This window comes from Pygocentrus nattereri, chromosome 7 (genome assembly GCF_015220715.1).
Source record: "Pygocentrus nattereri isolate fPygNat1 chromosome 7, fPygNat1.pri, whole genome shotgun sequence".
Taxonomy (NCBI): domain Eukaryota; kingdom Metazoa; phylum Chordata; class Actinopteri; order Characiformes; family Serrasalmidae; genus Pygocentrus; species Pygocentrus nattereri.
The window spans coordinates 43,174,858-43,294,857 of record NC_051217.1 but is presented as its reverse complement, the minus strand read 5'-3'; the positions used below and the strand labels follow the sequence as shown (position 1 = coordinate 43,294,857).

The following is a 120,000-nucleotide window of genomic DNA, read 5'->3' as shown; positions in this document are numbered from 1 at the left end:
CTGTCACTGGAGAACTTCAAATTCAATTTTCAGATAATCACGGCTCGCTTCCCACTCCCCCTCCTCTTCACAGAAAGCAATAGCTGCCTTTTTCCATTTCCTTTGCACCTGAACTATCTAACCTAAACCTGTTATCTGCATGCTGCAGGATTAGTATGCTTACTGTGGTGGTTTCCCCCGAAAAAGTGAGAGTCTGATCCCTTTGGTCAATTGTCCAGGCATCCTTTGGAGAGTCGGACACTTTTGCACCACTGCCTCGAGACACGTGTATATGCACATGTGCCATTCCATTCATAGAGCCAAGCTGCTTCGTGTTAGACATACGGCATGATATCCCAGCGTTCGAGCAGGGCACCTCCAGAGAAATGCTCCTCTGCAAGCCACGGTGGAAATCCTGCAGCACTGCCGATTTGCCAATGGTTGGACAAGTGTGGTGTCTCTTTTCTGTTGATATCTTAGGTCTGGGCAGCCCACAAGCTGAGGTGCTACGGTACAGCTTTGGATTACGGTTCGCAGGTTTGACGTTGGCTTCCTCCGACTGTTCTGGTGGTTTGGAGCAGTCAACATTGACCACTGTTCTGTTTCCTTTCCCTGGTGGAAGGGGCGGCTGGTTAGCATAGTGGAGCAGTACGCTGGAGTGCCTTTCGGATTGTTCCGAACTTGGCAAAGGTTCTACCGGAACGCTAAAATGCAGGATGGGCTTGGCGTCCCTGAACTCGGCAGGCGGACAGCTGCTTTTGGACAGCCGCAGGCCATTCACCGCCGAGGCCACGGAAACCTTGGGCTGCACCTCATCCTGTGATGCATCAGCTGCGGACAGCTGCAGCTGGTGTGAGGTCTGAAAGGACCCTCGGGCAGATGGAGGAAGAGGAGGAATCAGAGGAGATGCCATAGGACTGACGGGCGAGGCTGGTGGAGTGGTGCAAGGACTCCTTGGAAAAATAACCAACGAGGAGCAGCGGCGTAGTGGAGCCCTTGCTTTACGGCGGCACACTCCCCTGTCATGGGCCGCCTTCCGTTCCAAGACATCTGACTCAAATATGCTGCTACTGCTGCAGTAGCCGACATCGCTAGCTGTGCTGCTACTGCACGAGCCTCCATCAGAGCTTGCTCCGGCACCACCATCGCAAGTCACAGCGTCCATTTCATCCCCACCACTACCATTGATCTCAATGTCCCCATTTTGCTTGCTTCCAGGTTGCAAGGAAATCTGCAGGGTGCTCTTCTTGCTCCCCCCGCCGCTGTTCACCTTGGGAACGAATACAGTAGTGTGCCGCTGTAAGCTACCATAATCTGGAGAAAGGGGTGGCAGAGCCAGAGCCAGTTGCCCTGGAGTCACCTTCATGTGGAACGAGTTGAGGATATACGGGCCATCCGCGGGACTCCGGGCAGGTATCCCCAGCCCGTCCTCCGTGCCATGGCTCAGCGTCTCGGATAGAGGGTCAGTGTTGCTTCTCCTTGTGGCGAAATGGAGGCGCAGACGTCGCGCCATTCAGTCTAACGCTCTAATCCGGAGTGGAATTGAGGGGAAAAGCAAATCATGGCAAGAAAATCCCTTTGCCACTCATGGAAAAAAAGAGACAAGAGAAGTGGAAGAAGTAGAAGAACGGCAAACCAACTGGTCCGGGTCCCACGCCGTGATTACAATCGTTAGCGCCTGCACATATCCAAAATAGCTCCAGTGACAAGTTGCATTCCTCTCGAGGTTCCTCTGACACTAATGGCCACTGCAGGTCAAATGTGCTGAGAAGAGAAGCTGCTAGCCTATAGCGCACCAGCCTGTGACGACTAACACCCTGGTGGTCTCTCTCTTTAAGGAGCTGGAGCACACTCTGGCTTTGAGTTTCTCAGAGGCAACCGCTATGGGCAGGCAGAAACCCCCACTACGTTCCCCTCCTTTATGCAAAACACACACCACAGGCAGACCTCAACTGCCTTAACTGCACCTTCTGCAATTTTGCAAGAACGGATCCAGAGTCCGGAGCTTTGCCCCCACCCCCTTTCTGAAAAGCCAGCTTCTGGTCACCCTGCTGTAAAAACAACAAACCTCTGTGCCTGACGGACTGGAGAGCACTGGGACTGACTGCCTGCTGTTGAGTCTAAGCCAGTTGTAGCTCAGCCACTGCATTCAGCACAGCCTCCGTTTCTGGTGGTTCCCCCAGAGCTGCTAATATTTTTACCCCCCGCTGGGACAGGATTACAGGAAATCAAGAGGAATGGTTTTGAGCATAAGTCTTTATCAAACTGAAGATCAGGTTTCCTAACAGGCTCCATCCTCAAGCCACCGGGGTTGTGGAAATATTTGGGAAGCTGCTGGTGGGTTTCTCTGTACTGCTAAATTACTAAGCTCACAAACTGTATGCCTGACTCTGTACAGTGGCTTAAAAGCTATGCATAGAAGGAAAAGACAAAAAAACTAAAAACAAATCCAGCAAAAAGAGAGAACAAGAGAATCGCACTACTGTTGGAAAATAAAAAAAAGATCTTTCCCTATATTCCTCTAGAAACTTGAATATCGCCTCACAAAATCTGTCACTTCAGTAAGTTGAAGTCCTTTAAGAGTGCCTGGACAGCCCCCTTGCCTAAATGGATAAGGGCCACCTCACTTGTCATTTGAGCTGTGCTGTTACAGTCAGTGATGGCCTTAAAGCCTGTCCTTCTGTCAATGCCATTCCAACCCATCAATCAGAAACAATCGCATGAGGCGGAGTTATTCCGGACCACCAGGGTCAGTAAACAGTCCCTCCACATATTAAAATTTGAAATGGAGAGATAGGGAACACAGTAATAGCTCTTATGAATGATGGAGTATTTCAGAAGGTGCCTCACACTGTTGCTCTCTCAGGCAAAGCTTCGGCTGTCAAAAGTATTTCGCTGGCTAAATATTATTTCACAGACAGATGTGGACTTCATCGCACTAACAAGTGTGGTTCTCCATTGCACTGCAGAAAATGATATCTTGGCAAGTGAAAACATAAATTCCATAAACATACTGAATACTTCTAATTCTGAGATTGTTTTAAGAAAATTATAAGATTATTAAACTTGTCCTGACAAGTTTGTTGCTTATTTTAATCTCGACAAAGTGTCTTATTCTGTTGGCAAATAATTTTCAAGAGATAATGCATGAAATGAGAAAATCAGACTTTTTCGTGAGATGAGATGAAGCAAAAAATGTCTAGAAATAAGTTTAATAATCGTATAATATTCCCAACAAAATGTGTGGGCTGCTCAGAAGAGCCAACAAACAAAGGTCCAACAAAAAATTTTCACTTTTTGCCTCTAATCTCACTTTTATGTGTGCAACAAGAAATATCAGTTATATAGACTAAATTTAAGATGATTCCATTTGCCAAGGTCTCATTTTTGTGTAAATCAACAATTGTAAATACAAATTAGAGACATGATGATATTGGAATCATCTCGGTATTGGTTTATATTTGCTTTAAAATAAAACTATCGGACATCTGCTTTTTGATGACGTGTTTACTGTACTCTGCAAGAGCGAAATGAATAGGGGATGCTGGGCAACTGTGCTGTGCTAAAATGTTAGTATCATACTCATTTCACTGCATTTATATCGCTCTACATTTTAGAAATCTATCCCAGCATTGGGAGATTTCTACAGAAAATTGTCGGCATCAGCCCAGAAGGCTCATATCAGTGCATCTGTAAATGTGAATAGCATCAACAGACTGATCTAATCTAGATTAACCGACTCGCTGTAATGGTTTTACACCTTTAAATACGTGATGCATCATTCTTTCCCACTAGCATCCATCTACGTTCCTAAGATTGTAAAAATACAGCATTTCTACACTAAAAATATGGCAAACGTTCAAGTTTTATAGCAGTAGTTTCTATTATACACACTAAAGGACGGACTGAAAAGTTGTTTAGGTAACTTTCACTTTTGTCAATACCATATTTGTTTATCCGGTAACAGGTGTGACCCAACCTACTTATCTCTCCATCTCCTTCCCACATATGCACACCTATCAAAGAGCGCTGTTGACTCCGAAATGAAACACTAGTCCCATTATGCGGGAGTTTGCTTAACCTTCACTGTGATTTACAGAGGAAGCCGTCCACATGTGATTTAACGAAATGCCCAACTCAGTAACACGCCACCAACTTTTACGACGATTACTTTCACTGTTTATGCCACCCCTGGGTATATTTAATTTCCAGTACCTGTGTTTTATAGCAACTGCTTGCAAAAAAGGCATCGTTGTGCATTCACTACAAATTAAGGTCCAGGTAGATGCTTACCGTTTAGGCCCAGACCCAAAGTTAACAATATATATTGGCTTTGGAGCTTTGCTGCAAGGGATCAGTTTTATTAGACTTTTCAATTTATGAGCGCTGATCTAGGACCAGTTTGTGCCTTCCATTTAAAAAGGCTTGTGCTTATATGATCCAGGAGGAACTGATGCCAGATCATTCCTCTAACCTGACAAATACTGGCCAAGGTATTATGTTTTATTACTGCTGATTAAGGCCTAACCAGATCTTCACTGTCTTAAACAAATGGGGATTCAGCATAAGAGGCGCATTCATCAAGACTCAGCGAGCTTGCCAACTTACTTTCATTGCTTGAGTCATCTTAATTTAATCAAGCAGAAAAAAAGCAGTTATATTTCTCACACCAAACCAGGCCAAGCTCACAGCATAAACACTTACCAAACGATTCTCGTCAAAAACCTCTAGAAGCAGGCGATGCTTCCTCGGATGAACCTAAGAGAAAGCAGAGAGAAATCATTTCTCAACATGCTGCTCGGACGTCAAAGCTGCACATGATAAAATATGAATTATTATGCTATTTTATGAATATTTAGAGAATCCTGACTGGCTGTTCAGACGTTGGAGACATGGCAAAGATCAAAGATGTCAAACACACAAGAACCGACCGCCATCCCTCATTTTTTTCCATCGGTTCTTCTAGTAGTGGGCCAAAATTCTCTCAGTTCTGAGTTTAGTTAGATCCATTTTATTGGTATATTAAAGACAAAACCCGTTAGTCTAGAGGACACATGTCTGAAACAAATGACTTGAGAAAATCAACAAGGCTGAAGCTTCGAATTTCCTGTTCCAGCTCAAACGGTGCAGAAGTTCCATCATTCCACTGCGTGTAGAGGTGCTAGAATCAGAATCTTTATTTATACCATGCCAGATGTGCAAGGAATTATTTTCAGTAAAGGCGTCAACATGAAATTAAATCCACAAAATTAACAGAGAAATATAACTTAAATAAATATAAACATAAAATAGAAATAAATAAGTAAAATGAAGTGCAATAGGAGATAAGTACAGCTACAATCAAGCACTGTAGTACTATATACATATACACTCACTGGCCACTTTATTAGGTATTAGCTATATTGTGCGTGAAAATCCCAGCAGATCAGCAGTTTCTGAAATACTCAGACCAGCCCGTCTGGCACCAACAACCACGTTGTCTTGACCACCTCTACAGGCCTAAATGCATTGAGTTGTGGCCGTGTGATTGGCTGATTAGCTTTTTATGTTAACAAGCAGCTGTACCTAATAAAGTGGCTGGTGAGTGTATACAGTACGTATAGCTAGACTTTAGAATGTAACTGCTGCTAAAAAAAGTAAAAGCCAATTTCAGCCTTGAAATTCAGATGTGACTCAATATTTGTCACCAGTCTTTCCAGAAAGCAATATTGACATATATCTATCTGTGTTGCTCACTTTTGTTTTAACAATTTTGCAGAATAAAAATTTCAACTTTTTAAAACATTTTAACAAAATATTACTTTGGTGGTTAAAACGTCTCTTATTAAAAATGAAGCAACATTCCAGAATAATAAGCTGCTGTTAACCTACAAAAATACACACACACACACACACACACACACACCCAAAAATAAAAAAATAAAGCCATTATGCTTTTCAATATATATTATTCATTTATATATAATAAAAAAAACTACAGAATAAAGCAACAAATTGATATACGAGGTGATCAAAGCTTCCAAAAAAAAAAACTTTTAAATTCTAAAATTCTAAAAGCTTCACAAACTTTATAAGTGCAGGCGCACAAGCAAGACGCCGACAGTTGTGGCTGAACTAAAGGGGACTTCTGAAAATTAAAGCATTGGTAAATTATTAAGGTGTAAACAAAGTCCTTCAGACTGGTTTGATGTGAAATGCTCCCATCTAGAGAAGCTCAGAGAGTCAGAACTGGTGTGCTGGTAGACTTTGTGTCTAGGTGTCTATAAAGGTCACAAATGAGATCAGAGTTTAGAGAAAGACAGAGAGACAGAGGGTGAGAGACACAGAGAGAGAGTAGAGAGAGTGAGAGAAAGGCTTGGATTAGAAGACAGTAAAACGTGAGCTGTGGATAAACGAAGCAGTCGGGGGTCCGGTCTCTGGTTTCGCTCTGGAGGGAGACTTCACCCTCAGCTGATCCGTGTGTATGTGTGTACTGTAAATGGACAGTGACTCATAAGAGCGCTCTCCTGTTAAGGCCACTGGTGGCCCGTGCGCGAGTCTGTTTTAGCTCTGTAGCGGCATGTTTACTCTGCTCCAACACGCCCGGATTGACCGGATAAAGAGCTGAAGAGGGGGATCAGATGGTGAACAACATGAGCGACTCTCTTATGTACATGGGTTTATAATATTGCGACTGCGATTTGAACTGCAATTATACTCTATAAATTGAGGTTCGGGCCTCTTTTTGCCATAAAGACCATAATATTCACCTTTTCTGGTTTAAGGCTTGACCCCTGAATGTAGTAAGCCAAACAGCCAGAAAGCTGTGGTTTGGTTGCCTCTGATTGGTCGACTTATGTCCAGGCACTTTAGAAGCTCTGTGTTATAAAGTTAAATCTCCCCTCTTAAAACTTAAGACAGTGTGTTTTGATAATGCAATCACTGCGATTTTGATATAAAAACAATTCATCTTTCATTTCTTCTTAATTAACAGATTACAGTAGTTAATGTTTATTACCTATTTAATGAATCTGCACTATGTAAGATTTGGGAATTTGGAGCCCTCTCTGGCGGAAATGTGTAATTGCGCACAATGTGCAGAACATTTTGTAACGTGGGTTGTGCTTCGGACCTCGTCCCTCAGCGGATGAATCTGATGATTGTGAGCCCGTTGACAGGGAGTTCAAGGAGAACTCAGTCAAAACTCAATAAAGGGCGTTTTTTCGAAGGATAAGAGTGAACGATCTGTTATCGTCATCATATCTTCTTTAGTTTTATATTGATTTTGGATCAGAGACCTAAATGTCTCTTTTTTGAGACCACGCTTGTGGCATTAATACGTTAATATGTACGACATGGTCTGAAAAACTCCCACCAAATCAGACCTGAGCTAATATAGCCAATAGTAAGCTAACCAGCTCACCAACCACAAACAGAAGAATCTCTAAATAAAAGATAAAAATACAGTCTTGGGACTGACTGAAGCCTCTCTTTCATATGTTGGTTTCCATTCAGTGGGGAAGAAATGTTTAAGTTTAGCAGCACAAAATTAGCAGTTTTAGATATTGTGTTATGAAGCCCCGCCCTTAAGAGGTCAACACAGCAGCACCATTGGTCGAAGGGGCAAAATGCTAATGAATTTTTAAAAAAATAAGACAAAACACAAAAGATACATACAACAACTTGTCATCAAATGCAACTTATAATAATATATCAGCTCTTCCGCTTATAAACACAAATGTGGTGCTTAAGGACCTGCATTTTCTCCACCAGCTTCACTAACGAGATTTGAGCCAATTAAACAATCAACATCCAATATGGAGAGGTGTTTGAGCTTGTGCTCTACACAGGGCTCTGGAGATTCTGGGCTAGAATCTGAGTACCGTTCCTGAAAGTCACTGAGCATCTCTTTAGAGCATCACTCAGCATGGTGAATAATGTGAGAGAGTACAGTGCTGTGCTCAGTTATTACTGCACTGCTGACATGCTGATCCTGCACAAAGTGAAGAGATATAATATTACCTTTCTTTCACTGTTCAAAAAAATATGACCCTTCAACAAATCGTGCCCAAGCGCATTGTTATAGCCCAAGCCATGAAACTGAGCTGTGACAGCTTTGCCCCACACCTAGAAATAAAAATTTTGAGAAAATGAAGACCTATACAGGTTAACATATACACTTTACTATTAATTTATACAGCAACTTAAACAAACCTTTCATGGGGAAAGAACATAAGAGCATTGATCGCTTTAACTCAAGGTTTAATATCCAGTTATTAATCTTTATTATTTATTCATTGAAATTATCCAGTAACTGTTAGAAATTATTTAATAACTACTATGCATTATTCAGTGTCTATGACAGTGTCTGTTATAAATTATTCAGTAACTTATGTGAATTAATTAGTTACCACTATGAATTATTCAAGATCTACAATGAAATATTCAGTAACTATTATGAATTATTCAGTTACTATTAGGAATTATTCAGGAACTCTTATGACCTATTCGGTAACAACAATGACCTATTCAGTAACTACTAGGAATTATTCAGGAACTACTAGGAATTATTCAGGAACTATTAGGAATTATTCAGGAACTATTAGGAATTATTCGGTAACTACATCAACCTATTGAGTAACTATTAGGAATTATTCAGGAACTATTAGGAATTATTCGCTAACTACAACGACCTATTCGCTAACTACAACGACCTATTCGATAACTATGGAATTATTCAGTAACTACAATGACTTATTCAGTAACTATTAGGAATTACACTTAAACTGCTATTCATTATTCATTATCTTGTACAAATTATTCAAATCATGACTAATTAGTGACACTATGACACTATGATGTACTCAACAACTATAATGAATTATTTAGCAACTGCTAAAAATTCATAAGTCATTTATATGAATTATTCAGTACCAACTATGAATTCAGAACTACTATGAAACTACTGTGTAAACGGTGTACGTCACACTGCCCCCTCCCTTTAGTTGGGCCCATGTGGATACTAGGGGGAGCGCCCTGCTATATCCAGTGTAAGTGCAGCCTTGCTAAGTTGGTATTTATGTAGGTAAGGCAATGAATTAGTAGGCATCACTGAACTAATCCTTTTAAAATGTTAATAAGCTTACACTTGGAAAGATTAGGATTTAGGTCATTGATCACCACTCATGGTCAACATCCGTCATTTCGGTTTATAATCATCCAACCAATCGGTTCCCCCAGTTTTGGAGGTAACCAGTTGTGTAAATATGTTAGCTGGAGCCGCTGGTCTTCTGTGTTGGAAGATCTGAACAGCAAAACTAATGTTTCACACCTCGAGCTGCAGTCACCAATCAAACAAACTGCAGCTGCCGGATTAATCTGCGTAATGATGAGCTCTGCTTAACTTTTCAGCGCACCGCATCCCCTAAACTCGATGCACAGGACCCACCATGCATCGCACAGCCACGTCTGATGGAAGCAAAGCTTCTCACAGAAAACGAATGGGACACATTGTGGTGCGCTGGTGTGCCGGAGCATCACTTCTGACAGGGAGGAACTGAAATCTGGATCCACACACAGATCTTCAGTTCCTCTGTCATTATAATATTACACAAAGGGCCATATTAGTTCCTGAAGAATTTACAGTAGTTACTGAATTATAAGCCCTTTAAATAACAACAATAACAAACCTGCAGGTTAAGCACGAGAGGCTGAAGTAATAGACACGTCCCAGAACACAGAACGACCTTTTGGAGAGGAGAGAGCGTAAGAGACACCTCTCATCTCCAACCCTCCGAGCAATCGGAGACACGCATGACCTGACCCCTGACCCCCCAGTGTGCCTCCGTCTCTTCTGTTAACTCGCTCTTATAAAGAAACATTCCTCAGTTCATGCTGCACTTACCTGAACTGAACACAGACGCTCTGTGTGAGAGAGCACAGTAGTATCCCATCACGCTCTGCTCTCTTTACCTGTGCGAGGTGTTTTCACAACAACACAAAGCACACAGGGCCTCAATTTCACCTTACAAGGACTGGAAACAGCCCCTCGCTCTAAATATATCCCCCCGCACGTAAAATACGCTGTGTCAGGAAACGCTGGCAGAAGAACACGTGGAGAAATAAGACACGTCAACTTACGGCGAACAGACGCTTTCTGGACTGTTTCAGTCTAATGCGTTAACTACGAACTGCTCCACAAGCTAAACCAGGAGCGCCACGGTTCTGTGGTCTTCCAACACTTGAAAGTGACAGTTTGGCAAAAGTTCTGGGATTTTTAGTTTGGCAGTGAAGCTAACAAACAACGGAAATTTACATGCCAACAATTAACACTGTTCTAAGATTTCCATGGTATTATGTACCCAAAGTTCCATATTCCCAATGGTTTTACATCCTAAAGCCATATGTAGGCAGGGTCCTATGTTCCCAGGGTTCTATGTTACCAGGTTCTGCGTTCCGTGGGCCTTATGTTCCCAGGGTTCTTTGTAACCGGGTTCTGCGTTTCCAGGTCCCTATCTTCCTAAAGCCATATTTTGGCAGGGTCCTCTGTTTCCAGGGTTTTATTTTCCAAGGACCCTTTGCTCCTAAAACCCTATATAAGCAGGGTCCAGCGCCCTCAGGGTTCTATGCTCCCAGGGCCCTATATTACCAAAGTTCTGTGTTCCCAGGGCCCGGTGTTCCTAAAGCTGCATGTCATATAATCCCAGGTGTTTGTGTTTCCAGGGCCATGTCTTTGTAAAGCTATACGGAGGCAGGGTCCTATATTCCCAGGGTTCTGTGTTCCCAGGGCTTTATTTTCCAAAGACCCTATGTTCCTCGAACCCTGTATGAGCAAGGTCATACGTTCTCAGGGTTCTATGCTCCCAGCGTCCCATTTCACATCAAACCTCTATGAACTGAAAATTAACAACTGAGTTCTATTACAACTGAAATATACTATTAAGTCATGTAATGTAAAAATGTGTGGAATTCCCCTGTAAGTAATATCTAATAGACCGGTTTGTGTTGTTTCTGACACTGTGATAAAACTACAAATAAAATTCATGCAACATGAGCTTCCATAACTTGTTGGCGACATTAGCCCCGTAGGGCCAGTGCAAAACTAAAGAAGCAGACCAAATGTCATAAACCCGTCTTGTTACATTTAAAGTAAAGGGGGAACTTCAGCTTGGACCCCCCTGCATGCAATGTTCTCACAGCGCACTAAATGGGCATCAAATCATGCAGCAAAAGTTTCTGATTCCACTGAAATCAGAGCAGGACAAACAAACAGGCTCTTCACACTGTGGCCCACCACAGCCTGCCCAGTAGGAAAGGCCAGTACAAAGACAGGCAAAGCTGTACGTCCACCAACACGCCCCCTGCAGCCCATGTACAGCTACAGTCACATTCTAATGCACTACAAGGGCATTTCCGGAGCCAAGCTAAAAAAATGTAGGCAGCAAATCTTCCCCATAAGTGAAAAGGATTAAAATGTAAACAAAGTCATTTGGGGTGGTGTTCAATTCTAGAGAAACCTAGAGTTAGGGTTAGAGTTTACAGTGGTGGTGATGGGAACCAGACGTCAGAAGTGTCTACAAGTTTCCTCACAAACCGTTACTGCATAAAATCGTTTAGGAAAACAGTTCCTGAGACATTGTTTACAATAGTTTTGAAATGATTTCGGTCTGATCTTTTGTTTTTTTAAAGGACAGGTACATGCAGTGTGTGGTGAGGCAAAATAGTCCCCAACAAAAACGTACTATTTTCAGATTTATCACTATATTACTGTCATCAACATTCCATATAAAACTCAGAAGACGTGTGCAAGTTCACTGGTGGGTTTAGATTCTAGATAACATGACGAGATTTGTAAACATGGTGACCGCTGGTTCCTATCAGCACCACTGTAAACAATTCCTGTAAAAAGGAAAAGAAAAAGTCAGTAGAATTCCCCTTTAATTGGGACAAAATATTATATAAATTTACCTCCTCAGTTGAAAAATCAAGAAATAGCTTCGTTTGGCGATTTCACAAACTAATCATAAAATCAATAAACAAACAAACAAACAACGGAATAATGGAATAAAGGATGGTTTTCTTGAGATTCACATTGAGAATCTGCCATCATAAGCAGGAATAAAGGTATGGAAGCTTAGAAATCACAGAAATCAGGCCTGTGGCTCTGGTATGTTAGTCGGCTGTATTGCTTTTTGTATAATCGTTTGTGTATTTGACGTGCACAAACTATATGAGAAAGAAATGATATAGTGAAATTAAAATGTTTCTCTATATGCAGACACACCACTCACTGTGGATACAGGTAATAAAACATTACAACGAGGTAATAAAACATTTCAGTCATTACACTCGGATATTATTTGCTATAACTTAAGTGATGCCCTGGAGAAAATCCAAGCAAAACGACCACAGAGAGCGACTCAGTCCAGTGAGCCAAAGCTCATTAAAACACCTCAGTACAGCTCAGAAGCTTAACATTTAACTAAACCTTATTTGCTTTGCTGTGTGTGTGTGTGTGTGTGTGTAAGATAAGAGGACGAAGGTAAACCACAGGCAAAAGGAATAAAAAGCTTTCAGAGATTAGAATCATTGCAGTGCTGTGGTTTCCCCCTTTGGGCTGTGTTAACATCAGTAGGCACAGATCTGATTTTTAAGCATGAAATGCTGCTGTAAATCGGAATGTTTGCATATCAGACTTCAGACACTCACTTTACCGTGCGTGTGTGCATCACTGCCGTCATCACACAGCACGGACAGCAGGTCATGCATATATAAAGGTCCTTTCGAGGCACAGACATGTTCACACTCACGACAAACGTGGCTCTTTTACATGAACGTGAACCATAAGCAAGCTCAGATCAGCGCTGAGTAAAGAAACAGAAGTGAGGAATTCAGTGCTGAAGGGGACGCAACGTGAGAGCTGGTTGGCGACCTGCTCTAGTGTTCTGGTTTGGAGAGCTTGTTAAAACTGACTGACAGTCTGTGTTAGCAGATACTGGTGTAGGAGACTGCCACTCCCACAGAAATGCATTTGTAAAATGAAGATCATCACTTACTCTGAAAAAGAACTCCTCGTTCCACTTCGGATCCAAAGTCTAAAGGAAAATAATAATGAAGAAACGATCATACGAATATAAGCGGGAAACAACCGTATGTCTCAGTGCGGGAAGGTTTAGGTACAGACGTCACTCACCTTTTTAATGGTTTTTGTTTGAAGGCTGGTCAGTTCTCCATTGACAGGATCATAGAGAGACAGCCTTGTATATGGGTCACTGTAAAAACAACAACAACAACAACAACAACAACAACATTACTAATACATACATACATACATAACAAATGCAAAAGTTAGAGAGCATTCTTCACTTAGTTAACTGAGTCAAAACAGCCTTATATATATATATATATATATATATAATATTTTATATATATATGTATGTGTATGTTTGTGTGTGTTTAGGCTTTGTTGTAATTAGAGCTTCCATTCTTTTTAGAAGTTTCGCTTTCATTTTTTCAAAGAAATCTGCAGCCACACCTCCAAAGTTCAGTCTTAGAAGTTGCACGATCCAGGAATAACAAATATATTCACATATAATTATATTTATCTCAGCTCTTTTGGTGTTTCGGTGTTGCAGTTTCTAACAAAGTTTTTTTTTTGCTGTCTAATTCTTTACTTGACAGCTACATCTTTCAGGCAGCTTTGGTGGTCTACCTGGTCTTACAGGTGGTTGTTAGGAGTCACATTTTCTAGGTAGCGTTTAATCAATTTTTTAACCCCAATTTTGGAAACTCCTGTTTTTTTCCATCTTGGTTGTGTGGCAGATCTCCTTACATACACCTTCTAATTTCCTCAGAAAATGCTGAAGAATTAATACGTTGTACTACATTGTAATACGTGGTCATTTCTGACTGGAGTGCGGGGAGATATATATATATATATATATGCGTTCTCTGCACAGTACTGTAAATACAAACTACTACGACTGCTACTAATAATAAATGAAAACTATAAATGAACCAGCACAATACAGTACATTCCTAAAACTTGAGTCACACAGGAAATCTACACATATTTGGAAACAATTGGAGGCGTCAGCTACATCCTCCCAGAGTCATTTCCCAATTGGATTAGACCCATCAGAAGGGCTTCTTTAATGACTGGACAGACTGCGATTTCCCAAAAGCATTGACTGCATTATGAGCTTGAAGTAATTAAATTAAAGAGATCAAAGCCAGTTCCGATTTACACACTAGTCTTTCAAGTATAAAGCAAAGAAAACAGATCATTTCCAGGTCTAAACTACTGCCACATGCAGAATCAGCAGGTTGAGGATGACTGAGCACCTTTATAACAGATACAGCACCATACTACTATTAGAGGGCATTTAATGTAGTATTTCTATATTTGAGTGTCTGTTTTGCAAGCACATGTCTAAATGCAAAAGGGGACAGAACAGGTACAGTTAAGAAATTTCAGATGTCTTCATCTTCATATATGTAATCAGAGTCATTCAGAGTGGTTTGGTGTGAAATGGTTCAGGTGTCTTTACAGTGGTGGTGATGGGAACCAGGCGTCGCCATGACTACAACACAAACATAGTCATTAAGTTGGCTTGAAAATGTTATTTACTATCCAGAAGCACCAGAGAACCTACACGAGTCTTCTGAGTTTATGTGGAATTTTGTTGACGGTAAAATAAATCTGTAAGCCAGTATATGTCTTTGGGCATATATGTATGTCTATTTTGCCTCACAACACCCTGCAAGCACCTCTCTACCACAAACAGATTTTTAAAAATGTTGTCATGCCAAAACTTCCTCAACATTATCGTAAACAATGCCTCAGGTATCAGGCAGTGAACTCATATCCATGTCATGTAGGAACTTCCTGTGAGGAGCTTTTAGTGGTGGATGTCCGGTTCCCATCATCACCACTGTGGACAATTCTGACTTGGTAAGCTTCTCTAGAACGGAGCGTTTCCACTTAACCACTCTCAATGACTCATTTTTAAAAAATGGAAAAAACAGAATTCCCTATTTAATTAAGCAACCCTGACCAGGAGACGTTAAACCAAAGCAACGTTACAGATTCCCAAAGTGGAGGATCATTAATCGATTAACGATCGGTTCATGGCCGGAACAATGACTTCTCCGATGTTTTAACGTAAAGAGAGCACAGAAAGCACACAGAGAGAATTATTAGCAGGAACATTGTGATCAGGCGTGAATATCTCTGCATACCTTGGGCACTTTTATTTAGGTCAAAAGAGAAAAGGAGGCTCGCTCAAGGACAGCAAAGACTATTGATCATGTTGCCATCTACTGGACATGAGGGATACAACCTCAGCAATGGAAATGAGAAAGAACAGATGTAGAACACAACTGGAGGTGCATCAGGCGGTATGTAGCGGCCTATGGATCGTACATCTTGCTGACTTATTTAAGCAAGTAAAGCGGCCTCTAGAAGACTGCAGGTGGCCGTGCTACCACAACCAATACATGCCACAAATACTGCAGTCTTTATTTCTACACCTTAAGGTGACCCGACATCTAGCACTGTATTAGTAAGTGATGTCAGATATGCTCCAAAAAAAAAAAAAAAACTATTAAAATGCATCAGAATTGAGCTCTAGGCCCATCACACCACATATATTAAATCAATAGGCCATATCTTACATATATCCTCGACAGACTGGTCTCAGCCAGAGCTCCATAGTGTTTCCTGCTATTTTTGATCAAATGTGGTACGTTCTCACTCAGAAAATTCCTAGAAGTTCCTAGAGGTAACGATTACTTCTAACAACTCTTCTTTTAGGGCAAATTCACAGACGTATCGCTGCGAGTTTGAACTTGAACGCGTCTTCAATCATGTGTTCTTAGTTTTGGGCTAGCTGAGTGTTGCCAAAACACACGCAGAGAGTGTTGCTGTGTCGTCGTGATGAGGGCAGAGTCACCGTAAACCACAAACATAAAACACCAGACTGATGAGGAGTACAATAAACGGAGTTCAGTTTCACTCAGAGGCAGAAAAAACAGCAACTACTTGATAATCTGTTTATATTGTAGGGTCTATAGAGTCTAAGCGTAAGGTGATACGCTTGATAAGCGGTTTCTATGGATACCGGGTGTGACAAATAAACAATAACTGCAACCTGGACACTTTGGACAACAATGTGTTTTAAAGGACTGACCTGGCACCCAGGATATCCTTCTTAGCCAGCCCGATTCCAGCGATGACTTTTACTCGCAGGATCCTGGCTTCATCCTGTCGGAGACATCAGATAAATAATTAATTAACTAATTAACTAATTATTTACAATAAAAGTGGTATTCAATTCTGACCCAATATAGTATCACAGAATTAACAGGCCAACATAAAAAAAAACAAGTGGAGATATGATCAGGTTCTGAGTGCTGATAAACAAAACCATACTAATAGCTGTGACGTCAGAGCCGAGGTGAAGCTGTAAACTCGGGACAGCACGAGGGGAGTGAGTAATGGTCACGAGACACGGAGGAAAAAGTCAAAGTGAAGAAAGTGATAACCACCTTAACCAGGGGAGATGACCAGACAGGGCCTGCCAAGCCTTTTTATTAGACCAACATCATCAATACATATTTACACCTGATAAAACAGAAGTTACTAGGAAATAAATGTCAAAAACAAGTGTAACAGGCAAATAATATTAATATTACACATATAAAGTCACTGGCTGAGGATAAGAGGATGCACGAACTGAGCCTATGTTGTTTTCCTCATTTTAGTCAGACTTCACCCACTAAATATAACCACTAAAAGTCTGAAATGACTCAAACATCTCCGTTTTTAGTGAATCCACTAAAGAAGAGATGAACTGGGTGAATGCAGAGGCAGCTGAGAGCACACAGAGCTGCCCATCCTCCTTAGGACGAAGCTAAAGTCACCTTCTTATTCGAATTTTCCCGTTCCACCTTAAATGGAGCAGCGGTTACCCTCTGGCGCCGGCGACAGAACGTAGCTGCTGCACCATTTAAGGTGGAACGGGTCAGTTCGAATACGAAGCCAAGTTCAGCCTCGTCTGCTTAGGCCAGCTAACGCCAGCAGACCGTCAGTCTCAGTTACGTGACCATGTAAAGTTAGCAGCTCTACCGACACAGTGCGAGCTCGAACCGGGATCTGCGAGCCGGGATCAGCGAACCGGGATCTGCGGGCTGGATGAAGTGCTTTAACTTACCTCTTCAGCATGCAGTCCCCGCACCTCAGTCACGGCTGCAGCCATGTTATTATTGTTATTCATGGCTTTAATGATCGATAAACAGGCGGCGGCGCTGCCGGCAGGCGGTCTTTTTCACTAAATAAAAGAACTGAATCGTGTTAGTCTGTCAAATTCCTCCGAGTGGTCCCAGCCGAGCTGCTAGATCCTCAAATGCGTCGAAGCATCTGCGCTGGCCATCTTACCGTCTCTCTCCTTCCGCTTACAGCACACGCCCACTTACGAGAAACCACGCCCATACACTCGAAATCACGCCCACACACGCGAAACCATGCCCGCACACGCGAAACCACGCCCATGAGTGGCTAAAGAGCGATAAGTGGGCGGAACCCTTACGCCCCGAGGGAAAAACACACAATAATGCATAAAATGTAAACAATAGTTTACAACATACGTTATGCAATGACAAAAATTGTATGTAATTATTTATAAATATTTTTGTAATATATATATATTTTTTTTAATACAAAATTTAAAATAATAAAATTTGATATTTTTAAAAATAAATTTCAATCATTATTTAAAAAAATGATATGTTATATAAAATGCATATAAACTGAAAACCAGGCTGAAATATTTTTGTAGGTTTTTTTTTTTTTGGAAGGTTTGCAGTTTGTACTTGTACAAGTAGTACCTGCTCTGTGAGGGTCCATGGGGGCCCTGACCACTGAAGAACAGGGTAACAGAGTATCAGAGAAACAGATGGACTACAGTCTGTAACTGTAGAACTACAGAATGCAGCTATACAGTAGGTGATAAATTGGACAGTGAGTTTCTACAGGACTATAATCTGGATAATGTGTTTTTGTATTGGTTGTAAACACTTTTATGATTTTTCATCGTCAGATTTATCACCACTGCACATGAATTTTTTCACGTTCAGTTTCATGTGACACACAACAGTTTCATATACATCACTGACCTGATAGTCTACAGCATAGAAGGCAGAGGTGCAGCTGCTCATGGAAACTCATTTCATGAAGCTCCTGACGCAGTTCAGTTTTCATATAAGGTCAAATTAAAATGAATATAATAATGGCTGCATTCATGTGTCCTCACATCCTCAGCCAGCTACTTTATTTGTTTGACATTAACATTATTTGCTTTATTTCACTGAGTTTTTTATAGCTGGATTATATTTATTCCATAGTAACTTCGGTCCTGGTTAAGGTGGTTACCACTTTCTTCACCTTGACTTTATCCTGCGTGGTGTCTCATGACCGTTGCTCACTCGCCTCACACTGTCTGAGTTTACAGCCTCGCCTCAGAACTAACTACATCTAACTGATTTCCCTATGACGACAACAGCTCTGCTTAGTGCATGGAACACCTAATGAATATATAATGAGTTACCTGGAGACTGATTCTAGCTCTCCTTCATAACTCTAGCTCTTAGTGTGAACTGAAAGTGGGGCTGGAACTGATCTATTATCTATCTATTACTTATCTATTAAGAAATCTATTTTTAATGAGGCTGAGCTGGAAATGGTACAGAGACTTTATGACGTGCCTTTATGACCTACATCAGCTGTGCGTTCAGTGACTCAGAGTTGGACAACACATGCCAGTGTCACTCGTGAAGTGAAGTTAGTGGCACTTCTCTTCTGTAAAATAAGTCTTAAAATATAATTACTATCACCACCCGTGAGTTCAATTTATGTCTGCTTTAAAAATAATAATAAAATAAAGTAATAAAGTCCCTGTTGTTGTTTTTTGCATCTGTAAAAAATGAAGGGATCTGTACTTTCATTAAAATTAAATTATTAAAATTAGCAGTTATTACAAAAATGCTTAAAATGTCTGTACTGACCATTAAAATGGAGATTATGAGCCGTCCCACTTCACCGACACTGTACTTCTCTCTGAAATATATTCATCAAAAGCTTCCAGTCACACCATAATTACACTGGGCCTCATTCACCAATACCTTCCTAAGTTTTTGCATAAGTTTGTTCTTAAGAAAAAGTCTCTGTCAGACTCCTTTGTGTTGTTGAGTGTGCGTAGTTACTGTTCTTACCCAAGAGCAAATCCCAAATAAGAAAACATCGGGTCAGAATCTTTATGAAATGAAAGTTTGTTTTAAGAAGGAATTTCTTTATAGGAATGGTTGGTGAATGAGGCCCGTTGTAATTTGGTTCGTGTACAAGCAATAATTTATCTAATTTAATGAAAAAAGTCCTTTTAACCTGTGTCCTACATTTTATGCCCAACCTTACGCCACCCAAACTGGTTCCCTCTCATAAATAAAAACCATTTACTATGATATATACAGGAATTTGCCTCAACTTCTTGCTTTCTCAAAGAAGTCACTATTCTCATTCTGCTTTCTCCTTTTCATTTGGCTGACGCTCTTATCCAGAGGGAGGCCAAGGTGGTGTTAGGAGTCTTGCCCAAGGACTCTTATTGGTATAGTGTAGGGTGTTTGCCCTGGCAAGGACTGAACTCTAGTCTACAGCATAGAAGGCAGAGGTGTTACCCACTACACTAACCAACCACACCATTTACACACTAAACCAGACTTGGCTGCAAAGGGAAAGCATTCAACTCTGTTATCAAAATATTACTGATAGTAAAAATAATTTATATTCACATATTTTAAAATGTATGTAAACTATCTGATTATTAGTAGTTAGCATGCAACCTGTGCACTCTGTCAAGCTCACCACTCCTGAATGCTACTTATTTTTGGCTAAATTTGCCACCCTGTTGCCTGTTATTGATCTTCAATTATTTAAAATAAAAATGAAATTAGAACGGCTTGAAACAAAGATTTAAACAAAAACAGTTCGATTGAAACAATTTTTCAGTGTTAGCTACTTATAACAACACTAATACAAGAAAAGGTTGCACTATTTCTTTCATTAAGAGTAAAAAACTCTAACCATCATTCCACCACAAGAAGCGGTCTTTATTAAACACTGAAGACACATACACAGCACTGAACTTGGAATGGAGGTCACCACTAGCCACAGGCTTCAGCCTGATAATAGACCAACTCCCAACACAAAACACATTAACAGCCCATGTCCCCCAACAAAGAATAGCACAATAAATACATATACATATCTTAACCCAACGATGAACAACATAAACAACAACAAGACGTCCCTTTTCCAGAGGGCGTGTGCCTCCCATGATTCACAAGCCTTAGCAGCAGGTTGTTACATAACCTCTCCTTCAAAGGTTGACCACACCGGTGACATAGCAGCTCGAGCTAAGTCACTAGATGTGTGCAATCCTGGCCAGACAGACACCGTCCTCGCCATCACGGCTCCTTCTGTGCGTTTTTAACAATGCCACTCCACCCAATGGCCGTTCACTCTCTCTACCTCCCACTGTGCCATCAACGTTGGCATGAACACTGCTCATGTGTGCTACGGCTCCACCTCCTCTGCTGGTGACAGACCTGAGCTGGACGGTGGTCGCCCTCCCGCTGTTTGATGCGCCTCTTTTGGTGTGTGCAAGCGCCCCCGGATACTGACAGCCAGCAAGCTTATCACAGCAAACACAATGAGCTGTCTGTCATCTGCTGCATTCAAACCACAACCCATGGCTTCTGCTGAACATCTCGCCCTGCATCTGTTTACCTGCTGGCCCAAGCTCATGCCATGTGCGGTACTCTCTCTAAAATGCCAGCTCATCAACTTCTCCCCTGCTTGCATCGGCGCTCCCAAGCTAAAACCTTTGACAGTTCGTTTTTGCCAGCTTCCCTCTCGCGAGCACTACCATCGCACTTTGCCGTCCTGTCTCCAGTCTCAAACACATTATCATAGTGTTTTGTAACACAGTTCCACTCCAGACATTGGTGGGTGCTATCCTTTATCAGTATAGTGATGAAGGTGGGCCATGATTCCAATGCAAGAAGCACGTTTTATTAAACACCAAAGCAGAAAGCCACTGGCAAAGCACTAAACTCACAGGGGAGGTGAACACTAGCCATAGGCTGTACCTTGATGATAAGCCAAACCCCAACACAAAACACATTAACAACCCTCATCTCCTGACACAGAAAAACACAAACAGATACACTCACCTCAACCCAGTGAACAATGACACTGACAACAATAAGTCTTTTTTCCGGAGGGCGCGCACCTTCCCTTCACCCTCCTGGTGTGGCCTCATGAGCTTTTAAAGGCCAGCGGCAGCAAGCAGTGGGTTTGCCACAATGTGTAAGAAGTATGAACACCACATGAAACATGAATATAAACATACCACATATATACCACATGAAACCTTGGATTTTTATTATTTATTTGAAAAGCTGCTAGAAAATAATGAATTCAGTCGACACAGGCTTACACCTACCATTTAACAGGCTCTAAAAATGCAGTACATTTCACAAAAAATAGCTCATATAAATAGCTATTTCAATTTAAATACATATAAAATAATAATATCAAATGGCTCAGCCTAAGGTGAGTGCATCTGTGTTTTTCTGTCAGGAGATGAGGGTTGTTAATGGTTGTTAATAGTTTTGTTTTGGGGTTTTCATATTCTGGCTTGGTGCTGTCTGATTATGTATTGACCTGATATTGATTGTACAGACATGGCCAAAAGTTTCGAGACTGAAAGAAATTTGTTTTCACAAAGCTTGTTGCTGCAGTATTTGACATCTTTTTGTCAGATGCTTCTGCGTTATGCTGAAGTGCAATAATAAGCATTTTCTACGTTTTTTAAACATTTATTGACAAATACGTCCAGTTTATGCCAAGTGTTTACAGTTTTGACCCTACTTTTTCAAGACTTCTGAAATTCACCCTGGTATGCTGGATATCAGTTTCTGGGCCAAATCCTGACCAATGGCCGCCCATTCTAACCTAATCAGTCCTTGGAGTTTCTCACAATTTCTCTGTTTTTGTTTGTCCACCCACTTTTTGAGGATTGATCCCAGGTTCTCGATGGGATTGAAATCCCATGGATCCAAAATTTCAATGTTTTGTTCACAGAGCCACTTAGTTATTGCTTTTGCCTTGTGACCTGGTGCTCCATCATGCTGGAAAAAGCATCGTTCATCTCCAAATTTAAAGAAGATGCTCTTGGAAGATGTTTTGATGCCATTCTCTGTTCATGGCAGTGTTCCTAGGCAAAGTTGTGAGTGAGCCCACTCCCTTGGATGAGAAGCAGCCCCACATGGTCTCAGGATGCTTTACTGTTGTCAATGACACAGGACTCATGGTAGCTCTCACCTTTTCTTCTCCGCTGAACCTTTTTTCCTGATGTCCCAAACAGTCTGAAGGGGGCTTCATCTGAGAAAGTAACTTTACCCCGGACCTCTGCAGTTCAATCCCTGTAGTTCCTGCAGAATGCCTGTTGGTTCTTGATGCTTTCCTTGGAGAGACGTCGCTTCTTTTCTGCCCTTCTTGATACCAGGCCATCCTCCAAAAGCCCTCGCCTCACTGTGCGTGCAGGTGCACTCACACCTGCCTGCTGCCATTCCTGAGCGAGCTCTGCACTGGCGTTGACCCGACCCCGTAGCTGAATCCACTTTAAGAGACGGTCCTGATGGATTTGATGGATTTTCTTGGGCACACTGAAGCCTTCTTCACAGCAACTGAATCTCTCTCCTTGAAGTTCTTCATGATCCGATAAATGGTTGATTTAGGTGCATCCTTACAAGCAGCAACCCCTTTGCCCGTGAAGCCCTTTAGATGCAAAGCAATGATGACTGCACATGCTTCCTTGGGGGTACCCATGGTTAACAGAAGAAGACAATCATTTCAAGCACCACCCTCCTTTTAAAGCAACCAGTCTGCTCTTCTAATTCAGTCAGCATGACGGAGTGAAATCAGCTGCCTTGTCCCCGTTAACACTTTCTCCTGAGCTGACAAGACCACGGAAATGATGTTAGCAGGTCATTTTGTGGCAGGGCTGAAATGCAGTGGAAATGGGGTTTTTGTGGTTAAGTTTATTTTCATTAATTACAATTCATCTGAACATCCTTCACAACAATCCAGAGCAGCAGACTCTCTGAAAACCGGAATTTGTGTCAGTCTCAAAACTCACTTCTGCATGTTCTATGTGTACAATAAGAATCATAATACATTAATAAAAGGTGTCAACCAGTCTTGCTCGGTAGCCAAGTCACTGCTCTGTAGGCTAAAAATACGATAAACAACACCTCACCCCACAAAAACACCTCACAGTACATTCACCTAGTGTTCATTAGCACTGGTATATTTGAAAGAATGGTATATAAATGAGCTACAGAGCACAGTAAAGTGTAAACCTAAACTTTCTGCAACATAACATCCTTTGTGGGTATGCACTTTACTCAAGAAACTACTGAGATTATCCTGAAATAGAAAAGGACTCATCTTAGACCCACACACACACACACACACACACACACACACACACACACACACACACACACACACACACACATTACTTTAAAGAGCTCTATTTTACTGCTGAATCATCTTAATCCTGCAATAACAAGCAGTAATTCAGCTTTCATTCAATTCATACTTGTATTCATCACTGTAATCATAAACAAAAATCTGTTTAATCCATTTAATTCTACAGCTAAATAATGTTTTCAAGTCAGGAGGCTTTTATTGTCATTCCATCTGTGTACAAGTACACAGTGGACTGAAATTACGTTCCTCCAGGAACGACACGGAGCAACAAGGAACACGAAGTACAAAGTGCGAACGTGCAGACAGAGTGTACAAACAAAAAATTAAACTAGAAACAATAAATATGATAAATTAAACAGATATTAGACACAGTAAACAGACAGGACAGTGCAGCACCGACACGGCACTCATTCTGGACATGAGGTCGTGAGAATAAGGTGCAGAGATATTAACCTGCTGTGAGTCACGCAGTCAGATGACGGACATAAACACAGCAGTTACTGAGGCAGAAAAACAGTGAAAACACAGTGCAGCAGCAATGTGCCAGGTAGTGCAGGTAGAGCATCAAATGAGGTGTGTGTGTGTATGTGTGTGTGTGTGTGTGTGTGGGGGGGGCTTTCAGTTCAGTCCTTGTGAGTTTAAAGACCTGACTGCCTGAGGAACAAAGCTGTTGCAGAGTCTGGCAGTGGTGGCACGGATGATCCGGTACCTTCTGCCAGACAGCAGCAGTGAGTAAAGTCTGTGTGAGGGATGGACGGGGTCGTCCACAATGCTGGTGACTTTCCGGATACAACGTGTGGTGTAGATGTCCATGATGGAGGGGAGAGAGACCCCGATGATCTTCTCAGCTGTCCTCACTACACGCTGTAGGGTCTTGCGGTCAGAGGCGGTGCAATTCCCAAACCAGACGATGATGCAGCTGCTCAGGATGCTCTCCACAGTCCCCCTGTAGAACATGGTCAGGATGGGAGGGGGGAGATGAGCCTTCTTCAGTCTCCGCAGGAAGTAGAGGCGCTGCTGGGCTCTCTTGGCTATGGAGTTGATGTTGAAGGACCAGGTGTGGTTCTCTGTGATGTGGACACCGAGGAACTTGGTGCTTGTGACGATTTCCACAGCAGAGCCAGTGATGTTCAGTAGGGGGTGGTCACCTCGCACTCTTTGGAAGTTAACAACCATCTCTGCACAGTAAGAGGAGCTCTTTTGCTTTTGATAATGACGAAGTGTAGTTACATAATAAAATACACTCCCCTGCCACTTTATTAGCTAGTAAAAGGTTGGACCCCCTTTTGCCTTCAGAACTGCCTTAATTCATTGTGGCACACTTTCAACGTGTTTCAAGGTGTTGGAAACGTTCCTCAGAGATTCTGGTTGGTTATTTGAGTTCCTGTTGCCTTTCTATCATCTGGAACCAGTCTGCCCATTCTCCTCTGACCTCTCACATCAACAAGGCATTTTCGTCCACACAACTGACCGCTCACTGGATATTTCCTCTTTTTTCGGACCGTTCTCTGTAAACCCTGGAGATGGTTGTGTGTGAAAATCCCAGCAGATCAGCAGTTTCTGAAATACTCAGATCAGCCCGTCTGGCACCAACAACCACACCACATTCAAAGCCCCTTAAATCCCCTTTCTTCCCCGTTCTGATGCTCGGGCTGCACTTCAGCAAGGTGTCTTGACCACAACTACAGGCCTAAATGCATTCAGTTGCGGCCGTGTGATTGGCTGATTAGCTATTTGAGTTAACAAGCAACTGAGCAGGTGTACCTAATAAAGTGAGTGTATAATTCATTGTGAAATATTCGTGCTGTACATTAGAGCATGTAACGACGTGCTGCTGCCCTCTGGAGGCAGTTTGATGCACAGCCACTGCTCAGTTCTAACCAATCACAGTGCGGGATTCCTCCCCCCGCCCATCACGCGTTTCCCAGGAAGTGCTGGATGCACCCAGACTCTGATCTCTCCGCAGGAAAGGTTGTCATTCTCTATTCACCTCGTTTAGGTTTAGACTCGTCTCTTCAGCTCCTCGCGTGTTTGTGCTGACCGTGTTTCCAGGCTTTTTCAGCCACGTGTTGACGGGGCTCAGCAGGCAGGCGCGATTAGAGGGGGGTCGGTTTCACATGCCAGCCGTGTGTGATGCGGTCAGTGTGCCCGAGCTGTTCTGTGGACACAGGGCGAATATAACTAGCTATCAGTCTTACTGAAGCCATCACTACGAATCAGCATTTTAAATGGGGAAGGTGTAAACAAAGTGTAAACAAAGTGCAAACAAAGTGTGAACAAAGCCATTCAGAGCGGTTTGGTGGGAAACGCTCCTGTCTTCTATGCAGTGGTTCTATATAGAGTCATGAGTTCTACATAGAACCGTTCCATGCCTAAGCAGTGCTTTGCATTGTGAAATGGTTCTTCAGATTGATGGAAAGTGTGTTACATGTGGCTGCATATCGTTGCTGTCGGTTCAAAACCTCGCATCTCCATTTTTGTCATTTTTCAGTTTTTGACATGACTTGAAAAGACCCACAGTCCTACATATTGTGTGTGAATTTCATGATGATTGGACCAAAAGAAATGACCTAAAATGACTTGGACAAAAGTCTGGTTCCATTGACTTACATTAAAAGTAGAGTCAGTTTTTGCCTTCTCCTGTAAAGTTACAATTTTGGAGATACGAGGTTTTGAAGCGACAGCAAGGATATAGAGCCTTTTTGAAGATGACGTGTTCTTCTATCGTCACTTTGACATTGTAACAACAGAAGAAGTCGTTGTGGTGCTATACAGAACCATTTTGTGTCTAAACGGTTCTTTGCATGGTGAAATGATCCTTCAGATTGACGAAGAACGTGTTATATGTGGTTCTTCACCAAAAGTGGTTCTTCTGTTGTTTACAAGAATATTCTCCGTTAACCCGAATAAACTTTTCACAGTGAAAAGAAAAAATAAATGAAGGATTAAATGGTTCTTTATAGAGTTCATGGCTTTAGTAAAAGCAGTTGTTCTATTTTAAAGAACTCTGTAAGAACAGTGAGTGTAGAGGAACTTGCTGAGTCAGAGTGGTTCACAGTGGTGGTGATAGGAACCAGACGTCCACCTTGAAAAGCTCCCTCACAGAAAATGACTACATGAAAAGGTTATTAATACACGGTTTCGTTTTTGAGACACTGTTTTATGATTTAAGTTTTGAACTACAGTGCTTTTTTTACTCGTAATAGCATTGAAGTATATCGCTGTTGTCGGAAGAAAACCTTGTATCTCCAAAATGATAACTTTACAGGAGAAACGTGCTATATTTTTAATGTAAGTCAATGGAACCAGACATTTTTCCAAGTCGTTTTGGGTCAGTTTGTTTAGTCCTTTCATCAAGAAGTCTACAGGCCAACTATGATATAAAGGCCAACTGTTATTTCAAATTATGCCAAAAAAATAGAAAAATGTCAAAAATGGAGATATGAGGTTTTGATCCGACAGCAGCGATATGCTGGGTGTTGTAATGCAAGACAGTCCCCACGGAATTTTTTTTTCTTCAGATTTACACTCTATTGCCACCATCAACATTACGTAGGTTTACTGGTGGTGGCTATATTTGTGTTGTAGACATCACAAGCCCTGGCTCTGATCATCACCAGTGTGTGGTTTCTAACCACATTTTCAAAAATTGTAAAAACATACCAAATGCTAAAACTGAGAAAATTTTGTGTTTTGAAAAATATATGCCCATTTTAAATTTAATGGCAGCAACAAGTTCCAAAAAAGTTGGGACCGGGGTCTGTTTACCACTGTGTTTCATCACCTCTTCTATTAACAGCACTCTGTAAGCGTTTGGGAAATGAGGAGACCAGTTGCTCTGGAATGTGTTGCTGCCATCAAATTCAAGATGGGCATATATTTTTCAAAACAATAAAATTTTACAGTTTCAACATTTGATTTGCTGTCTTTGTACTGTTTTCATATAAATATAGGGTTTAAATGATTTGCACTTCATTTACATTTTGCACGGCATCACAACGTTTTTGGAAAGTTATGTTGGGCCCTCAATCTCACCTCACAGCTGTTGAACTTTCTGATTCTGTGTGAAGAAATTAGCACTTAGTCCCGAGTGCTAGAAGAATATATGGCTCTATGGTAGTATGGTGGTATGTCATTTTGGATGCAGCCATAAGAACAGAGGTTTACATTTTTTCCTAGAGCAGTTTGTGCTTCGGTGGCGAGAGTGGAACAAACATGATGTTAATCACAGTCTCTCTTTTTCTCTCTCGTTCAGGCCTCTGGCTTCACAACAGCATTTGTTTACAATGAATACCAACTTGGCAGCTCACACCTACGTCGTCACTGGTGGAGGAGGTTATTTTGGATTTCGGTATGTTTCGGTAGACAGTGGCGTAACATACAGTGGCACCAAAAATACTCTGCAAAGGATTGTTTTAAAAGGCAGCTGGCATGTTTTAGCTCAACATTTCTTTATGGACTTCTGCCAGTTTTCCTGCTGTTAGAAAAGCAATCCAGCTTTCTGCTCTATAGAACATTTAGTTTAGTCTGGTTGGAACTCTTCTCCAGACTTTATCCACACCATCAGTGTCCACCATCAGTCTGATGTGGTTTTAAACATTTTATTAAGTAACCTAAAGAGCTTCACCATTTGGTAAATTGTTAAAGTGTCCAAAAGTTTTGAGGGCCACTGTATTTCACATATTGCTTGGTACAAAATTTAAATGCAGTCACTTTGCAACATTAAGGCCTGCATTTGGTACTAAGCGAGGCCTTTGAACATCACAGTAACTTTAAATAAAATCAGAGTTGAATTTCCTGTTCGGAGCTTAAAGGTCTGAAATAAGGCGGTTTGCATTTGATGTTTAAATTGTTTTTACTGGTTTTGAATGGTGGTATGTTCTCTCTTTAGATAATGGAAACTAATGCAGAATCTGAAGGCGCCACTAGAGGGCGACATCAACCTGATTAATGTGGTTTTAGGGGGCGAGTAGCGTTCTCAGACAAAGCAACTTGTTGCATTAATTATTCAGTGAAGTTGCAGTGTAGTTTCATAATGCTGCTTTGATTCATTAGAGCAAATCCAGCACTGAATTAACGATCACTTATGACACTGGTATGCTCTTGCTCAATAGCCCACACTACCATTACTTTACTGCACATGCCACATCGTTGTCATTCCTTCAGACTTCATTTTCATCACTAATTGTCCAAATTTAGACTTCCTGTGCACATTCTTGTGATGTCAGATCTTACATAATAGCAGTTGATGAATAATTTATAGTAGTCATTGTGTAATAAGCCCAAAGGTAGATAAATAAATAGCAACCTTAGCATGTATTTATTGATGAACACTGATTTTTCATGTCCTGTTTATCAAATAAAAGACTTAGGTTGTGTGTACACACTGGTAAATTTGAAATCGTCCTGTTCACAGCCCACTCCATGTACAGATGGAAATTTCCACAGGTGAGAAGAAACGGCCCTCACGCTGGAGTTATAAGGAGTGTTGCAGCCTGCCAGGACAGCCAATCAGAACAGAGAACGTTTATGCGTATCAGTCTTAAAGGCGCAGTAACAAAAACAGACTGCTAATTCGTAAGAAATGAAGAGTGGTTGGAAAATGAATCCTGGTGGTTTTAGGTAAATAAAACGTTTCAGTAAGGCGTCATTGTTTTATTTGCCATATTTACCTGTCTTGTGTCTTTGTTTATTTGCTTGCATGCAGTCTTGCTTGCACCCTCCGCAATGAATCGTCCCGAATCCTCCTGTTTGATGTGAGGCCTCCAAGCGCGGTGTTGCCTGAAGGTGTGGAGTTTGTTCAGGGTGATGTGCGGGACTACGCTCAGGTGGAGAAGGTTCTGCAAGGAGCGGACTGCGTCTTCCACGCCGCCTCCTATGGGATGTCGGGAAGGGAGCAGCTCAACAAGAAGCTCATCGAAGAGGTGAACGTTCAGGGAACTGAAAACGTCCTTCAGGCCTGCGTAGCTCTTGGGGTCCCACGGCTGGTGTACACCAGCACTTTCAACGTGGTCTTTGGTGGTCAGGTCATTAGGAATGGCGACGAGACGCTTCCCTACCTTCCCTTACATCTCCATCCAGACCACTACTCCAGGACCAAGTCGCTAGCAGAGATGCGGGTGCTAAAGGCCAACGGTTCACCGCTTGCAGATGGATGCAGGATCCTGCGGACTTGCGCTTTGCGTCCGGCTGGAATTTATGGCCCTGGGGAAGAGAGGCACCTTCCGAGGATTGTGGGATACATAGAGAACGGCCTCTTTAAGTTTGTCTATGGGGATCCTGACAGTCTGGTGGAATTCGTTCATGTTGATAACTTGGTTTCTGCGCATGTGCTAGCTGCAGAAGCACTCACGGAGAAAGGCCAGCACTGTGCTGCTGGACAAGCCTACTTTATTTCAGATGGCCGACCAGTCAACAACTTTGAGTTCTTCAGGCCACTAGTGGAGGGTCTGGGTTACTCTTTCCCCAAGTTACGCCTTCCAATATCTCTCATTTACTTCTTCGCATTCCTTACCGAGATGGTGCACAGCGTGGTCGGCCGTGTCTACAACTTCCAGCCCCTACTGACCCGTACTGAAGTCTACAAGACTGGGGTCACCCACTATTTCAGCATGGACAAAGCCAAGGCCGAGCTGGGCTATGACCCCAGAGTATATGACCTGAAGGAAGTGGTGGAGTGGTTCAGGAGCAGAGGACACGGGAGAAAGCATGCTGCTTCACCGGTGAAGAAACTGATCCTCGATGCGTTGTTGTTTCTTATCGTTGGTGCATTAATCCTGTCCTTTCTGCCAGTCGTGGGGCAATAAGGGCAGCATCAACAGCATAGTGATACAGCTGGTATTTGCGCCTGCATCCAGTATGAAGTAGCGCTGGAAACATTGGTCATTCTTATAATTGATTACTCGATCGACTGGTTTTTGATTAATCAACTAATTGAGCTAATGTGGCTCCTGCTCTTCCTTGTCATTCATCGTTCATAGTTCTTTTATAATGCAGATGAAACAACAGAAGCCATATCGCCCCCTACACTTCCTGTAGTGTATTGCAACCTGTCAGTATGACTGTATGGATCATATGAAGGTTATAGAGGTTTAAGGAGTTTTTATTTTTTAAAGAAACAATAAAAGCAATATTGCCTGCTACTGTACCTGTAGTGTATTACAGTCTGACTGTGTTATAGCAATGCTATGAAGCATTATAGAGTACGGATGGTATAATTTTTATTCTTGTAATAAATTGTCTTGAAAAAGGATCATTTTAGTAAAATAAAATTTTTAATAAAGGATTCTCTCTCCTGTGTTATATGTCTTTATAATGAAGAATCATGAGATGTCTGTTCGAGAACAGTGAAGAACCTGTCTTACCCAGAGTTGCTTCGTCTAAAGAAGGGAGGATGTTATTACTGCAGTAGGCTAAAAGGATGTGGCTAAGCTAGTTATCTTAGCTTAGGTGAAAAGACAATTGGTATGGTTCTCTGCTTATTTTAAAGACTTTAAATTGTCACCTTTCTTGGGTAAAAGTCAAGCCATGTGATCTCCTGTGGATTTTTGGGCTGAGGATTATGGCAAAAATTCCCATAAATGCACTCCTAACCCTTGCAGGAAGCCTTCCCAGAAGAGCTGAAGCTGTTATAGCTGCAAAGGGCGAGCCGACATCATATTAAACCCTGGATTAAGAATGGGATGTCACTCGAGTTCATACGCATGTGAAGCCAGACGACTGAATACTTTTGGTAATATAGAGTATGTACATATATATATATATATATATATATAAATATATATATGTATATATAAATATATGTTTCTGTGCGTGTGTATATATATATATATATATATATGTCCATTTATGTATATACACACACGCAAAAAATTATTTTGTATTTAATGTTATGGGTTGGAAATGTGTTAAGAAATGAATTATAACATAAAACCTCTCAAATGATCACAGGATATAACATGCAAAAATGTGGGATGTGGGCCATTTAAATACAATCAAATAAAATAACAGTAGGTAAAATTTCCCATTTAGTTGCATCAGTTCATCAGAGCAAACTAAAATCAGGGATAGTGGACGAGGGGAAAGGCCGGATGATACAGCATCATTTTCTGTGGTCAAGGATGGTGTTTCATGTATGTTGGTTAGTTCAAAGCCACATGTTGTGGTCACTGTAAATTTCAATTTCAAATGTGTTCTGTGACCAAAGCTTTCCGTTAGTATGACCACTAAAATGCACATCACTCTCATGTGATTCACACTCACATGTGATTTTAAGGTATAAAGTAAGTTCTGTGCAGTTTGAACATCTGCTCCTCTTCCCGTTGATCTTTATCTGTTTTAAGATAAGAATTCATCGTATCTCAAACAAACTGAGCGTGTGGCTTTTTTCCTTTTCCTTACAGTGACCTCATCCCGACGGGGGCTGCACGTGAAACTGATGCTGGGAATGTTACAGTAGGAGGATGTGGAAAAATGAAAAGTAGTCATTCAAGCACCACTCTAGCACAACATGATGAGCATTTTAGAGAAGTGTCAACAGAAAAGCACAACAACAGAATTTGGAAGCACTGCATGTATGTTGGTGCGTTAAATGCAGCACACAAAGAACGTTACTACTGTATTTACAGGGAAAACTGAGATAAACAATGGGAATGTCTGGTTTTCTTTACAAACTGAAGAGAAATGTTGAATATTCATGAAGAGTCTGAGTTCCCTTGGATGCAAACCTTGTCATACAGGCTTATACGTTGCCCTTTCTCCTGGCTAGGCAAAGGCCATCCTGCCATATGACCAGTAGACAAGCCTAAAAACTTGTATTTTGCAATTTTATATTAGAAACTATTGTCAGTTGATTCCCGATGGCGGCTGGGATGGGCTCCAGCTCCCCCCGCGACCCAGAGGGAGGAGCGGCTTGGAAGATGTATATGTGATGTGGGTGCGTCAGTTACTTCCATGACCAATGGAAGTACAACATGCCTTACTAGTTACCAAAAGCTTTGATCCTTGATTACTTTTGTATTTTCGTGCAATCAGATGCGAGGCTATAAAGTCTTGTTTTGAAGTATGAGAGGTTGGATTTGCTCAAAATGTTCCAGTTAGCCAAAAAAGCAGCATCAACAGTTATTTATCCAGGTTTTCCTGCGCTCATAATTGAGCCGTTGGCCACGCAAACTTGGTTATTTGACTAAATGTTTCCATGGTCAACCAATAGGCGGCACCAGTGCTGCCTTATCACCATTAAACAAGCTAAAATAATTGTAATTAGCCATTTTAAATCGGAATATGCTGCTAACCAGTGAAGGTAGAGCGTGAGCTTTGCCAGTTACCAGAGGCCCTTAATGTAGGCCTTATTTTTCTTCTGTGAAAGTTTCGAGCACAGAAAGTCCTGTTGGCTCAAAATGTTCCTGTTACAGACAGACAGGGCAGTCGGTTTGGTCACCAAAGACCATTTCTGCAGGTAATCTTAACAGGGCCCATTAGGCACAGAGCCAGCTTTATGTTTCCATGGTTAACTACTAGAAAGAGGTAATTCTGCTTATTACCAGTAAACAAGACACACTTGAGCTTTAGCAACGTTATACCAGAAAACGGTGCCAGACACTTCAATGACGAACGAAGGTAGAACATGTGCTTTGCTGGTTACCAAAGGCTCTTGAATGAGGTCTTGTTTGTACAATTGGAAAGTTTTAACCACAGAAAGTCTATTTGCTTGGAATATTCCTATTACGCATAGCCAAAGCTGTCTGTCTGGCCATTAAAGGCTCTTTATCCAGGTTTTTATTTTCCTACGCTCATAATGGTCGACGCATTGGCCACACAGAGTTGCTTTATTTGACTTATTTGACTTCTTTTTTCCATGGTCGAGCAGTGGGCAACACCAGTGCTGCCTTATTACCATTAAACACGCTAAAATAATGGCAATTACCCATTTTAAATCAGAAACTGAGGCCGACCACCGAAGGTAGCGGATGTGCTTCGCTCGATGCCAAAGGCCCTTAATCCAGGCCTTATTTTCTCACTATCACAGTTTTAAGCACAGAAGGTCTTATTTGCTCATGTTGTGCCTGTTATAGATAAACAGAGCAGTTTGTCTGGCCATCATGGTTTTATTTTCCTACGCTCAGTGGCCAGCCAGAGTTTGCTTCATCTTTCAATGCTTAACCCCCAGGACCTTATTTCCAGTAAACAGGGCGTTATTCCTGTGTTCAGCAATTTTACACCAGAAACTGATGTCAGTCAGATCTACGACCACTAATAGTAGAGCATGTGTTTTATTTTCTTACCCCCAGAAAGCGTCCAGGACTGGTCATCAAAGATCCTTCATCCAGGCTTGTATTTGCCTACACTCGTAACGCTCGACCCATCGGCCAGACGTTTTTCCATTGTTAACCATCAGGCAGCATCACTTCAAATGGTTCAGAACTCGGCCGCCCGTCTCCTCACCCACGCTCGCGCACATCACCCCTGTTCTCCAACGTCTCCACGGGCTCCCTGTGAAACAACATTCTTCTGCTCACCTATAAAGCCCTTAACAATCTCAGCCCTTCTTACCTGTCTGACCTTCTTCTTCCCTATACACCCTCTTGCTCTCTCAGGTCGTCTTCAGCTGGACTACTTACCATCCCTCCATCTAACCTCCAAGGCTTTGGTGACCGAGCCTTCTCAAGATCTGCCCCTAGACCCTGGAACTCTCTTCCACTACTGGTCAAACTCTTGCTCTCTCAGGTCGTCTTCAGCTGGACTACTTACCATCCCTCCATCTAACCTCCAAGGCTTTGGTGACCGAGCCTTCTCAAGATCTGCCCCTAGACCCTGGAACTCTCTTCCACTACTGGTCAAACTCTTGCTCTCTCAGGTCGTCTTCAGCTGGACTACTTACCATCCCTCCATCTAACCTCCAAGGCTTTGGTGACCGAGCCTTCTCAAGATCTGCCCCTAGACCCTGGAACTCTCTTCCACTACTGGTCAAACAGTCCAGTTCACTCTCCACATCCAAGTCTAACCTGAAATCTTATCTTCTTGCACTTAACTATAACCTCCCTCACACCTTCAACATCTTACCCTGCCACTGTGCAGCGTTTCTTATGTAAACTGCTCTGCCTCACCAAACTCATAACCTGCCCTGAGTCTGCTACGCTCCTTCATTAGTCCTCCCTTACACCGCCTCGTCTTTCTGCATTACTGTGCTCTTGTTGTCTGTTATCTATGTACTTTGAGTTGTAAGCTTCTTTGGGTCCTTGATAAAGCGCTATATAAAATAATAATAATCAGTACTATTATTATTACTTCACCAGTGAACAAGATTAAATAACTGTAACTAGCAGTTTTATACCAGAGACTGTTGTTTGCCCACTGAAGGCAGAACGTGTGCTCGGCTATACCAAAGGGCCTTAAATCAGGCCTTATTGACTTACTACCAGAAAGTTTTAACCACGGAAAGTCTTGTTTGAAGTGCTCCTGTCACAGATGGACAGGGCAGCCTGTCTGGCCATCAAAGGTCCTTTATCCAGGCTTTATTTTCCTGCACTCATCATGGTCGACCTGTTGGCCACACAGAGCTCGGCTTATTTGCTCTGCTAGACAGAGCGGTCTGAATCCAGTGGGCGCTGGTCTGTTTAGTTCAATCTTTAAATCTTTAATCTCGCCCCGGTGCATGAAAGTTGGACTTGGACACACACACACACACACACACACACACACACACACACACACACACACACACACACACACCCTCTCTAAAGGAGTTTTTTATTTAGTCAGGACCCCCTTGCTGAGTTGGTGGCAGTCATTGTTTCTCTCAGGCATTAAGCGCATACCAAAGCGCCGCAGCGCACCTCCGCCGTCCACCTCCGCGCATTCCTCCCTTCGCGACCTAGTCCCTCCCTCCGCCTTTCGCTCTCATCCCGCGCTTTCCTCTCCACCCTCATTCGACTCCCTACCGAGAAAACACCCCCCGCGGAAAATTTAACCGACTCGTGCCCCCCCCCAAAAAAAAAAACAACGTTTATTTGTATTTCTTACAAAATAAAGACTGTGGAGAAACTACACCCCCCCCTCACCCCCCCGCGCCCCCCCTCCTCCTCCTCCCCCTCCCGCTCCAGAAAGGAGTGAGAGAAATTCCTCCGCGCCGCGCGCGCCGTTGACTGTGAGAGAAGCTTTCAACTTCCACAGAAAAGCTGGAATCTGACGAACCCAGAAAAAGAGCGAGAGACGGAGAAAACTTTCGGCGAACGGCCGCTTTCGTGTGGCGAACCGGAGGGGGAGCATGTGAACGCCGCCGGGGCTAAACCGCCGCACTGAGAAAGGGGGAAAGCGGCGATGGCTGCGCCGTGTTGTGATTTTCTGTGTGAAATGCTAATTTGCTAATTTCGCTCTCGCTCGCGCTCTTCAACCGCCGTGGCTCGCGCTCCTCGCCCTCTCCGGTTCGAGCCATGCACCGCTACGGGGACGATTTGGGCCACCGGGCGAGCAAGCTGGTGGAAAACCTGTCGATCTACGACTCGTACGGGGACGGGAGAGCGGACCTCGGCGGGCTCGAGACCGATTTCTCTCCCGCCGCCGTGATGCTGTTGCACGGGATGAAAAGTAACGTGAAACGCGCGAACGGAGGCGGAGGCGTGGACGCAGCTTACATGACTGGGACTAACGTGAAAGTGCACGGCGCGGCGCCGCTGCCCGTACCTGTACCGTCTGCTGTGCGCACCGTGAACGGGACCCGGACAGCGCCGTCGCTGGACCTGTGCTCACCGGTAACGTTACGAGACGCAGCTCACGCGGACGACGACGATGAAGGAGGCGGAGGTGGCGGCAGCTTCTGCGCGCGATCTGAAGTCGCGCTGCCGTGCTACGGCGGCGGAGACCGGCACCGGCGATACTCGCCGCAGGAAGCACACAGTCTCCGCTACGGCACGTATGAGTCACCGGGACCGGGGAAGCAGCTGTGCCGGAACGGGGCGGGCAGCAGCACGAACACGGGGGCGACCACGAGCCCTCGCTCGAGCTGCAGCAGCGGCGGCAGCCCGCGCAGCAGCGTGCTCGTGCCGGGGCAGCAGCAGCAGCAGCAGGAGAGGTACGCGAGCCCCCGGTGCAGCCTCGCGCAGGGCGGCGAGGGCGTCGGCGGCGGTTGCGCGCTCAGCCCGCGTTCCAGCTACGCGAGCACGCACTCGAGCCTGAGCGGCTGCGACTGCACGAGCAGCAGCAGACCGAGCAGCAACCGGACCAGCGGCGTCAGCCTGGGCTACGACCAGCGGCACGCGAGCCCGCGCTCCAGCGCCGCGAGCCCCAGGTCCAGCTACTCCGCCTCCGCCGCTTCTTCCGCCGCAGCCGCCGCCGCCACCGCCAGCCCGCGCTCCAGCATCTCCAGCCACAGCTCGCGGGGCTCCATGAGCGCGGGGACCGAGCTACAGCTCCCGTCGCCCCGAGCTTCCGTGCTCGAGGACGCGCTGCAGCTGCAGGACTTCGGCGGCGAGGCCAACGGGCTCCACCACGGGCTCCATCACCGGCTCCACCTGCACGCCTTCCCCGCGCTGGACGACACCCAACACGTGCACGGCGGCGGAGAACCGGACCCCGGCGCTCCGGGGCAGAAGCTGAAGCTGCCCTACCAGGTGACCCCGAGCAGGGAGTGTGGGCCGAGCCAGGCGGAGAGGAGGCTCGAGGCCCTCACGCTCGAGCTCGAGAGAGAGCTCGAGAGGCACATGAAGAAAGAGTATTTCGGTGAGTAGAGAGTGAGACGGGTGAGAGTGATCAGGTCACTAATAAACCCCGGTGTGGTCATCTGTTAGTGATGAGAGTGACCGTTCAGTCCTGCGGGGGGGATCTACTTTTATTTACAGGTTCTTTGAGTTCACACACTTCAAAGGGTTCTTCGGTAAAGCCATTGGTTCTATGTAGAGTCTAGTGTGCATACGCGGTTCTTTGCATGGTGAAATGGTTCTTCAGATGGATGGAGAACGTTTTTAACCTTTTTAATAGATATATTTATATAGCACCAAAAAAGGTTCTGCTGTTGTTACGATGTCAGCAACAGAAGAACCTGTTTGGTCCTACATAGAACCATTTTCCCCAAGGTCCTGAATATAACCATACGCAACACATTCTACACCAAACTGCAGAACATTTTCACCATACAAAGAACTGTTCAAGCATGAGGTGGTTCTATATAGAGCTCATGTTTCTAAACAGAACCGTTGTTTTTACCAAATAACCCTTGAAGAACCATCTTTCTTGTAGAGCGTAGAGCAGAGTTTATTTGGGTTCACGACTTTGGTCGTACGCACTCAAAAGGGGTCTTTGGTAAAGGCAGTGGTTCTAAGCAGAACCCTGGGTTCTGTTTAGAACCCTCTCGTGCTTAAATGGTTCTTTGCATGGTGAAACGGTTCTTGGGATTGATCTAGAATCTTTCTGAAAATGCTTTTATATAGCACCGAAAAGGTTCTACTGCTGTTATGATGCCAAACTTACAGCAATAAAAGACCTTTTGTAGGTCCTGCATAGAACCGTTTTCCATAGCACGTTCTACATCAGTCTAAAGAACCTTTTCACCATGCAAAGAACTATTTAAGCAAGATGTGTTCCTATGAGAAGTCACTGTCTTTACTAAAGAACTATTGAAGAACCTTCTCTAAACCTTAGAAGTGTAGTGTTAGTTTGTTCGCTAGTTGAGTTCATACAGTTGAATTGGACTGAGTTTTCTTTTTACCAGGTCCATCCAGAACCTGAAATGTCTTGGTTTGTGATTTAAGTGGCCCGTTTTAGTCCCACAACGGGCAGTGAAGCACACACACACTAGGGGGCAGTGAGCACACTTGCCCAGAGCGGTGGGCAACCCTGTCCACAGCACTAGGGCAGTTGGGGGTTAGGTGTCTTGCTCAAGGGCACCTCAGTCATGTCCTGTCGGGTCTGGGGATCGAACCGGCGACCTTCTGGTCACAGGGCCGGGTCCCTAACCTGCAGCCCATGGCTGTATTGTGGGGTTCAGTATTGAGATTTTATTATTGGGATTTGCTGTTTTCCAAAACACTAAGGAGAAACTCCATTCAGATCCTGAACCGCATCGTAGAGTTTTACGTATTCCGGATGTTGTGTGATGTGGCTGAAAACTCGGAACCTCGTCGGATCGAGCCTTGCGTCTCACTGGTGTGTACTGCGTGTAAATAGTCTTTAGGGTAGTGAGGGTGTGAAGGTGTTCTATACTCATGTTCATTAATATAGGTGGTGTGTGGTGAGCTCTTGATTAAAATAGGGATAAACAGTAAACATATGGTATGTGAATAAGCTCCAGTAGAGCTTGTTTGTCCTAATTCATCAACACTTCTTAAGAAGAAACTTCTTCTTAAAGCCCACTTGCGTAGTTTTTACGAAGATCCTGACATTCACCAGTGTTTTCTTATATGGGTTTTGTTCTTAGGCGGGATCAGAGTCCACACACTCGAGTACAAAGGTGGCAGGAATTCCACGCTTTAAGACCTTTGTCTTAGGACCTTTCTCAAGAACACGTTTAAGAAAGAAAGAAGATACAGGTGATTGAGGCCGGGTGTTCTGGGGGCCTCTGGCATAAGTGTCCACATTACCCGATGGCCCACAGCACCAGAATCCTTCCTCATGCAGGTCTGTTGATGTCTGCATGGTACAGTGGCGCGGTGGGCAGCACTGTTGCCTCACAGCAAGAAGGGCCTGGGTTCGATTCCCGACCGGGCGACCAGGGTCCTCTCTGTGTGGAGTTTGCATGTTCTCTCCGTGTCTGCGTGGGTTTCCTCCGGGTTCTCAGGTTTCCTCCCACAGTCCAAAGACATGCAGTCAGGCCAATTGGACATTCTGAATTGCCCCTAGGTGTGAATGTGTCTGTCTGTCTACCCTGCAATGGACTGGCGACCTGTCCAGGGTGTTTCCTGCCTTCCGCCTGATGTCAGCTGGGATAGGCTCCAGCTCCCCCCCGCGACCCAGAAGGAGAAGCGGCTTAGAAGATGTGTGTGTGTGTGTGTGTGTAATGGGGAAAATGCCTGGGCTGCCCTCTTCACACTTCAGTTGAGCTAATTTATTTTGGAAATTTAAGAAAAGCAAAACTTTTTTTTTTTTCCTTTTTTTTTTCCCAGACCGTTTGAAGCTGCCAGTGTTGTTTGTATGTTTCCAAATGAGACCCCCAGGCTGCAGCTCAGTTCAGTCGCTTTGTATTGCAGCGAATAGTTTATCCGGTTCTGATCCAGAGGTCCACCAGCGCTCTTAAAAAGATGGTTCTTCAAGGGTTTTTTAGTAAAGAAAATGGTCCAGGTGTGGAACCGTGAACACTCAATGAACCCTTCGCACGATTAAAGCATTCTTTGTATCATAAAAGGGTTCTTCAGATTGATGGAAAATGTACGTGAACGTGCTGTAGATGGTTCTATGTGGAACCTTTTTGAAAAGGGTTCTGTATAGCAGCCAAAAAGGTTTTGCTGTTGTTACAAGTTTGACATTGTTTTCAAAAAGCTTCAATATAGAACCATCTACAGCCGAATCTCCATCAGTCTGAAGATCGCTTTTGTATTGTAAAGAACCTTTTAGTTATGCAAAGGGTTCTTTGAGTGTTCAGGGTTCTATACGGAACCGTTTTTCCCCCAAAGAGCCCTTGAACACCATACGCTGCACAGTTTTGTGTTTCTCCTACCCTGATTTAGGGAAAACAACCTGTGCGGTTCAAGTGAAGTACAGGATTAGTGGTAGGAAACACTGGACTAGGGGGGGATATACTGGGTGTTAAATCATGAAGCTGTATCACAATTTTCCAGCAAACTGAGAAGAAAACCTTTGGGATGGTCCCAGGAACAGGCTCTTCATAATAACAGCCCAGTAGAGCTCATTTGTTTGGGAATTAAACGGATCAGGGCGTTCTGTTGCTTACAGTATAGGTAGCCGTAGTTTGGGAGATTTTTGTTGATTATGGGGTTTGTGTGCTTTATTTCTGAGCAGGTTGGTCAGGATGGAGTACAGTGTGGGGACTGAAACAAAGCCCTGTTGTGTGTTTAAATGGGTGGATCTGAGTCATAAAACCAGGTGGGGTAATTTCCCGGATTAAGCCTGGTTTGGGACTAAGGTGTATTGTTCATGGTGACTCTCCGTTGTAAATGCTTTCAGTGAAATAGGCTTAATCTCCGTCTGGGAAACCAAACCGACCCCAATGCAAAGGTGATATTATCTATTATTTTAGAGTTTTAGAGCCGTACAACAGTATGTGGGAAGTTCTGGGTGAAAAACGGTGCAAAACCCTGTTGAGAGTGTGTGTGCTGAGCTGGGTGAATCATGGGATTTTCCAGACTTTAGCCCACCTGAGGGCAGTCTGCCAGAGTCGTGTATTACTGAGCCAAAGAAAAAACCTCTCTTGCCCTGCTAACAGTGGAAGTTTATTGATTCATTTGTTAGAAATTTGAAAGGAATATTCCAGTGTTTTTTGACCGGATCAGACCTACGCTATATGTTGGTTTCCCAGACAGGATTAAGCTTTGTCCTGGACTACACAGATTCTCCATTGGAAGGAAAGTCTAGTCCAGGCCTCGGAAACCGACCCAATGTGTCTTAAAAAGTTGAAGGCACCATTATGCCTCCTAAAATAGAGGGTATTTATAGGGAGTTTGTCTCCCTTTGCAGCTCTAACAGCTTCTATGAAGGCTTTACACTACATCTTGGAAAACTGCGCTGAGGCAATTTGGTTGGATTCAGATGCAAGAGCTACTCATGCTGGTTGATTAGTCACTTAGTGCCACTCAGAGTCTTATCAGAGGTATTGGATGGAGCTCCATCACTCCAGAGAGCACAGTTCCACTGCTCCACAGTGCAGTGCTGAGGGGCTTTTTACCACTAGCCCACACTAGGGCTAGAGCTGGGGGGGGTTGGTGACCTTAGGCTCATGTGCAGGTGCTCCAGAGCATCCCGTTCTATTGGTCATTGCTTGTCTGTGGAGACTTGACTTGTCTGCCTCCGTAAGTAGTGAGTGCACCCTAAAGTAGTTGCATTTTACTCATTGGAGGGATTATTAGGATACTCTTAGACACGGACTGTAGTTTCTGTACCGCCTTCCATTGTACGTGGTAAAAGAGCCCAGTGGCTGATGACTTGCTAGGCAGGTAGAGATGAGCTTGATAAATTCCTGTAAGTGTTTGTTTGCTAAAATAGTGCATAGAATTCCTTAAAATGTGTCTTTTTGTTTAGTCCAGCAGCCTGTAAATTTCTTTGTGTTCATCTGTCATGATTATCATATGTTCTTTTTGGGTGCGTGTTGTTTTATGTTTCCTGTAGCCGCTAGCAGAGACTAACTGGAGCATTAACTGAATGCTCTGGCCCGTTTTTTGCGTGCGTGACCAGCTGATTGCTGATTGGTTGTGGTCACACCAGGCCACGGCAGCAGGGCCACTGACCAATCATAGCGGAGACGGCTGGCATCCCGCTTGGCATGTCTGAAAAGGGCCCGTCGCCCTCTGTGAGATACACCCTCCCCACCGTCACCTCCCGTTAATGAGGTAGCTTGTCTGCTTTGGAGAGAGTATTTTAGGCTTACGTCTTCAGCGAGTTTGTTAAATGACTGTGTGCTGTGGTCAGTATTGCTGCATTTAACCCATAGAAGTTCAGAGTTATTACTGTCGTTTTGCTGTGCTGTTCGACTTTAGTTACGTAACTACATATCGCTGCTGTCGGATCAAAACCTCGCACCTCCAAAATGCCAACTTCACAGGAGAAGGGAAAAACATGCCTCACTTTTAATGTAAGTCAATGGAACCAGATGTTTTTCCAAGTAATTTTGGGTCATTTCTTTTGGCCCATTCATCATGAAATTCACATAAAATATAAGGACCACGAGTATTTTCAAATGATGTCAAAGACAGAAAAACGATGCTTAATTACATATTAAATGCATAAAAATATTCAAGTTAATTTGATATGTTTGATTTATTATTTTTTTTTTCCTGTTACGATTTCATGGAATAACAACAGTATCGTAAAAATACAAACCAAGACTGAACACACAGCAGAAACGTCTCATTAAATTCCACTCATCATGAAGGATCTCCCCTTGTTCTTACAAACACACCAGTTCCTCCACTTGTCGAGCAACAAGTGATGATGTAAAATTCCGACATGCTTTTGTTCGTCGGCATTGACGTTGACTTCTAAGGGTTAAAAGGAGGGATGGACGTTCGATGTCACTGACCACATTTCACATTTTGAGCCTGTATCCCAGGAGACCTCTTGAGTTGGAGATTTCTTTGTGTTCCTTTTAGTTTTCCGTTCTAACAAACATGTTTGGTCGGACACAAAACGAATCGCATCGGATCCAAATATCTGAATTCTTTAACTGACCGCAGTGTAATCTTGTGTGATGGCGTGGTGGACGTTCCTGTCGAGCTGCCGTCACAGATGCTGTTTCGTTGGCAGAGGTTTGGTAAATTTGCTCTATAAAGGGTTAAATAAGCTGGTGACCAGGAGGTTATCGATGCGGGAGGCAACTGCTGAGGCACCACCAACGTCACAACGATGTTATTATTAATATAACATTTTAATAAGTATTTGCCTTTTTGAAGCAGCACCACTACAGCATGCTTGTTTATAGCAATGAAGAGCATTGTGCGATACTATTAGGAATATTAAAATAAATACAAATATCATTGATGCAGTACGTAGTGACTTTAATGTATGTAAATGTGTTTTGTTTACCCGTTTCCAAATCGCTCCTCATAGAGAGCCCAGTGTTGTGGTTGTCATGTAGTACCGGGTTCGGCTAATTAGTACTTCCTTGAGTTAAGTCAGGTGTGCCTTTGATGGAATTCAAACAATCCATGCGATGTCTGAGGAATTCAGGAACCAAACATTGTTCTACAGACTAGCTTTTCAAAATGAGAAATTCTTGTTCTGTTCTTCATGTTCATTTGTATTTATTTTCATGATGTATAGAGGTTTTATCGGCAAAAACACTTATTTCTAAGAGATGTAATGTTACACAATGTGCTGATGTAAGACTTTCGCGCTGTAATACGTAAATAATAAACATGTTTTATCATTCTGGCCACAGATTTGTCTTTCTGAACCGAGTGGCCAGTACAAATCATTATATCTGTCTTTGCCTGTTTAAAAGAGAGGCTTCCATCATCCTGATGCTTCCGGCAGCAGTCGAGTTGCTGTAGTGTGTGTGGTGGCTATAGTGTGTGTTCCTAGACTGCAGCATGCGAGGCTCTCTGGAATGACACAAATGAGTGTTTTCTTTCCGAGGGAAATTGTAATTTCTGGTTTGTGCTGTTTCCTCAGACGTGCTCTCCGTCATACACACTGTCATTCACACAATTACTCAATTAGTCTCACACACACACACACACACACACGCCCGCACTGCCTCTCCCTCTCATCCTTTCACTCACCCAGACAAACACACACCTCCTCACTCATTGCCTGTTGCAGTTAAAGGCTAAATAAAGGCTCTGCTGTTCCCAGCTGATGCAGCGATGCTGCTGTTTAGGCTGCGGGTTGGAGCAGACAGGGTTGATGGTTATGTAAGAGTGTGAGGTTGTCAAACTCTTCTATACCACAGCCTTGCTCTCGGCTTGTTCCACTGGATGTGTTTTTTGTGCTTCTCTAATGATGTTTTAAGTTTTATTTGCTTATTTAGCTCTTTGTCCGTCTAGCTGTTTATACACCTTTCTGTTTATTTAACCATTTGCATGCGTACATAGCCGTTCACTTTATGTTAGTTTATATTAGGCATGGCTGAATGATTTAGGGAACTTCAACTGTGGTTTATTCAGCCAGTGATTCTAATTGAAATGTGATTATTGTCTATCAATGAAGCACCAGGCTTTCTTCCCTTCAAGAGAACCAGCACACCCGTTTCTCTGGACTTGCAGTTTGAATGCCGAATGTCGATTGCCAGTTTGCAAGCTCAGCATTTTTAGGTTCAATTTCCCTGATTAAAACTTAAGGCAGTGTTGAATACTGCAGGACATAATAAAAGCCGTGGCACTTGCTTATTGAAAGTTGTGCTCTTTTGATTTGATGAATGGACCAAATAACGGCCTAAAATTACTTGGGGAAAAAAGTCTGATTCCATTGACTTAGATGAAAAGTAAAATAGGTTTTGTCCTTTATCTGTAAAGTCATCATGCTGGAGATATGAGGTTTTCTTCTTACAACATTGATTTTATATTTGTGTATGTTTACCCATGTGATACATGTATATACACTATATTGCTAAAAGTATTCACTCACCCATCCAAATCATTGAATTCAGGTGTTCCAATCACTTCCATGGCCACAGGTGTATAAAGCCGAGCCCCTAGGCCTGCAGACTGCTTCTACAGACATTAGTGAAAGAATGGGTCGCTCTCAGGAGCTCAGTGAATTCCAGCGTGGTACCGTGATCGGACGCCACCTGTGCAGCAAGTCCAGTTGTGAAATTTCCTCACTACTAAATATTCCACAGTCAACTGTCAGTGGGATTATAACAAAGTGGAAGCGATTGGGAACGACAGCAACTCAGCCACGAAGTGGTCGGCCACGTAAAATGACAGAGCGGTCAGCGGATGCTGAGGGGCATAGTGCGCAGAGGTCACCAACTTTCTGCAGAGTCAATCACTACAGACCTCCAAACTTCATGTGGCCTTCAGATCAGCTCAAGAACAGCGTAGAGAGCTTCATGGAATGGGTTTCCATGGCCGAGCAGCTGCACCAAGCCTTACATCACCAAGCGCAATGCAAACCGTGGAATGCAGTGGTGTAAAGCGCCGCCACTGGACTCTAGAGCAGTGGAGACGTGTTCTCTGGAGTGACCAATCACGCTTCTCCGTCTGGAAATCCGATGGATGAGTCTGGGTTTGGCGGTTGCCAGGAGACGGTACTTGTCTGACTGCATTGTGCCAAGTGTAAAGTTTGGTGGAGGGGGGATCATGGTGTGGGGCTGTTTTTCAGGAGTTGGGCTCGGCCCCTTAGTTCCAGTGAAAGGAACTCTTAATGCTTCAGCACCAAGAGATTTTAGACAATTTCACGCTCCCAAATTTGTGGGAACCGTTTGGGGACGGTCCGTTCCTGCTCCAACATGACTGCACACCAGTGCACAAAGCAGGTCCATAAAGACGTGGATGAGCCAGTTTGGTGTGGAAGAACTTGACTGGCCTTCACAGAGTCCTGACCTCAACCTGATAGAACACCTTTGGGATGAATTAGAGCGGAGACTGTGAGCCAGGCCTTCTCATCCAACATCAGTGTCTGACCTCACAAATGTGCTTCTGGAAGAACGGTCAGAAATTCCCATAAACACTCCTAACCCTTGTGGAAAGCCTTCCCAGAAGAATTGAAGCTGTTATAGCTGCAAAGGGTGGGCCGACATCATATTAAGCCCTATGGATTAAGAATGGGGTGTCATATGCGTGTGAAGCCAGACGAGCGAATACTTTTGGTAATATAGTGTGTGTGTGTGTGTGTGTGTGTGTGTGTGTGTGTGTGTGTGTGTGAGTGAGTAAGTAATTCTCTGGCTGTTTTCTTCCATATTTGCTGGGATGTTGGAGAGAGGATGCCTTTGTGTGCAGGTTTGCTTTTAGAGCATACATGTGAAAGTCCAAACTTCCTTTTTTTTTTTAAAGTGTAAAAGAAAACCCACTCTGTTACCGTGACAACGGCTCCCCTAAAAATTGATAGGATCTTGCTGAGCATTCGGCTTCATGGCTCTGTTTTCTATCTCTTGCTCACTTTGTGTTTCGCTTCGTTTCTATTTCTTCACCACCTCTCTCTCTCTCTCTCTCTCTCTCTCTCTCTCTCTCTCTCGCCCTCGCCCTCGCCACCCCATTTTTCCTTACCCCCCCCGCCCCCCTTTACCTGACACCAAATTCTTGGCACACAATGCTGGCTTGGCTTCCAGACGCAACCAGTGGGGGTAAAGTCTGATCATCTGCTCAGAATGATAATGAACACAGTCACTCAGACTCGCGTTTTGCCGTGGCTTTGTCGGGCCGTGTGTGCGCTGATACACCCACGCATAGCCCCAGGCTCCTCTCTCCTGTGAATAAATAAAGGCAGGTGGTGCTTTCTGGCCAGAAGGATAGATAAACACTGTTTAGAAGCTTGACTGAAACAGATTGTGGAATGTGCTACAGTAAAGTGATGCATTGAGTGAATACATCACTCTCCCATGAATATACAGTGCATCCGGAAAGTATTCACAGCGCTTCACTTTTTCCACATTTTGTTTTGTTACAGCCTTATTCCAAATTGAATTAAATTAATCTTTTTCCTCTAAATTCTACACAAAATACCCCATTGTGACCATGTGAAAAACGTTTTCTCGAGAGTTTTGAAAATTTATTAAAATTAAAAAACAAAGAAATCATATTTACATAAGTATTCACAGCCTTTGCTTAATACTTTGTAGAACCACCTTTGGCAGCAACTACAGCCTCAAGTCTTTTTGAATATGATGCCACAAGCTTGGCACACCTATCTTTAGGCAGTTTTGCCCATTCTTCTTTGCAGTACCTCTGAAGCTCCATCAGGTTGGATGGGAGACGTCTGTGCACAGCCATTTTCAGATCTCTCCAGAGATGTTCAATCGGATTCAAGTCTGGGCTCTGGCTGGGCCACTCCAGGACATTCACAGAGTGGTCCTGAAGCCACTGCTTTGAGATCTTGGCTGTGTGCTTCGGATCGTTGTCCTGCTGAAAAATGAACCGTCGCCCCAGTCTGAGGTCAAGAGCGCTCTGGAGCAGGTTTTTATCCAGGATGTCTCTGTACATTGCGGCATTCATCTTTCCCTCTATCCTGACTAGTCTGCCAGTTCCTGCTGCTGAGAAACATCCCCATAGCATGATGCTGCCACCACCATGCTTGACTGTAGGGATGGTATTGGCCTCGTGATGAGCAGTGCCTGGTTTCCTCCAAACATGACGCCTGGCATTCACACCAAAGAGTTCAATCTTTGTCTCATCAGACCAGAGAATTTTGTTTCTCATGGTCTGAGAGTCCTTCAGGTGCCTTTTTGCAAATTCCAGACGGGCTGCCTTGTGCCTTTTACTAAGGAGTGGCTTTCGCCTGGCCACTCTGCCATACAGGCCTGATTGGTGGATTGCTGCAGAGATGGTTGTCCTTCTGCAAGGTTCTCCTCTCTCCACGGAGGAACGCTGGAGCTCTGACAGAGTGATCATTGGGTTCTTGGTCACCTCCCTGACCAAGGCCCTTCTCCCCCGATCGCTCAATTTAGACGGCCGGCCAGCTCTAGGAAGAGTCCTGGTGGTTCCGAACTTCTTCCATTTACGAATGATGGAGGCCACTGTGCTCATTGGGACCTTCAACGCAGCAGTAATTTTTCTGTATCCTTCCCCAGATTTGTGCCTCGAGACAATTTTGTCTCGGAGGTCTACAGACAATTCCTTTGACTTCATGCTTGGTGTTTGCGCTCTGACATGCAGTCAACTGTGGGACCTTATATAGACAGGTGTGTGCCTTTCCAAATCATGTCCAATCAACCACAGGTGGACTCCATTTAAGCTGTAGAAACATCTCAAGGATGATCAGTGGAAACAGGATGCACCTGAGCTCAATTTTGAGCTTCATGGCAAAGGCTGTGAATACTTATGTAAATATGATTTCTTTGTTTTTTAATTTTAATAAATTTTCAAAACTCTCGAGAAAACTTTTTTCACATGGTCACAATGGGGTATTTTGTGTAGAATTTTGAGGAAAAAGATTAATATAATTCAATTTGGAATAAGGCTGTAACAAAACAAAATGTGGAAAAAGTGAAGCGCTGTGAATACTTTCCGGATGCACTGTAATAGGGCTAAATCTTGTATGTCCAAATAAATCTAGATGCCACTTTTAATGAGTTCAGCTACTTTAAGGTGAAGCTGACTCTGGTGTTCAGTTGTGCACGCAGCTTGTGCAACCGCCATAGAGAAGCACGGACCAATAGAACGAGATGCTCTGAAACTGCACAAGGTCACTGTGCCCAGTGCTAAGGGACTGGGCTGTGGAGTGTTGGAGCTCCATCCTAGTACGTTTGGGATGAGCTGGAGTGGCGTTTGTGATCCAGAACTGATCCTCAGACATCAGTACCTGACCTCACCAACATGTAGTGTGATGCCTTCAAAGAACAGCAGGGCTGTTACTGCAGCAAAGCAGAACAAACTCCACATTAATGCCCTGGATTCTGAAGAAACACTGGATGATCAGATGTCTTTGAAATTTCAGACACAGTGATCCATCAGTGCAGCTATTTCAAAAAGTAGACGGGAATATCAATAGCCATGTTTACATGCAGCCTAGTAATCCATTAATAATCCGACTAATAACTCAATCGGAATTGAATACGTCCATGTAAACACCTTAATCGGAATAGTCTAGTCGGAATACAATTTCTATCCGATTGAGCAAGCTGGTTAAACCTCTAAAAAAATCGGTTTAATAGAAGAATAATAGCCATGGCAACGCCTGAATCCGATTACATTCCAATCGGAACGTGTAAATATGTTCTGTACGTCGCGTCATAGTGAGAGTTTATACACTGGAGATCTACCACCCTGTACAGTTTTGCTCCGACTGTGATTTAACATGCGTGATCCAGATAGTGAAGGCTTTTGGGAGCATCTGTATATCTGAGTCAGTTGTGTTGGATCTGAGATCTCCAGGGTGGAAAGGGTTGAGCACCCCTGCAGTAGGAGACGCAGAATCTGGAGTTATAGAGTCTTACAGTGGCTTTTTATTCCTTTTGTACGTTCTCATAAGTTTGTATCTGAAGAGTTGGTGCTTGGTTGTAGGGAGGACTCCCAGCTCCTGCAGTGCTTTTTGGGATGCCTGGCAATGGTCATGTTGGACAGTGTATGTTCTGGGGGGCTCATGGGGTCTGAAATTAAGAGTGGACAAGCACTCTCTTCCTCCACCATTCTCCCTGCTGACCAAGCGAACCCTGACCACATCCTCGGGCGCTCTGACTTTCGCCAGCAGTTTGGAAACATCGAGACCTCTTGGCTCATGGCTTTCTCTCTCTTTTTTTTGTCCTTGGCAGATAAATCATTGTTTTCAACAATTTTAAGCCAATTTGATTGCGGATAAATGCGTGATTGTAATCAGGATCGGTTGGTAATGGAATACGTGTAACGGCGTTATGTAATCAGGATACAAAAGAAGGAGCTGTTACCAGTTACAGTAAAAAAAAAAAAATTAAGGAGTCATCAGTTTACAAGTACACTAAAAACAGGGCGATTACCAGCAGGATTACAACCAAATGCAGGCTTTTTGTCTTTCGCCAAAATTTAGTTTTAATAATAAATGAGTCTTGTTGTGTAGACTTTCCAGTAGCAGTGCACTTTATTCAGCCATCCGATAAAATGTTATTATTTATGTTCTTCTTGGCTGAACTGATAAGTGCTGTTTCTCTGAATCAGGATTTGAACCTGGGTTCTACAGTAACAGACTGACGGCAGTAAACTCTTTATTCTCATTTGTTGCTCCGCAAAATTCTAGTTTGACCGAGTATAATTCACACTTCTCTTTTTCTTTTTTTAAACCTGCCGGGTCTTTTAAACTCCTTGAGACCACCGGTGGTTCCAAAACCGCACTTCATCATGTTCTTCATAACGTTCATACTCCATAAGCTCCATTCAGAAGCTGGGCGTCGTGTGAGGCTGTAGCTCTTCTCTCCAGTCTAATAGACGGTGATGTCATTTTAAACCCTTATAATAAAAGAAGCTGAACTTTGTTTTTCTACTGAAATTCGACCCGTTTTTCCCCAAATCTGGGCTCTAAACTATAAACAGACGGCGTCTCTTCAGTGATCTGCTCTGGAAACATCACTTTTAGAGAATAACACAAAGAGCATTGGAGATTTTTGGCTTTCAGCGGTAAATTATAAGCATGTAGCAATAAATATGATAAAAAAAAAAACACGTTCTGTTAGTTTGAGGGGCTTTTACAAATAAATAAAAATTAACATTTATTTTATGCAGTTACTGAATAATTTGTCTTACGATTTGGTCACGTAAATTCAAATGGACAAACCAAAATACCCTGGAGCATAAGAGGTAAACCGTCTGAAATGTGAAGAGAGCGAATGAAATAGCAAAACATCAAGTTAGTTTTTATTATTGTTAAAATGTCGTTTTGAACTTTAATTTTTTTTTTTGTAATCAAACGTCTTGAATGAAAGCCAAGTAATCCAAAAGTAACAAAGTAATCAGATTACAATACTTTAAAGTAGAATTCATTCGATTTAGGCTACAACTGTTTTTTTAAGTTAGTAATCTATAATGGGATGCCTTTTTCAAGAAACCCTCCGAACGCTGATTTTAATCCTGTACATTTTGATGAATATATCAAAGTGTTAGTAGGAACCAAAGAAAAGGAAATGTTAGATGTGTCCAGAGTGATGACCAGAGCTATGAATGATTTTAAAATGACTGAGTGTCATTCTTGTGAAAGTGGTGTCCAGAATGCCTCTAATCTCACAAGTGTTGATCAAACCTTGACAAGAAAAATACTGTAAATGGATGATTACAGATTTAATAATTTATTAATTATTTAATAATTTACTAACTTAAGTAATTAATTAAAAGCTTCTTCCCAAAATGTTTGCGTAGTCTCCTGTATACGTGACTGTTTTGTGTGAGGTGTTTTGGGTTGATGATTCAGCGCGTTTACTGTAACATTGGCTGTGTTTACAATCAAAGATGTATGTCAGTCCGATTGAATATATTCCGATTACAGATTCAGACTGAGGTGTTTGTGCACCGTCTATTAAACAATTTGATGGACGATCGTCGTTTACATGCGTGCTGCAAGTAATCCGATGCAAAATGATGGAGACCCACGTTACCATGACGGCGAACTTCACGAGTCCAGTCAGAGTGAGATGAGCAGCAGTGACCAGTGCTTGTTTTTAATTGCATTAAAATGATGTCAGACTCAGGAAAACGTCCTTCACATGTCCTTATTAAAGAAGGCCGAGAGGGATTTGTCGTGTTCTGAGACACACGAGCTGGACACCATGCCGAACGCTATAAACTCTCACTATGATGCGACGCACATGCAGAACGGACTTAAAATTTCCGGTAGGGAATTTAATCGGATACAGGCGTTTACATGGCTGTTATTCTTCTACTTAACGGATTATTTAGAGGCTTACCCACCTCATTCAGTCGGATAGAAATTGTATTCCGAATTACCTCAATCGGACTAGACTATTCCAACTGAGGTGTTTACACGGACGTTCTATTCCGATTAAGCTGATAGTTGGATTATTAACGGATTATTAGGCTGCATGTAAACGTGGCTAGTGCTTTTAATGATGACTCAGACTATTTTAGGCTACATCTGACAGAAAGGAATATTCTGTGAGCCTTTCCTGAAAGCTAATTTGTTTATAGCGCACGGCGCTCCTGTTTTCTCAGGAATTGTAATGAAAAGCAGCGCGACAGGAAATAGTGCGGGCTTTGGCCAAGCAGAGAACAATGCGAGCCGCTGCAGCTCTCGCTGCGCTGTTATCCCAGCTGTTAGCAGTCACAAACGCAGGAGGCTCGGAGAGGAAGCGGTACCAATGTGTACCAGGTGAGGGTAAGTGAAGCTTGAAGGAGCTACTCAGAACATTGGGCCTCATTCACTGATATCGTCCTGAGCTTTTTCTTAAATTAGTGCTTGAGAAAGGTCCTAAGAAAAAGGCCTAAACCTCAGAATTGTGGTACCTTTGTGCTCTTGGGTGTGCCCTTAGAACACATCTCAAATAAGAAGACACTGGTGAATATAAGAATCCTTGTGAAAACTGCGTGAGTGAGAACCTCTCTGGCAGGGATGCACTCATATGGGAATACTGGGCCGAATCCCGTATTGTCTGAGCGGTTTTTATCCATTGCCAGTATGTCTGCATTCATGTTGAAGGAATGTACAGCTGTGTAACATGTTTAATACTCTGTTATATGTCTTCCTATTTTGTTTATGGCCATGTCTGTCACACCTGTCACTTGTCATGTGTAGACCGGGCCTGATCTTGGCATCACTCCAGCTATGACAACTGGGTCAGTCCATTGTTTTACGGGCCGGTTGGGTGTCTGATACCTGTGCGCAAGAAGTAAACGTCAGTTCTCCAGACATACAGCTAGCTCCCTTGTTTGTGACGGGAGTTGGGTTCTTCAACGTGTAGAAATGACACTGGATTTATATGGATTAGGGTTATGAATTCAGATGGATTGTTCTATATAGCGTCAAAGGGGTTCTTCTGTTATTACAGACTTGGCGTCGTAACAGTCGACCACTTTTTGATGCTCTATAAAGCCACTTTTCAAAAAGGTGCTCTGTAGAACCATCTGCAGCACATTTAACGTCACTCCGAAGAAACATTTCACAATGCACAGAACCCTATTTCCATGCAAAAGGGTTCTTTTGAGTGTTCATGGCTCTGTATAGAACGTTTTCTTTTCTTAAGAAACCTGGAATGACTATCATTTTTGAGAGTGTAGCTTACATTAGACAGCTTTTTAGATTCCCTCATACCACTTGGTGCCTGCGATCATGTAAATACAGTAAATCTGTATAATAAGAAATCTGTAAATATGCAAACGGATACTTTTATTTCTACTCTCATACTTTTAATTTGTCTTTTTATTTATTTTCTGTGTAGAATATGTAAGATTACGTGCAGTCATACGTCTTGCTACTGAAACACTGCAATTTTGGGATCAGTAAAGATCTTATCTGTCCGTCCGTTTATCCGTCCATCCATCCCCATTAGTTACCTTAGATCAGGAAGCGCTGCAGTGGGGAAGAGCAGGTTTAGTTCAACGTCAGGAAAGCGCTTCTGAACGTCAGTGAAGTGTGTCTGTAGCGCAGTGACGGCAGGAGTCGTGCCTGATGCTGCCGCATCTGAGGAAGTGTTGTGATTGGCTGGTTGAGCTGTAGTCGGACATACTCTAAAGCTGAGTACTGAGCGAAGAGAGACTTAGCAGCGCTGCTAACACTGTGCACTTTAAACCAGGCGGTGAACATGCTAAGACAGTCTCTGTACAGCCTGTTTTACCTAAAAAGGTTTAAAAAAAAAATCTGTTTATGCCTCGATGGTCTGTTCAATCAAGTAGAGGACAGTCGGCATGGCCTGGGTAGCAAATGTCGACTTTTTTCCTCCTTCGTTTTTCAAGCCCGTTTATCCGCTTGTACTGGGGAACTCATTGTGCTTGTCTGTTTTTCAAAGCGAGCCGAAATCACACAGGTGTATGTCTGGTGGGAATTTGTCAGGGCAGAATGTTTGAAGTGACCAGTTTCTGTGTCCAACAGTCATATAATCAATATCTGCCTCTGTTCATTAGTGAAGCAGCGTACACTTGGCTTATTGGTATCGGTGAAGTATGAGTAGATGAGGGCGGTATAGACCCGATACCCGACACCAGTATTGTTATCGATGCATCCATAGTTCCAATATAGTCAAGCGATGAGGTTTTTCCTCTTAAATATTGGTTCCGGTCTGCTGTCTCATTAGCCACGTTTACGTGGAGCCTAATAATCTGTTAGTAATCCGACTAACAGCTCAATCGAAATAAAACATGTCCATGTGAACACCTCAGTTTTTGAACGAGGTGGGTGATCCTGTAAATAATCTGTTAAGTAGAAGAGTAATAGCTGTGTAAACGCCTGTATCTGATTATATTCCCTATCGGAATGTGTAAGTATGTTCTGTGCGTGTGCCTCCCCGTCATAGCGAAAGGTTTATAACGTTCAACACGGCGGAGCAGAAACTGGTCTGCAGAGGAGACGAAGTTCATGCTCTGATCTTGAAAAGACGGCGGTGGGACGGACGTCCAGCTTACGTGTCTCAGAACACGACGTCTTCCTCTCGCCGCTTCCTTTATGTGAAGGAAGTCTGACATCAGTTTAATGCAATTAAAAACAAGCACTGCTCACTGCTGCTCATCTCACTCGGACTGAACCTCACGTGATGTTTGCTATGGTAACGTTTAAGCGCTACTCTACGCATGCACATCATTTTGCATTGGATTACCTGAGCATAAACACCCCAGTCTGAATCTGTAATCTGATTGTATTTAATCGGATTGGCAAAAATCTTTGCTTGTAAACACAGCCTTCATCAGAAAGCTGGACCTGCGATTTTAAAAGGGACAGCAGTGCGCTGTGTGTAAATAAGAGCCGTTGGCCTTCTGTTTTTGAGCAGTGCAGTGTAAAACACTGCTCTAATGAACTGGCTGACTGTCCGGTAATGTAGACGTTTTAGACATGAATGTTTTCGGTCTAGAGTCATTTACCAGCAGAGGCTGGAACGGTGAGGCACTGAAGATTCATCTCAGATGACTCCTGTTTACTTGATCATTCACGTGTGTTGTCTGTGGGGTAGTTTGTGTGTGTGTGTGTGTGTGTGTGTGTGTGTGTGTGTATGAGTGAGTTGGGCCCCCGAGTGCGACATCGTGTCTCGTACGCATAACGACCTCTGGTTGACCCTGGGCTTTGACCCTGCCTTCGCTGTGGAATGCGACCCCCAGCAGAGGCCGTGTCGTGCGTGAGAGCACAGCGGTCATCGGAGACTCCGCCGCTGACTCGTTCTCCCGCATTGCCAAGGGATTGCTCTTTAACTAACGTGGGCACTGGTCACTATTGCTTCATGCACCACAGATCAGCATAAGGACTTGAAATAAACGAGTGCCCTCATGTTACGACTGCACTTTTTTTCCTGAAAAAGCACTGCAGTTACAGACTTATGAGAACATGCTGAGTTTTGGTGAATTAGTAATGTGACCAGGATGAACTTTGCAGTATTTCAGCCAAAATAATTTACTTTTGCTGGATTACCTGCCCTGACGCACAGAAGCTCATCTGGAACTGTAGACAGTACAGTGTTAAAGCTGTAACTGCGTAGTTCAGTAACGAATGACGAATAATATTGAGGAGCTCTAGTTTATATACATGAAATAGAACTATACACTGTTAATCAGGCCTATTGCCAGGATTGCCATTTAATATTAGTTAATATATTTAATATTAGTTAAATTTTTTTTTAATTATTTAAATTTTCACAGTAAAAAAGTTCATTTTCAATTAACTTAAAAAAGAATATATATATATATATATATATATATATATATATATATATATATATATATATATATATATATATATATTTTTTTTTTTTTTTTTAAGTTAATTGAAAATGAACTTTTTTACTGTGAAAATTTAAATTTAAATATCTCTCACTGCTGTCGGAACAAAATCTTGTATCTCCATTTTTGTCTTTTTTTAGTTTTTGTCAGAATTACCTGAAAATAGAAAATACCTGTTGCTCTTTGTTGTATATAAATTTCATGATGAACGTTACAATTAAAATGACCCAGAATTACTTGGTAAAACGTCTGGTTCCATTGGCTTACGTTTACAGGAGAAGGAAAAATCTTTCTCTACTTCAAAGTTACTATTTTGGAGATACGAGGTTTTGTTCTGACAACAGCTGTATTAGATGTGAATATTATTAGATATATTTGATATGTACTGTAATAATGCAGCAAAGTCAAATTAAAAGTCTATCATTGGGACATGCTGTCCAGATACAGCGCAAAACATGGTGAATCAATATGTTTATAATTTACTTCATTTAAACTTTAGGAGTCTGGTTTTATATGACATTAGTAAAGTGTTGAAATCAAAACTTTTTTGATGTAGATTTACTGGCTGCTCAGTTGCTTTTCTTTGACGGTTGTTTATAAAGCTGTCTCGCTGGACTGCGCTTTTCGATTTGAAGGTCAACACACTTATCTGAATCTGTAACATCAGTGGACTTCAGGCTTGCAGAACAACACACAAGGTCAAAATAGCTCCTGTAAAATAAAACCAGCAGGCCGGCGTTCGTCCACGGTGAGAAATTTGGGCTGCTTTTTGAAAGCTTCCTACGTGGGGACTTAATAGACACTGAATAACATGTTTATTAAGTAAAACATTAATTTTTTTATATTAACAAGTTATGCTTCTAAGAACTTTGAGTTATTTGAGATGTATGTATGTATGTATGTATGTATGTATGTTTGTATGTATTACAGCTTTGATGAGCAGTTTCTTCTGAAGAGGCCCGAGTTTTTGCAGCCTCACTCCTGTTTTTAGGCCTTCATATTCGATGCTTCATAACAGTGTTATAAACAGAACAGAAACGTTTGTCACTTTAGTTGAATACCTTTTATGTCAGTACACCGTCATTCATTTTTATAAAACTCACATGTTCTCCTTTTCCGTTTTGCTGTCATGAGCTTTAACAAAAAGTGGAAGTATTTCTTTATAGATCTGTTGTTCAGTGCTTATGCAAGTGCTGTGAAGTTCCTATGTAGGTATCCTTTAAATGAAGTATTACTAAAGTTTGATATTTGGCGCTGAGCCTAATGCTTATGTTAATGTTTTGGTTTTTTTTCAGGTATCTGTGTAAAATGTGGAAAAGGAGTGTATGGTGCGAGTCAGGCGTGTCAGGCGATGGGGAACTTGTATCACACTAATTGTTTCACCTGCTGTTCATGTGGTGAGTATGCACACCTACACACTCACACACACACCTGCCCTTTCTGCTTTGTACACCTGTCCTTTCTGCTGGTGCCTGCACACACCTACACACACCTGTCTAGTTACAGTCCCACTTATCGTGTGTGTGTTGGTTCTAGAGTTTTTGCAGTTCATTTATAGCTTATTAGAAACTGACCAAAAAGTACCCAAAAAAGGATCCAAAAGAGTCCCTGTTGGTATTTGGCCAGAATTCTGGTTCCAGAATATACGTCTGTCTGTCTGTCTGTCTGTCTGTCTGTCTGTCTGTCTGTCTGTCTGTCTGTCTGTCTGTCTGTCTGTCTGTCTGTCTGTCTGTCTGTCTGTCTGTCTGTCTGTCTGTCTGTCTGTCTGTCTGTCTGTCTGTCTGTCTGTCTGTCTGTCTGTCTGTCTTCTCACACACCCACTCCGGGGCTGCTGTATCACCTGACTCTGCTGAGGAGGTGTCCCGTTTCAGCAGTGTGTTTTAGAGAGTGGAAGCCGTCAACATGGGCCCGCACTTCCTCCATTGAGTTCTCTTCTACACACAGATACGCTTTCCTCTGCCTTTAGAGGCAGAACAGATCGTTTACGCTCAGCGCAGGCTCTCCCACTCTTGACGCATTGTTCTGGGCAGGAATGCGGTCATCGGCGCCGGAGCGCTCTCGTCTTTAGGCACAGTCGGAGCACAAACAAGCCGGAAAAAGGCTGCAGCGTTTCTAAACCGCTTCATCTAATGACTGCTTGTTCTGCTGAGCCCATGTCCTTTTTATTTTGAGATATTAGCCTGATGTCTGCGTGAACCGTTTAAACCAGGTATCGCTTTGGGTTCGGAGGCTGGCGGCAGGGTTGCTCACCAGATAGTCCCCGTCTCAGATGCTCCGCCTACAGAGTTACCCAAGCCATCTGTTGTATATTTTATTCTAAGCTGGCTACAACTAATTATAACAATTATGCTCTGATTGGCTACCCACTATTATATGTGTACAAGCCTACCTACAGTGATAACAGCTTAACGGGAAACAATCTTTTGTTTATCGCGCTGAATGTTGGCTTCCTGCTGTTGTGCTGTTGGCTGAGGAGTAGGGTGATTGAGTTTTAGCTGAAGATGGTCAGAAGTGGCACTTTTGGTTCTCTTGTTCTGGTCAGTATCGGACCTTTTCTGTTGGTCTGTTTTTGTTTCTGTGTTTGGTTTTGAGTCGGTATCGTAAAATGAAGTGGTATCACACAATTTTTAATCTTCAGTTCTGGTCACATGTCATGGTTTTGTGGCTTGTTCTGTCGTGAGTTTGAACATACTGTTCCAGGAGAAGTGCATGGATGCCTGTGTGTAATTTAGAGAGCGGGTGTCTGGCTGTGCGTGTGCTCTCAGGTCATTTTGTACAGGAGCTGTGCTCTGGGTAATTGCTGTGTGCTCTTGGCTCTGGCCCACAGCTGCAGCCTTTTCTCATCAGAAAGCCCAAAAATGCCCTCCAGCCCCCCCTTTTCTGGCTTCCCCTGTGGACCTCTTCCAGGCACACTGTACTCTTCCATACATCACACAAAAAACACACAAAATCACAAAACACACACACACACATCCCTGGCATGAGCTGAACTAAATAACAAATACAGGCACGCGCACACACACACACACACACACACGCTTACATGTATGTGTCAGGATGTGGGGATGTGCATATTTTAGACATCTGAGAAAATAGTATTTAAAAGCTGTTTAATTGGGCAGTAATCGTTTATTTACTCAGTAAGTAAATACAAATAATAGTTATGCTGTAAGTAGTGGTTTTCGTCCACTACCTGGTTTGGGTAATTACTTCATTACGTTAAATCAGGTGTGCCGTGTTCTCAGTACTAGTAACAAGGACATGGTGGTGGTGTGTTAGTGTGTGTTGTGCTGGTCTGAGTGGATCAGACACAGCAGTGCTGCTGGAGTTTATCACCTCAGTGTCACTGCTGGACTGAGAATAGTCCACCAGCCAAAAATATGCATCCTTGACCGCTGATGAAGGACTAGAGGATGACCAACATCTACAAGGTAGGAGTGTCTAATAGAGTGGACACTTAGTGGACACAGTGTTTAAAAACTCCAGCAGCACTGCTGGGTCTGATCCACTCATACCAGCACAACACAAGCTAACACCTCACCACCATGTCAGTGTTACTGCAGTGCTGAGAATGACCCACCATCCAAATAGTACCTGCTCTGTGAGGGTCAATGGGGGTCCTGACCACTGAAGAACAGGGTAACAGAGTATCAGAGAAACAGATGGACTACAGTCTGTAACTGTAGAACTACAGAGTGCAGCTCTACAGTAAGTGGAGCTGATGAAATGGACAGTAATGTCGTAATGTTATGCCTGATCACACTCAAGAATTCCATCCAAATCAGTTGCGCAGTTCCATACGTCACTTTCCGTGTGCAGACGCGCGAAGTGGTGGGCTCTGGTCTAGTTTATCCATTTGCTGCTTTTTATTACTTTCCTTGGATACAAACACTGAAGTGGCATAGAACAGCGATTTTTGGGATACATGGCATTTCACCATACAGGAGAAGGAGAAAGAGACGTGACGAGTCGAACCAATCACACAATCATACACGTGACTCTGGGAGCTGATAGCTTCCACATGCGCGGCAGACCACACCAGAGCTTGCTGGAAATGCACCCCAGACCACCGATTGCAGGAGAACCAGAGATGGGTTCTCTGGACCGCTCCCTCTGGACTTCAAAACAGCTTTCACGCTTGACCAAACGTACCGAACTCACACAGCATGCAGTCCTGGGTCCAGAAAAAAGCTCTAGTGTGAAAACACCCTTAGACTTCTGCACAGCACTGATTCATCTGAATTCAAAGCAGCATATTTTTACAACCGTGAGGCGTCTAGGAACCAATCACAATCCAATTGAAAGAGGGGTCAGAGTTTTTTGACCGTCACCATCTTCAGTCTGAGAGGAGATGAGACCCCTGGGCAGAAAGCATCATGTTCTCCACGTCAATAAGAGTGAATCCGTCAGAACTGTGCAGCGTGATTTTCGTAGGCAGTGAATCTCCAGCAGCTCAGAGCGTTCGACGTTGGTTCCACGGCGCTGGATGATCTCCGAAATTGCACTGAAAGAGCCGTGAGTGCAGTGACACCCGACACGCTCAATCCAGTCTGGGATGAGTTTGACTGGCGTTGGCATTGATGTCTGTACAGCTGGAGGAGGTTCATACTGAGCACTTGTGGAATTACATACACTTTATGCTCATTTAAACCATTTACAGTTGGGCTGCGTTATCCTGTAATGATTTACAAGTGAAATAAATCATTTTGAAATCGGAAGAATCGCCTTGTATTATAACTGCTGTCGCTGTCGGAACAAAACCATATATCTCCTTTTTCTTTCTTATTCTTAACACAGCTTGAGCATGGGAGCTGTAGAATTTTGGCTCGTTAATTTCTTTCTCTTTTAAAGTTACTTTTTGGGAGATACAAGGTTTTCTCACTTCTGAGTATTACTGCTACAGACGATGTATTCATGAATAGGTATAAACTTCTTACTGTGGCCGTTTAATGTTGCGTTGATGAAACGGCAATGAGCGTTTCCGTTGTAATGCGAATTGCTTTCTAAACGTCCTTTTCCTCTGAAAGTGTTGCGATGTTGCAGTCCTGTACAGGGATGGGAAACACGGAAGCTCACGGATTATTACGGTAACAGGTTTTATGTGGTTTTATGTTCTTAACTCCTTAAAAAGGGGCTGTTTTGCGGTTTAATCTGCTTTCTGCTCGGATAAAGTGATTTTTCAGTGCTGTAGCTGATCTATATGATGCGTAAAGAATGTGATCTAGCCGAGCTGAAAAATTCAGAGATCATTTTGTGTCACATACAGCTTTTTTTGAACAAGCGCTTTCTTGGAAAATATCTGCGTTCAGCAGTAATTAAAGCCTCTTGCTTCTTTTATATAGTGATGGAAAATGTGCCACGCATAAAGCAGATGTACACACTGAGACATTTCACTACGACTAACGAGGACGTTCTCGGACATCCCGTAACTTCTCAGTCAACAAATTCAAGCTGGCTGAGTCTTCGAATGTGTCTCTAGTGAGATGTTCGGTTTGTTGGGGTCTGATAAGGAAGAGCAGAGCAGCAGCCGTCTCTCACTGTTGTTGTGTTCACTGAGAAGGTCTTGAGTATGTGCGAGAGAATGAGAGGGTGTGTGAGCGTATAGACTAGCAGGCCTACACATGCTCCGAACTGAAGGCTAGAATTTCCCCTCTCGAATAAAACACATTCACACAGACACACGTACACTCGGTGAGTCATCACCTCCAGCATCCCGTCATGCACTGTGCCCCAGCCCACCTGCAGGTAATAAGGACCCGCTTGTTCTCTCTGCAGGGAGAGAGAGAGAGAGAGAGAGAGAGTGTGTGTGTGTGTGTGTGTGTGTGTGTGTGTGTGTGTGTGTGTGTGTGTGTGTGTGTGTGTGTGTGTGGGAACCTTGAAAAGCAGGACTAACCTAAACGCCAACAGTGTGTTCCGAACTTTTCCAATGCTTTAAACAAAAAGCTCAATATTTCTTTTTTTAAACCTAAAAGTGAATTTTTTTTTTTTTTCAAGTTTCTTTTAAATTTAATAATAATAATAAGAATCATTTTTTCAGTATTTAGTTTGGTCTCTCTTTCTTACAGCTTCCATTCTTTTCCGGAAACTCCCTTTCATTTTTCATAGAAATCTGCAGGGATATTTTGTCACACCTCCAAAGTTGGTTTAGTAATTTTTGCTTTGCACAATCTAAGTAATCCCAAACCCATTCAGTGGTGCTGAGGTCTGGACTCTGGGGTGGTCAGTCCATCGTTCGGCTTCTTTGTTTGGTGTGTCCGTCTCCTTTTCTCAGTGAGGTTCTTCTTGATCAGCTACACGTCCTTTCAGACCCACAGCGCTGAGTGGTCTCCTCACAGTGGAAGGATGGACAGAAACACCTGTGGATGTTTTCAGATCTGAAGCAGCTTGATGTTCTCCTCTCTCTCAGAGATCAAAGCTTTCAGTGCTGTTTATCTGACGGGGGCAGTTTTGGTGTCTACCAGTTTTGAAAACTTATTCGGAATGACCGTTTCACCTGGAAATTAAATAAATATACTACCTTTGTACACTACTGTATACAAGTGAGATTTGTATGGACCCAGTGTCCTGATATTGTGTGAAAACAAGTCTGTATGTGTGTGTTTGAGGATGTGGGAGCACACAGGAAAGGTGGAGGGGGTGAGAATTACAGTGAGCCTGTTTTTGTTTTCTATAGCTCTTGGGGAAGAATAAAGCACAGTTCTGTACGTGCATGTTTTTTTTTCCCCCTCAATGGACAAAAGCTCAAGCACTCAGTGGTGTAGAATGAAAGCCCTATATTTAAGAGCAGATAAGAAATGAGCTCTGTTGCAAGGGCAAGGAGCTGTGTTAATGTGCAGCAGGGTGTTTAGGTGAGCTTGCGTAACGGCTCACATGGGCTCAGATTTGGCTTTAATCACTCTTTTGTTTGATGTTCACATGCGTTGATATAAAAATAAACACGTTGGTGATAAACGGGGTGTCAAGGAGGAAAAAAGAATGATCTAGGGGAAGTGGGTAGAGGTCATTTTCACGCCCTGTGGTTATCTACATCTATTACATTAGTTGTTTAATCCAGTCTGACATCATATTTTATTAAATGACCAATTACGGCATGGTCAGGGTATTTCAAACCGCTGTTTAATCTCCGCTCGGCTAACGTCTCAACACTTTTGTTGCGTTTATTTTGCCGTAATCTAACAGTTCATAGATTTATTTTAACCTTTTTACGCAAGCGAATACATGGATATGAATGTATTTCTTCCCTTCGTGGCCTTTTATTATTTATATAATAAATATGAATTTAAAACCCTTTATTGCTACTCTGATTAAGGAAATCGATAAGGGTTTCCATAGTGATGCGAAGTGCGTCCTGAAAGTGTTGCTCGTAAAATATCTCACTGCATCCAACAATACAGGTGGCATGTGGTTTTCACACAAGGCTCCGATTCCACAATCTGGTCCATTTTACTCACCGACGTGGACGTGCATGCTCACCAACCACTCTTTGGGCAGGTTTTAAGGAGTTAAAGGGGACACGGACTCCGAACAGATTGCTGAAAGGTATGTTGGGGTTAACTTGTGAAAACGCTGGCATAAATTCAAGGGGAAAAAAGCATCCTAAAAAATGTTCACAGCAGTGCCCAGCTGTGTGTTGTTTGGCTCTGTTGAATCGTGCTTTAGATGTGGTGAGCTTGAGAAGGAGAGCGAATCCACCGAGAGGGCTGGCTTAGAAGACAACCTAAGGCCTTTTACCAGATAAGCAGACTACAGTAGGGATGCACAATATAGACTGGATACCATTGCAGTTATATTTTGCATTTTTGTGAAGATGCAAGGAGTAGAGGTCATAAAGGTGGATGACTTCAAATATCTTGGATCAACCATCCAGAGCAATGGACAGTGTAGAAAAGAGGTGAGGAAGAGGGTGCAGCCAGGATGGAGTGGGTGGAGACGGATGTCAGGGCTGATATGTGACAGAAGGATAGCAGCAAGAGTGAAAGGGAAGGTCTACAAGACAGCAGTGCGTCCTGCTATGATGTCTGGTTTGGAGACTGTGGCTCTGTCTAAAAGACAGGAGGCTGAGTTGGAGGTGGCGGAGATGAAGATGCTGAGATTTTCGTTGGGAGTGACGAGGATGGACAAGATTAGAAATGAGCAGATCAGAGGGACGGTGAAGGTGGAGCAGTTTGGAGATAAAGCCAGAGAGGCCAGGTTGAGATGGTTTGGACGTGTGTTGAGGAGGAATAGTGGATATATTGGGCAAAGAATGTTGGAGATGGAGCTGCCGGGTAGAGGGAGAAGAGGTAGACCTCAGAGAAGGTTTGTGGATGTAGTGAAGGTGGACATGGAGATGGTTGGTGTGAAAGTAGAGGAGGCAGTGGACAGGGCAAGATGGAGGCAGATGATCCGCTGTGGCGACCCCTAAAGGGAGCAGCCGAAAGAAGAAGATTTTGCATTTTTGTGATTGCGGCATGTCTTGACATGTTGAAGTCTCAGTGCAGCATGGTTAACTGTTTGTTGGCTCTCATGACTCATTTATCAGGACGCTCACAGTAAAGTAAACTTGTGATTTGTTCATTTGGATATTGAAGCTGTGAAATCAGTGTTGTAAAGGCTGCTGTCACGATACTCATCATGTTAGAGCTACCAGTGGTGGGCAGAAGTGGTATTACTCAGGACTGTGGTTTACTAGGGGAAATGAAATGAGGATGAACTTAATATTTTTGAGCTGGGGTCTCTGAAGTGTCTCCACCAGTTGCAATCAAATCGTGACGGCAGTATTCCAACATCTGGTGTAAAGCCTTCACTGACGAGAAGAGGCTGTTAACTGCAGTGTGAATCTGCAGTGTGTGTAGTTTTATAGTCTGACGTTAATAATTGTGGAGCGATTTTAATCCAGATTAATCATGCTAATGGAATAGCAAAACCATGGCCAAGTACTGTTATTGTTGGTGAGTGTGTCCTGTGCCTTAACAGTGGAAATTGCAAAGATGCTCTATCCCAACCCAAACGACCTGTCAGATCCTACAGATAACGCTGAACGTCCTGGGATTACACGTTACACGGGAAACAGATATTGCTTAAAGTGGTGAGAGAGGATGAGCGGACAGAGGAGTGGAGAGGAGAATAGAGTTACGGGGAGACTGCATGGCCGGAGCCTCTGACAAAAGCTGAAGGGAGTCGTAGGAGAATCGGGTCTCACCATCCCCCTTGCTCTCTCTCTCTCTCTCTCTCGGCCTCCCTCTTCTCTCCCTCTTGCTCTCCGTGGGGTGGGGGAGTGGAGGTGGGTGAATGGGACCAGCCAGTGACCTCAGGCTGAAAGAATGTCCCCATTTTATTCTCTCTCTCTCTCTCTCTCTCTCTCTCTCTCTCTCTCTCTCTCTCTCTCTCTCTCTCTCTCTCTCTCTCTCTCTCTCTCTCTCTCTCTCTCTCTCTCTCTCTCTCTCTCTCTCTCTCTCTCTCTCTCTCTCTCTCTCTCTCTCTCTCTCTCAGCCCCACCCGGTAAACGTTTGTTAGCGTTACATGGTGTCTGCCAGCCAGCCGTCCTACAGCTTGCTATCTGTTTCAAAGGCACATCGCCTTCTTTGCCCTCTGTGTCTCATTAATCTATGGCATTTTAGGATTTAGTCATATTGTTTGCTGTCATTTCAAAACCGTGTCATTCTTGGCTGAGTTTGTGAACATCTTATGATACATGGACCAATCGAAATGGTCTAAAGTCACAATGCACACCACTTTTTCTTTCATGAGAGAGATTCCAGGAATTGAAGACCCTCAGCCGGTACTGAGCAGTGATCCGACTTTGAAATTCTTTTTTTCTCCTCAATATTTCTTCATGTGTAAGGTAGCACCTGAATGAGCTTCTGCACTCGCTCGGAAAAATCACAGCGCATCCATCAATAGGAGAAGCCTTGTTCAGCTCTTATGCAGTGGTACAGGCACGGTAGCACACAAAACGCAGGCTGCCTTTCACTGAGGCCGGCGTGAACCTGCCTGTGCTGTAACTCCTCTGGCGGCAGATTTATTCCCCTTTTCAAAATTTGTGCATCATTAGACGGTTGAGATGTAAACAAAGTCCATCAGAATGGTTCACAGTGGTGGTGATAGGAACCAGACATCCGAAAAGGTTAATGCGTTGAAAAGCTCCCTCATAGAGGTTTATGACATTAAGTGGTTATGAATATGCTGCCTGAGGTCTGAGTCTTTTTTATTTTCTAATAGTTTTAAACGAAAATATATTTTTACAAATGTGTTCATGTGAAAAATGATCCCAAACTTATTGGAGGTTTTCCACTACTTTGCTGTCTGCATGTAGGTTCACTGGTGCTTTTTGATAAGTAAATAAAAAGGCTGTATTTGTGTTGTAGACAAGGCGGTTCCTGTTCTCTACACTGAACCATTTCACATCAGACCACCCTGAATGACTTTTTGCATCCCAGTGATTGAATTATGCAGAAATATTGATGAATTGATGCATTAGGGTTAAAAAAAAAGTCTTTTTATTTCTTCTAATAAAAAGTACTGACAGAGTTTGAGGATTGAAGGTTTTTTTTTAGGATATCTTTGATCTTGTGAGCTGCACACCTTTGCACTTTATAGCTCTCAACACCTTTTAGAACATGCAGAACTGTTTTCACACCCTGTTTATCAATCTGGCTTCCGCTGCAGGTGTGTGAGCAGGGCTTTATTATGCGGCATGGTGCTAAATTTGGCACTTAAAGCTCCAATCAGGATTCTTTGGCGCTGCAGGAGAGGCCTCTATTACTAAACTAGCGTCTGGGTGGGGTGTGTGTGTGTGTGTGTGTGTGTGTGTGTGTGTGTGTGTGTGTCTCAGTGTTCTTAGGGACTCTGTTTGAATGGGACGAGGGCATAAATTTTGAGGTGTAAAAGAGACTTGATGGGTCTGTCCCACAGACCCTAGGAACCAAAACGCAGCTCAGTGGGACAGTTAAAAGCAGAGCAGTCAGACTGATTTATGGACTGTGTGTGTGCGCGCCCAGGGACAGATACAAAGGCCTTATAAGTTGTGTGTGTGTCTGTGTGTATGTAGGGACTCATACACGCACGTTCTGTGTTAAACATGTAACATTTCCATTACAAATAATAAAAAAAAAAAAAACTGGAACTTCAGACAGTTCATCAAATTGTAAAACTCTTGCTGATACGCTTGTCAGTCTCTTTGAAGGGATGTTTCCTTTACTGTTTTCGTGGAAACCACTGCCACTGACAAAAACAACTAGGGACCTGGGGGCTTCCTATCAGCGGGCAGGGGTGGATTTATAAAAACATAGTCCCTCAAATGACATTAAATCAGTTAAACATCTAGTGTGATTTTTGTGGGCTTATTTTGTTAGACGGCCGCACAGCAGGCGTTGGGACCTGAATTCTATTACATTGTACTGACATTAAACGATGTATTTTGTGCATTCAAACACTGAAACTGACCCTAGTTACCCAGAATCACATGGAGAATCAACCAAAACTTCCATGTTTCTTGTAAAAGTGTGAATGAACAAAACATCAGCTCTGCAATCATACATGCCAAGAACACAAGCTTTAGCTACCTAGTAAACAAATAACCAAACCGGCATGTTATTATACTTATTTAAAGTTAGATCTTTTCTTTCTTTTTTTTTTTTTTATACCTCTTACGGATGTACACAAAAGCTTGAATACCACCCAGCCAAGTTAAATGTTATGTTAATCTTATAAGTGAAAAGAAATGAACACATCCTCCACAGGGAGTAAAGTGAAATATTAAATTATTCAGTATTAAAATAGTCAGCAATCAACAGTGCATTACACTGTGCAGAAGGATGTTAGTTTATTTTCACTTACATATTACGTATGTGAGCCAAAACAATATTTAGTGGTGTTGGTGGTATATCTGTAGTATGTAATTAGAGCTCGGTATAAAATATCCAAAAAATAAATTTCAGCTTAGAAAATCTGAAAACGTGTGCATCCTTAGAACCCAAGTACACTTGCAGGTTGCTGTGCGTGTGGTGCAAACATTTTAATGTCGGCATATTCAGAAACTTCTTTTTGCTAAATCAAAGATGTTTTATCGTGTCACCACTGTGTTTTATTGAAATTAATTCTGAACTTGATGATTATTGTGCATCTTCACAGCCCTACTGTGTTTAAAATCATATCTCTGTTCACCTACAGTCTCTCAGATGTTGTTTAGAGTGTAAAAAAACCTGAATCTGAGAAACGAGACGGTCAGCCCTCATGGTCTATTTTTAAATCGTGTGTTTGGCTTTATGATGATGGTAGTGGGGTGTGTGTGTGTGTGTGTGTGTGTGTGTGTGTGTGTGTGTGTGTGTGTGTGTGTGTGTGTGTGTGTCTTCACCCACTTTCAGAATCCTCACGGTTTTCCTGGCTGCTTCACACAAAAGCCCATTTTCAGTTTCGCTTTTTAACCTGAAAGGGCAAAAGAGTTTTTCCGGTTGGTGAGGTTCAGATTAGGGTTAGGTTGAGGATTAGGCTTAGAAAATTCTCATGATTTATCGATACTTGCATACGTACTGTACTATACAAGTACCACTCTCGTTTATTTCATTCCCAGTCAACTCAGCCAAAAAAATAGGTATCCTAACAACCACCTGGAAGACCTAGTAGACACCAAATCTGTCCCCATTACATAAACAGCACTTTCCTCTTTGAGAGAGAGAGGAGAAAATTGAGCTGCTTCAGATCTGGTGTTTCTGTCGATCCTTCCACTGTGAGAAGACGACTCTGCGCTGTGGGTCTGAAAGGACGTGTAATCATCTCCTAAATAATGAAAAAACTATTATGCTTAGTTTGGCGTTCTGTGCTGTATTTGTCTCATATGTGACTCCACATACTGACCTTGTGAAACCACACACATTTGCTCATATACGATGGTCTTCCGCTGTGCCAACAAGCATGTAGCCTTCACTGCATTAGTACAGCTACTGGTGATCGGCTCAGTTGATTGATGTACTAATGACATGCCTTTTAATTACTTAATGCTCTGCGGTTTCTTATTCTGACTCATGTTACCAATATATGTCTTCTAATCACAGGGATAACACACTAATGCCAAATGCTCCGTGTCTTCATTTAGGATTTTATGAATTAAGGAGGCATATTTCTCCGCTATATCTTCCATCACTGGCATGGAGACAAAGGTGCGGTCACCCATTCTGCTGTAGATCAAAGTTGCAGCTGCAGTCCTGAAGGCTTCTGCACAGTTTATTGTTTTTAGTGTTTTTTTTCTTTTTCTTTTTCTCCTGCCTAAACACACACACACCTGATTCAACTCGTCAGGCAATTGCCAAGCCCTCTATGAGCTGAATCACATGTGTTTGTGCCAAGAAAGCATGAAATTGGTTCCAGTGTGTGATTTTTCTGGTAAATGAAAGTTTGCAGCGCCAAAGCTGACTTCAGGATCGGAGCTGAAGATTGGCTCCGTTGTGGATATGGAGACGGATGATTCCCATGGGACTTTTTGGAAGAAAAAGAAGCACAGCCTTCATGACGCTTCTTCACACCATTTCCGCTCATAAAACCAACTCAAAACTACGCTCTTGATGAAAAAGTGTACAACAGTAATGGACAGTCGAGCCAGACGGCTACTGTAGATCGAAATCACATGGCAGCGATTTGGTTAGTTCCCAGGTAGCCTAATCTTTTTGTGCCGGGGGGCAGGTGTGGGTTGAAGCTTCAGTGTCTACCAGAGAGTAACACACCTGCCACGTCCGATCAAGACGTGACTTGTCCTGCAGCAAGACTTTAATTAGCTGATTCATGTCTGTTACACCTGGGTTGACGCAGGCTGGCGCTTTTTGGCTGGTTCTAAGGACTGTGGTTAATGTTATGTTGGTTTTAGGCCTTTGCCTTATGCAGTGTGTTGTGTTTTTCAGGGAGGAGACTGAGAGGGAAAGCGTTCTACAATGTGAACGGAAAAGTCTACTGTGAAGAGGACTTCCTGGTGAGTTTAAAGCCAATTTGCCGCTGCAGAACACAACACAGCTCATCAAGCTGATGCGTGAACCCCCTTATAGACGACCACTATAGATCTTTTTCATCTAAAATTCCTGTCTGGGTAGATGGATAGGTTGATGCCATAGGGATGGATGAGTCGGAGAACAGATGAAAGGCTGCTCTAAAAAACGAAACGGGGAGCGGTTTGAAGTGTCTGGGAGATTTGAATTGAGAAATGAATAAACCGTAAAGTTGCTTTGAAGCAGATTTCTTTCATACGAGTGCATCCATGTAACTGCTCGTTACCACATGTATTATTAACCAACATCATTTTCGATGCAATGATGGACAGACAGGAAGAGCATGTGCGCAGATAAGAAGTATAATGGAGCTCAAAGGGCAGAAAGATAAAGGCTCGGAGAGATGGATGGTCAGATAGGGGAATAAAGTACATTTTGCGCATTCTTTCAGCCCTCCGGGAGAACAGATGTTGTGACCGACTAGAACAGAACTCCGCCCCTTGCACAATTTAGTCCCATTTCCCCACGCCTCCCCACGGACCGCAATTCCACCCCCGTCTCTGCTATATGCAGTTGGAGAGAGAGTGGGATGAGAGCCATTCTGAGTAGAGTCTCCCATGTCCAGTGTCATTTATTTTGAGTTGTGTGTGATGGCACAGCTCCGTCCATCTCTTTGTTATCAAAGTGGGATGTTCATGGGTTTTTTTTTTTTTTGGTTTTTTTTTTTCCTTCTAGCTAATTTTGATGACATTTTTCTTTTTTTAACTAATTTAGCAACTTTAACTAATCAGCCATTAAAATTACTGTATGGGCCTCTAAAGAGTTCTTGTATGAATCCAGATTCCTGTTCGTCTTTATGTTGAGAGATCCTTTAGTCATATGTCTTGGTCATATGGTAGGTGTTTATGTCCCCTGCCTCCTCCTTGTTGAATTGATTACCGAGGAGGACATCCCTGCCCCTGACACCGGGGGTCTGACAGATGGTCTGCCGGATTGGAGGGAAGGGGGGGTGGAGGGTGCGGGGTAGGTTCCTGCTATTGACCAGCTTTTTTTCAAACCCCACCTGCTATCTTCGACCCCCACCTACAAACAGCCTTTCCTGTGTTTGCAAAACAAGGTGGAGAATAGAATGTGATCAATACAGGGATGTCAAAATAAACTTTATTGAACCGGAATACTCTGTTATTAGAATAATGACGATGTCATAATCGACTTTATTGAACCGGAGTATGATGAGAGTTCAAACGGTGGAATACTCTGTTATTAGAATAAAGAAGATGTCATAATCGACTTTATTGAACCGGAGTATGATGAGAGTTCAAACGGTGGAATACTCTGTTATTAGAATAATGACGATGTCATAATCGACTTTATTGAACCGGAGTATGATGAGAGTTCAAACGGTGGAATACTCTGTTATTAGAACAAAGATGATGTCATAATCGACTTTATTGAACCGGAGTATGATGAGAGTTCAAACGGTGGAATACTCTGTTATTAGAACAAAGATGATGTCATAATCGACTTTATTGAACCGGAGTATGATGAGAGTTCAAACGGTGGAATACTCTGTTATTAGAATAATGACGATGTCATAATCGACTTTATTGAACCGGAGTATGATGAGAGTTCAAACGGTGGAATACTCTGTTATTAGAATAATGACGATGTCATAATCGACTTTATTGAACCGGAGTATGATGAGAGTTCAAACGGTGGAATACTCTGTTATTAGAATAATGACGATGTCATAATCGACTTTATTGAACCGGAGTATGATGAGAGTTCAAACGGTGGAATACTCTGTTATTAGAATAAAGATGATGTCATAATCGACTTTATTGAACCGGAGTATGATGAGAGTTCAAACGGTGGAATACTCTGTTATTAGAATAATGACGATGTCATAATCGACTTTATTGAACCGGAGTATTATGAGAGTTCAAACGGTGCCATACTCTGTTATTAGAACAAAGATGATGTCATAATCGACTTTATTGAACCGGAGTATGGAGAGTTCAAACGGTGCAATACTCTGTTATTAGAACAAAGATGATGTCATAATCGACTTTATTGAACCGGAGTATGATGAGAGTTCAAACGGTGGAATACTCTGTTATTAGAATAATGACGATGTCATAATCGACTTTATTGAACCGGAGTATGATGAGAGTTAAACGGCTTGGTTTAAATTTAAACTCTTAGAATCAGGATTAAAGAACTTGAGTTTTAAACACCCCCAACTGTGACCCCCTAACAGGGTCAAAGCCCTGCACCACCATTCTGCTGCAGCTACCCCTAAGAGGGCAAGCAGATGGCCAGCCTGAGGTCATTTTCTTCTTTAAGGCACCTGCAACCTGTCAGCCCAATGTCTGCGCGAATTACACACAAGCAACAAACGAATATGGGGATTATGTGTGTGTCTTTCTTTAGGGGGTGGTCACTCTTTAGAGTGAGTACATTGCCACAGTATATAAAAAAAAGTGGCCTGATTGTATCATTGTATTGATTTTGTATCATTGTATTGATCATATGTATTGATTTTGATGGGCAACCTGTGTTTTGATTAAATTCCAGAAGCCAGAGCAGGTCTCAGATTTACCTTCAGTTCCTGTGCATGTGGAATACATTTTATGTCAAGGAGAGCTTGAGAACGGCACATATTCTAAGACTCTGTCTGTTCCACCTGCCTCTTGTGCTTTCCGGGGAATTAAATTAATAGTTGAATCCCACGATGAATGGAAGCCAGTGATCATCAGTCAGCAGTTTTACTTTGAAATACTGCTAATCGGAAAGCCATTTGATTTTATTATTAGGAATGTTAGTGTGGTTGACTGACCTATGCCTTTAAACCTCTCTCTGTAGTGTGCCCTGTAGAGAGCAGCAGCGCCCCCTAGAGACTGAGACAGATTGGAGGTTAGCTCACCATCACTGTTTGGGACTTATTTACTTATGCAGTTGGCTGATCATTGCTCATTAACTGTTAGGGGGGTGTTGTGGCAAATTCCCACTGAGAAGGGTTTTTACAGAGAGTTGTATACAGTATGCATACACTTAAAAAATACATGGACACAGGATATTAACGTGAACATAATTGGCATAACTACCAGCTGGAGCCCCATGATGTTGTCAGAAATTACAGATGATGTCACTATGGGAATATGAGGACGATTAAACGAATGTCTGTTTAACTACATAAAATATGTTACACTTTAACCTGCGTTAGTTTGTGCCTTGCTTTCAGAATCCAGGTCTATTGGCCAGGTGTGCTACGCATACGAGGAATTTGGTTTTGGTTACAGGAGCTCACAGTGCACAGTATCAGACAGACATTCACATATAGGGAATAAGATAAAATAAATACAAAATAAAGTAAAATAAAAACCTGCATTCCTACACACTCACTCAGACACACACACACACACACACAGTCATACCTGTAAACCTTACATTGTGCAATGTATGAGCCTAAAGTTAAAGTGCTGAGTGCAGCAGCAGTTATAGGGTGTATGGTGGCAGAGAAAGGGGTCAGTGAGGTGCTAGTCAGATAGGTGGGGTAATATGGCAGGTAAGTGGGGTAACAGGCAGGTAGGTGGGGTAATATGGCAGGTGAAAAGATGCTAGAACAAACACTGGTTTGAGCAGCAGTTCCAGAGGATGGAGTGATGCTATATACGAGTGTATCTAGAAGTGCAGTTTGAAGCTGGAATTGTTTTGTGTGATATTTTAACTGTTCAAGTGAGTGATGGCTTGTGGGAAGAAGCTCCTTTGTAGCCTGGATGTCCTGATCCTCATCTGGCTGAAGCGCCGGCCTGAGGGAAGGAGCTGGAACAGGTGGTGGTCCGGGGTGACACCACTTTTAATGCCTTTAAAACATTTAATGCTTTTAATTTCGTTGTACTTGTGACAGTGATGAAGACCTACACTGAAAGCTAAACTGGCTGTGCTGTGAGGTCAGTGCTGACTGAAGTATGTGTGTGTGCATGTTTGTGTCTTCTGCAGTACTCTGGGTTCCAGCAGACAGCGGAGAAATGTTTTGTGTGTGGACACCTCATCATGGAGATGGTAAGAGAGATCATTTTCACTCGTGTTTTACATATCAACAGCTGAATTAACACTCACATTTCAGCAGAGCCAAACTCACACACGGTACTGCACTCACACACATGCGGTGATGCCGTTTTCTGGTCTTACTGTATTTGAATCAGTTGGTCCAGATGACATACCTGTGGAGGTATGGAGATGTTCAGGAGAGAAGGCAGTGGACTTTTTAACCAGGTTGTTTAACAAAATCCTGGAGAGTGAGATGATGCCTGATGAGTGGAGAAGCAGTGCACTGGTCCCCATTTTTAAGAACAAGGTGATGTGTAGAGCTGCAGTAACTACAGAGGTAAAGTTGATGAGCCACACCATGAAGGTATGGGAAAGAGTTGTTGAAGCAAGGCTAAGGCAAGAGGTTCAGATCAGTGAGCAGCAGTTTGGTTTCATGCCCAGAAAGAGCACCACAGATGCAATTTTTGTGTTGAGAGTGTTGGTATAGAAGTACAGAGAAGGTCAGAAGGAGCTGCATTGTGTCTTTGTGGATCTAGAGAAGGCATATGATTGGGTGCCCAGAGAGGAACTGTGGTACTGTATGAGTCAGGTGTAGCTGAAAAGTATGTTAGGGTGGTGCAGGACATGTATGAGGATAGTGAGACAGTGGTGAGGTGTGCAGTTGGAGTGACAAATGGTTTCAAGGTGAAGGTGGGGTTACATCAGGGATCAGCTTTGAGCCCCTTCTTGTTTGCAATGGTGATGGACAGGTTGACAGATGAGGTCAGGCAGGAGGCTCCATGGACCTTGATGTTTGCAGATGACATTGTAATCTGTGGTGAGAGTAGAGAGCAGGTGGAAGAGAATCTGGAGAGGTGGAGGTTTGCACTGGAGAGGAGAGGAATGAAGGTCAGTAGAGATAAGACGGAATACATGTGTGTGAATGAGAGGGAGGCAGGTGGAAAGGTGAAGATGCAAGGAGTAGAGGTCGTAAAGGTGGATGACTTCAAATATCTTGGGTCAATCATCCAGAGCAATGGACAGTGTAGAAAAGACGTGAAGAAGAGGGTGCAGGCAGGATGGAGTGGGTGGAGACGGGTGTCAGGGCTGATGTGTGACAGAAGGATAGCAGCAAGAGTGAAAGGGAAGGTCTACGAGACATCAGTGCGTCCTGCTATGATGTTTGGTTTGGAGACTGTGGCTCTGTCTAAAAGTCAGGAGGCTGAGCTGGAGGTGGCGGAGATGAAGATGCTGAGATTTTCGTTGGGAGTGACAAGGATGGACAAGATTAGAAATGAGCAGATCAGAGGGACGGTGAAGGTGGAGCAGTTTGGAGATAAAGCCAGAGAGGCCAGGTTGAGATGGTTTGGACATGTGTTGAGGAGGAATAGTGGATATATTGGGCAAAGAATGTTGGAGATGGAGCTGCCGGGTAGAAGGAGAAGAGGTAGACCTCAGAGAAGGTTTATGGATGTAGTGAAGGTGGACATGGAGATGGTTGGTGTGAAAGTAGAGGAGGCAGTGGATAGGGCAGGAGGGAGGCAGATGATCTGCTGTGGCGACCCCTAAAGGGAGCAGCCGGAAGAAGATGGTATTTTTGTCCTGTTTTTGGAAAAATTTAGAGAACAGTACTGTTGAAATGAGGAAAGTGCTTGAACACCAGGGCACACTGTCCTGCTTTTGTGTTTGTATCTAATTGATTGATTTTTATGTATATGTGTAGATCCTCCAGGCTCTGGGTAAATCCTATCATCCAGGCTGTTTCCGCTGTGTGGTGTGTAAAGAGGGACTGGATGGAGTTCCGTTCACCGTCGACATGGAGAACAACATCTACTGTGTTAAAGACTATCACACGTTAGTGCTTCGAACACCCACACATGAGCTTTAAGTGTCGCACCCTTGTTAAACACTCCCAATCAGTTTAATACTACCAAGCACAAATGCTACCATAACGTATAGGCCAAAGGCACGGATTTTCGGATGATGCCACTTTATTACTCATTTGTCCTTATGCTTTCTCCCTGGGGTTATAGAGTAGTTAGGTGTTTAATAAATAAACCATTTCTGTTCATATTAAAAACAATCATATAGTGTGTTTGTCCGTGTTAAAGAGTAACGTACGTGTGTTGAAGGGAAGGCTTGGTGATTTCCACTTTCTTTAGATGTAGTTTATCAAAGACATGTTTGAGTTATGTGGAGCTGTGGTGCTAACGTTGCGTCTCCGCTCAAAGCGCATCCAGATCTTCATTCATTCATTTGTATAGCTCACAGTTAGTCGGTGCCAACATAATGAATTACATGGATTAGGATTGAGTGGGTTTAAAGACCTTGCAGGGATCCAATTCCAGAAAACGTTTGGGTGTCTATTGACTTCTAGCACTTGTTTGCATTGATAGCCGCGTAGCTCTAACACTAAACTAGAGAAGCCAAACTCCAAATGTGTCTCAGGTGATCGGTTACATTTGAGGTTAGTGGGGAATTGTGTAAATCAGATTTTCTTTGCCAAACTATTCCTTTTATTTCTAGTCTACCATTAGGTATGAAGTGCATTACAGACCTGTCCGGTGCCTCCGATAAAGACCATCTTTAGCATTGTGAATATTAATAGGTGTTTTTTGACACAGGTGGTGAAGTCCTTAGGATAATTGATGGCTATGAAACTGCAAACCTCAAATGTTTAGGCTTTAATTCTTTTTCTGCTCACTCTGCAGTGTCTTTGCCCCAAAATGTGCCTCCTGTAGCCAACCCATCCTCCCAGCTGAGGTAAAAGCTCTCTACAGATGCTCTCACTTCATGCTCTGTTCTGCATCACAGTCTGTTCAGATACTGAGTGTATGTCTATTTCCAGGGCTCAGAGGAGACCATACGTGTTGTGTCCATGGACAAAGACTACCATGTGGAGTGCTATCACTGTGAGGTAAGAAGACAGGATGTGTTTCACGATTGCCCTGTCCAGATGTCAAACTCTAAAGGGCCGGTCTGTTGATTCACACTTCCCTTCCTCGGTTTCATAACTACGCAGGTTACGCAGATGCATGGTAGTCAATAATTTACGATAGTCGCTGAATGAAACGTCTGTCGAGAACGATAAATGAATACTAAGCCTGGGATGTGAGGAGTTAAAACAGGATTTGGACTAAGTTGCATGGGGAATGGGGTTCCTCTGCTGAACGTGTTTCGAAGTCTGTAGGAGTAGACTTTACCTGTGCTCAGAAAAGAAAGGCTGTGCTGTGTGGACTGTGTGTATGTAGGGCAGAGATGAACACACTCGGAGTGCTGCTGTAAATCATTTACCAGCAGATCCCGCTGTTCACACTCCCTGTTAAACTTTGAATTGTGTTTAATCTCAGCAACCGCGTGACGCCTTTCAGCTTCAGAAAACAATTCCTCACATTCCAGTGCTAAACAGGATATTTTCTAACTGCTTACGTGTGATTATTCACTTTTTTTTCCCTATTTTAAATTTTTGGTGTTCAAATGAAAGTTCACCTGCTCTTTCCTACTTCCAATGGCTTTTATTAAAAATTCAATTCTTGTAAAGTGTCTATCTTGTGTGTGTGTGTGTGTGTGTGTGTGTGTGTGTGTGTGTGTGTGTGTGTATATATATATATATATATATATATATATATATATATATATATATATATATATATATATATATATATATATATATATATCCCCAATTCCAAGTTGGCACATTGTGTGTAAAAAAAAAACAAAAAAAACGATGATTTGAATAAACTACAAAGACAAGATAATTAATGCATGGCAGAGTTTTAACTTGCACTTGTAGATGGAGCGATGAACTGAGTTCACTGACAGTGGTTTTCCGAAGTGTTCCTGAGCCCATGTGGGAATATCCATTACAGAATGATGTCGGTTTTTAATGCAGTGCTGCCTGAGGGGTCGAAGGTCACGGGCATTCAATGTTGGTTTTCTACCTCGCCGCTTACCTGCAGAGATTTCTCCAGATTCTCTGAATCTTTTGATGATATTATGGACTGTAGATGATGAAATCCCTAAATTCCTTGCAGTTGCACGTTGAGAAACATTGTTCTTAAACTGTTGGACTATTTGCTCACGCAGTTGTTCACAAAGTGGTGAACCTCGTCCCGTCCTTGCTTGTGAACGACTGAGCCTTTCAGGGACGCTCCCTTTTTACCCAATCATGACACTCACCTGTTTCCCGTTAACCTGTTCACCTGTGGAATGTTCCAAACAGGTGTTTTTTTGAGCATTCCTAAACTTTCCCAGTCTTTTGTTGCCCCTGTCCCAACTTCTTTGGAACATGTTTCAGGCATCAAAATGAGTGAATATTTGCAAAAAACAAAGTTTATCAGTTTGAACATTAAATATCTTGTCTTTGTAGTGTGTTCAGTTGAATATAGGTTGAGAAGGATTTGCAAATCATCGTATTCTGTTTTTTTTACACAATGTCCCAACTTCATTGGAATTTGGTGTGGGTGGGTGTGTGTGTGTGTGTATGTGTGTGTGTGTGTGTGTGTGTGTATGTATATGTGTGTGTGTGTGTGTGTGTGTGTGTGTGTATATATGTGTATATATATATATATATATATATATATATATATATATATATATATATATATATATATATATATATATATATATATATATATATAAAAATATATATAAAAATATGGATGTATGTGTATAATTATTCCTCCACCCACTATAATGTTTAGTACGTTCATTTCATTTTAGCTTTCATTCCATCACTATGACAACAGCTGAGCTGTGTGCATTTGTATGGTCTCTCTTTCAGGACTGTGGCCTGCAGCTAACCGATGAAGAGGGCCACCGCTGTTACCCGTTGGATGGTCACCTGCTGTGCCACACCTGCCACCTGCACAGGTTAAAAACACCTGGCCCTGCCCAGCCGCCGCCCGGCTACCCGCTCCACGTCACTGAGCTGTGAACACACACCATGATGCGAGTGTGTCAATAAGGGACAACACTTTCTCTCCTACTTAAGCGGCTGCATTGCTGCTGCAAGCATCCACCACCTTCTCTGAAGCAAGTGAATGTAAAAGAAAGTCGTGAACTGCTCTCTCTACGCGGGTTACTGTGTGCTTTCTCTGTCTGCATCCCTCCATTCTCCACACCCTCGCTTTTTTTTCTGTCCAGCATGAATCCTGCAGCGGCAGCCCTGAGGCCTGGCCTTGACTGATGTAACAGATTTGAGCTTTGACCTTCACAGACGTCCCAGAGAACAGCTTACGTGGGATGGAAGTAGGACTAATGTGAGGCCAGCGTGGAGCCAGTTTGGGCCAGTGAAAAAACAGCCAGTATATGACCAATGCAGGGCCAGCATGGAGCCAGTGTGGGATGTGGAGCTAATGCAGGACAACAATGGGGCCAAAGCAGGTCTAACATAGTGCCGGTTCTGGTCCAGCATGGTGCCAGTGTGAGGCCGGCATATGGTCAATGCAGGGCCGTAATGGGGCCAGTGCAGGACCAATGTTGAAGCCAATGCATTTCCAGTGTGGGAGCAGTGTAGACCCAGCGCGAGGCCAATACTGACCACCCACAGCCAAGCTATTGGTCATTCCACAAGCCTGACCACTGGCCACATCTCTGACTATTTCTGCCACCACTCAGTTAACCAATCCACTAAACAACATGACTGCAGGACAAACCACCACACAGCTGCGTTCTGAGAGAGAGAGAGAACGGAATAAAGAGAGAAATGTGACATTTAAAGCCTTGGAAGTGGCCTTTTCACTGAGAATCTCGCACTTAATTATTTCACTCATTGCCTTCAAGTTGCACCATTACTGTGTGTTTGTGCTTTTTATGTGTGCGTGTTGTGATAGTGGTGAGAGATGCAGTTCCTCACCATGTACACGCCCCGTGTTTGTGTGCCAGGCAGGCAGCCACTGTTTTGCTGAAACAATGTTGGTACACGTTCCTTAAGTTGCTAGAACAGCACACTTGAGAGAGACTAACTCCCAAACACACGTACTGTCTTAACATGATCACCAGAAGAGTTAGCTGCACATTGCTGTCATTTTTCTTACCCAGCTCTGTATTTCAGACGTTTTCTACAGATGAATGTAGAGGGTTTGTTCCATATTTTTCTGATATCGTGTTTTCTGACCGAGGTCGGTCAGCATAAGTTTAAACATGGGCGTATTTGTGTTCTGACGTTGGCTTTGACAGGTCTTAGTGCCTCTATGCGTCCTAAGACGAGTGTGTTGTTGGATTGGACTGTTTCCCGACACTGGCTTGTCTGGGCGGTCGCGTTGTAGAGGCGTGGAGCCGTTACGCCTCAGAAGCAGAGCAGAGAGGAGAGCTGTTCTGCTGTTTGGGCTTTTTGCTTGTTTTTCATTGGTCCAAGTGTGTTTGAATGCAGGAGGGGTCTTTTGCTGATGCTGGAAGGTGCTGGACTCACCTTAGCTCCACAGAGACTGCCTACCCTTGACCCACATTGGTTTACAGAGGCTTAGAAACAGCACAGAGGGGGAAAAATAACAAAAAATTGAAAATGAATGTCAATATGACTGCATCAGTATTTTTCACAGAACTTTGAAAAACAGGAACAAAACGGAGTGAAGAAGCTATTTTAGAATGTTTTTTTATCTGTTAAGTGTTATTTCTGTCCGAGTCATATTCCTAGAAAGAGGTACTAGAGACAAAAACCAGTTGTATGTTTTATGTGATGTTTATTTTCGTCCTGCTCCAGGATTCTCGGTCTGTCTCGGTAAATTAAATGGAAAGAAAAAGAGTGGTGAATAGTGTCCTCCTCTTTTATCAACGGTCAGTGCTGTGGGCATCATAAAGATTATAGTAGCGTAGTTTATTTTTCATGTTAACATTGTAAAGTCACAGTGACTGACCATAGGAATTGCTTTACTTGCATTAGACGTCTCTGAAAGAGCAGTATTATTTATGTGCAGTGCGTTGATGTTGCATTGTAATAGTACTTCAGTCCTGTTTTCGAACTGCTTCTACCAACTAGTTTCGGGGATTTCAATTAGCCCATCATACATTTAATCCAGCATATCTATTTGGTTCTGAGTAAAAGCAGGGATACTAATTACTGAAGGGCTGTTGGGTTTTCTTATGTACTTGCCAAATACTACAGATGTGTCTTGAATTTAGAGAGTAAAGTGATGAGATGAGTATTTGACCTGTAAGGCATGTGAGGTGTTTTTGAGGACCCCAGTACCGATCGCTGTATAAAAGAAGCTCCTTGCGGCCTTCGTTTTTGGATGCGCTGTGATTTGTTTCGGAGCGGGCGCAAACCTTCACAGTTACTGTGGAAACAGTCCTGCGTTTTATCCGAGTAAAATTAGTAGTTGAAAGAATATTCCCGTTCATGCAGTGACGGAAGTTCGTTCTGTGAAAAATACTGTTGGTTTTCGGCTTTTGTTTTCGTTCCTTCTTCATAGTTTTTAATCTCTATAGGCTTGGAATAGTCCTGTGCAAAAGTTTGAGCGCCCCTGGTGAAATGACGTCTTGTTGATTTTTGAACCCCCCCACCCTCGTTTTTTGCGAGGGGGGCCTGATGTGGACTGTGCAAAAAGGTATAGCACGTTTTATATGCGCATATGCAGCAAGTAAACAAACTGTTCAGTAAAATGTTCTGAAAAGTGATAAATTTAAGTGTTCTGTGTAGTGGATATGTGGGGCACGCGCCCACCCCCTGGGCCCTGATGATGGCCGCGAGAGCCGGCTGGAAGGCGCGGCCTGAACTCGTAGATTTTATCCTCTCCCCGTTGTTTTTACAGGGTTTTGTCTGGGCTCAGAGTTCGGGTGCCGCCTTCCTGCTGGCTGTCACAGCCGTCATTGGTTCATCTAAGCATCATTACTTAGAAAATCAGCAAAGTGTCTCATTAGACCAGGCGTGTTCAAGCTTTTGTATACGACTGTACGTGTATGTAGCAAGCGTTTCCACCTGCATTAGTGGCAGGACCACTCGGTGCCTTCTTGCTTTGGTTTGAGTGCTGTGGGCAACCTTGGAGCCACGGCAGCCACTAACAGCCCAACACGACTCCTCTCACCTCTCTACCCAGTTGTGGGTCCAGCTGTCAAACTACTGAGCTGATGAGCGTTCAGAAACGGAGGAAATGTTGAAGCGTGCTTTAGCCAATCCTGACTGCATCCTCGCTCCATCATCATCGTTTCTAACAGACACTGACTGTGGTGTACGGCACAGTTCACCTGCCCATCCTCTTCTATGTGGAAAACGTATTACCAGCCAGCCCTCGTTAATGTACTAAGGAGATGCTCCAGAATGATGGTATATTTTTGAGGTCGTTTAAAAACGAAATGCACATTGAACTCTTCTCGAATCATTCCCTGACAGGCCGAAATGTAACGACTGAAAGAAGTGCTATTTACTCCCTCTCCGCGATGTCTTAATACGCTTTTAAAATGTACTACTATTTCATAGAACACAGATAGAGTCCCTGTAAATAAGCAATGTTAGCCTTTTTTAATTATTATTTTCTGCTTCTATTGGAAATGAAAGTGAGCTGTAGCTTTGTTTCTCATTTAGTTCTCAGAAAGCACATCTCGCGTTCTGTTATCACTTTTTTTTGTATCGTTCAATGTTCTGATTTCCTAGTTATTTCATGAATAAAAAAAGGAAAGTAGATTTATTTATCTAAACATGAAAAGTTTAAAGTTATTTAATGTATTAAAAGTTGGGACGTATCATTTAACCGTAGATGATATAATCTGCTTTTTCAATAAAGTGGTTTTGTAGTTAACTTATTTCAGATCACTGTGGTCGTTTTTGAGCGATTCGAGAATGTTTGGGTTCTAAACACTGAAATGAGGTTTTAGCCATCTGAGCCTGATCAGATCGGACTGTAAGTGCTGAATGTGTTAAAATACATTTATGCAAATGAATATTTCTTTATCTGATTGAGTCGGTGGATGTTTACACAGTGTTATGATTAGATCTGAAACTTATCAGATCAGTTATTTATTTTGTTGGTTTTCTAAGTGTAAGCAAACCCAATCCTCTACTGTGAACACAATTTTACTGTACATAACACTTAATAATGTAAAGCGGTGTCTACATAATTTGAAACCTTATACTGTTTTATTTTTACTAATACATTATAAAAAAATTACAAAATCTGATTTAACAAATTTTTGCATACAGCTGTAGTTTAGAATAAATCTGTCAAAAAAAGTTAATTGCTGCTGTTGGACGAAAACCTTGTATCTCAATTTTTTTTGTTTTTAACAGTCTAAAAACGCCTGTTGTCCTTCACATTGTGTGTAAATTTCATGATGAATGGACCAACCGAAATGGCCCAACATGACTTGGAAAAAATTCTGGTTCCATTGACTTACATTAAAAGTAAAGTAGGTTTTTTCCTTCTCCTGTAAAGTTCTTATTTTGGAGAAATCCACAAATGGTTGAAAGAGCCCCTGACTGGTGTTACACCAGAAGAAGAATGCTAGTTAGTGGCTACTAGTTTCCTTTTTTTTGGTCATGCTTGCATGTTGGGTTACTTTAAACTAGAGGTGTCTAAGCATGTTGTCTTCGGGGCCAAACTTCAATATTCTGTGGTGGTCCGAGGGCCGAAAGGACAAAACAATACACAAATGAAGAAGCTAGGCCGGGTTCAGATCTTCGTAAACGGTATTTCATAAAATAATGCTCGTGATGTTATAACAATACTTTAAAAAGCAGTTTTAGAACTAAAACAAGAAATTGTGAAGTTAAAAATGTCTGGCCTGTCATCGTCACAGTTTTCTGGTGGGCCAAGTCATTTTGCCCTCACTTTGGGCAACCCTGCTTCAAACCTCCAATTCCTGATAACTGTTAACCCCTTGAACTGTTTACACGTCCATGTTATTCAGTAACTCCCACAAATTATTCAGTAACCGCTACGAAACTAGGCATGAATTGAGAATTGACGTGTATGGACCCTTCAGAGTTTGAGGGATTAAAAATGTAATCTGACGGAATCATAAGATCCCAAAATACAACGCTTAGGACGGATAAACATTGTTCTTTCTCTCATTCATAGGCCTGTGAGGTGTCCAGTGCAGCGTTTTGCATGAGAAGTCCCCGACAGTCCCGAGTCTGTCCAGTACCGTCAGTGAGATCAGTGTTTACTCAACAATGCTATCGCCACCCATCAGAGCGCGTGCTATTACGGGACAGTAATCAGGACCCTGCACGCAAACACCCCCGCCCCACCCCCAGCCCCGTCCCAGAGCGAGGGAGCGCTAACTGCCCGCCCTGCCCTGATGCCAGATAACCAGTGTCCCTGAGGTATCAGCTAAACCACCACAACCATCTACTGGAATGTTCTTGGCTGGAACTCCAGAACTATTCCAGAATAACTGGAATTGGAATTTAGGTGTCCAGTTTCGGGTTCCATCGGGAACATTCTAGAACTACGGGAGTGTTCTGTGGAAATACAACCCCAGTTGGGATGCTGTGCAAAGTGTAAATAAAAATAAAATGGAATGACGTGCAAATCATTTAAACCTTATTTTAATTGAAAACTGTACAAAGACAACAAATCAAATGTTGAACCTGAAAAATGTTTGTTTTTGGTTTTTTTTTTTTTTTTTTTTTTTAAAAAGTTGGGACTATTACAACAAAAGGCTGGTAAAGTTGTGTAATGCTAAAACAAACACCTGATGTTTAATTGGTAACAGATCAGTAATATAATTGTGAATAAACAGAGCATCTCAAAGAGGCGGAGTCTTTCAGAAGTAAAGATGAGGAGGGGTTCACCACCCTGTGAAAGACTGCATGAGCAAATAGAGCAACAATTCAAGAATAACGTTTCACAACATAAAATACCAAAGAACTTCTGCTTTTCATTGTCTACGGTACATAATACCATTTAAAAGATTCAGAGAATCTGAGGAAATCTCTGTGAGGGACGAGGCCAAAACCAGTATTTGCTGGCCGTGATCTTTGGGCCCTCAGGCAGCACTGCATTAAAACAGACACGGTTGTGTATGGGAAATCACTGCATGGGCTCAGAAACACTTCTGAAAACCACTGACTGTGAACACAGTTTAGCGCTGCACCAACAAATACTAAGTTTAACTCTATAATGCAAAGAAGAAATCGTATATAAACAGGATCCAGAAATGCTGCCACCTTCTCTGGGCCTGAGCTCATTTAAAATGGACTGAGATGAAGTGGAAAAGTGTCCTGCAGTCTGATGAATCAACATTTTACATCTTTTTGGAAATTATGGACATTGCGTCCTGCGGACTGAAGACCACTCAGCTTGTTGTCAGTGCTCAGTTCAAAAGCCCCATGATGTTTTACATTACTGCACATGGCATGGGTGACGTGCACATCTGTGAAAGCGCCAGTAATCATATGCTGCCATCCAGACATCGTCTTTTTCGGGAAAGACCTTATTTATTTCAGCAAGACAATGTCAAACTACAATCTGCGTGTACATAGAAACCACCACATTACACCTACAAAGGGAACAGAATGGACAGTCCTGTTTTGGTCTAGATTGACCCTCTTCAGTCCATCATTACCAGACCACTGTATACGGTCATAAGTTTGGGCACTCCTGGCCAACTACTGTTTTGTTGATTTTTCTAAATTAAAAAAATGACTTAACCCGTCCTCTGTAGAGAATACACCTCTGCACGTTTTAATACTCACTGTTTATTTGTTGATTTTAACATATTGGGGTAAAAATTGTGACCTGTGTGCAAAAGTTATGATGCACTTTATATTGTGTGTTTTATATTTCTCAGTATGTTAATAGAAACTTCACTCTGAAATGTGCAGAACATGCCTTATTTAACCTTGCTCCCTGTAGATGATGTTATTTTCACACAGTAAATCAACAAAACATCATTTGGGATCAAATTTGCATGCGATTGTAGATTACTGTGCTTCGTCACTATCCTGGGAAAACGCTGTGTTTCCAAAACAACAGCTTTGCAGGAAAAAAAAAAAAAAGAATCTGAATTTTTCAGCCTAAAATCCTAAACTTCAAAGTGTGGAGGTTTTTCTGTAAGTTGTAAATGCTGTCTGAGAACATGGAAAGGAGTGTCTCGGTGTTTATTAGGTCATAAAGTAGCAGGACAATAGCGAAGATAATCTTAATCTTCCCAATCCTATTCCAGACTTAATCTAGTGTCTGAGCTGATCTGGATCTTCGCCTGTACACACACACACACACACACACACACACACAAATGTTCTGTTGTAGACAGTGGTACAGCAGAGGGGTGCCTTTCTTACTCTGTCAACTTGACATGGTTTCCTGTTTTTATCTTGTTAGTTTGTATGTCCAGTCATATATTAAGCCCAGGCATCCATTATATAAAAAAAGTATTTTTATTTGAACTTTATTAAAATTTTAAGGCGTACTATTCACTCCTCAGTCCATATATGGAAACTAAACTGCAAAAAAATGGCCCTCTTTGAAGTTGCAGATTTTTTGCCGTCATGAAAATGAACATATTTACATATCACTGCTGTCAGAAGAAAACCTTGTCTCTATTTTTGTCATTTTTCAGTTTTTGACTTTTGCAAGGCAAGTGCCTGTTTTCATTTACACTGTGAGTAAATTTCAGGATGAACGGACCAAAAGAAACGGCCCAAAACGGCATGCGAAAATGTCTGGTTCCACTGACTTGCATTAAAAGTAAACAGTTTTTCTTTTTCCTGTAAAGTTACTATTTTGGAGGTAGAAGGTTTTGGTCCAACAGCAGCGATATGCTTCCACCTATTCAACCTTTAGCTGTTTAGCTCCGCCCAGTCTAAAGAGTGTTTCAACTTGGACTGCTTTTTAAATGAGGCACATCACAGGGCAGCCAATCAGAGCCAAGAAAGACATATCCATCAGTCTTAAAGGGTCCATATCATGGAAAACCAAATACACCACTTTTGTACAATAAGAGTTGAATGTGTACATTGGTAAAGCTCTAAAACTCTGTTCCGCCCCAGTCCTCTAATATCATACATCCACCTATTCAGCCTGCAGCAGTTTAGCCCCACCCCCTTTACGCTGAAGTTATAAGGCAGATTTCAGCCAGTACTGCTTGTTGAATGAGGCATAATACAGGACAGCCAATCACTCCTGTTGGATTTACATATCAGTCTTAAAGGCCCAGTAACAAAAAAACTACCTGTCTAATTCTAAAGTATAAAGGACTATACCAGTCACCCAGGAGGATAAGCGGCTTAGAGAATTGTATCTGTCCGTGTCTAAACGTCTCTTTATTATTGTCATCACTGTGTAACAAACTCATGTTAACAGTAATGGTAATAATGTCGTGTTTCAACCAATAATATATTTCCCCTCCCACCGCTCCCCACCCGTAATGGACAAAGTGTTCCGTGAGCTCGGAGATGCCGTGTTTCTCTCACGGATACATAACTGTCCAGGAAAATGTAAAGCATGTTATGGTGTCCTGCTCAGGTTGACTTCAGGGTTTTATTGGGCCTCTTCATTCTTTTTTCAGTTTAGGCCTGTAATAGAGGTGCTGGGAGGGACGAGGGACACAAAGAGTCCATTATACAAGAAGGTGGCTGCTGGTGGGTACCTCTTGGTGGGGGAGGGAGAATTTAATCTGGTTGAGAGGTGGTCTGCATGCTGAGAAACGCTTTAGAGGTGAGCTCATGCTGAGACATAACACCAGTGTTCCTGTAGAAGAGGAGAGTACAGAAGAGCAGTGGTCCGCTCCACTGGGGTCCTAGAAACCCTGGTTTTGACTAGTGTTTCAGTATTTACTGAGTCGCTCTTTCCCTTCATCACAGCTTCCATTCTTTTCAGGAGACTCACTTTCAGCTCCTCAAAGAGCCTGCAGACACGCCTCCAAAGCTCAGTCTTAGAAGCTGGTTGATTTTCTGAAGTGACCAAACATATTCCGTGGTGCTGAGGTCTGGACTCTGGGGCGGTCAGTCCATCATTCAGCTTCTTTGTTCGGTGTGTCCGTCTCCTTTTCTCAGTGAGCTTCTTCTTGATCAGCTACACGTCCTTTCAGACCCACAGCGCTGAGTGGTCTTCTCACAGTGAAAGGATGGACAAACACCTGTGGATGTTTTCAGATCTGAAGCAGCTTGATGTTCTCCTCTCTCTCAGAGATCAAAGCTTTCAGTGCTGTTTATCTGATGGGGGCAGTTTTGGAGCCCTAGTTTCTCACTAGCTGTTAATCATTCTTGAACTCCAGTTTTGGTTATTATTTTTTTTCCCCCACTCATTTTCCTCAGACTTTTTTCTTCCTTTTACAAGTGGTTTATCTTAAATCTAATATCTTCTGAAAACTTGCTGGCTGTTATTTTTGCGCAGCACTGAAGGAATGAAACTTGTATTTGTGATAATCCTCCTAATGCGAGCTGGAAATTTACTTTGTGCAGGAAAACTGTCCTAAATGTAGTTGATCAGCCAAGAAATGTTGGGTCTCTGACGCTTTGCACTCGAGCTATAAGGCTAATGTAGGTAGCAAGCAATGGAAGCTAATGACCACATAATGTAGCTTGGTGCTTGAATTACCGTACACTTGCCTCCTGCTTTGAGCTGTAGGACAAAAACAGCAAAAGTCAAACATCAAATAGCTAAAAGCAGCAGTAGCAGCTGCGCTAAAGTGGGAATTTTGTCCAAACTTTTTCTGTGTTTGCAGCTACCAGTATGTCACTTTATTAGGTACACTGTTCAGTTGCTTAACACAAATAGCTAATCAGCCAATCACACGGCTGCAACTCACTGCATTTAGGCATGTAGAGGTGGTCAAGACGACTTGCTGAAGTGCAGACCGAGCATCAGAACGGGGAAGAAAGGGGATTTAAGGGGCTTTGAACGTGGCGTGGTTGTTGGTGCCAGACGGGCTGGTCTGAGTATTTCAGAAACTGCTGATCTGCTGGGATTTTCCCGCAGAACCATCTCTAGGGTTTACAGAGAACGGTCCGAAAAAGAGGAAACATCCAGTGAGCGGTCAGTTGTTTGGACGAAAATGCCTTGTGGATGTGAGAGGTCAGAGGAGAATGGGCAGACTGGTTCCAGATGATAGAAAGGCAACAGGAACTCAAATAACCCACCAGAATCTCTGAGGAACGTTTCCAACACCTTGTTGAAAGTGCAGCACGAAGAATTAAGGCAGTTCTGAAGGCAAAAGGGGGTCCAACCTTTTACTAGTGTGTTTACTAGTGTTTAATAAAGTGGCCAGTGAGTGTACAGCATCTGAAACCACAGTCAGGTTTATTTGTGTAATATGTTAGTTGTCATGTTATGTAATGTTCCGTAGTGCAGCAGCGTGTCCCTCGGTCTCAGAGGGTTCGTAGAATTCATATTTTGTATGGTCTTTGTGTTTATTCAGCACAGTGCCCATGACACAGTGAAAGGAAGCCTCAGTGGTAGTGAAAGTAGCTGATGCTCGACTTCCTACCAGTAGCATCAGCGGTCTGGCTTGTTTCTGCTCGTAAGTCCTCGTACCTTCAGGAAACCTCGTCCAAAGGGGAAGTTCTAAGTGATACTTTTTTTTTTTAATTCCACAGACGGGGAAATTCCACCCCATCCGTGAAGTGAAACACCACATACACACTAGTGAGCACCCACACACACTAGGGGGCAGTGAGTACGCTTGCCCGGAGCGGTGGGCAGCCCAATCCACGGCACCCGGGATAGGGGTTCGCCTGGAAGCAGTTGGGGGGTTAGGTGTCTTGCTCAAGGGCACTTTTTTACAACAGACATATATTGATGACTAAGGGTGGCTTGTTGTTGTTCTTGGCCCAATTTGCCTGATGCTAATTGTTATATTCTTCCATTGCTTTTTAGCTGCACAAAAAAAGGTTCTTCAAGGGTTCTTTGGTTCTGTAAATAACCATGAACACTCAAATAACCCATGATTAAAAGGTTCTGTGCATTATGAAACAGCTCATCAGATAGATGGTGTGTTGTCAAGGGTTCTTTAGTAAAGAAAATGGTTCTGCATAGAACCATTTTGTTGTAGATGGTTCTGTTTCTTTAGTAAAGAACATGGTTTTATATAGAACCATAAACACTCAAGAACCCTTTGCATGGTTAAGAAGGTTCTTGGCATTGTGAAAGGGTTCTTTAGATTGATGGAGAATGTGTTGTAGGTTCTAGGTTTCTTTAGTGAAGAAAATCGTTCCACATAATCATGAACAAAGAACGCATGTTTAAAAGGCTCTTTGCGTCATGAAACGGTTCTGCAGATTAATGGAGAATGTGTTGTAGATGGTTCTTATAGGTTTCTTTAGTAAAGAAAATGCATCCACATAGAACCAAGAACACTCAAAGAACGCTTTGCGTGATTAAAAGGTTCTTTGCATCATGAAACAGTTTGTCAGATTGATGGAGAATGCGTTGTGGATGGTTCAACATAGAACCCTTTTTGAAAATGGTTCTGTATCACCAAAAAGGGCTCTACCATTGTTACAAGCCAAAGAACCCTCTGTCGGTACTATATAGAACCCTTTTTTAGGGTATGGTAGCCTTGTAGTTCCACTGCAGAGCTACAGAAGATCACCGAAAGTCTGGACTGATTCGATTAGTGTGGAGGGAAAATGTTTAAATTAGATTTTTTTCTGAACTCTTCCTTCCAGTGCGGTTGAGGGGACCATGCTCTGGTTGGTAGTGGAACAAGTAATGCAGGTAATTTTCTGCAGCAGTGTTTTGAAAAGCCATGTGACCATCAGCGAACCAGTAATATGTGTCTAGCAAAAGGTACAGAGTGTATCTGTTAGTTTCAGAAAGGACACAAAGAGGCCTTTATACTGCGAGGCGGCTGCTGGAGCGCAAAGGGGGAGGGGGGTGGGCGGGAGTGGTCTGTGTGTGTGTACCTGGGCGCCTAGGTATCTAGAAAAGCCTAGAGTATGAAATGTGTGAGGAAGGATGATGCCTTTCATTCGATCTCCTGGAAAGTATTTGGTTTAGTCAAACTGAGTCAGTATTGTCAACTGATTCAATGTAGTTCAATTCTATATACCTTATTTTTTTAATAAACAAGTTCGCTATTAAAGATTCAAAACATACCGTTCACTCCCCGGCCCACAACCTGTTTTGAGCTTACTGCTTTTGTGATGTCACAAAAAGCAACATATTTGTGCATTTCTATTACCGCTCTGTCTACCGCTCTGTCTACCGCCCTATCTACCACTATCACTCTATTACCGCTCTGTCTACCACCCTATCTACCAATCTACTGCCCTATCTATTGCCCTGTTACCGCCATGTCTACCGCCCACTCTATCGCTCTATTACCGCTCTGTCTACTGCTCTATCTACCATTTGGCTCTCTTCACTCGGTTTGAAGTTCGGAGAGGTGTTTCAGTTATGGCTGCTTTTTGAATTGGGCACAATACAGAGCACCCAATTAGAACAGAGCTCATTTACATATATCAGTCTTGAAAGTACAGGAGCAAAATCAGCCTGTTTGATTGAGTTGTTCATTTAAATCAGCTGTTCCGGAGGCTCTCGTCCGAAGTTTGGGGACCGACTTGCATTTCAGGGTGTTTCTAATTCAAGTGAGCATGTTTACTTTATTGCTTTGTGACGACTTCAGATTATAAAAGAGATTTTCAAATTTTCAGCATAATTCGTGAGTCATCCGGAGTGATTTGGTGTGAAATTGTTCACTTCATGACGCATTTCTTGACGGTGGTGGTGAAATGAACCAGGGGTTGCGACATGTGAACCCAAAAATATAGCCAGTTTATTTAGTATCCAAAACAATCAGTGGACCTACACGTCGTCTGTTTTTATGTGTTGTCGATGGAAAACCATTTCATGTAATATCTTTCAGTGAGGGAGCTTCTAGAGGTGGACGTCTGGTTCCCATCACCACCATCTCACTGGGTTTCTCTAGAACGGAACGTCTCACATCAAACCACTCTTTACATCTTAGCAGTTCAGTTGTTCAGAGGAAGGCAATATCATGGATAAATATTTGTGCCTACATTAGTGACGGTGCTAGCTTGGGAATAATGCCCATGCCCATTTTATTCCCTTTGTTGTGATGTCAGTTCCCAAATTTTCAGGTGTTTAAACCAAGTTTGGACCAAAATAGTTTCAGTGAGCTTTTAACAATAGTTTGGGAAAAATAAACCTTTCAAATCATTATTTTAGCAAATCCTGCTCTGACAGATGAACATGATAAATACAGCCAAATGATTAGAACACACCTGTTTTATATTAACACAGTCAGTGCCGCTATTTTTGCATCACTCAGTTGATGAATAATTGAGAAAATTAAAATTCAGAAGAGGACAAGGTGTCGTGAAACTTGAGACAGGACACTATGTCTGTCTTCACCACAGAAATGGAATTCCAGTCCCAGTGGGACCCCGTTTCTATGGTCTTTATGCGCAAAGGGCCAGAGACCACCCAACTGGGCTGACCACAAGGCTGGGCAAAATGATTAGTCCTGCCCACGTGCTGACGCTGACCTTTATGTAACTGCACAGGCCGTGGGAACTGGACGCAGTTCCACTCGGTGTCTCGGCGTAATGATCTGTGGGATCTCTGTGCCAGAACTGTATAGCCAGGGAAATTCATAGTGGAGCCTGCGTGTCTGAGAATAAGCTGTTTTGGAAGCATATAGTCTGTATATAAGGAACGTCTTTGAGGTTAGAAGTCATTCGGATGAGTCACTGACTGAAAGACTTTGAAAGTCTTTTTTTTTTTTTTTTTTGCTATATAAACAAATAAAGATAAATGAACTGGACTAATTGACAGTATTTCACCTAGACTATAATCAAAGTGAATGTAATGCCAAAAATAGCTGTAAAATGATCGTTTCAGCTTAAATTTCTGAGGCTGAAGTTAAAGGATTATGGCTATTTTCTCGGACACCATGTACAAAAACATTAAGAAAAGAGGCCTTACACGAAAGTTCGTGCTGCTGCCGTCTGCAAACACAAACCTGTACAACAAAAAATTGGGATGGTGTGTGAAATGCTAATAAAAGCAGAAAGCAGATCATAATTTCCAACCTGTACTTAAAACAATACTGAAAAAAACTAAAATTATGTAACTTTATCAGTGTTTTGTTGCCCCCCTCCCAACTTTTTGAAACCTGCTGCAGGCATCAAATTCAAAATTGGTGTGTATTTTTCAAAAAAGTCCTCGGTTTTCACATTTGATGCATTGTTTTTATACTATTTTCAAATAAATATAAGGTTTGAATGATTTACACGTCATCGCATTTACCTTTTTGCACAGTGTCCCAACTTTTTTGGAAAAGGGGCTGTACGTTGCACAGGTTTACTTTTTTAATTTTTTAAAAACTCACTGTTGTGATCTTTATCAACGATAATGGCAGGTTAAAGTTCGAAGTGTTTCAGTTTAGACTACTTTTTGATCGAGGCACAATACAAGGCACCCAATCAGAACAGAGCTCATTTACATAAAACAGTCTTAAAAGCACAGGAACAAAATCAACGTGCATCATAAAAAGATTTCGGTCATGCGAAAATGAATTATGCCTGTTTTTGGTTGTTAATTTAGACAAAAGTAGTTTCAGCTTTATTTTGGGTATTTCAGAGGCGGTAGTTAAATGATGGCGTTTATTTTGCCAGGCAGCATGTACGAAAACATTCATCTGAGAAAAGAAGCCTTGCCAAAACATTGCTGCCATCTACAAACATAAGCCTCCTGTACAACTTACAAATGTCCATTCCAAAAGAACGTGGGACGGTATATGAAATGCTAATAAAACAAAAGCAGTGATTAGTAAATTCTGACCTGTAATTAATATTAAAAAGAGTAGGTCGTATTTGGTGTTTTATCTTCAGATTTTTTTTTTTCTTGGTGAATATCCGCTCCTTCCCAGTGTGATGTGTTGGGACAGAGCATGTTTACCACTGTGTCACATCACCTTTCCTTTTAACAGCACTTAATAATTGTTTGGTCACTGGAAGCACCAACCAGATCCAGTTTTGAAAGCCATTATACAAGTCATCAGCTGCACGACCGTATGGGGTTCTCGTCATGTTTTATGTTTCATAATGTGCCTCAGTGGCAGACGAGCCAGTCTAGACACCTGTAATCTGCTTACGCAGCATTGCTGTTTTAACATGTGTAGAATGTGGCTTGCCCTGTTACGTTGAACCAAGCATGGACATCCCTGAAAAAGACTCCGTGTGTGTGTGTGTGTATATTTTTCAGCCTGGATATCACAACATCCATTCGTTCTATAAATAATCTGAAAAATTGACTCGTCAGACCACAATATGCATTTCAACTGTGCATCAGCCGATTTCAGAGGAGCTCGAGCCCAGAGAAGTAGGCAGTGTTTCTGGGTGTTGTTGATATACGGCTTCCACTGTGCATAGTACAGTCTTAACTTGTGTAACGTGTAGTGTTTATTAATAGCCATTTTTCAAAGTATTCCTGAGACCATGTGGTGGTATCCATCACTGAAACGTGCTAGTTTTCAGTGAGGGGTTGAAAGTCATGGGCAGGTCCATCATGCAAAGAAGAGGGTGAAATGCGTAAAATCTTCGTTGAGGGACGTTATCATTAAACTGTCGGACTATTTGCCGATGCGCTTTTGGCAACATGGCAAGTCTTGGCCCATGCTTGCTTATAAAGAACTAAGCCTTCCCTGGATGCTCCTTTTATACCCAAGCATGATCACATCACCTGCTTAAGATGTGGTTTTACACATTTCACAGTGTTTCCACTCTTAAATCGCCCTGTCCCATTTTTTAGGGATTTGAGGTTTGTACACAGCAGATAAAATACAGATACAAAATCGCACAACTTCTAACTTCCTATCTCAAACGTTTTGGGTGGCTGTTGAATGTAAATTGAATTAAATTGAAATGATTTGAATTAAACGATAATAATCTAATTTTCTTATATTTTTCTAGATTTCCCTGATGTTTACTTTATGATTTCTGTGGTTTTATGTATCAAAAACTTAAATTAACCAGGATTGGCTGCCCTTTTTTATGTATCCCAGCTAAAGGTCTCCTTATAACTAAATGGGGGGCTGAACTGCTGTGGACGAAAACGTTGCCAATATCTTCGGATGTTTTCTCTTAAATTTGTTTGTGAGAAAAGATCTAAGAACAAGTTCAGAGCTATTCACTCCCTTGTGCTCGAGTGTGTGTAGATTCTGTTCTTGCCCATGAACTAATCCCAAATAACAAAACAAAGTCATTCTAAGAAGAAATGAGTTCTTCAGAATGGTTGGTGAATGACGGCCAGTGAATTCGAAACGGGTTGTATTCACAGCTTAACTCCAGGACGTGGACTAGGGAGCGAATATGCTTTGAAACTTAAAGTGTTTACGTACTACATCGCAGTCTTTAAGTTCATAGAAATTCAGTTTTAAGGTCTTTTTCGATGATATGAGCCCTTTAATGGCAGGTCTGAATTCATCATAAACATATCACTCTTACCCTCTACAGTGGAGTTGAAGTTACCATGGTGACCAGCGCGGAGAGATGCGAGATGGAAAGGCTCAGGAGGTGATGCGGATTGATTGACAGGTCAGCCAGGTTAGAGGTTCGAGAGTTTCAGCATTGCAGTGACTTTGTTGAGCCACTGCTTAAGTTTTCGTTGCTGAGCTGCGCAGTGTGATCTGCTTTAAGGCCTTATTTGCTTACAGCCACTGGTATTCCTCATGGAGTGAAGGCCTTTAGGGACAGATCACTGCCGCAGTGAGTGATCGCCAGGATTAAGGATGCGTGCAGCTGCGTACGCTGTTTTGTTTACAGCAGTTCTGTTAAAATCACTTCAGAACGAATTCGAAACTCATTTAATATGCTCGTGAAACCAGGCCTGAAAATAACTCCGGCTTGGTTGAAGTAAAAGAGGCTCGTTGCCAGGCAACAGGCTCCCTAAGCCAGTCTCGCAGAGGTTCGGATTTCTCTCCCTGCGCTCGGGAGCCTTCACACACCTCAGAAGTAAAAAAATGAGAGAGAAAGAAATGCTTCTGTCCGCTGTTAGTCTCACTTTATGGCTCTGTGTAATCTGCCTGGGGGTCATAGGCGTCTGTTGGCTCCGTCAGAACAGCCCTTCTTCGTTTGAGCTGTTTAGCCTGAGTCATACGAGAGTCTGGCCCTGGCTTACTCTGACTGTGGGATGTTTTCCACAAGGGTTTGGTGTCCATGTTCCTCTCTGAGGATGCACTGTGACACAGTGGAGCTTAGGGGTTTGAGAAGGAGGCAACAGAGCTGACCTTTGACCTTATGTTCCATACAAGAGGGACTGGGAATTCAGGAAAGCTGACCAACTGTCCAGGAAACGGATTTGGCGACACCTGGTGTTCAAACGTGGAATCCACCCCCCCCCCCAGAGCTGAGATTTGACTGACTGACTACACTAAAGCAGGAATGATCTCGGAGGGATGAGACGCAGTCTGAGTGGTTCTCTGTAAGAACCAGACATATGATGAGTTTAGTCCCTCACAGAACATTGACATGAAATGGTCATCTGTGTGCTGCCTGATGGCTGAGACGTTTCATGTTAGTTTTTTCTTTCTTTTTTCTTTTTTACTTCATGCATCGTCGAGTGACACATGCAGGTCATTATAAAGCAAAATATTCAGACTTAACCCATTTAACCATCATCATCATTACATATAAAAACTCAGAAGACTCGTGTGGGTTCTCTGGTGGTTCTGGATGGTAAATAAAATGCCTATATTTGTGTTGTAGTCATGGCAACCCCTGGTTCCCTTCACCACCACCACTGTTAGAAAATCTTTACTTTTTAGTGATTAGATAATGCAGAATTTTTGATGCCGCTCCCCATTTATTGTGAAAAAGGGACAAAATCGGTCGTATGGTATAAAGTGCTAAATATTTATTTTGAATAGTTTGACATTTTGGCCTTTCCCAAAAAAAAAGAGAAAAACAGTCAACAATGTGCATTTCATTTGAAATGGTGACAGTTTGGAGTGAAAATAAGTAATAATGATGTCAATCCAGGCCAGAACAAGCTTTATTTAAATGAGCTTGGCTCATATTCTACCCCAGTCAGATCGGATACAGATTTGTTAAGAGATACTCATGATCCCTTAATAACAGCGCCGTCCCAAAACAGATGAGCGCTGAGAGAACACAAATGACAAAACTGCATTTTTAATGTTTGTCATTTTTGTCATTTTAATTTTGATTTGCATGTGCATGGAATTTGTGCACGGAAAAAGCAGCACCACTTTCAGAATATTCAGGCTGGGTGGTTTTGGACAGAAAGTGCTAGAAGGTTCCAGATGTCCCAGAAGGCCACGGGCTGGGGGGTCAGTGCAGGGGGCCTGTGAAGCATATTTTGGGGTGTACGTGTTTAAGCAAAGTTCTTCTTGATGAAATTGATGAGGCCATTCGTGGAGGAGTCATGGGAGCTGACCTCAGTCTTGTCCTGCAGCTCGGGTTCGATCTTCTTGGCCAGCTGCTTCCCAAGCTCCACCCTACAAACGGAGGGAGAAGGAGGAGAGAGATGGGAGAGAGGGGGAAAGGGAGGGAGAAAGGGATGGGGGAGAGAGGGAGACACAGAGAGCGGAAGGAGGGAGCGTGAAAGGGGGGGGGTCATTTTACTGACCTATCGCTTTAAATTATACCTCATACTGTTATTATACCTTAGACTGTTTTCTTCTTCTTACTATAAAACGACTACAGGCCAAGTCCACTGTACTCACCCCCACTGGTCAAAGCTGTTGATCTCCCATATGACTCCCTGGAGGAAGATCTTATGTTCATACAGGGCTGCAGAAACAGACACATGGAGACAACAATGTTTTGCACCTTCAGAGACAGAAAATTCTCTGAAACAGAGACGGAGATCCAGCAGAGCGCAGCTCCAGCCCTGATACAGCACACCTGGCTGCTACATGAAAACCTTTATTAAATAAATATTTCATCCGGATCAGGTGTTTGAAATTAGGACAGGAACGAAGCTCAGTAGGTTGGATGTCCAGAAACCAGGTTATTCACCCCTGATGCAAAGCTTTATAGGTACAATCAAATAAGCAGCAACCAAAACCTCACCAATAAGCACTCCGAGAGTGTACGGTGTCACCTTCTTGAAGACGATAGAATTTGTAGGCTTGTTTCCTTGGAATACCTTTAAACAGAGAGAAAATAAATAAGTTAAACCAGTAAAACGAATCTTTTGTTATTGCATCTTTAGCCCACTCACTTGATTCACGTTTCCATACATTTGCCTATTTTATTTTGTTCTGTGAAGTCCACTTATTATTTTCATTTTTACATGGTCATTTTCCAACCTTTGTTTATCCTTTAGAATGAAACGCACTGACTCCGTTACTGTGCTTTTAAGACTGATGTATGTAAATGGCCTCTCTTGTGATTGGGTGCCTTATAATGTGTCTTGTTAAAAAAAAAACAGTCCAGGCCAAAACACACCGCATAACTTCACTCTAAACTGCTGTAGGCTGAACAGATGCATCTATGTCAATATGTTGGTTTTTGTGACATCACAAAAAATATGAGCTGTTATTCCAGATTAGTTACCATATTAGGGTTCATTTGGAAACTAATGTTTACACACTAAATCAAACTCTTTAGGAACAAAAGGGAGGAAAATTCAGTTTTCTATGATATGTGCCCTTTAATAGCACAGTGCTTCACCAGTAGGGGGCAGTATGAGCACCATGGTGAATGACCTGTATTAGTACCATGATTAATGGTGTTTAAAAACTCCAGCAGCACTGCTGTGTCTGATCCGCTCAGACCACCACAACACACACTAACACACCACCACCACCATGTCAGTGTTACTGCAGCACTGAGAATGACCCACCACCCAAATAGTACCTGCTCTGTGAGGGTCAGTGGGGGTCTTGACCACTGAAGAACAGGGTAACAGAGTATCAGAGAAACAGATGGACTACAGTCTGTAACTGTAGAACTACAGAGTGCAGCTCTACAGTCAGTGGTGTGGATAAAGTGGACACTGAGCACAGAAACGAGGAGGTGGTCAGGATGTCATGCCTGATTAGTGTATGTACAGACATTCACATTCAGAGTCTTTATTAAACTTCAGCAACGCTTTAGCCTCAAAATCCTCATCATTGACCCCTGTCTCTGGGGTGAGAATCAGGCCTGAAGTTCTGCCACAGCAGGACCAGATTTCTAGGTAAAATCCAGCTGTAAAATCGTTATAACACTGTTCTCACGCAGTTTTCACAATAAATGGTCTTAAACGCTGGAGTGTATAACTGCTAATCCACCAGCAGTTCACCCTGAAGACTGATGTGCAGAATGCACAGATCATTGATAATGAAACGGCAAAGAGAAAGAAGACGAACATCGATAATTTGGAGGTGAATGGACTTATTTACATTTATAATCCCGCTGGTTGGCTGATATGGTTAATCTGCAGCAACTCACGAAGTCAGTATTAGTATCACCAGTAGGGGGCAGTATGAGTCTCATTGTTAATAGTCAGTATTCTTATCACCAGTATGGGGCAGTATGAGTCTCATTGTTAATAGTCAGTATTCTTATCACCAGTATGGGGCAGTATGAGTCTTGTTGTTAATAGTCAGTATTAGTATCAACAGTAGGGGGCAGTATGAGTCTCATTGTTAAGAGTCAGTATTCTTATCACCAGTAGGGGGCAGTATGGGTCTCATTATTAATAGTCAGTATTCTTATCACCAGTAGGGGGCAGTATGGGTCTCATTATCAATAGTCAGTATTCTTATCACCAGTAGGGGCAGTATGAGTCTCATTGTTAATAGTCAGTATTCTTATCACCAGTAGGGGGCAGTATGGGTCTCATTATTAATAGTCAGTATTCTTATCACCAGTAGGGGGCAGTATGGGTCTCATTATCAATAGTCAGTATTCTTATCACCAGTAGGGGGCAGTATGAGTCTCATTGTTAATAGTCAGTATTCTTATCACCAGTAGGGGGCAGTATGGGCCTCATTATTAATAGTCAGTATTCTTATCACCAGTAGGGGGCAGTATGAGTCTCATGATCAACAGTCAGTATTAATAGTCCACAGCAGTGAGGTGCAGTAAAGGTGTCATGATTAATGCTAACAGTAGGTGGCAGCACACACTGTCTTATTCCAGGTGGTTTCTCACTTTATGTGGCAGGATCTTCTCTAGTTTCTCTCCACTCAGTCCTGCAGCCTCCAGCTCCTTCTTCGCCTCCTCCGTCGTCTTTCCTTTCATCAGAGCCTCCGTCTGCGCCAGGAAGTTGGCAGTCAAGATCTACACATAGACATAATCACGCACAAATTAGAGGCATAACAAGACTCTTTTGGTGTCACTATCTGTAGGAGGGGACTGACAAAGACCAGCCCCCCTTGCCATGGGCCCTAGTGTGACTGCACCCCTTCTGGTCATATTAATCTGTATTTTATTCAATAAAACGTATACATGTAGATTAAAACAAAATTTCATTCCATTTTTTGGCTTTTCTGTAAATAAAACGTTACTGAATCATAAATAATATACTGTAATTTTGTATATTCATTTTAATTAACTTCAGTCTTGTTGCTATGCAGCTTTCTCAGTCACTTTAGAATGCAGCTCCGTTCTGGATGTGTCTAACGTTGTTTTTCTTTCCTACTAATTAGCTCAAATCTGTGAGATAACACAGGACTTGCATATTAGAATCATAATATATCATAATCCGATCATAATTGGATATTAGAATCATTTTAAGCATTTATCATCAACCAAATTGCCTTAACCCTGATTCACACCATATGGTGTTGCAGTCGCACCGAATGCATCCCAGAACAGAGTGGATATTATTTGGGAGCGGTACCTTATGGTGCAGGTTGTTCCTGACTGGGTGTTGCGTCTGGGCCGGGATGAGAAAATCAGCAGGGACCATACGGGTTCCTACAGCGGAGACAGAAGGATGAGCTCGCGTACATGAATAGATGAACATAGAGTGGGGTGTGAACGGAACACACGCTGTGGAAGAGCTGTACACGCTGGGAGAGATTCAGAGGCGTCAGCTCAGATTTGGCTGATCTGCTAATCTGAGATTAGCTCAGCCACTGTGTGTGTGATCATATGCAGCTGGCCTGGTTATGGAGCTCTACACGAGGCCTCTGAGGTTCTGCACCCGAACATGGAGCTCTGAGCCGTTTGTGTTTATGAGCAAAATGAATGGCGACATCAAAAACGGCACCATGTTAAACTGTAGCATCCCACTGCCAAAGCAACTCCTACAACGTCAAATCCACACGCAGGAGTGTTGGCAAGCCGGTAGCTTGTATATAGGAATATTTCTATTATATCTACTCAACAAACACGGCACAGGACATCACATTAACCTCATATTCTCCAGGGTGTATTTTGGTTTGTCCGTCTGAATTTACGTGACCAAATCATAAGGCAAATTATTCAGTAACTGCATGAAATGAATGTAAATTAATTTTTATTTACTCATTTATTTATTTTAAAAGCTCCCCTCAGATTAACAGAACGTGTGTTTTATGATCACACACATCACTACATGCTTATAATTTACCGCTGAAAGCCAAAAATCTCCGACGCTCTTTGTGTTGTTTTCTAAAAGTGATGTTTCCAGAGCAGATCACTGAAGAGACGCCGTCTGTTTATAGTTTAGAGCCCAGATTTGGGGAAAAACGGGTCGACTTTCAGTAGAAAAACAAAGTTCAGCTTCTTTCATTATAAGGGTTTAAAATGACATCACCGTCTATTAGACTGGAGAGAAGAGCTACAGCCTCACACGACGCCCAGCTTCTGAATGGAGCTTATGAAATATGAATGTTATGAAGAACATGATGAAGTGCGTTTTGGTTCCAAGGAGCATAAGAAGCTACCTGGCAGGTGCAGTTTTCAACAATGCCATTCATTTTTGCCATAGAGAAAAATGGCTAAGACCAAGGTTACTAGGATGGGCATCACACCTGTTATTCCTGTGGTCACTCGCAGCAGAAGGAACGGAGGGGACAGTGTGGAACAGATTATTTAATGGAATCACCCACCCTCTCCAGTCCTGCTAGAATAATCAGGAGAAGGAAAAAACCTACTTTACTTTTAATGGAAGTCTATGGAACCAGACGTCTTTCCAAGCAATTTTGGGCCATTTCTTTTGGTCCATTCATCATGAAATTTACACACAATGTAAAGACCAACAGGCATTTTCAAATTATGTTAAAAACTGAAAAACGTAAAAAATGGAGATACGAGGTTTTCTTCCGACAGCAGCGATATGTTGTGTTTGGGACCACACTGGGTGACAAGCTAAACCAGCACCAGTGCAGCCTAAACCAACATGCTGATCAGTGCTGTTTTTTGAAAACTATTCTATGCTGGTGTAAGCCGGTCTGTGCTGGTTTAGCTGGACACCCCAGCATGGCCATACTGGTTGACCAGTATACCAGCATACAACACACAACATATGCCAGTTTGCTGGTCTATGCTGGTTTTTCCAGCAGGTGGGTGTGTGAATTATTATTAGTCTAGCTATGAACTTGGGGTAGAATCATGCTGTAGTGGCTTTTTGTTGTTGTTGAAGAGGGTAAAGCGCCAGATTGCAGTGATTTCAGGGCTGCTGAAGTCGACACTGGTGTTTGCTCGGGCTCTTCGCTCCTCCAAAGCCTCATCCAACACCTTTCCCTTGAGCTCAGACAGTAACGGAACAGCCCTTCAGATGGCGCTGGGGGTCCCCTGAGGGGAAATGACAAGGAGGGTTCTCATGCTGAGATGTTACCTTGGTGGATGAGCTGGTAGAAGGCGTGCTGTCCGTTAGTTCCGGGCTCCCCCCAGACAATTGGCCCAGTGTGGTAGTTCACACGGGTGCCACGATTGGTAATGTACTTCCCATTGGACTCCATGTCACCCTAGACGAAATATGAATATTGAATATCAACAGCATCCTGTACTATCTTTACATACCCTGCCCGATTTAGGCCTCATCTCTTATCATGGGAAAACTAGTGCTCATTATACAACAGTTTAATGTTGTATATAAAACATTGTTAAATTTTCAAAATGTACAGTTCCATACAGTTTGTCGTCATGAAAGCTAATGCATTTACGTATGCACCTAAGCCTACAGCAGTTTAGCCCCGCCCACTCACGCTGAAGTTATAAAGAGCGTTTCAGCCCGGACTGCTCTTTGATAAAGCACAGCCAATCAGAGCTGAGGTCATTTACATATAGCAGTCTTACAGGCACGATGACAAAAACAGCCTGTTCTAATTCTCAGGGATAATGAGAGGTAATGTAAAATGAATTATGGCCACCTTTGGTATATAAATCCAAATAAAGCAATAATTTGGCCAAAAATGACTTTACAGTTTTCCTTTTAGCACAAATGTAGTTGATCAGGGAGGATATTTGGTGTCTAAATCTCCTTTATTTTCGCACGGGAGCTACAAGACTAATGTGACCAGCACGTAATAAAAGCCTATGATCACCAATTGGCATCGTGCTAAATGAAGGCCTAACTCATCACACACTTGCTTCAGACTGTATGGAGGTGTTTGACACAGTCAGAGGAATGTGTATGATGTTTTAAGCTTGCAGTCAGCATGATGCTCAGTGTGAGAGCTCCTATTACGTTTTAGCCACATGTTGTGGATGATCGACGAGATTTAGAGCTGTGTGATCTGAGTAAACTCTTGCATTCCCTGAGCGGTGAAGGCCTCGGAGGATGCCCACCTGCTGGAAGTAGGCGGCGAAGCGGTGCATGTACTGGTCGTAGGGCAGCAGGCAGTGGGTCTCTGCCTGGAAGAAGTTGATGTACCAGATACCCAGCATGGCCAGCAGAACGGGAGCGTTCTGGTCCAGTGGAGCCGTGCGGAAATGAGTGTCCTGCACAGAGTCAGGGAAAACAGAGGCTGCCGGTCAGGTCCTTAAGGATCTTCAATGATATAGAATAATGGTAAACGTACACCTGCAGTTATGACCTGTTATATGGTCTTTTCCAATTCGTATGTCCAATTTATAAAAGTATGAACACCTACCAACCAGTGCGCTCCAGCTAACAGCTTCTCATAGTTCTCATAGCCTGTGAAAGAAAAGGCCCGGCGCTTCAGTGCAAGTCAGGGAACTTCATGCAAATCTTACTTGCATTTAAATAGGAATACAAACAATAGCAACTATCATAACTTACCAATGTGCAAAGCAATGGACAGTCCGATTGCTGACCATAAGGAGTAGCGTCCACCAACCCACTGGAAAACAGTTCAAAACCTTAAAACCAGTACTTCTGTAATTCTACATAACTAACAAAAAATGCAACCACTGCTATTTTCCTCAGTGGAAAAAGCTCCATCTCTTTATCTCTTTTAGAGCACTTTTGAACCTTAACCATCTTACTCGCTTTTCCTTGAGTCTCTCCTCACTCATCATCTCCATCTGTTAGAGCCATAGGCCGCTCCGCACTGCTCGCTGTAGAGACTACAGTACCAGCTACTCAGTAATCCTAGTCATATGGAGATGCAGATGGCAGGAGCATCACTTAACGACGGTGAAAGGCTGGCTTAAACAAAAACACTGAAGGCAAATCCATTCGTTATGACACTCAAGACTTAGATCAGCTGGGATTTAAGCCTGATTTGTAGTTGTAGGCCGCACATCTGCTGTGCTGTGCCTTTCCTTGGCATGACGTCTGGCGGTGTTTCGCTATTTTTGGCATTTCGAGGCCACTTATGGTTAAATTTTACAGTTAACCCCTTAAAATCCCAGGTTTTTTACATCCTACAACGTATCATTCAGTAACTACAGGGACTTTGATATCCACTAGCTGTGTTATTCTTAGATTATAGACCCATGTAGTGAAACTTTGGACCCGTTGGTTGGTCCTGGCCATTTAAGGGATTAAAAATAGAAATAGATATAGATAGAAATAGAGTAGAAATAGATTTTTGGATCAGTCAAGGGGAATACATAGCCACTGTAAGTCACCCTGAAAAGCTTAAACAATAATGTGGACAGCAGTTGATTTCATGGCATATGTCATATGTTTAAGCCCAAAAGAAGGTCTGGTGTGTGTGTTGAGGGTGTAGCTCCCACTACTGGTGGGTGTGAAAGTGATGACAGCATAGTGGATAACACCACCCTTCACATTGAACAGCAATGGAGCGATTCCTTATGCATACACAAAGGCTACTGTTTATATTAATAGGAATCTTTTGGCTGTTTTCCTAACGCTGCATTCACCCATCACTGTGATTTGTTGAATAAGGACAATACTTCAACTCTAGTTTGAGGGATGAATTTTGCAGTGCAACTGACATTACAGTTACAAGAATGTTCCTGAAACTGGTTACAACTACAAAGATCCACTCAAATCCCCAACATCCAAAAAAATGGCTGTAAATTTACAGTTTGTTTTTTTTTTACAGTAAAATACTGTTTTTTTACAGAATCATTCTATAAAGGACTGGCATTTAGAATAGTGCATTCGTTTATAGTAACATACCAGACCATACTATTTACTGGCAGCAGAGTTCCCTTAAACAGGCTGTGACTGTAAATATTTTACAGTACTTTACTGTATCTATGCTCATATTATTTATTGTAAATATTGTAAATATGCAGGACTTTACTGGCCAGCAAATCACTGTAATTTTTCAAATCAAATCGTTTATTGTCACACCACATTTACACAGGTAGTGAGTGAAAATCTTAGGTGTGTAGCCTCCTTATAGAATTTAAATGCAAAAAATATATAAATATCTAAGAAGAAAAAGAAATATATATATATATATATATACTGCCTCTGAATATACACAATATACACAATATACACTTGTATTGCATTTATTTTTATGGTAAACTTAAGTTAATAACTGCAGTTATTTAGACATATATGCTTAAGATGTACACATCTTAAATGTATAAACTACAGTTTTTACAGAGGGTGAAGCAGTGAGTGCTTATAAATTTGAATGAGCAATGCTGTATCAGTATCAGTGAGTGGAGAGAAGTGGAACCTTCAGTGTATATCAGTGAAAACTGCTGAGTGCAGTATTAAAATGGAAAAGGTGCTTATGCAGTATATATGTTAAAAATGACCACTGAGAGGATACAGTGTTCCTGCTCAACTGTATGTCCATTCTGTGTAAGCATGCATTATGTGTGAAACGTTTGGGGTTATTTGTTTAAACTCATGTTTGCACAATGTTTATGTATAAATATGACCATGTGGTTGGTGAAACACATAGAACTTGCTTGTATTGAGCTTTTATCACTTTATAATCACTTGTTCTGTCCCTCTAGACAGGGTGTCTTTACTTGACGTTAACTACACACACAGAAAATGGTTCGGTATAGAACCGTGAACACTCAAAGAACCCTTTGCATGATTAAAGGGTTCTTTGCATGGTTAAATGGTTCTTCAGACACATATAGAACCTTTTTGAAAAAGTGTTCTGTATAGCACCAAAAAGGGCTCTTCTACTGTTACGCTGTCAGGCTTGTTACAATAGAAGAACCATTTTTATTGCTATATTGAAGCCTTTCCTACAGCAAGTCAGTCTGAAGTCAGTCTGAAGAACCATTTAACCACGCAAAGAACCCTTTAATCATGCTACCTTGTTGAGTGTTCATGGTTCTACATAGAACCACTTTTTTCTACTAAAGAACCCTTGAAGAACCATCATTTTTAAGTGTGCATTGACCTTTATATGTATTGAAATAGTGGTGTTGATAGGAACCAGACGTCTGAAACATTTCATTAATGTTAAACGCTACATCACATTAAGGTAATATGCCTTTATTCAGTATCTACTATGAATTATTCAATAATGCCTACAAAGTATCCAGTAACCACTATGAATTATCTATAAATTATTCTGCAACTACCACAAATTTGCCTGTAACCACTTTGAATTATTCGTCAATACGGCACTGGCCTCATTTATTAAAATACATTCACATCGGTGATGGACATGCAGGGCACTGCAAAACAGTCTCCAAAGAAATCTCAGAAGAAAAACAGCTGTGCACTAAACTAACTCTGCGTTGCAAAGACTCTTCTAGTTTTTACAGTATGGCTCAATTCGGCCTGCTGGGGCCTCCAGCCTCTAATTGAGCCCTGTGTGGCTAATCTCCTCGCTCGCAGGACATTCCATGTGCAGTGAGCTGTGGACGAAGATGAGACATGCGCTTTATCCACTGCTTTCCAGGCCTCTTCAGTATAAACACCACCCAGAGCAAAACAGCCCTTTGCATTTTTGTCATGTTGTTCTTGGACATTGAAACAAATAAGTAAGTAGCCTGTAAACTAATTGGAATAAAAATATAATTTACCAACGTTATGCATGTAATTACAGTTAAATAATAATGATGATAGGAACTCTAGATTTCTAAGGCTGGTGAAACTTTCATGCAACTTGATTGCACTTCAGTTGCACAATGTGAAGTGTCATGCAACCCAATCTCAACTTTGTGAAACAAGTTTTATGAAACAGCCAATCAAAACGCAGATAATACCATTTCAGGCAACTCAAACAAGATGATGTGTTTAGTTGCATGTAGTCCGTTTTTCATTTTGCGTGAATGTAATTAACACGTCACACGTGACTTTATATAGTGAGAATGGTGTGACATCAGTGCTAAGTTGCATGCAACCAATAAAGGCAGCCCTAACCTGCCTAATCGTGCCAATTCATAACTGCTGTGTGACGGACTGCATGCGCACTGTTCACTCCTTTTCTCAGATGACCTCCATCATAAAGGGCACGCGCTCCACCCCTCACCCTTTAAATATCAACAATGTGACTGAACCCAGCCTGCTGACCTTTGCCGTTCAGGTGACCTCTGTGCAGGATAAAGGTTGTGCTGTATTTATATCAGCTGGGCGCGGTGCAGCGCTGTGAGAGGAGACTCTGGTTACCCTGCAGCTGCTGGTGTGTGCATTCAGCCACCTACTTCACAGGTCAAACGACCAGGCTAATAATAGCCTCTGTTTCACTCCACACAGCCAAACGACCACATCCCAGACACAAACTCACATCCCAGAACTCGAACATGTTCTGCGGGTCGATGCCGAAGTCCTTCACTTTGGGCTGGAGGATAAAAGCAGACATAAAAGAAATTAATACCTTAAACTGCTTCATTAATATTCAGATATTAAGCTTAAAAGTTAGTTATTCTATATCTACCATGAATTATTCAATAATTGTTAAAAATGATTCCGTAACCCCTATGAATCATTGTATTACTACCCAATGCTAATAAAAAGTATTTAGTAACAACCATTAATTCTTTAGCTACTATGAATTAGTGATTAATGGCTAAGAATTATTTGATAGCCATTATGAATTCTTACTAGCCTCCATATATTATTCAGTAAACACTATGAATTATCCTGTAACTACTGTAAATTGTTTGGTAACTACTGAGTAACTACTTATTAGTAGCTACTATAAATTATTCAGTTACTAAAAATAAGTATTCAGTAACTGCTTTTATGTCTGTATCTACTACGAATTAGTCTGTAACTACTATGAATTATTTGATAGCTACTATGAATTATTCAGTAACTACTCTTCAAATATTCCATAACTGCTATTAATTCTGTAACTGCTATGAATGATTTGATACTCACTATAAATTATTCAATAGTTGCTATAAATTAATCCATAACTACTATGAATTTTTTGATAGTTACTATGCATTAGTCCAGAGCTACTCAATTATCCATTACCTACTATAAATGAATCCATAACTACTATGAATTGATCTGTAACTACTAAAAGTATTTAGTAATTGCTATTGATTCAGTAACCACTATGAATTAGTCTATAACAAATATTTTGGTAACCACTACAAAGTTTTAGTAACTACTATGAATTATTCAGTAACTACTATTAATTCTTCTACTACTGTGAATTAGTCTGTAACTACTGGATTACTTAGTTACTATCACGCTAGTATGTCAGTTAAATTCCAGTAAAGTTTTAGGGGTCTGCACTCGTACAAACTACATTCAAAGCATCAGTTTTACAAGTGAATGAACTTACAGCATTGGTGGAGAGGGCTACGAAATGCTTGGCAACAGCAGCTTTCTGAGAAAAAGAGGGAAAATATCACATATTTGCTAATTGACCACCCTCACAGTGTCTCTTGTTTAGTTTTTCATATTTTCTTGCTCACACTAAAAAATGGATATATATGTATCATTATAATGGAAATATATATTATATGTATGTATCATTTCCATACTAAAAACATTTATTACACGAACACGGTTATTGCCAAAAGTAAGTAAACAGAGAGACGATATTTTGATGAAATGATGTTCTCGTTTGATCCCTTTTTTCAGTGAAGAGCGCAATAAATCCTCTAGTAGTGCCATTAAGTGCACATAATCATAGCCTGCCTAACAGACCATGTCCAGGACTCAAGGCTTACGTCTTTGGCAGCCTGCAGGAACCATTCTTTGGCAGACTCTGCGTTGGTGATGGTCTCTTGTGTGGTGAAAGTCTGAGATACAGAATGAAAAGGCTTTGTTAGCGGATAGATTCACAGTTTAATCAGTGCAAACTATAATTTTAGAGCAGAGAGCTTTCACTGACATAACAGAACCTCCTGAACTATTCGAGTGTAATTCACAGTAATTCTCACATTCTTGGGGGGGATTTTGCAGGATTTTGCACTGTTATCTTCTCAGATGTTAGTCACTAAAGGGCTTAGTAAAATATAGCAACTGAATGATTAGTGTGTTCAATATGTTTCTTGTTTTTGGAAGTTTCTGCCCTATTAGATCCCCAATGTTAGTCATCACCAATGACTAATTGGCTATGAATGCATTTAGAGGAAAGAGCCAGCTGACTTAACAGACGGCAATGACTGAATAACAGTGCTGTGATGGACAGATCTGGACAAAGGAGAGCATTTTTCAAACTTGAACACTTTCAAATCCACTGACTTTACTCCTGCCTTAATATCCAGTATCTCACAGAAATGAGTGCGCCCCTCACATTTCTGCAATTATTTTATTCTATCTTTTGATGGGACGACACTATAGAAATGAAACTTGGATATAATTTAAAGTGGTCAGGGTGCAGCTTGTGCAGCAGTGCAGATTTACTGTCCTCTGAAAAGAACTCAACACACAGCCATTAACGTCTAAACAGCTGGCAACACAAGTGAGTCCACCTCACAGTGAACGTGTCCAAATTGTGCCCAAAGTGTCAATATTCTGTGTGACCACCATTATTATCTAGCACTGCCTGAACCCTCTTGGGCATGGAATTCACCAGAGCTGCACAGGTTGCTACTGGAATCCTCTTCTACTCCTCCATGATGACGTGACGGAGCTGGTGGATGGTAGACACCTTGCGCTCCTCCTCCTTCCAGTCCATCACCTTTACCTTCAGCAAGGCAGTTGTCATCTTGGAGGTGTGTTTGGGGTCATTATCGTGTTGGAAAACTGCCATGCAGCACAGTTTCTGAAGGGAGGGGATCATGCTCTGGACTGCATGTCTTCAGCAAACTGTTTCCAGGCTTTCTTGTGCGTCAGCTGCAGAAGAAGCTTCCTACTGGGACGACAGCCATGCAGACCGAGTTGTTGCATCGTGCGCCGTGTGGTCTGAGCACTGACAGGCTCACCTCCCACTTCTTCAACCTCTGCAGCATCTATTTTTTCAAGCCAACCTCTGGATATGATGCTGAACATGTGGACTCACTCAGCTTCTTTGGTTGACCCTGGAGAGGCCTGTTTGGAGTGGTACCTGTCCTGGAGAACCGCTGTGTGACCTCGGCCACTGTGCTATAGCTCGGTTTCAGGGTGTTAGCAATCTTATAGCCTAGGTATCTTGGTGGACAGCAACAGTTCCATTTCTCACATCTTCAGACAGTTCTTTGTCATGAGGTGCCATGTTGAATATCCAGTGGCCAGTGTGAGCGAATTGTACCCAAAATACCAAATTTAACAGCCCTGCTCCCCATTCACACCTGGAACCTTGTAACTCTAACGAGTCCCATGACACCAGGGAGGGACAACGACACAATTGGGCACAATTGTTCACTGTGAGGTGGACTCACTTGTGTTCACATTAATGGGTGTGTGTTGAATTCTTTTCAGAGGACAGTAAATCTGCACTGCTATACAAGCTGATTATTTTAAGTTATATCCAATTCTCATTTCTATAGTGTAGATATAATAAAATATTTGCAGAAATGTGAGGGGTGTACTCACTTGTGTGAGATACTGTACATGACGCCTGTGTACTGTCTATATGGCATTCAATAATACCACTGCATCATGTTTACATGCCTTAGAAATTCATGTATGAGTCAGACTATGAATAAAAACATAATGTAGGGAAATATACAGGCAGGATATTTTAAACAAGATGATTAGTTTTGTGAAGGTGCTCCTGTAGCTCAAGTTTCCAGACGCCTGGCTGGATAAAGCATCGGACTAAACCCTGGCTCTGGTATGCCGAAAGAATTCTTTTGTCCAAAAAGACTCTCACACACACGACTGGCTGAACGGAAAGTTCCACATGTTCACTATGAGTGCTTTGGACACCCAAACTTCCCATCCATAGGTGCTTGTGGAACATCTGATTCCAAAACCAGGGGCATTAACTGAGCCTCTGTTCTTTCCACTAGATTTTGGAGCTGCAGTTTTTCATGGCCATTCAGCCATAATATGGAATATGGAGAATATGGGGGAATATGGTCTGGCTCACAACTGGCCTCCCAGTTCATCCCAAAGGGTTGATGTCAGGTGTCTGTTCCACACTAAACTCAGCAAGCCATCAGTTTAATGACCTTGCTTTGTACATGAGGGCACGGTCATGCTGAAACAAGTTTAAGTACATAATTCTCTAGAATGTACTGTGTACTGTAGCATTAAGATTCGTTTTAGCTGGAAAAAAGGTGCTCAAACCAGTCTATTATCCCCCCTCAACCAAACTTTACTGCTGCTACTCTGCATTTGAGCTAGCAGCAGTGGTGGACAGTAACTAAGTAAATGTAATTCATTGCTGTACTTAAGTAGTTTTTTCATGTATCTGTACTTTACTGAAGTTTTTCCATTTTGGGCTTTTGATTTTTTCGGCTGCACAGATACTGTGGTCAATCCATAGAGCTCCAGACAAAGAGTTTTTGTGCTGATGCTTTTCCAGAGACAGTTTGTAATTCAACGTAATTTACACATTGTGCACTTTAGCACTTGGCAATCCCGTTCTGTGAGCTTGTATGGCAGACTTACAGTTGACTAGGGCAGCTGTAGCAGGGCAGATATTAGAGAAACTGATTTGTTGGAAAGGTGGCATCCTAGGACAATCCCACACTGAGCTCATTAGTATGACATACACTACTGTAAACATCTGTTTATAGAAACTTTGTTTTTGTTTTCTTATTAGCAATGGATTTGGCTAATTCACTGAAATGGCTAATTAGAATAGGCGTCTACATACTTTTGGACATTTCTATCTCAGCATTCCTAAAACAGCCTCAGTTTCAATTGATAAATTATCAACATGGCTAACAGTTCAACAGTCCGGTCTGTGATTTCATTTAAATACTCCCACAATTGAGCTTCATTATTAGCGAGGTTATCATTTTGAAGGTAAATATTTCTGGCCTAAGAGTATGAATTGAATACATGAACAGCATGAATTCCAAATCTTTCCATTTGCCTCATCACTTCATCCTAAAAAGCACGGACCCCTGTTCAAGCAGATACGCCTCACTAAGCAGCGTTATGTCCGCTGTAGATACCTTAGAGGCGATGATGAAGAGTGTGGTCTCAGCATTCAGCTCTGCCAGTGTCTTGGCAATATGGGTTCCATCAATGTTGGAGACAAACCAGACCCTCGGACCCCCCTTAGAATACGGCTTCAGCGTCTCGGTCACCATCAGAGGACCCTAACCAACACAGAGCAGCTGGAGTCAGAGCCCAGTTCGGTTCTAAACAAATGCTGATATGGCAGAGAACGAGCTGGAAGGTGTCAGTTAATAAAGAAGTAATGGAAAATAAGGGGAAGTAAACAAAAAGGAAAGGAAAGAAAAGGGAAAGGAGAGGAACTAAAGGAAATTAAGAGGAAGTGAAAGAAAGTCATGAAAGGGAGGGAAACTGTGCTGTAAATATGTCTGGACGATGAAGTGGATGTTACCAGGTCAGAGCCCCCGATGCCCACGTTCACTACATCAGTGATGGATTTCCCTGTGTAACCTTTCCAATCACCACTCCGCACTTTCTGAAATAGGAAAGAAAAAAAACGCACTTGGAGAAATTCTACATGCCCTGAATGAACAGATGAACAGGTCATCAAACAGTTAGACAATGCATGGCCCATTTTTATTACCCACAAGTTATACTGATGGCATTCATAGAAAAAGGTGTTTTTATGTAGCTAGAACTTCGCACGGAATTAGGTTGGATGTAAATAGTTTAAGCATGAAAGGAAAGGAAAGGAAAGAGCAAGGAAATGGAAAGGGAAGGAAAGGAAAGTGCAAGGAAATGGAAAGGAAAGGAAAGGAAAGGAAAGGAGAGGAAAAGAAAGAGCAGGGAAATGGAAAGGGAAGGAAAGGAAAGAGCAAGCAAATGAAAGAGCAAGGAAAGGAAAAGAAAGGAAAGAGCAAGAAAATGAAAAAGCAAGGAAATGTAAAGGGAAGGAAAGGAAAGAGCAAGGAAAGAGCGAGGAAATGGAAAGGAAAGATCAAGGAAATGGAAAGATAAGGAAAGTGCAAGGAAATGGAAAGGGAAGGAAAGGAAAAGAAAGAACAGGGAGATGGAAAGGGAAGGAAAGAGCAAGGAAAGAGCAAGGAAATGGACAAGGAAGGAAAGGAAAGTGCAAGGAAATGGAAAGGGAAAGAAAGGAAGGAGCAAGGAAATGGAAAGGGAAGGAAAGGAAAGAGCAAGGAAATGGAAAGGAAAGAGCAAGGAAATGGAAAGGGAAAGAAAGGAAGGAGCAAGGAAATGGAAAGGAAAGGAAAAGAAAGAGCAAGGAAATGGAAAGGGAAGGAAAGGAAAGAGCAAGGAAATGGAAAGGAAAGGAAAGGAAAAGAAAGAGCAAGGAAATGAAAAGGGAAGGAAAGGAAAGAGTAAGGAAATGGAACGGAAAGGAACTTTGTGTGTAAGTTTCATGCGGTTCATTCCAGTCACTATAACTTCATACATTTCCTCTATATATGCAGTAAATGACGCTCACATGGCAAAAGCCCTTCATCTTCTCCAGGACCTTGTTGACCTCTGGCATGACGTCCTTGCCATCCACGTTGATGGGGGTGTTGGAACGGTTTCTCAGAGCAACATGGAGCACAGCGCGACCCTGAGAATACACAGCAGCCCATCAGCACAGTCGGTTTCAGCTGGTTGTTAGGAACGGAAAACAGCAGCGGCAGCTCGATGACAGAACCTGTAACTGAGGAGGTCTAATACACACTAACGTCTGTTAAAAGCTTCGAACAAACGACGAGCTTAAAATATCCAAATATGTTCATGTACACCTGCGGATTCTGAGGATTCTGAGAAAAGTCCTTTTTCTACAGTTTCGGGCAGTAGGATGTTAGCATTACTGCTACTGAGAGCTGATTGGTCAGTGTTACTGCTACTGAGAGCTGATTGGTCAGTGTTACTGCTACTGAGAGCTGATTGGTTAGCGTTACTGCTACTGAGAGCTGATTGGTTAGCGTTACTGCTACTGAGTGCTGATTGGTTGGTGAGCAGAGCAGCTCATTGGATGAGGCACCGTTAAAACATCAGCAGTGTTAAATGTTTTATGCTGTTCTGTGTAAAAATGTTTAAGTATATACACACTGTGATTTAGCTCAAATGCTCCTTATTAACTCATTCAAACTGGTCTCAGTCGGGAGCGCCCTCTACCATTTGACAAAATTCCCTGGTATGACGTGATGGTGCGCTTGTCAACATTGTCGGATGAACAACTAGCCTGTTGTCAGCCTGTAGATGTAAGTTAGCAAGTCTGAGAAAAAACAGTTCAATTGGCTAATGAAAGCTTTTTGCCAGTTGGCTTATTTGGTTGTGTTATCGATTGTACTCTGAATGTTAAGAGCGCAGATTAGAGGAATTTGGGGGTGGGGTGCCCTCGTTTCTCTGTAATCCAGCAACCATCAGCAATCAAAACTTTAACACGTTGTATTCTCATCACAAGACCAAGTCCCTGTAGAGTGTGGTGCCTGTCCAAGGCCAGGACTAAGAACACTGAATGAAATGTCTTTAAACCTCAGTAAAGTTGATCTTCTCGCCGGAGAACATCCTATCTCGAGCAGCCTCAACACCCCTGGACTTTGCCTGCAAACAAAAACAAAACAAACGAATATCAGAACTGTCGGCATGGGGAGCCACTGTCCAGCACAGACTGACATCAGCCAATGTGTCACAGCATCAAACATGAAGCTATGCTAGACATTGGGTCCCCAGTGCTGCCAGGTCATTACCAGCTCCATCAGCATCTTCACAACCTCCTCGTTGATGAGGTTCTTGGAGTAGTCCAGAAGAATGTCCCCGTCATCTGTTTTCAGTGTTAGGCTGTTTGTACAGGGACAAAAAAAAGTGATGAAATGTGTATAAACAGTTATTTCAACTAAACTGTACAGTGTGTGTGATTTTCTATGTGAAAATACACTGTACTGCCAAAAGTATTCAGTCACCCATCCAGATCACTGAATTCTGAATAACTGAAGTCCAGTCGTGACATTTCCTCACAACTAAATATTCCACAGTCAACTGTCAGTGGGATTATAACAAAGTGGAAGCGATTGGGAACGACAGCAACTCAGCCACGAAGTGGTCGGCCACGTAAAATGACAGAGCGGGGTCAGCGGATGCTGAGGGGCATAGTGCGCAGAGGTCACCGACTTTCTGCAGAGTCAATCACTACAGACCTCCAAACTTCATGTGGCCTTCAGATCAGCTCAAGAACAGCGTAGAGAGCTTCATGGAATGGGTTTCCATGGCCGAGCAGCTGCATCCAAGCCTTACATCACCAAGCGCAATGCAAAGCGTGGAGTGCAGTGGAGTAAAGCGCCGCCACTGGACTCTAGAGCAGTGGAGACGTGTTCTCTGGAGTGACCAATCACGCTTCTCCATCTGGGAATCTGATGGATGAGTCTGGGTTTGGCGGTTGCCAGGAGACGGTACTTGTCTGACTGCATTGTGCCGAGTGTAAAGTTTGGTGGTGGGGGGATCATGACGTGGGGTTGTTTTTCAGGAGTTGGGCTCGGTTCCTTAGTTCCAGTGAAAGGAACTCTTAAAGCTTCAGCACAAAGAGATTTTGGACAATTTCATGCTCCCAACTTTTGTGGGAACAGTTTGGGGAGTTTGGCCCCTTCCTGTTCCAACATGACTGCGCACCAGTGCACAAAGCAGGTCCATAAAGACACGGATGAGCCAGTTTGGTGTGGAAGAACTTGACCGGCCTGCACAGAGTCCTGACCTCAACCCCATAGAACACCTTTGGGATGAATTAGAGCGGAGACTGTGAGCCAGACCTTCTTGTCCAACATCAGTGTCTGACCTCACAAATGCGCTTCTGGAAGAACGGTCAAAAATTCCCATAAACACTCCTAACCCTTGGGGAAAGCCTTCCCAGAAGAGCTGAAGCTGTTATAGCTGCAAAGGGTGGGCCGACATCATATTAAACCCTATGGATTAAGAACGGGATCTCACTCAAGTTCATATGCGTGTGAAGCCAGACGAGCGAATACTTTTGGAAATACAGTGTAAGTTAACGTCTCCTCCACAGGGAACATGTAGTATTTTTCTGCAGATTCCTGAAATCTTGACAGGGTGGAAAAGTACTTGCCAGTTGTTTACTGTAGTTTTACTGTGATTTTGTGAGCAGCCCTTAAACAGAAGCCTTTCAGCTCTCAGAGCTGCACGTCAATAAATAGCACATGCAACTGCTTGGTGGCCTCACGCAGTACAGTAGGAACACTGACTGTATGACATTTATATCTCACACTGTCATTACAGCTTACACTGTCATTACGTTGCCACCAACATATCTTACACTGCCATTAAAGCCTGAGCACAGCATAATCTTCGTAACCAGAAAACAAATCTGACATTTCTATTTGCATTTGTACTATGAAGCCACTGGTTAGACATTTTGTTGACGTATTTAAAATAAGTCAACACAAACAAACGTAAATTTCCGGCTTTTCCGCTTATTTTAATGCACGCTTTCTACTTATTAGTCGAATAAAAATTAGAAAGCACTAACTACAGGTGCTTAAATGCAAACGAATGGAGCTATTCTCAGGTTATAGACATGTGTAATAAAGCTGTAATAAAGCTTTGGGCCTGCCAGGGGGCCCATAGTTTGTTAATGGGTTAAAATGTGCAAACGTTTGGGTGCACAAACTTTTGCACGCCAGACATTAACATTAACATTAAACACTCCTCCAACTCGGCTTGAATGGTCACCATCACTCTCAGCGGTTTCCGTGCACACGTTTATTTTTCCACATCTCATGAGCGCAGCGGCTGCTCTTTACATTATGTGAGTGCTTCGTGATGAACGGACCAATAGAAATGCTCCAAAATGACTTAAAATAAAATTGCTAAATTTTCTCTATTTTCAATACCGTTTTGTATTGTATGGTTTCACGGTAAAATGTATGGATCCATCACCTTTAGAACCGATGCACTGGCCGCAATCGATCGTATCGTTACACCCCTACAGATCACTGTACAGTCTAGACCTTTAAAGGGGAGCACCACCGAATTTTCAAAATTCCTGCCCAATTAAACGGTTAAGGTGTAAACAGAGTCATGCAGAGCGGTTTGGCGTGAAGCGCTCCGGTTTAGGCAAACTTACAGAGTCAGAGTTGTTCACAGTGGTGGTGATAGGAACCAGACGTCCACCTCTAAAAGCTCCCTCACAGAAAGATATTACGCGAAATGCTTATGAAAACACTGCCTGACTTCAAGCTTTGATCTGAAAAATTAAAATGTAACACACACACAACATTATATAAAAATTCTGAAGAGTCGTGTAGGTTCTCTGGTGGTTCTGGATTGTAAATAAAGTGTCTATATCTGTGTTGTTGTCATGGCGATCCCTGGTTCCCATCACCACCACTGTGAAGACGTCTGAACCACTTCACACCAAACCCACTCTGAATGACTCAATAAGTGAACTGTGCTGAAATTTTGACAGATTGGTGGATCTCCCCTCCGAATCTCCACGAAAGAAGTGAAGTTACCTGAGCTTGCTGAACCTCTGCTGGTCAGCCTCGAACATCTTCCTCATGCTGAGGCTGGCAGCGTTGGCTTTGTGCCATTGCTCCAGTTTCTGGAAGTGTGGGTCGCTGGTGAGGCCCATCGTGAAGGCGCTGCTGTCCCACCGGGAGTGACCGTCAGTGGAGGTGCTTCTGAAGGACGCCCTCTCCGAAGACCCTCTCAGGCTGGGCATATGGGCGGGGCTACACTCTGTCTGGCCTTTGTCCCCGCCCACTTTGCTTCTTAATGTGGAGTTGAGGGTGGGGCTGCACACAGACAGCACTCCTTTCCGCAGTTCTGAACAGGTGTTCTACTCTCTGCTGCCCCCATCTGGTAAAACATTATCACTGCAGCTGAAATTCGTGTTGTTAAAGGACAGTTCCGACTCAGAACTGTTCACAGTGGTGGTGATAGGAACCAGACGTCCACCCCTAAACGCTGTAAGATAAAGTCCTCATGGATGCACCGCCTGATGCCAAAGACATTTGGTTCAGCATTATATTTTTAAAAAGACATGTATGTGAACTGGCGGTTTTAAATAGCAGTAGTAGTAAATAAAATGGCCATGTTTGTGTTGTAGACATCTTCATCCTTACTATATAAGACAGACAGTCCAAAGCTGCCTAGATAAAGCTGTACCTAAGCCTTACTTTCTTACTTAATAGTGTTATTCCATGGTATGTTATCAAATATAATGTCATTTCTCTGCAGATATACAAGAAAACCATTCAGCATTTGAGGATTGTGCTTCAATACCGAGCTCAGTTTCAGTAGCCTCAAGGCAGGCCTGAACGGTTTGGGGAACTATATATATATATGTGTGTGTGTGTGTGTGTGTGTGTGTGTGTGTGTGTGTGTGTGTGGTGTATGTATATGTACATATATATATTAAGGTTCAGGCCTGTCTTTTGTCCGAAACCCTGAATGTAGTGACCCAGACTGTCACAACACATGGAGATTTGGTTGCCTCTGACTGGTCTAACTAATACCCGGGCTGTTTCCAAGCTCTGTGTTACAGAGTTAAATTTCAGACGTGACAGTTTATCATATCTGTATCTTTAACGTCTCTTATCTGTTGTGTACATTTATTTGGAGGACTGGTGTTTATAATTATTTTAACTGTTATTCTTATTTATTATTTGTTATTTTTGTATTTTACTGTTGTTCATGTTGTCATTTACTTTTATTGCTGTTTATAAACATCCATCCATCCTTCCATCCAGACTGTGATTAAAAAAGTTGCAGCTCTTGTGATTTTATGATTTCACTCTTTCAAATTGTGATATTAATTTAAAAATGGTGACTGTATCAACTCTACCTCACGTTTTGCTACATTTAATGTAAACACATTAATATTTGAAACAATTTCATGTGTAAATACTCATGTTGTACATATATGACAGCATTCATATCTTAATTAATGTTTTTAATATTCATTTCATGCATAGTATTAATATTCATATTCCAATATTACAATAATTACGCAGCTTTAATTACGCTGGTATAGCAGGTCTGCAGATATCGCCGAAACCGGCTATAAATCGACTGCATGAATAAAGAATGAGACACAACCCAGAATAAAACCCCATAAACAAGAAATCAGAGGCCCATTTTATTCCACAGTGACTCTGTCGCCCCCTGGAGGACAGGGAGCTCCTGCGTGTTCCGTCACTGACCGCTAGAGGGCGGAACAGCCTGCAGCTTTCACTGAGCAACACACAGCATACAGTATTATAAAGAAAAAAACAAAAACAAATAACATCCAAATAAATGCAATTTAGGAAACAAGTTAAAAATGCATTTAATTTGACTGAGTTTACAGTACTTTTATTTTATATTAAACGTTGTTTTTTTTTGTTGTTGCCGCACTAGGCTATAAGATTCTGACCTTACAGACCGTACTAAAATATAAAGGAGGAATAAACATAATGGAAAAGAAATTAAACTGAGCATAAAGAGGAACGTAAACAAAGAAACAGACCGAGTTCAGGTTTTTTACGTTCTTATGTAATGCCAGAGCAAGAAAACAGTGCTGGTAGTTCCATATCAGGATTTCAGCATTACATTCCGTTTAGTTATTATTTACTATTATTTTTATTTATTAATAAAAAATTGTATAAGTATCTTTAAACATAGGAATTGTGAACGAGGGCATGTAAAAAAAATAAAAATAAATTAAAAAATTAAAAAATTAGCAAATAGCGTTCGTATTTTTATGACATTTTTTTAGCATTAAAGGCATTATAAAGCATTATTAAATTACGTATATTTATGTATTT

General features: G+C 42.4%; 4 protein-coding genes across 7 annotated transcripts in view; 2 read left to right on the top strand and 2 right to left on the bottom strand.

Annotated features, from left to right (window-relative positions):
* nedd4a (NEDD4 E3 ubiquitin protein ligase a) overlaps nt 1-17,415 on the bottom strand; it is a 45,621-nt gene extending 28,206 nt beyond the window's left edge. Inside the window, exons 1-5 of one of the 2 annotated variants that reach the window (XM_017705037.1) lie at nt 17,172-17,415; nt 16,149-16,222; nt 13,151-13,229; nt 13,014-13,052; nt 4,684-4,737 (exon numbers count right to left, since the gene is read on the bottom strand). In XM_017705037.1, the coding sequence (XP_017560526.1) occupies nt 4,684-4,737; nt 13,014-13,052; nt 13,151-13,229; nt 16,149-16,222; nt 17,172-17,234 (309 nt within the window). In that variant the 5' untranslated portion in view covers nt 17,235-17,415. Of the gene's footprint in view, nt 1-163; nt 1,938-4,683; nt 4,738-13,013; nt 13,053-13,150; nt 13,230-16,148; nt 16,223-17,171 lie in introns of those variants that run through there. The other variant, XM_017705036.2, reaches the window with a different exon arrangement.
* Nucleotides 1-30,854, top strand: part of sdr42e1 (short chain dehydrogenase/reductase family 42E, member 1) — a 51,359-nt gene extending 20,505 nt beyond the window's left edge. The window contains exons 1-3 of one of the 3 annotated variants that reach the window (XM_017705038.2): nt 25,469-25,540; nt 27,825-27,920; nt 29,277-30,854. In XM_017705038.2, coding sequence (XP_017560527.1) covers nt 27,856-27,920; nt 29,277-30,375 — 1,164 coding nt within the window. In that variant the 5' untranslated portion in view covers nt 25,469-25,540; nt 27,825-27,855 and the 3' untranslated portion in view covers nt 30,376-30,854. Of the gene's footprint in view, nt 1-25,468; nt 25,541-25,564; nt 25,708-27,824; nt 27,921-29,276 lie in introns of those variants that run through there. The other 2 variants (XM_037540110.1, XM_017705039.2) reach the window with 2 other exon arrangements.
* A 4,854-nt stretch (nt 30,855-35,708) lies between these two features.
* On the top strand, nt 35,709-82,385 carry LOC108431706 (WT1 interacting protein). Its single transcript, XM_017705040.2, has 8 exons — nt 35,709-37,285; nt 56,958-57,059; nt 69,534-69,601; nt 73,617-73,679; nt 75,370-75,500; nt 76,358-76,409; nt 76,495-76,563; nt 78,430-82,385. Exons 1-8 carry the CDS (start codon nt 36,001-36,003, stop codon nt 78,580-78,582), a joined length of 1,923 nt encoding a protein of 640 aa, XP_017560529.1. The 5' UTR covers nt 35,709-36,000; the 3' UTR covers nt 78,583-82,385.
* Nucleotides 82,386-96,522: 14,137 nt separating this feature from the next.
* On the bottom strand, nt 96,523-117,887 carry gpib (glucose-6-phosphate isomerase b). The gene is made up of 18 exons (XM_017705041.2): nt 117,706-117,887; nt 114,934-115,024; nt 114,719-114,787; nt 113,685-113,804; nt 112,647-112,730; nt 112,252-112,398; nt 108,928-108,999; nt 108,537-108,581; nt 107,526-107,579; nt 103,679-103,739; nt 103,530-103,573; nt 103,225-103,377; nt 102,272-102,401; nt 100,349-100,425; nt 99,658-99,786; nt 97,588-97,663; nt 97,239-97,305; nt 96,523-97,010 (listed from the first exon to the last, which is right to left on the bottom strand). The coding sequence occupies exons 1-18, from the start codon at nt 117,822-117,824 to the stop codon at nt 96,887-96,889; spliced, it is 1,662 nt and encodes a 553-aa protein (XP_017560530.1). The 5' UTR covers nt 117,825-117,887; the 3' UTR covers nt 96,523-96,886.
* Between the last annotated feature and the right edge of the window lie 2,113 nt (nt 117,888-120,000).

Coding starts and splice junctions, on each gene's coding strand:
- LOC108431706 (XM_017705040.2), top strand. CDS start 36,001: ATGCACCGCTACGGGGACGATTTGGGCCACCGGGCGAGCAAGCTGGTG. Junction 69,602..73,616: donor ACTGTGAAGAGGACTTCCTG/GTGAGTTTAAAG, acceptor TGTCTTCTGCAG/TACTCTGGGTTCCAGCAGAC. Junction 75,501..76,357: donor TGTGTTAAAGACTATCACAC/GTTAGTGCTTCG, acceptor CTCACTCTGCAG/TGTCTTTGCCCCAAAATGTG.
- gpib (XM_017705041.2), bottom strand. CDS start 117,824: ATGGGCCTCACCAGCGACCCACACTTCCAGAAACTGGAGCAATGGCAC. Junction 107,580..108,536: donor TAGCCCTCTCCACCAATGCT/GTAAGTTCATTC, acceptor TTTATCCTCCAG/CCCAAAGTGAAGGACTTCGG. Junction 103,740..107,525: donor ACATGTTCGAGTTCTGGGAT/GTGAGTTTGTGT, acceptor ACTGTTTTCCAG/TGGGTTGGTGGACGCTACTC.